Here is a 144,179-nt window from a genome sequence, read left to right as displayed (position 1 = left end):
ACAGACACACTACACAGACACACTACACGGACACACTACATGGACACACTACACGGACACACTACACAGACACACTACATGGACACAGTACACAGACACACTACACAGACACACTACACAGACACACTACACGGGCACACTACACAGATACACTACATGGACACACTACATGGACACACTACACAGACACACTACACAGACACACTACACAGACACACTACATGGACACACTACATGGACACACTACACAGACACACTACACAGACAGACTACATGGACACAGTACACAGACACACTACACAGACAGACTACATGGACACACTACACAGACACACTACACAGACACACTACATGGACACACTACACAGACACACTACACAGACACACTACATGGACACACTACACAGACACACTACACAGACACACTACATGGACACACTACACAGACACACTACACAGACACACTACACAGACACACTACACAGACACACTACACAGACACACTACACAGACACACTACATGACACACTACACAGACACACTACACAGACACACTACACAGACACACTACACAGACACACTACACAGACACACTACATGGACACACTACACAGACACACTACACGGACACACTACACAGACACACTACATGGACACACTACATGGACACACTACACGGACACACTACACAGACACACTACATGGACACAGTACACAGACACACTACACAGACACACTACACAGACACACTACATGGACACACTACATGGACACAGTACACAGACACACTACATGGACACACTACACAGACACACTACACAGACAGACTACATGGACACACTACACAGACACACTACACAGACACACTACATGGACACACTACACAGACACACTACACAGACACACTACATGGACACACTACACAGACACACTACACAGACACACTACACAGACACACTACACAGACACACTACACAGACACACTACATGGACACACTACACAGACACACTACACAGACACACTACACAGACACACTACACAGACACACTACACAGACACACTACACAGACACACTACACAGACACACTACACAGACACACTACATGGACACACTACACAGACACACTACACAGACACACTACACAGACACACTACACAGACACACTACACAGACACACTACATGGACACACTACACAGACACACTACACAGACACACTACACAGACACACTACACAGACACACTACACAGACACACTACATGGACACACTACACAGACACACTACACAGACACACTACACAGACACACTACACAGACACACTACACAGACACACTACACAGACACACTACACAGACACACTACACAGACACACTACATGGACACACTACACAGACACACCACACAGACACACTACACAGACACACCACACAGACACACTACACAGACACACTACATGGACACACTACACAGACACACTACATGGACACACTACACAGACACACTACACAGACACACTACACAGACACACTACACAGACACACTACACAGACACACTACACAGACACACTACATGGACACACTACACAGACACACTACACAGACACACTACACAGACACACTACATGGACACACTACATGGACACAGTACACAGACACACTACACAGACAGACTACATGGACACACTACACAGACACACTACACAGACACACTACACAGACACACTACACAGACACACTACACAGACACACTACACAGACACACTACATGGACACACTACACAGACACACTACACAGACACACTACACAGACAGACTACATGGACACAGTACACAGACACACTACACAGACACACTACACAGACACACTACATGGACACACTACATGGACACACTACACAGACACACTACATGGACACACTACACAGACACACTACACAGACACACTACATGGACACACTACACAGACACACTACACAGACACACTACACAGACACACTACACAGACACACTACATGGACACACTACACAGACACACTACACAGACACACTACATGGACACACTACACAGACACACTACACAGACACACTACACAGACACACTACACAGACACACTACACAGACACACTACACAGACACACTACATGGACACACTACACAGACACACTACATGGACACACTACACAGACACACTACACAGACACACTACACAGACACACTACACAGACACACTACATGGACACACTACACAGACACACTACACAGACACACTACACAGACACACTACACAGACACACTACACAGACACACTACACAGACACACTACACAGACACACTACATGGACACACTACACAGACACACTACACAGACACACTACATGGACACACTACACAGACACACTACACAGACACACACATGGACACACTACATGGACACACTACACAGACACACTACACAGACACACTACATGGACACACTACACAGACACACTACACAGACACACTACATGGACACACTACATGGACACACTACATGGACACACTACACAGACACACTACACAGACACACTACATGGACACACTACACAGACACACTACACAGACACACTACATGGACACACTACACAGACACACTACACAGACACACTACACAGACACACTACACAGACACACTACATGGACACACTACACAGACACACTACACAGACACACTACACAGACACACTACACAGACACACTACACAGACACACTACACAGACACACTACACAGACACACTACACAGACACACTACATGGACACACTACACGGACACACTACACAGACACACTACACAGACACACTACACAGACACACTACATGGACACACTACACAGACACACTACACAGACACACTACACAGACACACTACATGGACACACTACACAGACACACTACATGGACACACTACACAGACACACTACATGGACACACTACACAGACACACTACATGGACACACTACACAGACACACTACACAGACACACTACACAGACACACTACACAGACACACTACACAGACACACTACACAGACACACTACATGGACACACTACACAGACACACTACATGGACACACTACATGGACACACTACACAGACACACTACACAGACACACTACACAGACACACTACACAGACACACTACACAGACACACTACATGGACACACTACACAGACACACTACACAGACACACTACATGGACACACTACACAGACACACTACACAGACACACTACACAGACACACTACACAGACACACTACATGGACACACTACACAGACACACTACATGGACACACTACACAGACACACTACACAGACACACTACACAGACACACTACACAGACACACTACACGGACACACTACATGGACACACTACACAGACACACTACACAGACACACTACATGGACACACTACACAGACACACTACACAGACACACTACACAGACACACTACACAGACACACTACATGGACACACTACACAGACACACTACATGGACACACTACACAGACACACTACACAGACACACTACATGGACACACTACACAGACACACTACACGGACACACTACACAGACACACTACACAGACACACTACACAGACACACTACACAGACACACTACACGGACACACTACACAGACACACTACACAGACACACTACACAGACACACTACACAGACACACTACACAGACACACTACATGGACACACTACACAGACACACTACACAGACACACTACACAGACACACTACATGGACACACTACACAGACACACTACACAGACACACTACACAGACACACTACATGGACACACTACACAGACACCTACACAGACACACTACACAGACACACTACACGGACACACTACACGGACACACTACACAGACACACTACACAGACACACTACACAGACACACTACACAGACACACTACACAGACACACAACACAGACACACTACACAGACACACTACACAGACACACTACACAGACACACTACACAGACACACTACACGGACACACTACATGGACACACTACACAGACACACTACACAGACACACTACATGGACACACTACACAGACACACTACACAGACACACTACACAGACACACTACACAGACACACTACATGGACACACTACACAGACACACTACATGGACACACTACACAGACACACTACACAGACACACTACATGGACACACTACACAGACACACTACACGGACACACTACACAGACACACTACACAGACACACTACACAGACACACTACACAGACACACTACACGGACACACTACACAGACACACTACACAGACACACTACACAGACACACTACACAGACACACTACACAGACACACTACATGGACACACTACACAGACACACTACACAGACACACTACACAGACACACTACATGGACACACTACACAGACACACTACACAGACACACTACACAGACACACTACATGGACACACTACACAGACACACTACACAGACACACTACACAGACACACTACACGGACACACTACACGGACACACTACACAGACACACTACACAGACACACTACACAGACACACTACACAGACACACTACACAGACACACTACACAGACACACAACACAGACACACTACACAGACACACTACACAGACACACTACACAGACACACTACACGGACACACTACACAGACACACTACACAGACACACTACACAGACACACTACATGGACACACTACACAGACACACTACACAGACACACTACACAGACACACTACATGGACACACTACACAGACACACTACACAGACACACTACACAGACACACTACATGGACACACTACACAGACACACTACATGGACACACTACACAGACACACTACACAGACACACTACACAGACACACTACATGGACACACTACACAGACACACTACACAGACACACTACACAGACACACTACATGGACACACTACACAGACACACTACACAGACACACTACACAGACACACTACATGGACACACTACACGGACACACTACACAGACACACTACATGGACACACTACACAGACACACTACACAGACACACTACATGGACACACTACACAGACACACTACACAGACACACTACACAGACACACTACATGGACACACTACACAGACACACTACATGGACACACTACACAGACACACTACACGACACACTACACAGACACACTACACAGACAGACTACATGGACACACTACACAGACACACTACACAGACACACTACACAGACACACTACACAGACACACTACACAGACACACTTCACAGACACACTACACAGACACACTACACAGACAGACTACATGGACACACTACACAGACACACTACACAGACACACTTCACAGACACACTACACAGACACACTACACAGACAGACTACACGGACACACTACACAGACACACTACACAGACACACTACATGGACACACTTCACAGACACACTACACAGACACACTACACAGACAGACTACATGGACACACTACACAGACACACTACACAGACACACTACATGGACACACTACACAGACACACTACACAGACACACTACACAGACACACTACATGGACACACTACACAGACACACTACATGGACACACTACATGGACACACTACACAGACACACTACACAGACAGACTACATGGACACACTACACAGACACACTACACAGACACACTACACAGACCCACTACACAGACACACTTCACAGACACACTACACAGACACACTACACAGACAGACTACACAGACACACTACACAGACACACTACACAGACACACTTCACAGACACACTACACAGACACACTACACAGACACACTACACAGACAGACTACACAGACACACTACACAGACAGACTACACAGACCCACTACACAGACACACTTCACAGACACACTACACAGACACACTACACAGACAGACTACACAGACACACTACACAGACACACTACACAGACACACTTCACAGACACACTACACAGACACACTACACAGACACACTTCACAGACACACTACACAGACACACTACACAGACAGACTACATGGACACACTACACAGACACACTACACAGACACACTACACAGACACACTACATGGACACACTACACAGACACACTACACAGACACACTACACAGACACACTACATGGACACACTACACAGACACACTACATGGACACACTACACAGACACACTACACAGACACACTACATGGACACACTACACAGACACACTACACAGACACACTACACAGACACACTACACAGACACACTACATGGACACACTACACAGACACACTACACAGACAGACTACATGGACACACTACACAGACACACTACACAGACACACTACACAGACACACTACACAGACACACTACACAGACACACTACACAGACACACTTCACAGACACACTACACAGACACACTACACAGACACACTACATGGACACACTACACAGACACACTACATGGACACACTACACAGACACACTACATGGACACACTACACAGACACACTACACAGACAGACTACATGGACACACTACACAGACACACTACACTGACACACTACACAGTCACACTACACAGACACACTACACAGACAGACTACATGGACACACTACACAGACACACTACACAGACACACTACACAGACACACTACACAGACACACTACATGGACACACTACACAGACACGCTACACAGACAGACTACATGGACACACTACACAGACACACTACACAGACACACTACACAGACACACTACACAGACACACTACATGGACACACTACACAGACACGCTACACAGACAGACTACATGGACACACTACACAGACACGCTACACAGACAGACTACATGGACACACTACACAGACACACTACACAGACACACTACACAGACAGACTACATGGACACACTACACAGACACACTACACAGACACACTACACAGACACACTACACAGACACACTACATGGACACACTACACAGACACGCTACACAGACAGACTACATGGACACACTACACAGACACACTACACAGACACACTACACAGACACACTACATGGACACACTACACAGACACGCTACACAGACAGACTACATGGACACACTACACAGACACACTACACAGACACACTACATGGACACACTACACAGACACACTACACAGACAGACTACATGGACACACTACACAGACACACTACACTGACACACTACACAGTCACACTACACAGACACACTACACAGACAGACTACATGGACACACTACACAGACACACTACACAGACACACTACACAGACACACTACACAGACACACTACATGGACACACTACACAGACACGCTACACAGACACACTACACAGACACACTACACAGACACACTTCACAGACACACTACACAGACACACTACACAGACAGACTACATGGACACACTACACAGACACACTACATGGACACACTACACAGACACACTACACAGACAGACTACATGGACACACTACACAGACACACTACACTGACACACTACATGGACACACTACACAGACACACTACACAGACACACTACATGGACACACTACACAGACACACTACATGGACACACTACACAGACACACTACACAGACAGACTACATGGACACACTACACAGACACACTACACTGACACACTACATGGACACACTACACAGACACACTACACAGACACACTACACAGACACACTACACAGTCACACTACACAGACACACTACACAGACAGACTACATGGACACACTACACAGACACACTACACAGACACACTACACAGACACACTACACAGACACACTACATGGACACACTACACAGACACATTACACAGACAGACTACATGGACACACTACACAGACAGACTACATGGACACACTACACAGACACACTACACAGACACACTACACAGACACACTACACAGTCACACTACACAGACACACTACACAGACAGACTACATGGACACACTACACAGACACACTACACAGACACACTACACAGACACACTACACAGACACACTACACAGACACACTTCACAGACACACTACACAGACACACTACACAGACAGACTACATGGACACACTACACAGACACACTACATGGACACACTACACAGACACACTACACAGACAGACTACATGGACACACTACACAGACACACTACACAGACACACTACACAGACACACTACACAGACACACTACACAGACACACTACACGGACACACTACATGGACACACTACACAGACACACTACACAGACACACTACATGGACACACTACACAGACACACTACACAGACACACTACACAGACACACTACACAGACACACTACACAGACACACTACATGGACACACTACACAGACACACTACACAGACACACTACACAGACACACTACACAGACACACTACATGGACACACTACACAGACACACTACACAGACACACTACATGGACACACTACACAGACACACTACACAGACACACTACACAGACACACTACACAGACACACTACACAGACACACTACACAGACACACTACACAGACACACTACACAGACACACTACATGGACACACTACACAGACACACTACACTGACACACTACATGGACACACTACACAGACACACTACACAGACACACTACACAGACACACTACACAGACACACTACACAGACACACTACATGGACACACTACACAGACACACTACACAGACACACTACACAGACACACTACACAGACACACTACACAGACACACTACATGGACACACTACACAGACACACTACACTGACACACTACATGGACACACTACACAGACACACTACACAGACACACTACACAGACACACTACACAGACACACTACACAGACACACTACATGGACACACTACACAGACACACTACACTGACACACTACATGGACACACTACACAGACACACTACACAGACACACTACACAGACACACTACACAGACACACTACACAGACACACTACATGGACACACTACACAGACACACTACACAGACACACTACACAGACACACTACACAGACACACTACACAGACAGACTACATGGACACACTACACAGACACACTACACAGACACACTACACAGACACACTACACAGACACACTACACAGACACACTTCACAGACACACTACACAGACACACTACACAGACACACTACACAGACACACTACACAGACACACTACACAGACACACTACACAGACACACTACACAGACAGACTACACAAACAGACTACATGGACACACTACACAGACACACTACACAGACACACTACACTGACACACTACATGGACACACTACACAGACACACTACACAGACAGACTACATGGACACACTCCACAGACACACTACACTGACACACTACATGGACACACTACACAGACACACTACACAGACACACTACACAGACACACCACACAGACACACTACACAGACACACTACATGGACACACTACACAGACACACTACACAGACACACTACACAGACACACTACATGGACACACTACACAGACACACTACACTGACACACTACATGGACACACTACAGAGACACACTACATGGACACACTACACAGACACACTACACAGACACACTACACAGACACACTACATGGACACACTACACAGACACACTACTCAGACACACTACACAGACACACTACATGGACACACTACACAGACACACTACACTGACACACTACATGGACACACTACACAGACACACTACACTGACACACTACATGGACACACTACACAGACACACTACACAGACACACTACACAGACACACTACACAGACACACTACATGGACACACTACATGGACACACTACACAGACACACTACACAGACACACTACACAGACACACTACACTGACACACTACATGGACACACTACACAGACACACTACACAGACACACTACACAGACACACTACACAGACACACTACATGGACACACTACACAGACACACTACACAGACACACTACACAGACACACTACACTGACACACTACATGGACACACTACACAGACACACTACACAGACACACTACACAGACACACTACACAGACACACTACACAGACACACTTCACAGACACACTACACAGACACACTACACAGACAGACTACATGGACACACTACACAGACACACTACACAGACACACTACACAGACACACTACACAGACAGACTACATGGACACACTACACAGACACACTACATGGACACACTACACAGACACACTACACAGACAGACTACACAGACACACTACACAGACACACTACACTGACACACTACATGGACACACTACACAGACACACTACACAGACACACTACACAGACACACTACACAGACACACTACACAGACACACTACATGGACACACTACACAGACACACTACACAGACACACTACACAGACACACTACACAGACAGACTACATGGACACACTACACAGACACACTACACAGACACACTACACAGACACACTACACAGACACACTACACAGACAGACTACATGGACACACTACACAGACACACTACACAGACACACTACACAGACACACTACACAGACACACTACACAGACACACTTCAAAGACACACTACACAGACACACTACACAGACAGACTACATGGACACACTACACAGACACACTACACAGACACACTACATGGACACAGTACACAGACACACTACACAGACACACTACACAGACACACTACATGGACACAGTACACAGACACACTACACAGACACACTACATGGACACACTACACAGACACACTACACAGACACACTACACAGACACACTACACAGACACACTACACAGACACACTACATGGACACACTACACAGACACACTACACAGACACACTACACAGACACACTACACAGACAGACTACATGGACACACTACACAGACACACTACACAGACACACTACACAGACACACTACACAGACACACTACATGGACACAGTACACAGACACACTACACAGACACACTACATGGACACACTACACAGACACACTACACAGACACACTACACAGACACACTACACAGACACACTACACAGACACACTACACAGACACACTACATGGACACACTACACAGACACACTACACAGACACACTACACAGACACACTACACAGACACACTACACAGACACACTACACAGACACACTACATGGACACACTACACAGACACACTACACAGACACACTACACAGACACACTACACAGACACACTACACAGACACACTACACAGACACACTACACAGACACACTACACAGACACACTACACAGACACACTACACAGACACACTACACAGACACACTACATGGACACAGTACACAGACACACTACACAGACACACTACATGGACACACTACACAGACACACTACACAGACACACTACACAGACACACTACACAGACACACTACACAGACACACTACACAGACACACTACACAGACACACTACACAGACAGACTACATGGACACACTACACAGACACACTACACAGACACACTACACAGACACACTACACAGACACACTACACAGACACACTTCAAAGACACACTACACAGACACACTACACAGACAGACTACATGGACACACTACACAGACACACTACACAGACACACTACACAGACACACTACACAGACACACTACACAGACAGACTACACAGACACACTACACAGACACACTACACAGACAGACTACATGGACACACTACACAGACACACTACACAGACACACTACATGGACACACTACACAGACACACTACACAGACACACTTCAAAGACACACTACACAGACACACTACACAGACAGACTACATGGACACACTACACAGACACACTACACAGACACACTACATGGACACACTACACAGACACACTACACAGACAGACTACACAGACACACTACATGGACACACTACACAGACACACTACACAGACACACTACATGGACACACTACACAGACACACTACATGGACACACTACACAGACACACTACACAGACACACTACACAGACACACTACATGGACACACTACACAGACACACTACACAGACAGACTACACAGACAGACTACATGGACACACTACACAGACACACTACATGGACACACTACACAGACACACTACACAGACACACTACACAGACACACTACACAGACACACTACACTGACACACTACATGGACACACTACACAGACACACTACACAGACACACTACACAGACACACTACACAGACACACTACACAGACACACTACATGGACACACTACACAGACACACTACACAGACACACTACACAGACACACTACACAGACACACTACATGGACACACTACACAGACACACTACACAGACACACTACACAGACACACTACACAGACACACTACACAGACACACTACATGGACACACTACACAGACACACTACACAGACACACTGCACAGACACACTACACAGACACACTACATGGACACACTACACAGACACACTACATGGACACACTACATGGACACACTACACAGACACACTACACAGACACACTACACAGACACACTACACAGACACACTACACAGACACACTACACAGACACACTACATGGACACACTACACAGACACACTACACAGACACACTACACAGACACACTACACAGACACACTACACAGACACACTACACAGACACACTACACAGACACACTACACAGACACACTACATGGACACACTACACAGACACACTACACAGACACACTACACAGACACACTACACAGACACACTACACAGACACACTACACAGACACACTACACAGACACACTACACAGACACACTACATGGACACACTACACAGACACACTACACAGACACACTACACAGACACACTACACAGACACACTACACAGACACACTACACAGACACACTACACAGACACACTACACAGACACACTACATGGACACACTACACAGACACACTACACAGACACACTACACAGACACACTACACAGACACACTACACAGACACACTACACAGACACACTACATGGACACACTACACAGACACACTACATGGACACACTACATGGACACACTACACAGACACACTACACAGACACACTACACAGACACACTACACAGACACACTACACAGACACACTACACAGACACACTACACAGACACACTACATGGACACACTACACAGACACACTACATGGACACACTACATGGACACACTACACAGACACACTACACAGACACACTACACAGACACACTACACAGACACACTACACAGACACACTACACAGACACACTACACAGACACACTACATGGACACACTACACAGACACACTACACAGACACACTACACAGACACACTACACAGACAGACTACATTGACACACTACACAGACACACTACACAGACACACTACACAGACACACTACACAGACACACTACACAGACAGACTACATGGACACACTACACAGACACACTACACAGACACACTACACAGACACACTACACAGACACACTACACAGACACACTACACAGACAGACTACATGGACACACTACACAGACACACTACACAGACACACTACATGGACACAGTACACAGACACACTACACAGACACACTACACAGACACACTACATGGACACAGTACACAGACACACTACACAGACACACTACATGGACACACTACACAGACACACTACACAGACACACTACACAGACACACTACACAGACACACTACACAGACACACTACACAGACACACTACATGGACACACTACACAGACACACTACACAGACACACTACACAGACACACTACACAGACAGACTACATGGACACACTACACAGACACACTACACAGACACACTACACAGACACACTACACAGACACACTAAATGGACACAGTACACAGACACACTACACAGACACACTACATGGACACACTACACAGACACACTACACAGACACACTACACAGACACACTACACAGACACACTACACAGACACACTACACAGACACACTACATGGACACACTACACAGACACACTACACAGACACACTACACAGACACACTACACAGACAGACTACATGGACACACTACACAGACACACTACACAGACACACTACACAGACACACTACACAGACACACTACACAGACACACTACACAGACAGACTACATGGACACACTACACAGACACACTACACAGACACACTACACAGACACACTACACAGACACACTACACAGACACACTTCAAAGACACACTACACAGACACACTACACAGACAGACTACATGGACACACTACACAGACACACTACACAGACACACTACACAGACACACTACACAGACACACTACACAGACACACTACACAGACACACTACACAGACACACTACACAGACAGACTACATGGACACACTACACAGACACACTACACAGACACACTACATGGACACACTACACAGACACACTACACAGACACACTTCAAAGACACACTACACAGACACACTACACAGACAGACTACATGGACACACTACACAGACACACTACACAGACACACTACATGGACACACTACACAGACACACTACACAGACAGACTACACAGACACACTACATGGACACACTACACAGACACACTACACAGACACACTACATGGACACACTACACAGACACACTACATGGACACACTACACAGACACACTACACAGACACACTACACAGACACACTACATGGACACACTACACAGACACACTACACAGACAGACTACACAGACAGACTACATGGACACACTACACAGACACACTACATGGACACACTACACAGACACACTACACAGACACACTACACAGACACACTACACAGACACACTACACTGACACACTACATGGACACACTACACAGACACACTACACAGACACACTACACAGACACACTACACAGACACACTACACAGACACACTACATGGACACAGTACACAGACACACTACACAGACACACTACACAGACACACTACACAGACACACTACATGGACACACTACACAGACACACTACACAGACACACTACACAGACACACTACACAGACACACTACACAGACACACTACATGGACACACTACACAGACACACTACACAGACACACTACACAGACACACTACACAGACACACTACATGGACACACTACACAGACACACTACATGGACACACTACATGGACACACTACACAGACACACTACACAGACACACTACACAGACACACTACACAGACACACTACACAGACACACTACACAGACACACTACATGGACACACTACACAGACACACTACACAGACACACTACACAGACACACTACACAGACACACTACACAGACACACTACACAGACACACTACATGGACACACTACACAGACACACTACACAGACACACTACACAGACACACTACACAGACACACTACACAGACACACTACACAGACACACTACACAGACACACTACATGGACACACTACACAGACACACTACATGGACACACTACACAGACACACTACACAGACACACTACACAGACACACTACATGGACACACTACACAGACACACTACATGGACACACTACATGGACACACTACACAGACACACTACACAGACACACTACACAGACACACTACACAGACACACTACACAGACACACTACACAGACACACTACACAGACACACTACACAGACACACTACAGAGACACACTACACAGACAGACTACACAGACACACTACATGGACACACTACATGGACACACTACACAGACACACTACACAGACACACTACACAGACACACTACACAGACACACCACACAGACACACTACACAGACACACTACACAGACACACTACACAGACACACTACACAGACACACTACACAGACACACTACATGGACACACTACACAGACACACTACATGGACACACTACATGGACACACTACACAGACACACTACACAGACACACTACACAGACACACTACACAGACACACTACACAGACACACTACACAGACACACAACATGGACACACTACACAGACACACTACGTGGACACACTACACAGACACACTACACAGACACACTACATGGACACACTACACAGACACACTACAAGGACACACTACACAGACACACTACACAGACACACTACACAGACACACTACACAGACACACTACACAGACACACTACACAGACACACTACACAGACACACTACACAGACACACTACATGGACACACTACACAGACACACTACACAGACACACTACACAGACACACTACACAGACACACTACATGGACACACTACACAGACACACTACATGGACACACTACACAGACACACTACACAGACACACTACATGGACACACTACACAGACACACTACACGGACACACTACACAGACACACTACACAGACACACTACACAGACACACTACACAGACACACTACACAGACACACTACACAGACACACTACACAGACACACTACATGGACACACTACACAGACACACTACACAGACACACTACACAGACACACTACACAGACACACTACACAGACACACTACACAGACACACTACACAGACACACTACACGGTCACACTACATGGACACACTACACAGACACACTACATGGACACACTACACAGACACACTACATGGACACACTACACAGACACACTACACAGACACACTACACAGACACACTACACAGACACACTACACAGACACACTACACAGACACACTACACAGACACACTACATGGACACACTACACAGACACACTACACAGACACACTACATGGACACACTACACAGACACACTACATGGACACACTACACAGACACACTACACGGACACACTACACAGACACACTACATGGACACACTACACAGACACACTACATGGACACACTACACAGACACACTACACAGACACACTACACAGACACACTACACAGACACACTACACGGACACACTACACAGACACACTACATGGACACACTACACAGACACACTACACAGACACACTACACAGACACACTACATGGACACACTACACAGACACACTACATGGACACACTACATGGACACACTACACAGACACACTACACAGACACACTACATGGACACACTACATGGACACACTACACAGACACACTACACAGACACACTACACAGACACACTACACAGACACACTACACAGACACACTACATGGACACACTACACAGACACACTACACAGACACACTACACAGACACACTACACAGACACACTACATGGACACACTACATGGACACACTACACAGACACACTACACAGACACACTACACAGACACACTACACAGACACACTACACAGACACACTACACAGACACACTACACAGACACACTACATGGACACACTACACAGACACACTACACAGACACACTACATGGACACACTACACAGACACACTACATGGACACACTACACAGACACACTACACAGACACACTACACAGACACACTACACAGACACACTACACAGACACACTACACAGACACACTACACAGACACACTACATGGACACACTACACAGACACACTACACAGACACACTACATGGACACACTACACAGACACACTACACAGACACACTACACAGACACACTACACAGACACACTACACAGACACACTACACAGACACACTACACAGACACACTACACAGACACACTACATGGACACACTACACAGACACACTACACAGACACACTACATGGACACACTACACAGACACACTACACAGACACACTACACAGACACACTACACAGACACACTACACAGACACACTACACAGACACACTACATGGACACACTACACAGACACACTACATGGACACACTACACAGACACACTACACAGACACACTACACAGACTCACTACACAGACACACTACACAGACACACTACATGGACACACTACACAGACACACTACATGGACACACTACATGGACACACTACACAGACACACTACATGGACACACTACACAGACACACTACACAGTCACACTACACAGACACACTACACAGACACACTACACAGACACACTACACAGACACACTACACAGACACACTACACAGACACACTACACAGACACACTACATGGACACACTACACAGACACACTACACAGACACACTACATGGACACACTACACAGACACACTACATGGACACACTACACAGACACACTACACAGTCACACTACACAGACACACTACATGGACACACTACACAGACACACTACACAGTCACACTACACAGACACACTACATGGACACACTACACAGACACACTACACAGACACACTACACAGACACACTACATGGACACACTACATGGACACACTACACAGACACACTACACAGACACACTACATGGACACACTACACAGACACACTACATGGACACACTACACAGACACACTACACAGTCACACTACACAGACACACTACACAGACACACTACACAGACACACTACACAGACACACTACATGGACACACTACACAGACACACTACATGGACACACTACATGGACACACTACATGGACACACTACACAGACACACTACACAGACACACTACATGGACACACTACACAGACACACTACATGGACACACTACATGGACACACTACATGGACACACTACACAGACACAGTACACAGACACACTACACAGACACACTACACAGACACACTACACAGACACACTACAGAGACACACTACACAGACAGACTACACAGACACACTACACAGACACACTACACAGACACACTACAGAGACACACTACACAGACAGACTACACAGACACACTACAGAGACACACTACACAGACAGACTACACAGACACACTACACAGACACACTACACAGACACACTACAGAGACACACTACACAGACACACTACACAGACACACTACAGAGACACACTACACAGACAGACTACACAGACACACTACACAGACACACTACACGGACACACTACACAGACACACTACACAGACACACTACACAGACACACTACAGAGACACACTACACAGACAGACTACACAGACACACTACACAGACACACTACACAGACACACTACACAGACACACTACACAGACACACTACACAGACACACTACATGGACACACTACACAGACACACTACACAGACACACTACACAGACACACTACACAGACACACTACACAGACACACTACACAGACACACTACATGGACACACTACACAGACACACTACACAGACACACTACATGGACACACTACACAGACACACTACACAGACACACTACATGGACACACTACACAGACACACTACACAGACACACTACATGGACACACTACACAGACACACTACACAGACACACTACACAGACACACTACACAGACACACTACACAGACACACTACAGAGACACACTACACAGACACACTACACAGACACACTACACAGACACACTACACGGACACACTACACAGACACACTACACAGACACACTACATGGACACACTACACAGACACACTACACAGACACACTACATGGACACACTACACAGACACACTACATGGACACACTACACAGACACACTACACAGACACACTACATGGACACACTACACAGACACACTACACAGACACACTACATGGACACACTACACAGACACACTACATGGACACACTACACAGACACACTACATGGACACACTACACAGACACACTACACAGACACACTACATGGACACACTACACAGACACACTACACAGACACACTACATGGACACACTACACAGACACACTACATGGACACACTACACAGACACACTACACAGACACACTACACAGACACACTACACAGACACACTACATGGACACACTACACAGACACACTACACAGACACACTACATGGACACACTACACAGACACACTACACAGACACACTACATGGACACACTACACAGACACACTACATGGACACACTACACAGACACACTACACAGACACACTACACAGACACACTACATGGACACACTACACAGACACACTACATGGACACACTACACAGACACACTACACAGACACACTACATAGACACACTACACAGACACACTACACAGACACACTACACAGACACACTACACAGACACACTACACAGACACACTACACAGACACACTACATGGACACACTACACAGACACACTACACAGACACACTACATGGACACACTACACAGACACACTACATGGACACACTACACAGACACACTACACAGACACACTACACAGACACACTACACAGACACACTACATGGACACACTACATGGACACACTACACAGACACACTACATGGACACACTACACAGACACACTACACAGACACACTACACAGACACACTACATGGACACACTACACAGACACACTATACAGACACACTACACAGACACACTACACAGACAGACTACACGGACACACTACACAGACACACTACACAGACACACTACATGGACACACTACACAGACACACTATACAGACACACTACACAGACACACTACACAGACAGACTACACGGACACACTACACAGACACACTACACAGACACACTACAGAGACACACTACACAGACACACTACACAGACACACTACACAGACACACTACATGGACACACTACACAGACACACTACACAGACAGACTACATGGACACACTACACAGACACACTACACAGACACACTACACAGACACACTACACAGACACACTACACAGACAGACTACATGGACACACTACACAGACACACTACACAGACACACTACACAGACACATTACACGGACACACTACATGGACACACTACACAGACACACTACACAGACACACTACACAGACACACTACACAGACACACTACACAGACACACTACACAGACACACTACACAGACAGACTACATGGACACACTACACAGACACACTACACAGACACACTACACAGACACATTACACGGACACACTACATGGACACACTACATGGACACACTACACAGACACACTACATGGACACACTACACTGACACACTACACAGACACACTACACAGACACACTACACAGACACACTACATGGACACACTACACAGACACACTACACAGACACACTACACAGACACACTACACAGACACACTACACAGACAGACTACATGGACACACTACACAGACACACTACACAGACACACTACATGGACACACTACACAGACACACTACACAGACACACTACACAGACACACTACATGGACACACTACATGGACACACTACACAGACACACTACACAGACACACTACATGGACACACTACACAGACACACTACACAGACACACTACACAGACACACTACATGGACACACTACATGGACACACTACATGGACACACTACATGGACACACTACATGGACACACTACATGGACACACTACACAGACACACTACACAGACACACTACATGGACACACTACATGGACACACTACATGGACACACTACATGGACACACTACATGGACACACTACATGGACACACTACATGGACACACTACATGGACACACTACACAGACACACTACACAGACACACTACATGGACACACTACATGGACACACTACATGGACACACTACATGGACACACTACATGGACACACTACACAGACACACTACACAGACACACTACATGGACACACTACACAGACAGACTACATGGACACACTACACAGACACACTACACAGACACATTACACGGACACACTACATGGACACACTACATGGACACACTACACAGACACACTACATGGACACACTACACTGACACACTACACAGACACACTACACAGACACACTACATAGACACACTACACAGACACACTACACAGACACACTACATGGACACACTACACAGACACACTACACAGACACACTACACAGACACACTACACAGACAGACTACATGGACACACTACACAGACACACTACACAGACACACTACACAGACACATTACACGGACACACTACATGGACACACTACATGGACACACTACACAGACACACTACACAGACACACTACATGGACACACTACACAGACACACTACACAGACACACTACACAGACACACTACACAGACACACTACACAGACACACTACATGGACACACTACACAGACACACTACACAGACACACTACACAGACACACTACATGGACACACTACACAGACACACTACACAGACACACTACACAGACACACTACACAGACACACTACATGGACACACTACACAGACACACTACACAGACACACTACACAGACAGACTACATGGACACACTACACAGACACACTACACAGACACACTACACGGACACACTACACAGACACACTACACAGACACACTACACAGACACACTACATGGACACACTACACAGACACACTACACAGACACACTACACAGACACACTACATGGACACACTACACAGACACACTACACAGACACACTACACAGACAGACTACATGGACACACTACACAGACACACTACACAGACACACTACACAGACAGACTACATGGACACACTACACAGACACACTACACAGACACACTACACGGACACACTACACAGACACACTACACAGACACACTACACAGACACACTACACAGACAGACTACATGGACACACTACACAGACACACTACACAGACACACTACACGGACACACTACACAGACACACTACACAGACACACTACACAGACACACTACACAGACACACTACACAGACACACTACATGGACACACTACACAGACACACTACACAGACACACTACATGGACACACTACACAGACACACTACACAGACACACTACATGGACACACTACACAGACACACTACACAGACACACTACACAGACACACTACACAGACACACTACATGGACACACTACACAGACACACTACACTGACACACTACACTGACACACTACACAGACACACTACACAGATACACTACACAGACACACTACACAGACACACTACACAGACACACTACATGGACACACTACACAGACACACTACACAGACACACTACATGGACACACTACACAGACACACTACACAGACACACTACACAGACACACTACATGGACACACTACACAGACACACTACACAGACACACTACACAGACACACTACACAGACACACTACACGGACACACTACACGGACACACTACACAGACACACTACACTGACACACTACACAGACACACTACACAGACACACTACATGGACACACTACACAGACACACTACACAGACACACTACATGGACACACTACACGGACACACTACACGGACACACTACACAGACACACTACACGGACACACTACACGGACACACTACACAGACACACTACATGGACACACTACACAGACACACTACACAGACACACTACACGGACACACTACACGGACACACTACACAGACACACTACATGGACACACTACACAGACACACTACACAGACACACTACACGGACACACTACACAGACACACTACACAGACACACTACACAGACACACTACACAGACACACTACACAGACACACTACACAGACACACTACACAGACAGACTACACAGACACACTACACAGACACACTACACAGACACACTACACAGACACACTACACAGACACACTACACAGACACACTACACAGACAGACTACACAGACACACTACACAGACACACTACACAGACACACTACACAGACACACTACACAGACACACTACACAGACACACTACACAGACAGACTACACAGACACACTACACAGACACACTACACAGACACACTACACGGACACACTACACAGACACACTACATGGACACACTACATGGACACACTACACAGACACACTACACGGACACACTACACAGACTCACTACACAGACACACTACACGGACACACTACACGGACACACTACACAGACACACTACACAGACACACTACATGGACACACTACATGGACACACTACACAGACACACTACACAGACTCACTACACAGACACACTACACGGACACACTACACGGACACACTACACAGACACACTACACGGACACACTACACAGACACACTACACGGACACATTACACGGACACACTACACAAACACACTACACAGACACACTACACAGATACACTACACAGACACACTACACGGACACACTACACAGACACACTACACAGACACACTACACGGACACACTACACGGACACACTACATAGACACACTACACAGACACACTACACAGACACACTAAATGGACACACTACACGGACACACTACATAGACACACCACACAGACACACTACACAGACACACTACACGGACACACTACATAGACAGACTACACAGACACACTACACAGACACACTAAATGGACACACTACACGGACACACTACATAGACACACCACACAGACACACTACACAGACACACTACACGGACACACTACATAGACACACCACACAGACACACTACACAGACACACTACACGGACACACTACACGGACACACTACATAGACACACTACACAGACACACTACACAGACACACTAAATGGACACACTACACGGACACACTACATAGACACACCACACAGACACACTACACAGACACACTACACGGACACACTACATAGACACACTACACAGACACACTACACAGACACACTAAATGGACACACTACACGGACACACTACATAGACACACCACACAGACACACTACACAGACACACCACACAGACACACTACACAGACACACTACACAGACACACTAAATGGACACACTACACGGACACACTACATAGACACACCACACAGACACACTACACAGACACACTACACGGACACACTACATAGACACACCACACAGACACACTACACAGACACACTACACGGACACACTACACGGACACACTACATAGACACACTACACAGACACACTACACAGACACACTAAATGGACACACTACACGGACACACTACATAGACACACCACACAGACACACTACATAGACACACTACACAAACACACTACACAGACACACTAAATGGACACACTACACGGACACACTACATAGACACACTACACAGACACACTACACAGACACACTAAATGGACACACTACACGGACACACTACATAGACACACCACACAGATACACTACACAGACACACTACACAGACACACCACACAGACAGACTACACAGACTCACTACACGGACACACTACACAGACACACTACACAGACACACTACACAGACACACTACACAGACACACTACACAGACACACTACACAGACACACTACACAGACACACTACACAGACACACGACATGGACACACTACACAGATACACTACACAGACACACTACACGGACACATTACACGGACACACTACACAAACACACTACACAGACACACTACACGGACACACTTCAGGACACACTACACAGACACACTACACAGATACACTACACAGACACACTACACGGACACATTACACGGACACACTACACAAAAACACTACACAGACACAATACACAGACACACTACACGGACACACTACACGGACACACTACACAGACACACTACATGGACACACTACACAGACACACTACACGGACACACTACATGGACACACTACACAGACACACTACACAGACACACTACACAGACACACTACACAGACACACTACACAGACACACCACACAGACACACTACACAGACACACTACACAGACACACTACACAGACACACTACACAGACACACTACACAGACACACTACACAGACACACTACACAGACACACTACACAAACACACTACACAGACACACTACACAGATACACTACACAGACACACTACACGGACACACTACACAGACAGACTACACAGACTCACTACACGGACACACTACAGGGACACGCTACATAGACACACTACACAGACACACTACACAGACACACCACACAGACACACTACACAGACACACTACACAGACACACTACACAGACACACTACACAGACACACTACACAGACACACTACACAGACACACTACACAGACACACTACACGGACACACTGCACGGACACACTACATAGACACACTACACAGACACACTACACAGACACACTAAATGGACACACTACACGGACACACTACATAGACACACCACACAGACACACTACACAGACACACTACACAGATACACTACACAGACACACTACACGGACACACTACACAGACAGACTACACAGACTCACTACACGGACACACTACACGGACACACTACATAGACACACTACACAGACACACTACACAGACACACCACACAGACACACTACACAGACACACTACACAGACACACTACACAGACACACTACACAGACACACTACACAGACACACTACACAGACACACTACACAGACACACTACACGGACACACTACACGGACACACTACATAGACACACTACACAGACACACTACACAGACACACTAAATGGACACACTACACGGACACACTACATAGACACACCACACAGACACACTACACAGACACACTACACAGACACACCACACAGACAGACTACACAGACTCACTACACGGACACACTACACAGACACACTACACAGACACACTACACAGACACACTAAATGGACACACTACACGGACACACTACATAGACACACCACACAGACACACTACACAGACACACTACACAGACACACTACACGGACACACTACATAGACACACCACACAGACACACTACGCAGACACACTACACAGACACACTACACGGACACACTACACGGACACACTACATAGACACACCACACAGACACACTACACAGACACACTACACAGACACACTACACGGACACACTACATAGACACACCACACAGACACACTACACAGACACACTACACTGACACACTACACAGACACACTACACAGACACACTACACAGACACACTACACGGACACACTACATAGACACACCACACAGACACACTACGCAGACACACTACACAGACACACTACACGGACACACTACACGGACACACTACATAGACACACCACACAGACACACTACACAGACACACTACACAGACACACTACACGGACACACTACATAGACACACTACACAGACACACTACACAGACACACTACACAGACACACTACACAGACACACTACACAGACACACTACACAGACACACTACACAGACACACCACACAGACACACTACACAGACACACTACACGGACACACTACATAGACACACCACACAGACACACTACGCAGACACACTACACAGACACACTACACGGACACACTACACGGACACACTACATAGACACACCACACAGACACACTACACAGACACACTACACAGACACACTACACGGACACACTACATAGACACACCACACAGACACACTACACAGACACACTACACTGACACACTACACAGACACACTACACAGACACACTACACGGACACACTACATAGACACACCACACAGACACACTACGCAGACACACTACACAGACACACTACACGGACACACTACACGGACACACTACACAGACACACCACACAGACACACTACACAGACACACTACACAGACACACTACACGGACACACTACATAGACACACCACACAGACACACTACACAGACACACTACACGGACACACTACATAGACACACCACACAGACACACTACACAGACACACTACACAGACACAATACACAGACACACTACACAGACACACTACACAGACACACTACACGGACACACTACATAGACACACCACACAGACTCACCACACAGACACACTACACGGACACACTACATAGACACACTACACAGACACACTACACAGACACACTACACTGACACACTACACAGACACACTACACAGACACACTACACAGACACACTACACGGACACACTACACGGACACACTACACGGACACACTACACGGACACACTACATAGACACACTACGCAGACACACTACACAGACACACTACACGGACACACTACACGGACACACTACATAGACACACCACACAGACACACTACACAGACACACTACACAGACACACTACACGGACACACTACATAGACACACCACACAGACACACTACACAGACACACTACACAGACACAATACACGGACACACTACACGGACACACTAATAGACACACCACACAGACACACTACACAGACACACTACACAGACACACTACACGGACACACTACACGGACACACTACATAGACACACCACACAGACACACTACACAGACACACTACACAGACACACTACATAGACACACTACACAGACACACTACACAGACACACTACACGGACACACTACACGGACACACTAATAGACACACCACACAGACACACTACACAGACACACTACACGGACACACTACACGGACACACTACGTAGACACACCACACAGACACACTACACAGACACACTACACAGACACACTACACGGACACACTACATAGACACACCACACAGACACACTACGCAGACACACTACACAGACACACTACACGGACACACTACACGGACACACTAATAGACACACCACACAGACACACTACACAGACACACTACACAGACACACTACACGGACACACTACATAGACACACCACACAGACACACTACACAGACACACTACACAGACACACTACACAGACACACCACACAGACACACTACACAGACACACTACACGGACACACTACATAGACACACTACACAGACACACTACACAGACACACTACACAGACACACTACACAGACACACTACACAGACACACTACACAGACACACTACACGGACACACTACACGACACACTACACAGACACATTACACGGACACACTACACAAACACACCACACAGACACACTACACAGACACACTACACAGACACACCACACAGACACACTACACAGACACACCACACAGACACACTACACAGACACACTACACAGACACACTACACAGACACACCACACCGACACACTACACAGACACACTACACGGACACACTACATAGACACACTACACAGACACACTACACAGACACACTACACAGACACACTACACAGACACACTACACGGACACACTACACAGACACACTACACGGACACACTGCACGGACACACTACACGGATACACTACACGGACACACTTCACAGACACACTACACAGACACACTACACAGACACACTACACAGACACACTACACGGACACACTACACGGACACACTAATAGACACACCACACAGACACACTACACAGACACACTACACAGACACACTACACGGACACACTACATAGACACACCACACAGACACACTACACAGACACACTACACAGACACACTACACAGACACACCACACAGACACACTACACAGACACACTACACGGACACACTACACGACACACTACACAGACACATTACACGGACACACTACACAAACACACCACACAGACACACTACACAGACACACTACATGGACACACCACACAGACACACTACACAGACACACCACACAGACACACTACACAGACACACTACACAGACACACTACACAGACACACCACACAGACACACTACACAGACACACTACACGGACACACTACATAGACACACTACACAGACACACTACACAGACACACTACACAGACACACTACACAGACACACTACACGGACACACTACACAGACACACTACACGGACACACTGCACGGACACACTACACGGATACACTACACGGACACACTACACAGACACACTACACAGACACACTACACAGACACACTACGCAGGCACATTACACGGGCACCAAGCGCATGCATCTCTCTTCTATGGACATTGGCATCTGACATGTGCCAGTTTCTAGTAACCGTCATGGCAGATCTCCAAACCTCTCACTGGGCCCTTGTCTATTTAATTTATCCCTCGGGCTACCCCAGTAATTCTCATTGCAACATTGGCACTGTGCCCTCAGAGACCTGCAGCCAGCTCCTGGACTGCACCAGGATGTATCCCTGGCTCTTTGCCTTTTATCAGAGCCCTCACACACTCTGGGCCTGCCTGGATGCTTCCAGCATCCCCACCGTGTGGTGCTGTTTTGTGCTTTTCCCCCCTTAGCCATTTAACACCGACACAAATCCATTAAGATTGTCAGTTACTGAGGGGCTCCAGGCACAGGGAGTAAGGGCAGCCTCCAGTACCAGCCCAGGGGCTTGGACTCAGGTCAGTCAGCCACTCAGAGCTGGTCAAGGTTGGCATGTTCTCCACAGAAGCTGAATACCAGGCAGAACCACCATTCCATTTGAACCCTTCTGCCCTGTTGCGGGCTGGTCCCCCCCTGGAATGGGAACGAGAGAGAGAGATATTATAGGAGATGAAATCGGTTGGCCAAGCGTTACTCTTGTGCAGGTGGGGAGGTGATCTGAGTGAGTGGACAGCACAGTGGGCATGCAGGGCTCGTGGTGCCAGGGGATTGGGAGGTCGGGGTGTGTGAGAGAGATGGGGGAAATTGTGGCAGACATCAGTGAGAGTGGTGCAGGATAAGACTTGGGGGGAGAGGTGGATCCAGGGTCGGTGACAGCTGAGTGTGAGGTATCGAAGAGAGGATGGTGCATATTCTGGGCACTGCTGTGACCGCGTGGACCTGGTTGGTAATCTCGGAGCAGACTGGCATCAGCTGGTGTCGGGGTGCTGCCATGCCAGTCCCAGGGGGCGGGGGGAAATCCTCCACTCTACCCCACCCCATCCAGCAGCCCCTCCAGGTGCCTGCCCACACAGTGGGGTTCCATGGGGCAAATGTCAGGACCACTCCAGCCTGAGAGTGCTGCTTCGCTTTACACAGCCCGCTTTTAGAGATGGCACACGTGCCAGTGGATTCCGGGAAATGCCAGCATCGGAGAGTTATCCAGAGAACGGTACATGGGCACATGGAGCTGGAATAGGACAAGAGAGATCACATGGGTGTGGAGGAGCAGCTAAACCTATGAGGCTACATTGTGAACAACCCTTCCAAAACCTGAAACAGCTCCCCCAGAACCAAGACACAGTGATTTCAGCCCCTGGCATCCTCCCTCACTCTGTCCTTTAGGCTAGACCCAGCAGGATCCTCACAAAAAGGTTGTGTGTCGAAACCGTCCTGATTTACAGACCCAGTCACTGAGGACCATCCGTCATTGGTCCATACCCAGGGTCACAGGATGCTGCCTGAAAGCAGTTATTTGTTGCTGAGTTAACAGAGAGACAGGGTCCACCTCCACCAACCCAGCTGGGATATCGATATATGACCAGCTCAGACCTTCTCCCACCCTGGGCCAGACATTTCCACAGAGTGAGAGATCTTTAATGTATTTATATGTGAATTCAATTGTGCTTCTACCAACCTGCATCCTGGGAGTGATGAGCGGGGTCAGTGTAGAGGGAGCTTTACTCTGTAGCTAACCCCGTGCTGTCCCTGCCCTGGGAGTGTTTGATTGGGGGACAGTGTAGAGGGAGCTTTACTTTGTATCTAACCCCGTGCTGAACCTGTCCTAGGAGTATTCGATGGGGTCAGTGTAGAGGAGCTTTACTTGTATCTAACTCTGTGTTGTCCCTGTCCTGGGAGAGTGTGACAGAGGACTGTGTAGAGGGAGCTTTACTCTGTATCTAATCCTGTGATTATCCCTGTCCTGGGAGCGTTTGATGGGGACAGGGTAGAGGGAGCTTGACTTTGTATTGAATCCCATGTTGTCCCTGACACAGAGTCATACAGCAGGAAAACAGACCCTTCAGTCCAACCAGTCCATGCTGACCATCTTCCCAAACCTGCCTGCTCCTGGTCCCTATCCCCCCAAGTGTCTTTTCAAGTTGTAATTGTACCTACACCCACCACTTCCTCAGGAAGATCATTCCACACACGGACCACTCTCTGTGTAAACAAGTTGCCCCTCATGTCTTTTTTAAATGTCTCTCCTCTCATCTTAAAAAGGTAACCCCAGATTTGAAATCCCCCATCCTAGGGAAAAGGCACTTACCATCAACCCTGTCTATACCCTTCATTATTTTATAAACTTATTTAAGATTGCCTCTCAACCTCCTGTGCTCCAGCCTATCTTTATAACTCTAACCTTCCATACCTGGCAACATCCCTGGTCAATCTCTTCAGAACCCTCTCCATCTATATAATGTCCTTCCTACAACTGGGTGCCCAGAACAGGCCACAGTGTTCCAGGAGAGGCTTCCCCAATGTTCTGTACAACCTCAACATGACATCACAACTCCTACACTCAGGGAACAGAGCAATGAAGGCAAGTGGGCCTAACACCTTATTAATTACCCTCTCTGAATGGGATGCAAACTTCAAAGAGCTATGTACCTGCAGCCCTAGGCCTCTCTGTTCTATAACAACTACCTAAAGCCCTACTACTAATTGTATAAGCCCTGCCCTTGGTTGTTGCACCAAAATGCAATACCTCACATTTATCCAGATTGAACTCCATCTTCCATTTTTCAGCCCATTGACACATTTGATCAGGACCCCTTTGTAATCTTAGAAATCCTTTTTTAGTGTCTACTATGCCACCAGTTTTAGTATCATTCCCAAACTGGTGGCATGGTGGCTGGGTGGTTAGCACCACTACCTCACAGCACCAGGGACCTGAGTTTGACTCTCTGTGTGGAGTTTGCACGTTCTCCCCGTGTCTGCGTGGGTTTCCTCCGGGTGCTCCGGTTTCCTCCCACAGTCCAAAGATGTGCAGGTCAGGGTGAATTGACCATGTGTTAGGTGTGTTAGTCAGAGGGAAGTGGGTCTAGGGGGGTTACTCTTCAGAGGGTCAGTGTGGGCTTGTTGGGCCGAAGGGCATGTTTCCACACTGTAGGGAAACTAATCCAAACAATTTACCCACAACCGAAGTCAGACTCATAGGTCTATAGTTCCCCAGTTTCTCCTTACAACCTTTGTTAAACAAAGGGACAACATTAGCCACACTCCAGTTATCAGGCATCTCCCCCATAGTTATAGCTGATGCAAAAATTCCTACAAGGGGTCTCACAATTTCCTGCCTTACTTCCCACAGCATTCTGGAATACACTAGATCAGGTCCAGGAGATTTATCCACCTTTATATTCTCTAAGATCTCCAGTACTTCATCTTCTGAATTGTGAACTGTTTTTAAAACATCAATATTTACTTCCCTGAATTCTGTAGCCTCCATTTCTTCTTCCACTGTAACAGCTGATGTGAAATATTCATTTACTATCTCTCCCATCTCCGGGGATTCAACACAAAGTTGACCTCCCTGATCTTTAAGGGCCACTGGCTCTGTCTTGTTACCTTCTTGCTCTTAATGTATCTGTAGAATCTCTTTGGAGTATTCTTAACCTTATCTGCCAATTCCATCTCAAATCCCCTCTTCGCGTTCCTGATTTCTTTCTTAAGAATGCCCCTACACTCTTCATATTGATTAAGAGATTCAATTGAATCAAGTTGTCCATATCTAAAATAAGATTCTCTTTTCTTCTTGACTAGAACATCAATATCTTTATTCATCCATTGTTCCTTAATCTTACCAGCCTGACCCTTCACTCTAACAGGAACACAATGCCTCCTGGAAGTGTTTGATGGAGACAGTGTAGAGGCAGTTTACTCAATATCTAACCATAGCTAATTCCATTTGTCTCAATACCCACTGTTTCCATGCATCATTACTGCAGTATGTACTATCCACAGGCGAGGGGACCACTCACAAAAATTACTGTGCACCATCCCAACCCTGAGACCTCACCATCTGCGGAGACCTGGAGAGCACCATGAGAGATAAGAGCAGGTGCAGGCCATTCAGCCCTCGAGTCTGCTCCGCCACTGCAGTTGCTATAAGAGTCCCATCAAACCCAGTTTCTCCTCCCCACCAAGCACCATGCTGTTTTGGAACAATATCACTGTGGCTGGAGATCTCCAATTACTGGAAATCTCTCCTAACTGCACTGTCAGACCCTATACCCAATGGGCAGTTCAAGAGGGCGGCTCCCCACCACCCACTGCGGGGCAATTAAGGATGGGTAACAAATTCTTTCTTGCCCAGTGATGTCCATACCCCATGAATAAATAAAGATAATTAGCTGAGATGAGCCTTTCTTTAATATCCTACGGAGCAATTTCTGTTTCTCACTCTTTAATGTCCTTTTATCTCAGATTTTTTTCTATGTTTTGGAAATTGGTGCTGCATCTCGTTGGGGTCACCGGCCATGTGTTCAGGACTGGCTTCTGTCTCTGTGCAGTCAGGGGGTCGTGTTGAAACCGGTCCTGTACTCTCCACAGGTTTACATTGAGAGGGACACAGACAGCCTGGTCAAAACAACCAGGCTGAGATACATAACGCTGAGAAATCTGGACAGCGACCAAGACTACAATGTCACTGTCACCTCTGTCAACCATCGAGGGAAAGACTTACCCGGCAACTGGATTACCATCCGCCTCCAAAGGCACCAAGCTGGAGAACCAGGTATAGCCCTCTCAGAATATCCCAGTCCTGATCAGACTGTCAGGAGTACTTGTTGAACTTAGACACAGAAAATAATCATGTTCAAGGTGGTGTTTTAGAGCAAGATCACAACACTTTTACAAATGAATTTTGCTGTTTATAACGTAGGAAATACATTTTTAAATTCTCGTTTATATAATCAAATAAATTGAGTGGCTGAAATCCAGATAGAGGAAATCCGTCTTCATGAATTCTTCAACCAGCTGATTAAACCAGCCCACCTTTTCAGTTTTAACCAGAGTTACAAAGCATATGTGATACCGAATGCAGAAAAGAGAAATGCCAGTAAACCGTCAATATGTAGAGGGCTTCCCCTGATCTTTTATGCTCCTGTTCCTCACCGAGTCAGTGAGACTTTCTGCATTGTTGGGAATCCATTTAATGAAGTACTCTTCCTGATCTACATCTATATTTATTTTGAATGCTGCTGTTAATCTGTAAAACTAGGGAGAATATGAATTTGTATTACTAGGGGGGAGGCTCAGTGGTTAGCACTGCTGCCTCACATTGCCAGGGACACAGGTTCAATTCTTCCCTTGGGCAATGACCGCGTGGAGTTTGCACATTCTCCCCGTGTCTATGTGGGTTTCCTTTGAGTGCTCTGGTTTCCTCCCTCCAAAGATGTGCAGGTTAGGGTGGATTGGCCGTGCTAAATTGTCCCATAGTGCACAGCGATGTGCAGGTTAGGGTGGATTGGCCGTGCTAAATTGTCCCATAGTGCCCAGCGATGTGCAGGTTAGGGTGGATTGGCCGTGCTAAATTACCCATAGTGCCCAGGGATGTGCAGGTTAGGGTGGATTGGCCGTGCTAAATTGTCCCATAGTGCCCAGCGATGTGCAGGTTAGGGTGGATTGGCCGTGCTAAATTGCCCATAGTGCTCAGGGATGTACAGGTTAAGGTGGATTGACCTTGCTAAATTACCCATAGTGCCCAGGGATGTACAGGTTAAGGTGGATTGACCTTGCTAAATTGCCCATAGTGCCCAGGGATGTACAGGTTAAGGTGGATTGACCTTGCTAAATTACCAATAGTGCCCAGGGATGTACAGGTTAAGGTGGATTGGCCTTGCTAAATTACCTATAGTGCCCAGGGATGTACAGGTTAGGGTGGATTGGCCGTGCTAAATTGCCCATAGTGCCCAGGGATGTACAGGTTAAGGTGGATTGGCCTTGCTAAATTACCCATAGTGCCCAGGGATGTACAGGTTAGGGTGGATTGGCCATGCTAAATTACCCATAATGCCCAGGGATGTACAGGTTAGGGTGGATTGGCCGTGCTAAATTGTCCCATAGTGCCCTGGGATGTACAGGTTAGGGTGGATTGGCCGTGCTAAATTGTCCCATAGTGCCCTGGGATGTACAGGTTAGGGTGGATTGGCCATGCTAAATTGTCCCATAGTGCCCAGCGATGTGCAGGTTAGGGTGGATTGGCCGTGCTAAATTACCAGCAATAAAGTTTCAACTTTGATCTCCAGCATCTGCAGACCTCACTTTCTCCATGCTAAATTGCCCATAGTGCCCAGGGATGTACAGGTTAGGGTGGATTGGCCGTGCTAAATTACCCATAGTGCCCTGGGATGTGCAGGTTAGGGTGGATTGGCCGTGCTAAATTACCCATAGTGCCCAGGGATGTGCTGGGGGATAGGTGGATTTGCCCTGGGAAATGCTAGGCCCTATGGGTCTGGGCTATGCTCTTCAGAGGGTCGGTGTGGACTCGATGGGCCAAGTGGCCTACTTCCACTTTGTATTTCTATGATTCTCTGGCTATGAGACCCTGCCTTTGGGTTTGGGGGGGGGGGGGGGCACAGCTGGCAGGCTTGCCCAATGCCCCAGGGGCATTAGGTGGAACCTAGCTCGTGTGACACTGGAGTGAAGATGTAGACCATACCCACAAGGCTTCCCCATACTGAAGGAGGTCTCTGAATGTCTTGTACTTTCTGTGCTAATCCTGACCTGTTGGTCATCCCCAATGTTAATGGCAGCCAATGGCTGTCTCAGTCCTCAACTCCAGAGATTCCCTTCCGAAACCTCTCCACCTCCCTCTTGCTGCTCCTTAAAATCTCCTGCTTTGACCAAGTTTACCATCATCTGCCCTTACAGCTTTGCTCACATTCTGTCAAATATTACTCTCACAAAATATGAACAAAGCACTATCGACTGAAAATCTGGAACTACCCAGCATCTGCCGAGTGGGAACAGAGCGAACTGTTCTGTTCCTGATCCCTCTTCCTCATATGAAGCCGAATGGGAAATTTGACTAGCTCTAACTTGTTAACGTTCACTGATAACTTTGGGCACTGATTATTCATGTTTCAAGTCTGTAAATCTTTACATTTCATTGACTACAAGCCAGCCCGTTGATTTACTGGGATTCTGGATTTCCAGTGCGTAATCACAGGAGAGGGAGCTGTTCCTGCTGGGATAAATCCTACTGACTCCAGGAAGTCATCCAGTGACAGAGGCTCCAAGCCATCCCAGTGTCCCTGATGGATCAGGCAAAGTCCAATGACTTTTGGGAACTTCATAAGGTTCTGATGCAACGATAATGGAATTGGCACAATTCAGAAACCCAGTACAGTCGCGATTCTTTTGTCTCGCCTCTCGTTTACAGCCTTGCTAACTTACCTGGCTACCTTTTGCTGCTTTGAAGGTGTTAGTGTTTGTGTTTTATTGGCTCCGCCCATTGTGCAGATGTCACACATTATGGGTGGAGACATGAAGATCAACTCCGGCTTGATGGCAATAAGTACAACTACATTGGGTAAGGGTTAATGACTAGAACCTTCTGGAGTTGGTACAAATCCGTCTGCTCCCTCTAAAAGCTGGAGTCGAACTCCCTGTCTTACTCGCAGTCACCACTTCTGTAGTAAGTGTTGGTTACTTGAGGAACTCCAGTTCAGAGTTTATGAGCTGGAGACTGAGTTTCAAATACTGTGGTACATTGGGAAGGGGAGAGTTACCGGAGGGTGTGTTTCAGGAGTCATTCACAGCTTTAGATTAACTAAGTTCAGTCAGTGGCCAGGGCCAGGGGATGATGTGACTAAGTGTGAGGCAGGTAGAGGGATCCAGGAGGTAGGGCTGAAGGAGCCTCAGCTCTTGAGCTTGTCTAACAGGTTTGAGATTCTTACTCCATGTGTGGATGAGGGTGGGGGCTGTAGGGAGGAGGAGCAAACTGACCATAGTACCATAACTGACCATAGCACCATAACTGACCATAGCACCATAACTGACCATAGTACCATAACTGACCATAGCACCATAACTAACCATAGTACCATAATTGACCATAGCACCATAACTGACCATAGCACCATAACTGACCATAGAAATGTAGCTATAATCAGGGATAGTATAGTCAGGGGAATCAACACTGGTCCCTGTGGCCAGGATTGAGAGTCCCGAAGGCTGGGTTGTCTGCCTGGTGCTTGGGTTTTGGATATCTCATCAGGGCTACAGAGGAACGTGGAGTGGGAGGGGAAAGACCCAACTGTTGTGGTCCACATGGGTGCCAACGATGTAGGTAGAAAGGGGAAGGAGTTTCTGCAGAGGGAATAGGAGCAGCTTCCGGCTAAATTAGAAACCAGAAGCAAAAAAGGGAATAATTTCCAGAGCCATGAGCTAATTGGCAGAGGGTCAACAAGGTTAAAGAGGTAAATGTGTGGCTCAAAGATTGGTGTGGGAGAAATGGGTTCGCATTCATGGGACATTGGCACTGAGGAAGGAGGGAGCTGTTCCAATGGGACGGGCTCCACCTGAATCATATTGGGACCAGAGTCCTGGTGACACATAACTCGGCCTGTGGGTAGGGCTTTATACTAAATAGTGGAGAGTGGGGTCAGTTGCACTGTAAATTATGGATGGTGGGAGGGCTCAGCAGAAGATATCAAAGTTTCCAAAACAAGTGATAGGTCAGAGAGTGTGTAAAGGCTCAGGAAACTAAATTCAGGCCCAGCAGGTAAGGGGACAATTATCAGAAGGGAGACAGTTAGTGCAGGACTGAGGGTGTTGTACTGAAACGTATACACTGAAGTTGTCAGGTACAATGTTGCGGGTATCACAGGGATGTGAATGCAAGGGGAGCAGCGAGCAGGTCTGGGAATGAAACATCCAAGGACCCATGTCCTATCGAAAGGACAGGCAGATGGACAGAGAGCACTCGGTTACCTTGTCAGTAAGGAATGAAATTAAATTAATGGTAACAAATTGTGAAAACTCAGAAGGCGGCACGGTGACACAGTGGTTAGCACTGCTGCCTCACAGCGCCAGAGACCCGGGTTCAATTCCCGCCTCAGACGACTGACTGTGTGGAGTTTGCACATTCTCCCCGTGTCTGTGTGGGTTTCCTCCGGGTGCTCCGGTTTCCTCCCACAGTCCAAAAATGTGCAAGTCAGGTGAATCAGTAAATTGCCCGTAGTGTTAGGTGAAGGGGTAGATGTAGGGGAATGGGTCTGGGTGGGTTGCTCTTCGGCGGGTCGGTGTGGACTTGTTGGGCCGAAGGGCCTGTTTCCACACTGTAATTAATCTAATCTAAAAGATAAAGGCACAGAATCTGTGTGGGTAGATCTGAGGGACTGCAAAATAAAAAATAAAGAGTTGCTTCCAGGCCACCTCGCAGTAGCCAGGATGTGGGGCAGAAGACAAAGCAGGAGGTAGAGAAGGTGTGTGAGGAAGGAGGCCTTCAGCATGCAGGGGGACTGGGGCGATCAGTTGGAAGCAGATTCCAAGCAAAGAAATGTCTTATGAGATGTTTTTTGGAGCAGCTTGTGGTTGAGCTGGATAGGGAACGGGCAATCCTGGATTCGGTGCTGTGTAACAAGGCAGGCCTGGTTAGGAAGCTGAAGGTGAAGGAGCCCCTCGTGGGCAGAGACCTCGGTTATCCGAACATCAATTATCCAAACTTCGGATTATCCGAACAACATCCCAAATGCTTCCTTCTTTCATGATCAGATCAGTTATCCGGACGAAATACTCTCCGCCCATCTCATTCAGTAGTTGAGGTTGCTCTGTAATCAAATTCACCCTGCAGTGTGAGAGGGAGATGGCAGATTCAGGCGTAATTGTATCACAACTGAGTAAAGATAACTACAGAGACATGAGGGGGGGGGGGGGGGGAGCTGGCTGGAGTGGTTTGGAAGGGGAGCCTGGCAGGGAAGGGAGTGGAGCAGTAATGGCAGGAGTTTCTGGGGATGATTCGGGAGGCCCAGGAAAAAATTCATCACAAGGAAGAAGACGCATACTAAGGGGAGGATGAGGAGCCATGGTTGATAGGGGAAGCCAGGGACTGCATAAAATCAAAAGAAAAGCCGTACAATGTGGTGAAGATTAGTGGGGAGCCAGACAACTGAGATTTGTTTTTAAAAGAAGCAAAGGATAAATAAAAATGTAATAAGGGGTGAGAACGTGAAATATGAGGGCAAACTCGCTCATAGTATAAAAGATTAAAGATCGAAAGAACTTTTCTCGATACCTAAAAGGCGAGAGAGAGTCGAGTGGAAAATGAGGCTGGAGAAGTAGTAATGGGGATCAAAGAAATGGTGGAGGAATTGAACAAGCACTTTGCATCAGTTTGCACAATGGAATACGCCAGCAACATTGGGGAAACCGAGGAAAGGCTACCACAACGGATGAATGGGCACCGCACAACAATCAACAGACAGGAGGGTTCCCTCCCAGTTGGGGAACACTTCAGTGGTCCAGGACATTCAGCCTCGGACCTTCGGGTGACCATCCTCCAAGGTGGCCTTTGGGACAGGCAGCAGAGGAAAGTGGCCGAGCAGAGGCTGATAGCTAAGTTCGGTACCCATAGGGAGGGCCTCAACCGGGACCTTGGGTTCATATCACATTACAGGTGATCACCATTGCACTACACACACACACAGACACTCCTACACACAGATACACACAGACGCGCACACAGACACCCACACACACCCTTACAGACACACACACTCCCACATGCACCACCTCACAGACTTAAGACACTCTGCACTCACTACACACACACACACTCTTTCTCACACTCACAACCCCCAACCCAGACAGACATGCAGACACAGACAGACAAAGACCCACATGCACACATATATTTTGTGGGGTGAATTTGTACTTGCAGGGTTACATTGTACTTTGCTCAAAAACTGCATGCATTCATGTCGAACTCTGAGCTCAAAAACTGCATGAATTCATGTAAAACTCCATTATCTCACTTTTTAGAATAGAATCAATCTAAACATCATGGCATAGACAGAGAACACAGGGGGCTAACACCTTCAACACATTGTCTTGCTATCACCATTGTTAACAGCTAACCTGAGAATGCAACTTTTTAAATAAAAGGTTTTGTGATTTACACATGAAAGAAGTGAAACTATCACGGTATTCTAACAGATGAAAGGCTTAACAATTAGTTTTTCAATGTATAATTTCAGTTACATCACACCGTAAATTTTTGCTATAAATTCTGTGTTAGGATTGAGCCCTCCACTATCACCTGATGAAGGAGCGTCGCTCCAAAAGCGAGTGCTTCCAATTAAACCTGTTGGACTATAACCTGGTGTTGTGTGATTTTTAACTGATGAGATTGTGGAGACATTAGTGGTGGTCTTTCAGGAATCACTGGAGTTAGGGAGGGTCCCAGAGGACAGGAAAGTAGATAATGTAACACTCTTGCTTTAGAAGAGAGGGAGGCAGAAGACAGGAAAGTACCGGCCAGTTAGCCTGACCTCAGTCGTTGGTAAGATTTTAGAGTCCATTATTAAGTATAAGATTGCAGAGTACTTGGAAGTGCATGGCAAAATATATTGGAGTCAGCATGGTTTCATCAGGGACAGATCGTGCCTGACTAATCCAGTTCAACTCTTTGAAGAGGTAATGAGCAACTTAGACAATGGAGAGCTGGTGGACATGATGTACTTGGAGTTTCAAAAGGCCCTTGACAAAGTCTTGTGCAGGAGGCTGCTATCTAAATGAGTCTATAGTGTTGGGAGCAAGGTTTAGGCATCCATAGATGTTTGGCTGACTGTCAGAAGGCAGAGGATGGAGAGAAAGGGGTCTTTTTCAGAATGACTTAGTGGTGTTCCACAGGGGTCGATGGTGGGACCCAACCAATCATGTTCTATATTAACAATCTGGATGAAAGAGCTGAGGGCACTGTCGCTAAGTTTGCAAAAGACACAGAAATGGTGCAGGGACAGGTGGGGAGATGGACAGTGGTGTGATGTTGAGGAGGTGGGGAGGCTGCAGAAGGACTTGGACAGGCTAGGAGAGTGGGTACGAATTGACAGATGGAATACAATGTAGGAAAGTATGAGTCCACGCACTTTGGCAAGAAGAATAGAGGTGTAGACCATTTTCTAAGCACAGAAAGCACAAAGAGACTGGGGAGTCCAAGTTCAGGATTTCCTTCAGGTTAACGTTCAGTTGACAGTTCGGAAGGCAAATACAATGTCAGCATTCATTTTGGGAGGGCGAGAATACAAAAGTAGGTATGTACTGCTGAGTCAGAGAGTCATAGAGATGTACAGCACGGAAACAGAGCCTTCGGTCCAACCCGTCCATGCTGACCAGATATCCCAACCCAATCTAGTCCCACCTGCCAGCACCCGACCCATATCCCTCCAAACCCTTCCTAATCATATACCCATCCAGATGCCTTTTAAATGTTGCAATTGTACCAGCCTTTACCACTTCCTCTGACAGCTCACTCCATACACGTACCACCCTCTGTGTGAAAAGTTGCCCCTTAGGTCTCTTTTATACCTTCCCCCTCTCACCTTAAATCGATGTCCTCTAGTTCTGGACTCCCCCACCCCAGGGGGTACTGTGTGGTGTTGAGGGGGTGTGGGGTGGGGGTACTGTGCTGTGCGGGGTGGTGGTGTTTTGTTGGGGTGGGGTGGGGTGGGGGTACTGTGGTGTTGGGGAGGGGTGGGGTGGGTGTGGTGTGGGGTGGGGGTGCTGTGGCGTGAGGGTGGTGTGGGGTGGGGGAGGTGTGGGGTGGGGGTGCTGTGGCGTGGGGGTGGTGTGGGGTGGGGGAGGTGTGGGGTGGGGGAGGTGTGGGGTGGGGGTGCTGTGGCGTGGGGGTGGTGTGGGGTGGGGGAGGTGTGGGATGGGGTGGTGTGGGGTGGGGGTGCTGTGGTGTGGGGGTGGTGTGGCGTGGGGGTGGGGTGGTGTTGGGGTGGGTGTGGGGGTGTTATGGTATGGGGAGGTGTGGGGTGGGGGTGCTGTAGTGTTGGGGAGGTGTGGGTTGGGGGAGGTGTGGGGTGGGGGTGTTGTGATGTTGGGTTGGTGTGGGGTGGGGCTGTTGTGGTGTGTGGGGGTGTGGGGTGGGGGTGTTGTGGCGTGGGGGAGGTGTGGGGTGGGGGTGTTGTGGGGTGGGGGAGGTGTGGGGTGGGGCTGTTGTGGGGTGGGGGAGGTGTGGGGTGGGGGTGTTGTGGGGTGGGGGTGTTGTGGGGTGTTGTGGGGTGGGGGAGGTGTGGGGTGGGGCTGTTGTGGGGTGGGGGAGGTGTGGGGTGGGGGTGTTGTGGGGTGGGGGAGGTGTGGGGTGGGGGTGTTGTGGTGTGGGGCAGTTGTGTGGTGTTGGTGTGGGGGTGGGGTGGTGTTGGGGAGATGTGGGGTGGGGGAGGTGTGGGGTGGGGGAGGTGTGGGGTGGGGGAGGTGTGGGGTGTGGGTGGGTGTTGGGGTGGGGGTGTTGTGGGGTGGGGGAGGTGTGGGGTGGGGGAGGTGTGGGGTGGGGGAGGTGTGGGGTGGGGGTGTTGTGGGGTGGGGGAGGTGTGGGGTGGGGGTGATGTGGCGTGTTGTGGGGTGGGGTGCGGTTGTGGTGCCCCCTAGAGGTTGGCACTGTCAGGGAAGGCCGGCTTGCGCACACAGCCCCAGTGCCTGACTGTCCCTCTCTGTGTTTCAGCGTGGGGCTTCACTCCTACTCTGGCCCGTTCAGGGACAGGCCCTGTCCGCAGCACCTCCGTGCTCCTCCAGCTCCCTGCGTGTGGGCTCTTCCAGCGTCTGGCAGAGAACCTGGAGTGGGGTCCCAGACAGCACATCGCACTGGACGTCCTGATGGTGGAGAGTGCAGGTATGAGAGACCCCAGTCCTCACTGCAAACAGCAGACTCACCCTTCAGGGAAACTATTCCCAGCCCATCCCAGGGATTGTCAAGACTGGAGGTTCCTATGGACCTGTCTCATGTTGTGCCTTTCCTGAAACCTCAGGAAAACATTTCCCTTCCCTCAGCATCTTCCCAAGGGAGAGTAAAGCTGTACCTGCTCCCCTGTAACCTGCTCAGGGACTCCCTGAGTTCTGCCAGGGCCACTTAGCTCCTGACCTCATTACAGCTTTGTTTAAACATGGACAGAGTGACAGCTCTTGACATCAAGGCCATAATTGACAAAGTATGGCATCAAGGCGCCCTGGCAAAACTGGAATGAACCAGTATCACAGGACTCCGCTGGTTAGAGTCATACGCGGGACATTGGAAGATGGTTGTGGTTGTTAGAGGTCAGTCATCTCAGCTCCAGGACCATCTCTGCAGCAGTCCCTCAGGGGAGGGTCCTAGGCCCAACCGTCTTCAGCTGCTTCATCGATGACCTTCCCACCATCATAAGGCCAGAAGTGGGGATGATTACACAAAGCTCAGCAGTATATACAGCTCCTCAGACACTAAAGCAGTCCACGTGCAAATGCAACAAGGTCGGGACAGTACCCAGGCTTGGGCTGACAAGTGGCAAGTAACATTCATACCACACAAATGCCAGGCTGTGACCATCACCAGTAAGAGACAAACTAACCATCCTCCCTTAGCATTCAATGGTGTCACCATCACTGAATACCCCACTCCCAATGACCTGGGATTTACCATTGACCAGAAACTCAGCTAAACTCGCCACATAAACGCAGTGGCTACAAGAGCAGGTCAGAGGTCAGGAATACTACAGTGAGTAACTCCCCTCCTGACTCCCCATATCCTGTCCACCATCTACAAGGCACAGGTTTGGAGGGTGAGGGTATACTCCCCACTTGCCCCTGGGTGGGGGCAGCTCCAACAACAGTCAAGAAGCTTGACACCACCCAGGACAAAGCAGCCCCCACTTGATTGGCCCCACAACCACAAACACCCACACCCTCCCCCACCGACACTCAGTAACAGCAGTGTGTATTATCTATAAGATGCCCTGCAGAAACTCACCAAAGATCCTCAGACAATACCTTCCAAACCCACGACCACGTCCACCTTGAAGGACAAGGGCAGCAGGTACTTGGGAACACCGTGTTCCCCTCTGAGCCACTCACCATCCTGACTTGGAAATATATCGACACTCCTTCAATCTTGCTGGGTCAAAACCCTGGAATTCCCTCCCCAGGGGCATTGCGGATGGACAATGCTGGAGGCAGTCTCCAGGCTCTGACGGAGCTCAGTGGGAACCAGTGAAACCCCTGGTGAACAGTATTTTATGGGTAAGCCCAGTCAGCCCAGGGCTCCTGGGAACCAATGGGTCACCCTCAGGGCGTGTGCGTTATATAGCTGAGGAAAACATCCGAGACTGATACTCCCGGTGTATCTCTGAGAGGTAACCAATGAAGTCCACATTAAATTGTTGTCATTATAGGGAAAGCATGGCAGCCCACTGGAACACAGCAAGATCCCACAAGTGCCCCAATGCAATCATGACCAGTTAATCTGTTTGTGGGGATCTGTCTGCTGGTTGAGAGGTTAATGTTGGCTTCAGTTTATCACAATAGCACAAGCCCCCTCAGGACTGCTCTAATACAACACTGCTCTGTCTGTCTGTCTCTCTCTCTCTCAGTCTATCTCCCTCTCTCTGTCTATCTCTCTCTTCCTCTGTCTCTCTCTGTCTGTCTCTCTCTCTCTGTCTCTCTCTCACTCTCTCTCTCTCTCATCTCTCTCTCTCTCTCTCAGTCTATCTCCCTCTCTCTGTCTATCTCTCTCTCTCTTCCTCTGTCTCTCTCTGTCTCTCTCTCTCTGTCTCTCTCTCACTCTCTCTCATCTCTCTCTCTCTCTCTCTCTCTCTCAGTCTATCTCCCTCTCTCTGTCTATCTCTCTCTCTCTTCCTCTGTCTCTCTCTGTCTCTCTCTCTCTGTCTCTCTCTCACTCTCTCTCATCTCTCTCTCTCTCTCTCAGTCTATCTCCCTCTCTCTGTCTATCTCTCTCTCTCTTCCTCTGTCTCTCTCTGTCTCTCTCTCTCTGTCTCTCTCTCACTCTCTCTCATCTCTCTCTCTCTCTCACTCTCTCTCAGTCTATCTCCCTCTCTCTGTCTATCTCTCTCTTTCTTCCTCTGTCTCTCTCTCTCTGTCTCTCTCTCTCTCTGTGTCTCTCTCTCTCTCTCTCTCCCTCTCTCTGGTGTCTCCGGCCCATATTGGAGCTGTACAGGACTTTAATGAGGCCAACACATGAGGTACTGTGTGCAGATCTGGTCCCCACCCTATAGGAGGGATGTGATTGCACTGGACAGGGTGCAGTTGTGATTCACCAGGTATAGCCTGGGTCAGAATGATTCAGCTCTGAGGAGAGACTGGAGAGACGAGAGGATGGTGGGCATCTGGAACTCCATAAGTGTGAAAGAGGCAGGAACCCTCAGGGTTTAGGAACTGTCAAAGGTGAGCAGTTAAAACACCAGACTATGCAAAGTTGTGTGTGTCAGGTGCTGGAAAACTGCAATAGAATAGAGGGATGAGTGATGTCTGGTGATGGGCTGAATGGCCTCTTTCTGTGCAGTAAATCTCTCTGATTATCTGCGCCCTCCTTATTTCTTTCAGCCGTTCCCATCCCGCCCTCTGATGTGATGCCCACTGGCAGCAATGCCACATACAGAGACACAGCTGGGGGGTACACAGGTCCCTATGTGGCTGCCCACCTCCTCCCAGTCACTGTGTGCTCCCAACCCAGACCAGGCCCTCTGCCCAGCAGCCTGGGCATCTTTCACGTTGGATCAGAGGAATCCTGCCTCCCTGCTCGAACCTGCAATGGATTGCTGCACGGTAACAGGACTTACCGGTGAGCACGGGCTCGGACTGGGGGGGGGGGGATTCGGTGAGTACAGGGGGATTCGGTGAGCACCAGGGGATTCGGTGAGCACTGGGGGATTCGGTGAACACAAGGGGATTCGGTGAGTACAGGGGGATTCAGTGAGCACAGGGGGATTCGGTAAGCACAGGGGGATTCAGTAAGAACAGAGGATTCGGTGAGAACAGGGAATTCGGTGAGAAGAGGTGGATTCGGTGAACACAAGGGGATTCGGTAAGCACAGGGGGATTCGGTGAGAACAGGGAATTCGGTGAGAAGAGGTGGATTCGGTGAGCACAAGGGGATTCAGTGAGCACTGAGGGATTCTGTGAGATCAGGGGATTCGGTGAGCCCGGGGGATTCGGTGAGACCAGGGGGACTCGGTGAACACATGGGGTTTCGAAGAGCCCGGGGGATTCGGTGAGCACAAGGGGATTCGGTGAGAAGAGGGGTATTCGGTGAGCACGGGGTATTTGGTGAGAACAGGGGGAATCGGTAAGCACTGAGGGATTCGGTGAGCACTGGGGGATTCGGTGAGTACAGGGGGATTTGGTGAGAATAGGGGGATTCAGTGAGAACAGGGGATAGGTAAGCACAGGGGGATTCGGTGAGCACAGGGGTATTTGGTGAGCACAGGAGGATTCAATGAGAACGGGGGAATCGGTAAGCACTGGGGGATTCGGTGAGCACTGGGGGATTCGGTGAGCACAGGGGTATTTGGTGAGAACAGGGGGATTCAGTGAGCACAGGGGGATTCGGTGAGCACAGGGGGATTTGGTGAGCACAGGGGGATTCGGTGAGCACAGGAGGATTCGGTGAGCATAGGGGGATTCGGTGAGCACAGGGGGATTCAGTGAGCACAGGGGGATTCGGTGAGCACAGGGGGATTTGGTGAGCACAGGGGGATTCGGTGAGCACAGGAGGATTCAGTGAGCATAGGGGGATTCGGTGAGCACAGGGGGATTTGGTGAGCACAGGAGAATTCGATGAAAACAGGCAGATTCGGTGAGCACAGCGGGATTCGGTGAGCACTGGGGGATTTGGTGAGCACAGGAGGATTCGATGAAAACGGGGAGATTCGGTGAGCACCTGGGGATTCGGTGAGCAAACAGGGATTTGGTGAGCACTTGGGGATTCGGTGAGAACAGCAGGATTCGGTGAGCACGGGGGTATTTGGTAGGCCCAAGGGGATTCGTTGATAACTGCGGGATTCGGTGAGTGCTGGGGGATTCGGTGAGCACTGGGGGATTCGGTGAGCACTGGGGGATTCGATGAGCACAGGGGGTATCGGTGAGCACAGGGGGATTCGGTAAGCACAGGGGGATTCGATGAGCACTGGGGGATTCGGTGAGCACTGGGGAATTTGGTGAGCACTGGGGGATTCGGTGAGCACAGGGGGATTCGGTGAGCACTGGGGGATTCGGTGAGCACTGGGGGATTCGGTGAGCACTGGGGAAATCGGTGAGCACTGGGGGATTCGGTGAGCACTGGGGAATTTGGTGAGCACTGGGGAATTTGGTGAGCACAGGGGGATTCGATGAGCACAGAGGGACCCAGTGAAAACAGGGGGATTTGGTGAGAACCGGGGGATTCGGTGAGCACAAGTAGATTCGGTGAGCCAAGGGGGATTTGGTGAGCACTGGGATATTTGGTGAGAACAGCGGGATTCGGTGAGCACGGGGGTATTTGGTGAGAACAGGGGGATTCGGTGAGAACTGGGAGATTCGGTGAGCACTGCGGGATTCGGTGAACACTGCGGGATTCGGTGAGCACTGGGGGATTTCGTGAGCACAAGGTGATTCGGTGAGCACAGGGGATTCGGTGAGTACTGGGGGATTCAGTGAGCACCGGGGGATTCGGTGAGCACTGGAGGATTTGGTGAGCACAGGGGGATTCGGTGAGCACAGGAGAATTTGTTGAGAACTGGGGTATTTGGTGAGCACAGGGGGATTCGGTGAGATTGGGGGATTCTGTGAATCCTGGGGGATTCGATGAGAACAGGGGGATTCGGTGAGCACAGGGGTATTCGGTGAACACTGGGGGATTTGGTGTGCAATGGGTGATTCGGTGAGCACAGGGGATTCGGTGAGCATTGGGGATTCGATGAGTACAGGTTTATTCGGTGAGCACTGGGGGATTCGGTGAGCACTGGGGGATTCAGTGAGCACAGGGGGATTCGGTGAGCACAGAGGGATTCGGTGAGTATTGGGGTATTCGGTGAGCACTGGGGAATTCGGTAAGCACTGGGGGATTCGGTGAGCACTGGGGGATTCGGTGAGCACAGGGGGATTTGGTGTGCACTGGGGGATTCGGTGAGCACTGGGGGATTCGGTGCGCAAAGGGGTATTCGGTGATCAGTGGGGGATTTAGTGAGCACAAGGGGATTCGGTGAGCACTGGGGGATTCGGTGAGCACAGGAGGATTCGGTGAGCACGGTGAAATTCGGTGAGCACTGGGGGATTTAGTGAGCACAAGGGGATTCGGTGAGCACTGGGGGATTCGGTGAGCACAGGGCGATTCGGTGGGCACAGGGGGATTCGATGAGCACAGGGGGATTCGGTGAGCGCTGGGGGATGTGGTGAGCACTGGGGGATCCGTTGAGCGCTGGGTGATTCTGGGAGCACAGGGGGATTCGGTGAGAACAGGGGGATTTATTGAGAACAGGGTGATTCGATGAGCACAGGGGAATTTGGTGACCACTGGGGGATTTGGTGAGCACAAGGGGATTCGGTGAGAACAGGGGGATTCATGAGCATTGGGGGATTCGGTGAGCACAGGGGGATTCGGTGAGAACAGGGGGATTCATGAGCATTGGGGGATTTGGTGAGCACAAGGGGATTCGGTGAGAACAGGGGGATTCATGAGCATTGGGGGATTCGGTGAGCCCAGGGGGATTCGGTGAGAACAGGGGGATTTAGTGAGAACAGGGTGATTCGATGTGCACAGGGGAATTTGGTGACCACTGGGGGATTTGGTGAGCACAAGGGGATTCGGTGAGCACAGGGGGATTCGGTGAGCACAAGGGGATTCGGTGAGCAGTGGCGGATTCGGTGAGCACAGGGGGATTCGGTGAGCACAAGGGGATTCGGTGAGCACTGGGGGATTCGGTGAGCACAGGAGGATTCGGTGAGCACGGTGAAATTCGGTGAGCACTGGGGGATTTAGTGAGCACAAGGGGATTCGGTGAGCACTGGGGGATTCGGTGAGCACAGGGGGATTCGGTGGGTACAGGGGGATTCGATGAGCACAGGGGGATTCGGTGAGCGCTGGGGGATGTGGTGAGCACTGGGGGATCCGCTGAGCGCTGGGTGATTCTGGGAGCACAGGGGGATTCGGTGAGAACAGGGGGATTTAGTGAGAACAGGGTGATTCGATGAGCACAGGGGAATTTGGTGACCACTGGGGGATTTGGTGAGCACAAGGGGATTCGGTGAGAACAGGGGGATTCATGAGCATTGGGGGATTCGGTGAGCACAGGGGGATTCGGTGAGCACTAGGAGATTCGGTGAGCACTGGGGGATTTTGTGAGCTCTAGGAGATTCGGTAAGCACTGGAGGATTTGGTGAGAACGGAGGGATTCAGTGAGCACAGGGGGATTTGGTAATCATTGGGGGATTCGGTGAGAACAGGGGGAGTCGATGAGCACAAGGGGTTTCGGTGAGCACTGGGGGTATTCAGTGAGCATTGGGGATTTGGTGATTACTGGGGTATTCGGTGAGCACAGGGGGATTTGGTGAGCACAGGGGGATTCGGTGAGCACAGGGGGATTCTATGAGCACAGGGGAATTTGTTGAGAACAGGGGGACTTGGTGAGCACAGGGGGATTCGGTGAGCACTGGGAGATTCGGTGAGCACTGGGGTATTCGGTGAGCACAGGGGGATTCGGTGAGCACAAGGGGTTTCGGTGAGCACTGGGGGGATTCAGTGAGCACTGGGGGATTCTATGAGCACAGGGGAATTTGTTGAGAACAGGGGGATTTGGTGAGCACAGAGGGACTCGGTGAGCACAGGGGGATTTGGTGAGCACAGGGGGATTCGGTGAGCACTGGGAGATTCGGTGAGCACTGGGGAATTTGGTGAGCACAGGGGGATTCGGTGAGCACGGGGATTCAATGAGCACAGGGGAATTTGTTGAGAACAGGGGGACTTGGTGAGCACAAGTGGATTCGGTGAGCGCTGGGGGATTCGTTGAGCACAAGGGGTTTCGGTGAGCACTGGGGGATTCGGTGAGCACTGGGGGATTCGGTGAGCACAGGGGGATTCGGTGCGCACAGGGGGATTCGGTGAGCACAAGGGGATTCGGTGAGCAAGGGGGATTCGGTGCGCACAGGGGGATTTGGTGAGCACTGGGGGATTCGGTGAGCACTGGGGGATTCAGTGAGCACTGGGGAATTCGGTGAGCACTGGGGGATTCGGTGCGCACAGGGGGATTTGGTGAGCACTGGGGGATTCGGTGAGCACAGAGGGACTCGGTGAGCACAGGGGGATTTGGTGAGCACAGGGGGATTCGGTGAGCACGGAGGGATTCTATGAGCACAGGGGGACTCAGTGAAAAAAGGGGGATTCGGTGAGAACAGGGGGATTCGGTGAGCACTGGGGAATTTGTTGAGAACAGGGATATGTGGTGAGCACAAGTAGATTCGGTGAGCGCTGGGGGATTCGTTGAGCACAAGGGGTTTCGGTGAGCACTGGGGGATTCGGTGAGCACTGGGGGATTCGGTGAGCACTGGGGGATTCGGTGCGCACAAGGGTATTCGTTGAGCACTGGGGGATTCGGTGAGCACTGGGGGATTCGGTGAGCACAGGGGGATTTGATGTGCACTGGGGGATTCGGTGAGCACAGGGGGATTCGGTGAGCACTGGGGGATTCGGTGAGCACTGGGGGATTCGGTGAGCACTGGGGGATTCGGTGCGCACAAGGGTATTCGTTGAGCACTGGGGGATTCGGTGAGCACTGGGGGATTCGGTGAGCACAGGGGGATTCGGTGGGTACAGGGGGATTCGATGAGCACGGGGGGATTCGGTGAGCACAGGGGGATTCGGTGAGCGCTGGGGGATGTGGTGAGCACTGGGGGATCCGCTGAGCGCTGGGTGATTCTGGGAGCACAGGGGGATTCGGTGAGAACAGGGGGATTTAGTGAGAACAGGGTGATTCGATGAGCACAGGGGAATTTGGTGACCACTGGGGGATTTGGTGAGCACAAGGGGATTCGGTGAGAACAGGGGGATTCATGAGCATTGGGGGATTCGGTGAGCACAGGGGGATTCGGTGAGAACAGGGTGATTCGATGAGCACAGGGGAATTTGGTGACCACTGGGGGATTTGGTGAGCACAAGGGGATTCGGTGAGAACAGGGGGATTCATGAGCATTGGGGGATTCGGTGAGCACAGGGGGATTCGGTGAGCACTAGGAGATTCGGTGAGCACTGGGGGATTTTGTGAGCTCTAGGAGATTCGGTAAGCACTGGAGGATTTGGTGAGAACGGAGGGATTCAGTGAGCACAGGGGGATTTGGTAATCATTGGGGGATTCGGTGAGAACAGGGGGAGTCGATGAGCACAAGGGGTTTCGGTGAGCACTGGGGGTATTCAGTGAGCATTGGGGATTTGGTGATTACTGGGGTATTCGGTGAGCACAGGGGGATTTGGTGCGCACAGGGGGATTCGGTGAGCACTGGGAGATTCGGTGAGCACTGGGAAATTTGGTGAGCACAGGGGGATTCGGTGAGCACAGGGGGATTCTATGAGCACAGGGGAATTTGTTGAGAACAGGGGGACTTGGTGAGCACAGGGGGATTCGGTGAGCACTGGGAGATTCGGTGAGCACTGGGGTATTCGGTGAGCACAGGGGGATTCGGTGCGCACAGGGGGATTCGGTGAGCACAGGGGGATTCGGTGAGCAAGGGGGATTCGGTGCGCACAGGGGGATTTGGTGAGCACTGGGGGATTCGGTGAGCACTGGGGGATTCAGTGAGCACTGGGGAATTCGGTGAGCACTGGGGGATTCGGTGCGCACAGGGGGATTTGGTGAGCACTGGGGGATTCGGTGAGCACTGGGGGATTCGGTGAGCACAGAGGGACTCGGTGAGCACAGGGGGATTTGGTGAGCACAGGGGGATTCGGTGAGCACAGGGGGATTCTATGAGCACAGGGGGACTCAGTGTAAAAAGGGGGATTCGGTGAGAACAGGGGGATTCGGTGAGCACTGGGGAATTTGTTGAGAACAGGGATATTTGGTGAGCACAAGTGGATTCGGTGAGCGCTGGGGGATTCGTTGAGCACAAGGGGTTTCAGTGAGCACTGGGGGATTCGGTGAGCACTGGGGGATTCGGTGAGCGCTGGGGGATTCGTTGAGCACAAGGGGTTTCGGTGAGCACTGGGGGATTCGGTGCGCACAAGGGTATTCGTTGAGCACTGGGGGATTCGGTGAGCACTGGGGGATTCGGTGAGCACAGGGGGATTTGATGTGCACTGGGGGATTCGGTGAGCACAGGGGGATTCGGTGAGCACTGGGGGATTCGGTGAGCACTGGGGAATGTGGTGAGCACAATGGGAGTCGGTGAGCACTGGGGAATTTGGTGACACAGGGGGATTCGATGAGCACAGGGGACTCAGTGAAAACAGGGGGTTTCGGTCAGAACTGGGGGATTCGGGGAGCACGGTGGATTTGGTGAGAACGGGGGGATTCGGTGAGCACAAGGTGATTCAGTGAGCGCTGGGGGGATTTGGTGAGCACGGGGGGATTTGGTGAGCCCAGGGGGATTCAGTGAGAACTGAGGGATTCGGTGAGCCCTGGGGGATTCGGTGAGCACAAGGCGTTTTGGTGAGAACAGTGGGATTCAATGAGAACAGGGGTATTCGGTGAGCACTGGGGGATTTGGTGAGCACAGGGGGATTCGGTGAGCACAGGGGAATCTGGTGAGAACTGGGGTATTCGGTGAGCACAGGGGGATTGGGTGAGAACTGAGGGATTCAGTGAGCACTGGGGGATTCGATGTGAACAGGTGGATTCGGTGAGCACAAGGGGATTCGGTGAGAACAGGGGGATTCGGTGAGCACTGGGGGATCCGGTGAGCACTGGGGAATTTGGTGAACACAGGGGGAGTCAGTGAGAACTGAGGGATTCGGTGAGCCCTGGGGGATTCGTTGAGAACAGGGGGCTTCGGTGAGCACAAGGGAATTCGGTGAGCACTGGGGAATTCGGTGAGAACAGGGGATTCGGTGAGAAGAGGGGGATTCGGTGAGCACTGGGGAATTTGTTGAGAACAGGGGGATTTGGTGAGCACAAGTGGATTCGGTGAGCGCTGGGGGATTCGTTGAACACAAGGGGTTTCGGTGAGCACTGGGGGATTCGGTGAGCACTGGGGGATTCGGTGCGCACAAGGGTATTCGTTGAGCACTGAGGGATTCGGTGAGCACTGGGGGATTCGGTGAGCACTGGGGGATTTGGCGAGAACTGAGGGATTCAGTGAGCACAGGGGGTTTTGGTAATCATTGGGGGATTCGGTGAGAACAGGGGGAATCGATGAGCACAAGGGGTTTCGGTGAGCACTGGGGGTATTCAGTGAGCATTGGGGATTTGGTGATTACTGGGGTATTCGGTGAGCACAGGGGGATTTGGTGCGCACAGGGGGATTTGGTGAGCACAGGGGGTTTCGGTGAGCAAGGGGGATTCGGTGCGCACAAGGGGATTTGGTGAGCACTGGGGGATTCAGTGAGCACTGGTGGATTCGGTGAGCACTGGGGGATCCGATACGTACAGGGGGATTTGGTGAGCACAGGGGGATTCGGTGAGCACAGGGGGATTCTATGAGAACAGGGGGACTCAGTGCAAAAAGGAGGATTCGGTGAGAACAGGGGGATTCGGTGAGCACTGGGGGATTCGGTGAGCACTGGGGGATTCGGTGAGCACAGGGGATAGGTAAGCACAGGGGGATTCGGTGAGCACAGGGGGATTCGGTGAGCACAGGGGTTTTTGGTGAGCACAGGAGGATTCAATGAAAACAGGGGGATTCGGTGAGCACCGGGGGTTTCGGTGAGCTAAGGGGGATTTGGTGAGCACTGGGGGATTTGGTGAGCACAGGAGGATTCGATGAAAACAGGGGGATTCGGTGAGCACTGGGGGATTCGGTGAGCCAAGGGGGATTTGGTGAGCATTGGGGGATTCGGTGAGAACTGCGGGATTCGGTGAGCACGGGGGTATTTGGTGAGCACAAGGGGATTTGTTGAGCACTGCGGGATTCGGTGAGCGCTGGGGGTTTCGGTGAGCACTGGGGGATTTGGTGAGCACAGCGGTATTCAGTGAGAACAGGGGGAATCGGTAAGCACTGGGGGATTCGGTGAGCACTGCGGGATTCGGTGAGCACAGGGGGATTCGGTGAGAACAGGGGGATTCAGTGAGAAGAGGGGTATTCGGTGAGCACGGGGTATTTGGTGAGCACATGGGGATTCAGTGAGCACAGGGGGATTCGGTGAGCACAGGGGGATTCGGTGAGCACAGGAGGATTCGGTGAGCATAGGGGGATTCGGTGAGCACAGGGGGATTCAGTGAGCACAGGGGGATTCAGTGAGCACAGGGGGATTTGGTGAGCACAGGGGGATTCGGTGAGCACAGCGGGATTCGGTGTGCACAGGGGGGTTCGGTGAGCACTGGGGGATTTGGTGAGCACAGGAGGATTCAATGAAAACGAGGAGATTCGGTGAGCACCTGGGGATTCGGTGAGCAAAAAGGGATTTGGTGAGCACTTGGGGATTCGGTGAGAACAGCGGGATTCGGTGAGCACGGGGGTATTTGGTAGGCCCAAGGGGAATCGTTGATAACTGCGGGATTCGGTGAGCGCTGGGGGATTCGGTGAGCGCTGGGGGATTCGGTGAGCACTGGGGGATTCGATGAGCACAGGGGGTATCGGTGAGCACAGGGGGATTCGGTGAGCACAGGGGGATTCGATGAGCACTGGGGGATTCGGTGAGCACTGGGGAATTTGGTGAGCACTGGGGGATTCGGTGAGCACTGGGGGATTCGGTGAGCACTGGGGGATTCGGTGAGCACTGGGGGATTCGGTGAGCACTGGGGAATTTGGTGAGCACTGGGGGATTCGGTGAGCACAGGGGGATTCGATGAGCACAGAGGGACACAGTGAAAACAGGGGGATTTGGTGAGAACCGGGGGATTCGGTGAGCACAAGTAGATTCGGTGAGCCAAGGGGGATTTGGTGAGCACTGGGAGATTTGGTGAGAACAGCGGGATTCGGTGAGCACGGGGGTATTTGGTGAGCACAAGGGGATTCGTTGAGCACTGCGGGATTCGGTGAGCGCTGGGGGATTTGGTGAGAACAGGGAGATTCGGTGAGAACTGGGAGATTCGGTGAGCACTGCGGGATTCGGTGAGCACTGGGGGATTTCGTGAGCACAAGGTGATTCGGTGAGCACAGGGGGATTCGGTGAGTACTGGGGGATTCGGTGAGCACCGGGGGATTCGGTGAGCACTGGAGGATTTGGTGAGCACAGGGGGATTCAGTGAGATTGGGGGATTCTGTGAATCCTGGGGGATTCGATGAGAACAGGGTGATTCGGTGAGCACAGGGGATTCGGTGAGCATTGGGGATTCGGTGAGTACAGGTGTATTCGGTGAGCACTGGGGGATTCGGTGAGCACTGGGGGATTCAGTGAGCACACGGGGATTAGGTGAGCACAGAGGGATTCGGTGAGTATTGGGGTATTCGGTGAGCACTGGGGAATTCGGTGAGCACTGGGGGTTTCGGTGAGCACTGGGGGATTCGGTGAGCACTGGGGGATACGGTGAGCACAGGGGGATTTGGTGTGCACTGGGGGATTCGGTGAGCACTGGGGTACTCGGTGAGCACTGGGGGATTCGGTGAGCACTGGGGGATTCGGTGCGCAAAGGGGTATTCGGTGATCAGTGGGGGATTTAGTGAGCACAAGGGGATTCGGTGAGCACTGGGGGATTCGGTGAGCACAGGAGGATTCGGTGAGCACGGTGGAATTCGGTGAGCACTGGGGGATTTAGTGAGCACAAGGGGATTCGGTGAGCACTGGGGGATTTGATGAGCACAGGGGGATTCGGTGGGCACAGGGGGATTCGATGAGCACAGGGGGATTCGGTGAGCGCTGGGTGATTCTGGGAGCACAGGGGGATTCGGTGAGAACAGGGGGATTTAGTGAGAACAGGGTGATTCGATGAGCACAGGGGAATTTGGTGACCACTGGGGGATTTGGTGAGCACAAGGGGATTCGGTGAGAACAGGGGGATTCATGAGCATTGGGGGATTCGGTGAGCACAGGGGGATTCGGTGAGAACAGGTGGATTTAGTGAGAACAGGGTGATTCGATGTGCACAGGGGAATTTGGTGACCACTGGGGGATTTGGTGAGCACAAGGGGGTTCGGTGAGCACAGGGGGATTCGGTGAGCACAAGGGGATTCGGTGAGCACTGGCGGATTCGGTGAGCACTGGGGGATTCGGTGAGCACAGGGGGATTCGGTGAGCACAAGGGGATTCGGTGAGCACTGGGGGATTCGGTGAGCACAGGAGGATTCGGTGAGCACGGTGAAATTCGGTGAGCACTGGGGGATTTAGTGAGCACAAGGGGATTCGGTGAGCACTGGGGGATTCGGTGGGCACAGGGGGATTCGATGAGCACAGGGGGATTCGGTGAGCGCTGGGGGATGTGGTGAGCACTGGGGGATCCGCTGAGCGCTGGGTGATTCTGGGAGAACAGGGGGATTCGGTGAGAACAGGGGGATTTAGTGAGAACAGGGTGATTCGATGAGCACAGGGGAATTTGGTGACCACTGGGAGATTTGGTGAGCACAAGGGGATTCGGTGAGAACAGGGGGATTCATGAGCATTGGGGGATTCGGTGAGCACAGGGGGATTCGGTGAGAACAGGGGGATTTAGTGAGAACAGGGTGATTCGATGAGCACAGGGGAATTTGGTGACCACTGGGGGATTTGGTGAGCACAAGGGGATTCGGTGAGAACAGGGGGATTCATGAGCATTGGGGGATTCGGTGAGCACAGGGGGATTCGGTGAGCACTAGGAGATTCGGTGAGCACTGGGGGATTTTGTGAGAACGGAGGGATTCAGTGAGCACAGGGGGATTTGGTAATCATTGGGGGATTCGGTGAGAATAGGGGGAGTCGATGAGCACAAGGGGTTTCGGTGAGCACTGGGGGTATTCAGTGAGCATTGGGGATTTGGTGATTACTGGGGTATTCGGTGAGCACAGGGGGATTTGGTGCGCACAGGGGGATTCGGTGAGCACTGGGGGATTCGGTGAGCACTGGGGGATTCAGTGGGCACTGGGGGATTCGGTGAGCACTGGGGGATTCGGTGAGCACTGGGGGATTCAGTGAGCACTGGGGAATTTGGTGACACAGGGGGATTCGATGAGCACAGGGGACTCAGTGAAAACAGGGGGTTTCGGTCAGAACTGGGGGATTCGGGGAGCAAGGTGGATTTGGTGAGAACGGGGGGATTAGGTGAGCACAAGGTGATTCAGTGAGCGTTGGGGGGATTTGGTGAGCACGGGGGGATTTGGTGAGCCCAGGGGGATTCAGTGAGACTGAGGGATTCGGTGAGCAGAGGAGGATGCGATGAGAACAGGGGGATTCGGTGAGCGCTGGGGGATTCGGTGAGCGCAGGGGGATTCGGTGAGCACAAGGGGATTCGGTGAGCGCTGGGGGATTCGGTGAGCACAAGGCGTTTTGGTGAGAACAGTGGGATTCAATGAGAACAGGGGGATTTGGTGAGCATTGGGGTATTCGGTGAGCACTGGGGGATTCGGTGCGCACAAGGGTATTCGTTGAGCACTGAGGGATTCGGTGAGCACTGGGGGATTCGGTGAGCACTGGGGGATTTGGTGAGAACTGAGGGATTCAGTGAGCACAGGGGGTTTTGGTAATCATTGGGGGATTCGGTGAGAACAGGGGGAGTCGATGAGCACAAGGGGTTTCGGTGAGCACTGGGGGTATTCAGTGAGCATTGGGGATTTGGTGATTACTGGGGTATTCAGTGAGCACAGGGGGATTCGGTGCGCACAGGGGGATTTGGTGAGCACAGGGGGTTTCGGTGAGCAAGGGGGATTCGGTGCGCACAAGGGGATTTGGTGAGCACTGGGGGATTCGGTGAGCACTGGGGGATTCAGTGAGCACTGGGGGATTCGGTGAGCACTGGGGGATCCGGTGCGTACAGGGGGATTTGGTGAGCACAGGGGGATTCGGTGAGCACAGAGGGATTCTATGAGAACAGGGGGACTCAGTGAAAAAAGGAGGATTCGGTGAGAACAGGGGGATTCGGTGAGCACTGGGGAATTTGTTGAGAACAGGGGGAGTTGGTGAGCACAAGTGGATTCGGTGAGCGCTGGGGGATTCGTTGAGCACAAGGGGTTTCGGTGAGCACTGGTGGATTCGGTGAGCACTGGTGGATTCGGAGAGCACTGGGGGATTCGGTGCGCACAAGGGTATTCGTTGAGCACTGGGGGCTTTGGTGTGCACTGGGGGATTCGGTGAGCACAGGGGGATTCGGTGAGCGCAGGGGGATTCGGTGAGAACGGGGGATTCAGTGAGAAGAGGGGTATTCGGTGAGCACGGGGTATTTGGTGAGCACAGGGGTATTCAGTGAGAACAGGGGGAATCGGTGAGCACAGGGGGATTTGGTGAGCACAGGGGGAATCGGTGAGCACAGGAAGATTCGGTGAGAATAGGGGGATTCGGTGAGCACAGGGGGATTTGGTGAGCACAGGAGAATTCGATGAAAACAGACAGATTCGGTGAGCACAGCGGGATTCGGTGTGCACAGGGGGGTTCGGTGAGCACTGGGGGATTTGGTGAGCACAGGAGGATTCGATGAAAACGGGGAGATTCGGTGAGCACCTGGGGATTCGGTTGAGAACAGCGGGATTCGGTGAGCACGGGGGTTTTTGGTAGGCACAAGGGGATTCGTTGATAACTGCGGGATTCGGTGAGCGCTGGGGGATTCGGTGCGCACTGGGGGATTCGGTGAGCACTGGGGGATTCGATGAGCACAGGGGGTATCGGTGAGCACAGGGGGATTCGGTGAGCACAGGGGGATTCGATGAGCGCTGGGGGATTCGGTGAGCACTGGGGGATTCGGTGAGCACTGGGGAATTTGGTGAGCACTGGGGGATTCGGTGAGCACAGAGGGATTCGATGAGCACAGAGGGACACAGTGAAAACAGGGGGATTTGGTGAGAACCGGGGGATTCGGTGAGCACAAGTAGATTCGGTGAGCCAAGGAGGATTTGGTGAGCACTGGGAGATTTGGTGAGAACAGCGGGATTCGGTGATCACGGGGGTATTTGGTGAGCACAAGGGGATTCGTTGAGCACTGCGGGCTTCGGTGAGCGCTGGGGGATTTGGTGAGAACAGGGGGATTCGGTGAGAACAGGGGAATTCGGTGAGCACTGGGGGATTCGGTGAGCACTGGGGGATTCAGTGAGCACTGGGGGATTCGGTGAGCACAAGGAGTTTCGGTGAGAACAGGGGGATTCAATGAGAACAGGGGGGTTCAGTGAGCATTGGTGTATTCGGTGAGCACAGGGGGATTCGGTGAGCACAGGGGGATTCGGTGAGAACAGGGGAATTCGGTGAGCACTGGGGAATTTGGTGAGCATAGGGGGATTCGGTGAGCACTGGGGGATTCGGTGAGCACTGGAGAATTTGGTGAGCACAGGGGAATTCGGTGAGCACTGGGGGATTCGGTGAGCACAGGGGTATTCGGTGAGCACTGGGGAATTTGGTGAGCTCAAGGGGATTCGGTGAGCACTGGGGGATTCGGTGAGTACTGGGGATTCGGTGAGTACTGGGGGATTCGGTGAGAACGGGGGATTCGGTGAGCACTGGGGATTCGGTGAGCACTGGGGAATCTGTGAGCACTGGGGGATTCAGTGAGCACTGGGGTATTCGGTGAGTACTGGGGGGTTCGGTGAGAACAGGGGGATTCGGTGAGAACGGGGAATTCGGTGATTACTGGGGGATTCTGTGAGCACTGGGGGATTCGGTGAGCACAGGGGGATTCTATGAGAACAGGGGGACTCAGTGAAAAAAGGAGGATTCGGTGAGAACAGGGGGATTCGGTGAGCACTGGGGAATTTGTTGAGAACAGGGGGAGTTGGTGAGCACAAGTGGATTCGGTGAGCGCTGGGGGATTCGTTGAGCACAAGGGGTTTCGGTGAGCACTGGTGGATTCGGTGAGCACTGGTGGATTCGGTGAGCACTGGGGGATTCGGTGCGCACAAGGGTATTCGTTGAGCACTGGGGGCTTTGGTGAGCACTGGGGGATTCGGTGAGCACAGGGGGATTTGGTGTGCACTAGGGGATTCGGTGAGCACAGGGGGATTCGGTGAGCGCAGGGGGATTCGGTGAGAACGGGGGATTCAGTGAGAAGAGGGGTATTCGGTGAGCACGGGGTATTTGGTGAGCACAGGGGTATTCAGTGAGAACAGGGGGAATCGGTGAGCACAGGGGGATTTGGTGAGCACAGGGGGAATCGGTGAGCACAGGAAGATTCGGTGAGAATAGGGGGATTCGGTGAGCACAGGGAAATTTGGTGAGCACAGGAGAATTCGATGAAAACAGACAGATTCGGTGAGCACAGCGGGATTCGGTGTGCACAGGGGGGTTCGGTGAGCACTGGGGGATTTGGTGAGCACAGGAGGATTCGATGAAAACGGGGAGATTCGGTGAGCACCTGGGGATTCGGTTGAGAACAGTGGGATTCGGTGAGCACGGGGGTGTTTGGTAGGCACAAGGGGATTCGTTGATAACTGCGGGATTCGGTGAGCGCTGGGGGATTCGGTGCGCACTGGGGGATTCGGTGAGCACTGGGGGATTCGATGAGCACAGGGGGTATCGGTGAGCACAGGGGGATTCGGAGAGCACAGGGGGATTCGATGAGCGCTGGGGGATTCGGTGAGCACTGGGGGATTCGGTGAGCACTGGGGAATTTGGTGAGCACTGGGGGATTCGGTGAGCACAGGGGGATTCGATGAGCACAGAGGGACACAGTGAAAACAGGGGGATTTGGTGAGAACCGGGGGATTCGGTGAGCACAAGTAGATTCGGTGAGCCAAGGAGGATTTGGTGAGCACTGGGAGATTTGGTGAGAACAGCGGGATTCGGTGATCCCGGGGGTATTTGGTGAGCACAAGGGGATTCGTTGAGCACTGCGGGCTTCGGTGAGCGCTGGGGGATTTGGTGAGAACAGGGGGATTCGGTGAGAACAGGGGAATTCGGTGAGCACTGGGGGATTCGGTGAGCACTGGGGGATTCAGTGAGCACTGGGGGATTCGGTGAGCACAAGGAGTTTCGGTGAGAACAGGGGGATTCAATGAGAACAGGGGGGTTCAGTGAGCATTGGTGTATTCGGTGAGCACAGGGGGATTCGGTGAGCACAGGGGGATTCGGTGAGAACAGGGGAATTCGGTGAGCACTGGGGAATTTGGTGAGCATAGGGGGATTCGGTGAGCACTGGGGGATTCGGTGAGCACTGGGGAATTTGGTGAGCACAGGGGAATTCGGTGAGCACTGGGGGATTCGGTGAGCACTGGGGAATTTGGTGAGCACAGGGGAATTCGGTGAGCACTGGGGGATTCAGTGAGCACAGGGGTATTCGGTGAGCACTGGGGGATTTGGTGAGCTCAAGGGGATTCGGTGAGCACTGGGGGATTCGGTGAGTACTGGGGATTCGGTGAGTACTGGGGGATTCGGTGAGAACGGGGGATTCGGTGAGTACTGGGGGATTCGGTGAGCACTGGGGATTCGGTGAGCACTGGGGATTCTGTGAGCACTGGGGGATTCAGTGAGCACTGGGGTATTCGGTGAGTACTGGGGGGTTCGGTGAGAACAGGGGGATTCGGTGAGAACGGGGAATTCGGTGATTACTGGGGGATTCTGTGAGCACTGGGGGATTCTATGAGAACAGGGGGACTCAGTGAAAAAAGGAGGATTCGGTGAGAACAGGGGGATTCGGTGAGCACTGGGGAATTTGTTGAGAACAGGGGGAGTTGGTGAGCACAAGTGGATTCGGTGAGCGCTGGGGGATTCGTTGAGCACAAGGGGTTTCGGTGAGCACTGGTGGATTCGGTGAGCACTGGGGGATTCGGTGCGCACAAGGGTATTCGTTGAGCACTGGGGGCTTTGGTGAGCACTGGGGGATTCGGTGAGCACAGGGGGATTTGGTGTGCACTGGGGGATTCGGTGAGCACAGGGGGATTCGGTGAGCGCAGGGGGATTCGGTGAGCACAAGGGGTTTCGGTGAGCACTGGGGGATTCGGTGAGCACTGGTGGATTCGGTGAGCACTGGGGGATTCGGTGCGCACAAGGGTATCCGTTGAGCACTGGGGGCTTTGGTGAGCACTGGGGGATTCGGTGAGCACAGGGGGATTTGGTGAGCACAGGGGTATTCGGTGAGAACGGGGGATTCAGTGAGAAGAGGGGTATTCGGTGAGCACGGGGTATTTGGTGAGCACAGGGGTATTCAGTGAGAACAGGGGGAATCGGTGAGCACAGGGGGATTTGGTGAGCACAGGGGGAATCGGTGAGCACAGGAGGATTCGGTGAGCATAGGGGGATTCGGTGAGCACAGGGGGATTTGGTGAGCACAGGAGAATTCGATGAAAACAGGCAGATTCGGTGAGCACAGCGGGATTCGGTGTGCACAGGGGGGTTCGGTGAGCACTGGGGGATTTGGTGAGCACAGGAGGATTCGATGAAAACGGGGAGATTCGGTGAGCACTTGGGGATTCGGTTGAGAACAGCGGGATTCGGTGAGCACGGGGGTGTTTGATAGGCACAAGGGGATTCGTTGATAACTGCGGGATTTGGTGAGCGCTGGGGGATTCGGTGAGCACTGGGGGATTCGGTAAGCACTGGGGGATTCGATGAGCACAGGGGGTATCGGTGAGCACAGGGGGATTCGGTGAGCGCATGGGGATTCGATGAGTGCTGGGGGATTCGGTGAGCACTGGGGGATTCAGTGAGCACTGGGGGATTCGGTGAGCACTGGGGAATTTGGTGAGCACTGGGGGATTCGGTGAGCACAGGGGGATTCGATGAGCACAGAGGGATACAGTGAAAACAGGGGGATTTGGTGAGAACCGGGGGATTCGGTGAGCACAAGTAGATTCGGTGAGCCAAGGGGGATTTGGTGAGCACTGGGAGATTTGGTGATCACGGGGGTATTTGGTGAGCACAAGGGGATTCGTTGAGCACTGCGGGATTCGGTGAGCGCTGGGGGATTTGGTGAGAACAGGGGATTCGGTGAGAACTGGGAGATTCGGTGAGCACTGCGGGATTCGGTGAGCACTGCGGGATTCGGTGAGCACTGCGGGATTTGTTGAGAACAGGGGGATTCAGTGAGAACTGGGAGATTCGGTGAAAACGGGGGTATTTAGTGAGCACTGCGGGATTCGGTGAGCAATGCGGGATTCGGCGAGCACTGGGGGATTTGGTGAGAACAGGGGGATTCGGTGAGCACAGGGGGATTCCGTGAGCACTGGGGAATTTGGTGAGCACAGGGGGATTCGGTGAGCACTGGGGGATTCGGTGAGCACTGGGGGATTCGGTGAGCACAAGGAGTTTCGGTGAGAACAGGGGGATTCAATGAGAACAGGGGGATTCAGTGAGCATTGGTGTATTCGGTGAGCACAGGGGGATTCGGTGAGCACAGGGGGATTCGGTGAGAACAGGGGAATTCGGTGAGCACTGGGGAATTTGGTGAGCATAGGGGGATTCGGTGAGCACTGGGGGATTCGGTGAGCACTGGGGGATTCGGTGAGCACAAGGAGTTTCGGTGAGAACAGGGGGATTCAATGAGAACGGGGGATTCAGTGGGCATTGGTGTATTCGGTGAGCACAGGGGGATTCGGTGAGCACAGGGGGATTCGGTGAGAACAGGGGAATTCGGTGAGCACTGGGGAATTTGGTGAGCATAGGGGGATTCGGTGAGCACTGGGGGATTCGGTGAGCACTGGGGAATTTGGTGAGCACAGGGGAATTCGGTGAGCACTGGGGGATTCGGTGAGCACAGGGGTATTCGGTGAGCACTGGGGGATTTGGTGAGCTCAAGGGGATTCGGTGAGCACTGGGGGATTCGGTGAGTACTGGGGGATTCGGTGAGAACGGGGGATTCGGTGAGTACTGGGGGATTCGGTGAGCACTGGGGATTCGGTGAGCACTGGGGATTCTGTGAGCACTGCGGGATTCAGTGAGCACTGGGGTATTCGGTGAGTACTGGGGGATTCGGTGAGAACAGGGGGATTTGGTGAGAACGGGGGATTCGGTAAGCACTGGGGATTCGGTGAGCACTGGGGGATTCTGTGAGCACTGGGGGATTCGGTGAGAACGGGGATTCGGTGAGAACAGGGGATTCGGTAAGCACTGAGATTTCGGTGATTACTGGGGGATTCTGTGAGCACTGGGGGATTCGGTAAGCACTGGGGGATTCGGTGAGCACTGTGGGATTCGGAGAGCACTGTGGGATTCGGTGAGTCCTGGGGTATTCGGTGAGCACAGGGGGATTCGGTGAGAACACGGGGATTCGGTGAGAACACGGGGATTCGGTGAGAACAGGGGGTTTTGGTGAGCACTGGGGGATTCGGAGATCACTGGGGGATTCGGTGAGTACTGGGGTATTCGGTGAGCACAGGGGTATTCGGTGAGAACAGGGGGATTCGGAGAGCACTGGGGGATTCGGTGAGCACTTGGGAATACGGTGAGCACTGGGGGATTCGGTGAGTACTGGGGGATTCAGTGAGCACTGCGGAATATGGTGAGCACAGGGGATTTCGGTGAGCACAGGGGGATTCGGTGAGCATTGGGGGAGTCGGTGAGCACAAGGGCATTTGGTGAGCACTAGGAGATTCGGTGAGCACTGGGGGATTCGGTGTGGACTGGGGTGTTTGATGAGCACAGAGGGTTTTGGCAAGCACTGGGGGATTCAGTGAGAACAGGGGGATTCAGTGAGCACTGGGGAATTTGGTGAGCACTGGGGGATTCGGAGAGCACTGTGGGATTCGGTGAGTCCTGGGGTATTCGGTGAGCACAGGGGGATTCGGTGAGAACACGGGGATTCGGTGAGAACGGGGGATTCAGTGAGAACAGGGGGCTTCAGTGAGCACTGGGGAATTTGGTGAGCACTGGGGGATTCGGAGAGCACTGTGGGATTCGGTGAGTCCTGGGGTATTCGGTGAGCACAGGTGGATTCGGTGAGAACACGGGGATTCGGTGAGAACAGGGGGATTCGGTGAGAACAGGGTGATTCGGTGAGCACAGGTGGATCCGGTGAGCACAGGGGGATCCGGTGAGAACAGGGTGATTCGGTGAGAACAGGGTGATGCGGTGAGCATTGGGGGATTCGGTGAGCACAGGGGGATTCCGTGAGCACATGGGGATTTGGTGAGCACTGGGGGATTCAGTGAGCACTGGGGGATTCGGTGAGCACTGGGGGATCCGGTGCGTACAGGGGGATTTGGTGAGCACAGGGGGATTCGGTGAGCACAGGGGGAGTCTATGAGAACAGGGGGACTCAGTGAAAAAAGGAGGATTCGGTGAGAACAGGGGGATTCGGTGAGCACTGGGGAATTTGTTGAGAACAGGGGGAGTTGGTGAGCACAAGTGGATTCGGTGAGCGCTGGGGGATTCGTTGAGCACAAGGGGTTTCGGTGAGCACTGGTGGATTCGGTGAGCACTGGTGGATTCGGTGAGCACTGGGGGATTCGGTGCGCACAAGGGTATTCGTTGAGCACTGGGGGCTTTGGTGAGCACTGGGAGATTCGGTGAGCACAGGGGGATTTGGTGTGCACTGGGGGATTCGGTGAGCACAGGGGGATTCGGTGAGCACAGGGGGATTCGGTGAGAACGGGGGATTCAGTGAGAAGAGGGGTATTCGGTGAGCAAGGGGTATTTGGTGAGCACAGGGGTATTCAGTGAGAACAGGGGGAATCGGTGAGCACAGGGGGATTTGGTGAGCACAGGGGGAATCGGTGAGCACAGGAAGATTCGGTGAGAATAGGGGGATTCGGTGAGCACAGGGGGATTTGGTGAGCACAGGAGAATTCGATGAAAACAGACAGATTCGGTGAGCACAGCGGGATTCGGTGAGCACTGGGGGATTTGGTGAGCACAGGAGGATTCGATGAAAACGGGGAGATTCGGTGAGCACCTGGGGATTCGGTTGAGAACAGTGGGATTCGGTGAGCACGGGGGTGTTTGGTAGGCACAAGGGGATTCGTTGATAACTGCGGGATTCGGTGAGCGCTGGGGGATTCGGTGCGCACTGGGGGATTCGGTGAGCACTGGGGGATTCGATGAGCACAGGGGGTATCGGTGAGCACAGAGGGATTCGGTGAGCACAGGGGGATTCGGTGAGCACTGGGGGATTCGGTGAGCACTGGGGGATTCGGTGAGCACTGGGGAATTTGGTGAGCACTGGGGGATTCGATGAGCGCTGGGGGATTCGGTGAGCACTGGGGGATTCGGTGAGCACTGGGGAATTTGGTGAGCACTGGGGGATTCGGTGAGCACAGGGGGATTCGATGAGCACAGAGGGACACAGTGAAAACAGGGGGATTTGGTGAGAACCGGGGGATTCGGTGAGCACAAGTAGATTCGGTGAGCCAAGGAGGATTTGGTGAGCACTGGGAGATTTGGTGAGAACAGCGGGATTCGGTGATCACGGGGGTATTTGGTGAGCACAAGGGGATTCGTTGAGCACTGCGGGCTTCGGTGAGCGCTGGGGGATTTGGTGAGAACAGGGGGATTCGGTGAGAACAGGGGAATTCGGTGAGCACTGGGGGATTCGGTGAGCACTGGGGGATTCAGTGAGCACTGGGGGATTCGGTGAGCACAAGGAGTTTCGGTGAGAACAGGGGGATTCAATGAGAACAGGGGGGTTCAGTGAGCATTGGTGTATTCGGTGAGCACAGGGGGATTCGGTGAGCACAGGGGGATTCGGTGAGAACAGGGGAATTCGGTGAGCACTGGGGAATTTGGTGAGCATAGGGGGATTCGGTGAGCACTGGGGGATTCGGTGAGCACTGGGGGATTCGGTGAGCACTGGGGGATTTGGTGAGCACAGGGGAATTTGGTGAGCACTGGGGGATTCGGTGAGCACAGGGGTATTCGGTGAGCACTGGGGGATTTGGTGAGCTCAAGGGGATTCGGTGAGCACTGGGGGATTCGGTGAGTACTGGGGATTCGGTGAGTACTGGGGGATTCGGTGAGCACTGGGGATTCGGTGAGTACTGGGCGATTCGGTGAGAACGGGGGATTCGGTGAGCAAGGGGGATTCGGTGCGCACAGGGGGATTCGGTGAGAACGGGGGATTCGGTGAGCAAGGGGGATTCGGTGCGCACAGGGGGATTCGGTGAGCACTGGGGATTCTGTGAGCACTGGGGGATTCAGTGAGCACTGGGGTATTCGGTGAGTACTGGGGGGTTCGGTGAGAACAGGGGGATTCGGTGAGAACGGGGGATTCGGTAAGCACTGGGGATTCGGTGAGCACTGGGGGATTCTGTGAGCACTGGGGGATTCGGTGAGTACTGGGGGATTCGGTGAGAACGGGGATTCGGTGAGAACAGGGGATTCTGTAAGCTCTGGGAATTCGGTGATTACTGGGGGATTCTATGAGAACAGGGGACTCAGTGAAAAAAGGAGGATTCGGTGAGCACAGGGGGATTCGGTGAGCACTGGGGAATTTGTTGAGAACAGGGGGAGTTGGTGAGCACAAGTGGATTCGGTGAGTGCTGGGGGATTCGTTGAGAACAGGGGGAGTTGGTGAGCACAAGGGGTTTCGGTGAGCACTGGGGGATTCGGTGAGCACTGGTGGATTCGGTGAGCACTGGGGGATTCGGTGCGCACAAGGGTATCCGTTGAGCACTGGGGGCTTTGGTGAGCACTGGGGGATTCGGTGAGCACAGGGGTATTCAGTGAGAACAGGGGGAATCGGTGAGCACAGGGGGATTTGGTGAGCACAGGGGGAATCGGTGAGCACAGGAGGATTCGGTGAGCATAGGGGGATTCGGTGAGCACAGGGGGATTTGGTGAGCACAGGAGTATTCGATGAAAACAGGCAGATTCGGTGAGCACAGCGGGATTCGGTGTGCACAGGGGGGTTCGGTGAGCACTGGGGGATTTGGTGAGCACAGGAGGATTCGATGAAAACGGGGAGATTCGGTGAGCACCTGGGGATTCGGTGAGCAAAAAGGGATTTGGTGAGCACTTGGGGATTCGGTTGAGAACAGCGGGATTCGGTGAGCACGGGGGTGTTTGGTAGGCACAAGGGGATTCGTTGATAACTGCGGGATTCGGGGAGCGCTGGGGGATTCGGTGAGCACTGGGGGATTTGGTGAGAACTGAGGGATTCAGTGAGCACAGGGGGTTTTGGTAATCATTGGGGGATTCGGTGAGAACAGGGGGAATCGATGAGCACAAGGGGTTTCGGTGAGCACTGGGGGTATTCAGTGAGCATTGGGGATTTGGTGATTACTGGGGTATTCGGTGAGCACAGGGGGATTTGGTGCGCACAGGGGGATTTGGTGAGCACAGGGGGTTTCGGTGAGCAAGGGGGATTCGGTGCGCACAAGGGGATTTGGTGAGCACTGGGGGATTCAGTGAGCACTGGTGGATTCGGTGAGCACTGGGGGATCTGGTGCGTACAGGGGGATTTGGTGAGCACAGGGGGATTCGGTGAGCACAGAGGGATTCTATGAGAACAGGGGGACTCAGTGAAAAAAGGAGGATTCGGTGAGAACAGGGGGATTCGGTGAGCACTGGGGAATTTGTTGAGAACAGGGGGAGTTGGTGAGCACAAGTGGATTCGGTGAGCGCTGGGGGATTCGTTGAGCACAAGGGGTTTCGGTGAGCACTGGTGGATTCGGTGAGCACTGGTGGATTCGGTGAGCACTGGGGGATTCGGTGCGCACAAGGGTATTCGTTGAGCACTGGGGGCTTTGGTGTGCACTGGGGGATTCGGTGAGCACAGGGGGATTCGGTGAGCGCAGGGGGATTCGGTGAGAACGGGGGATTCAGTGAGAAGAGGGGTATTCGGTGAGCACGGGGTATTTGGTGAGCACAGGGGTATTCAGTGAGAACAGGGGGAATCGGTGAGCACAGGGGGATTTGGTGAGCACAGGGGGAATCGGTGAGCACAGGAAGATTCGGTGAGAATAGGGGGATTCGGTGAGCACAGGGGGATTTGGTGAGCACAGGAGAATTCGATGAAAACAGACAGATTCGGTGAGCACAGCGGGATTCGGTGTGCACAGGGGGGTTCGGTGAGCACTGGGGGATTTGGTGAGCACAGGAGGATTCGATGAAAACGGGGAGATTCGGTGAGCACCTGGGGATTCGGTTGAGAACAGTGGGATTCGGTGAGCACGGGGGTGTTTGGTAGGCACAAGGGGATTCGTTGATAACTGCGGGATTCGGTGAGCGCTGGGGGATTCGGTGCGCACTGGGGGATTCGGTGAGCACTGGGGGATTCGATGAGCACAGGGGGTATCGGTGAGCACAGGGGGATTCGGTGAGCACAGGGGGATTCGATGAGCGCTGGGGGATTCGGTGAGCACTGGGGGATTCGGTGAGCACTGGGGAATTTGGTGAGCACTGGGGGATTCGGTGAGCACAGGGGGATTCGATGAGCACAGAGGGACACAGTGAAAACAGGGGGATTTGGTGAGAACCAGGGGATTCGGTGAGCACAAGTAGATTCGGTGAGCCAAGGAGGATTTGGTGAGCACTGGGAGATTTGGTGAGAACAGCGGGATTCGGTGATCACGGGGGTATTTGGTGAGCACAAGGGGATTCGTTGAGCACTGCGGGCTTCGGTGAGCGCTGGGGGATTTGGTGAGAACAGGGGGATTCGGTGAGAACAGGGGAATTCGGTGAGCACTGGGGGATTCGGTGAGCACTGGGGGATTCAGTGAGCACTGGGGGATTCGGTGAGCACAAGGAGTTTCGGTGAGAACAGGGGGATTCAATGAGAACGGGGGGTTCAGTGAGCATTGGTGTATTCGGTGAGCACAGGGGGATTCGGTGAGCACAGGGGGATTCGGTGAGAACAGGGGAATTCGGTGAGCACTGGGGAATTTGGTGAGCATAGGGGGATTCGGTGAGCACTGGGGGATTCGGTGAGCACTGGGGAATTTGGTGAGCACAGGGGAATTCGGTGAGCACTGGGGGATTCGGTGAGCACAGGGGTATTCGGTGAGCACTGGGGAATTTGGTGAGCTCAAGGGGATTCGGTGAGCACTGGGGGATTCGGTGAGTACTGGGGATTCGGTGAGTACTGGGGGATTCGGTGAGAACGGGGGATTCGGTGAGTACTGGGGGATTCGGTGAGCACTGGGGATTCGGTGAGCACTGGGGAATCTGTGAGCACTGGGGGATTCAGTGAGCACTGGGGTATTCGGTGAGTACTGGGGGGTTCGGTGAGAACAGGGGGATTCGGTGAGAACGGGGAATTCGGTGATTACTGGGGGATTCTGTGAGCACTGGGGGATTCGGTGAGCACAGGGGGATTCTATGAGAACAGGGGGACTCAGTGAAAAAAGGAGGATTCGGTGAGAACAGGGGGATTCGGTGAGCACTGGGGAATTTGTTGAGAACAGGGGGAGTTGGTGAGCACAAGTGGATTCGGTGAGCGCTGGGGGATTCGTTGAGCACAAGGGGTTTCGGTGAGCACTGGTGGATTCGGTGAGCACTGGTGGATTCGGTGAGCACTGGGGGATTCGGTGCGCACAAGGGTATTCGTTGAGCACTGGGGGCTTTGGTGAGCACTGGGGGATTCGGTGAGCACAGGGGGATTTGGTGTGCACTGGGGGATTCGGTGAGCACAGGGGGATTCGGTGAGCGCAGGGGGATTCGGTGAGAACGGGGGATTCAGTGAGAAGAGGGGTATTCGGTGAGCACGGGGTATTTGGTGAGCACAGGGGTATTCAGTGAGAACAGGGGGAATCGGTGAGCACAGGGGGATTTGGTGAGCACAGGGGGAATCGGTGAGCACAGGAAGATTCGGTGAGAATAGGGGGATTCGGTGAGCACAGGGAAATTTGGTGAGCACAGGAGAATTCGATGAAAACAGACAGATTCGGTGAGCACAGCGGGATTCGGTGTGCACAGGGGGGTTCGGTGAGCACTGGGGGATTTGGTGAGCACAGGAGGATTCGATGAAAACGGGGAGATTCGGTGAGCACCTGGGGATTCGGTTGAGAACAGTGGGATTCGGTGAGCACGGGGGTGTTTGGTAGGCACAAGGGGATTCGTTGATAACTGCGGGATTCGGTGAGCGCTGGGGGATTCGGTGCGCACTGGGGGATTCGGTGAGCACTGGGGGATTCGATGAGCACAGGGGGTATCGGTGAGCACAGGGGGATTCGGAGAGCACAGGGGGATTCGATGAGCGCTGGGGGATTCGGTGAGCACTGGGGGATTCGGTGAGCACTGGGGAATTTGGTGAGCACTGGGGGATTCGGTGAGCACAGGGGGATTCGATGAGCACAGAGGGACACAGTGAAAACAGGGGGATTTGGTGAGAACCGGGGGATTCGGTGAGCACAAGTAGATTCGGTGAGCCAAGGAGGATTTGGTGAGCACTGGGAGATTTGGTGAGAACAGCGGGATTCGGTGATCCCGGGGGTATTTGGTGAGCACAAGGGGATTCGTTGAGCACTGCGGGCTTCGGTGAGCGCTGGGGGATTTGGTGAGAACAGGGGGATTCGGTGAGAACAGGGGAATTCGGTGAGCACTGGGGGATTCGGTGAGCACTGGGGGATTCAGTGAGCACTGGGGGATTCGGTGAGCACAAGGAGTTTCGGTGAGAACAGGGGGATTCAATGAGAACAGGGGGGTTCAGTGAGCATTGGTGTATTCGGTGAGCACAGGGGGATTCGGTGAGCACAGGGGGATTCGGTGAGAACAGGGGAATTCGGTGAGCACTGGGGAATTTGGTGAGCATAGGGGGATTCGGTGAGCACTGGGGGATTCGGTGAGCACTGGGGAATTTGGTGAGCACAGGGGAATTCGGTGAGCACTGGGGGATTCGGTGAGCACTGGGGAATTTGGTGAGCACAGGGGAATTCGGTGAGCACTGGGGGATTCGGTGAGCACAGGGGTATTCGGTGAGCACTGGGGGATTTGGTGAGCTCAAGGGGATTCGGTGAGCACTGGGGGATTCGGTGAGTACTGGGGATTCGGTGAGTACTGGGGGATTCGGTGAGAACGGGGGATTCGGTGAGTACTGGGGGATTCGGTGAGCACTGGGGATTCGGTGAGCACTGGGGATTCTGTGAGCACTGGGGGATTCAGTGAGCACTGGGGTATTCGGTGAGTACTGGGGGGTTCGGTGAGAACAGGGGGATTCGGTGAGAACGGGGAATTCGGTGATTACTGGGGGATTCTGTGAGCACTGGGGGATTCTATGAGAACAGGGGGACTCAGTGAAAAAAGGAGGATTCGGTGAGAACAGGGGGATTCGGTGAGCACTGGGGAATTTGTTGAGAACAGGGGGAGTTGGTGAGCACAAGTGGATTCGGTGAGCACTGGGGGATTCGGTGAGCACTGGGGGATTCGGTGAGCACTGGGGGATTTGGTGAGCACAGGGGAATTTGGTGAGCACTGGGGGATTCGGTGAGCACAGGGGTATTCGGTGAGCACTGGGGGATTTGGTGAGCTCAAGGGGATTCGGTGAGCACTGGGGGATTCGGTGAGTACTGGGGATTCGGTGAGTACTGGGGGATTCGGTGAGCACTGGGGATTCGGTGAGTACTGGGCGATTCGGTGAGAACGGGGGATTCGGTGAGCAAGGGGGATTCGGTGCGCACAGGGGGATTCGGTGAGAACGGGGGATTCGGTGAGCAAGGGGGATTCGGTGCGCACAGGGGGATTCGGTGAGCACTGGGGATTCTGTGAGCACTGGGGGATTCAGTGAGCACTGGGGTATTCGGTGAGTACTGGGGGGTTCGGTGAGAACAGGGGGATTCGGTGAGAACGGGGGATTCGGTAAGCACTGGGGATTCGGTGAGCACTGGGGGATTCTGTGAGCACTGGGGGATTCGGTGAGTACTGGGGGATTCGGTGAGAACGGGGATTCGGTGAGAACAGGGGATTCTGTAAGCTCTGGGAATTCGGTGATTACTGGGGGATTCTATGAGAACAGGGGACTCAGTGAAAAAAGGAGGATTCGGTGAGCACAGGGGGATTCGGTGAGCACTGGGGAATTTGTTGAGAACAGGGGGAGTTGGTGAGCACAAGTGGATTCGGTGAGCGCTGGGGGATTCGTTGAGAACAGGGGGAGTTGGTGAGCACAAGGGGTTTCGGTGAGCACTGGGGGATTCGGTGAGCACTGGTGGATTCGGTGAGCACTGGGGGATTCGGTGCGCACAAGGGTATCCGTTGAGCACTGGGGGCTTTGGTGAGCACTGGGGGATTCGGTGAGCACAGGGGTATTCAGTGAGAACAGGGGGAATCGGTGAGCACAGGGGGATTTGGTGAGCACAGGGGGAATCGGTGAGCACAGGAGGATTCGGTGAGCATAGGGGGATTCGGTGAGCACAGGGGGATTTGGTGAGCACAGGAGTATTCGATGAAAACAGGCAGATTCGGTGAGCACAGCGGGATTCGGTGTGCACAGGGGGGTTCGGTGAGCACTGGGGGATTTGGTGAGCACAGGAGGATTCGATGAAAACGGGGAGATTCGGTGAGCACCTGGGGATTCGGTGAGCAAAAAGGGATTTGGTGAGCACTTGGGGATTCGGTTGAGAACAGCGGGATTCGGTGAGCACGGGGGTGTTTGGTAGGCACAAGGGGATTCGTTGATAACTGCGGGATTCGGGGAGCGCTGGGGGATTCGGTGAGCACTGGGGGATTTGGTGAGAACTGAGGGATTCAGTGAGCACAGGGGGTTTTGGTAATCATTGGGGGATTCGGTGAGAACAGGGGGAATCGATGAGCACAAGGGGTTTCGGTGAGCACTGGGGGTATTCAGTGAGCATTGGGGATTTGGTGATTACTGGGGTATTCGGTGAGCACAGGGGGATTTGGTGCGCACAGGGGGATTTGGTGAGCACAGGGGGTTTCGGTGAGCAAGGGGGATTCGGTGCGCACAAGGGGATTTGGTGAGCACTGGGGGATTCAGTGAGCACTGGTGGATTCGGTGAGCACTGGGGGATCTGGTGCGTACAGGGGGATTTGGTGAGCACAGGGGGATTCGGTGAGCACAGAGGGATTCTATGAGAACAGGGGGACTCAGTGAAAAAAGGAGGATTCGGTGAGAACAGGGGGATTCGGTGAGCACTGGGGAATTTGTTGAGAACAGGGGGAGTTGGTGAGCACAAGTGGATTCGGTGAGCGCTGGGGGATTCGTTGAGCACAAGGGGTTTCGGTGAGCACTGGTGGATTCGGTGAGCACTGGTGGATTCGGTGAGCACTGGGGGATTCGGTGCGCACAAGGGTATTCGTTGAGCACTGGGGGCTTTGGTGTGCACTGGGGGATTCGGTGAGCACAGGGGGATTCGGTGAGCGCAGGGGGATTCGGTGAGAACGGGGGATTCAGTGAGAAGAGGGGTATTCGGTGAGCACGGGGTATTTGGTGAGCACAGGGGTATTCAGTGAGAACAGGGGGAATCGGTGAGCACAGGGGGATTTGGTGAGCACAGGGGGAATCGGTGAGCACAGGAAGATTCGGTGAGAATAGGGGGATTCGGTGAGCACAGGGGGATTTGGTGAGCACAGGAGAATTCGATGAAAACAGACAGATTCGGTGAGCACAGCGGGATTCGGTGTGCACAGGGGGGTTCGGTGAGCACTGGGGAATTTGGTGAGCACAGGAGGATTCGATGAAAACGGGGAGATTCGGTGAGCACCTGGGGATTCGGTTGAGAACAGTGGGATTCGGTGAGCACGGGGGTGTTTGGTAGGCACAAGGGGATTCGTTGATAACTGCGGGATTCGGTGAGCGCTGGGGGATTCGGTGCGCACTGGGGGATTCGGTGAGCACTGGGGGATTCGATGAGCACAGGGGGTATCGGTGAGCACAGGGGGATTCGGTGAGCACAGGGGGATTCGATGAGCGCTGGGGGATTCGGTGAGCACTGGGGGATTCGGTGAGCACTGGGGAATTTGGTGAGCACTGGGGGATTCGGTGAGCACAGGGGGATTCGATGAGCACAGAGGGACACAGTGAAAACAGGGGGATTTGGTGAGAACCAGGGGATTCGGTGAGCACAAGTAGATTCGGTGAGCCAAGGAGGATTTGGTGAGCACTGGGAGATTTGGTGAGAACAGCGGGATTCGGTGATCACGGGGGTATTTGGTGAGCACAAGGGGATTCGTTGAGCACTGCGGGCTTCGGTGAGCGCTGGGGGATTTGGTGAGAACAGGGGGATTCGGTGAGAACAGGGGAATTCGGTGAGCACTGGGGGATTCGGTGAGCACTGGGGGATTCAGTGAGCACTGGGGGATTCGGTGAGCACAAGGAGTTTCGGTGAGAACAGGGGGATTCAATGAGAACGGGGGGTTCAGTGAGCATTGGTGTATTCGGTGAGCACAGGGGGATTCGGTGAGCACAGGGGGATTCGGTGAGAACAGGGGAATTCGGTGAGCACTGGGGAATTTGGTGAGCATAGGGGGATTCGGTGAGCACTGGGGGATTCGGTGAGCACTGGGGAATTTGGTGAGCACAGGGGAATTCGGTGAGCACTGGGGGATTCGGTGAGCACAGGGGTATTCGGTGAGCACTGGGGAATTTGGTGAGCTCAAGGGGATTCGGTGAGCACTGGGGGATTCGGTGAGTACTGGGGATTCGGTGAGTACTGGGGGATTCGGTGAGAACGGGGGATTCGGTGAGTACTGGGGGATTCGGTGAGCACTGGGGATTCGGTGAGCACTGGGGAATCTGTGAGCACTGGGGGATTCAGTGAGCACTGGGGTATTCGGTGAGTACTGGGGGGTTCGGTGAGAACAGGGGGATTCGGTGAGAACGGGGAATTCGGTGATTACTGGGGGATTCTGTGAGCACTGGGGGATTCGGTGAGCACAGGGGGATTCTATGAGAACAGGGGGACTCAGTGAAAAAAGGAGGATTCGGTGAGAACAGGGGGATTCGGTGAGCACTGGGGAATTTGTTGAGAACAGGGGGAGTTGGTGAGCACAAGTGGATTCGGTGAGCGCTGGGGGATTCGTTGAGCACAAGGGGTTTCGGTGAGCACTGGTGGATTCGGTGAGCACTGGTGGATTCGGTGAGCACTGGGGGATTCGGTGCGCACAAGGGTATTCGTTGAGCACTGGGGGCTTTGGTGAGCACTGGGGGATTCGGTGAGCACAGGGGGATTTGGTGTGCACTGGGGGATTCGGTGAGCACAGGGGGATTCGGTGAGCGCAGGGGGATTCGGTGAGAACGGGGGATTCAGTGAGAAGAGGGGTATTCGGTGAGCACGGGGTATTTGGTGAGCACAGGGGTATTCAGTGAGAACAGGGGGAATCGGTGAGCACAGGGGGATTTGGTGAGCACAGGGGGAATCGGTGAGCACAGGAAGATTCGGTGAGAATAGGGGGATTCGGTGAGCACAGGGAAATTTGGTGAGCACAGGAGAATTCGATGAAAACAGACAGATTCGGTGAGCACAGCGGGATTCGGTGTGCACAGGGGGGTTCGGTGAGCACTGGGGGATTTGGTGAGCACAGGAGGATTCGATGAAAACGGGGAGATTCGGTGAGCACCTGGGGATTCGGTTGAGAACAGTGGGATTCGGTGAGCACGGGGGTGTTTGGTAGGCACAAGGGGATTCGTTGATAACTGCGGGATTCGGTGAGCGCTGGGGGATTCGGTGCGCACTGGGGGATTCGGTGAGCACTGGGGGATTCGATGAGCACAGGGGGTATCGGTGAGCACAGGGGGATTCGGAGAGCACAGGGGGATTCGATGAGCGCTGGGGGATTCGGTGAGCACTGGGGGATTCGGTGAGCACTGGGGAATTTGGTGAGCACTGGGGGATTCGGTGAGCACAGGGGGATTCGATGAGCACAGAGGGACACAGTGAAAACAGGGGGATTTGGTGAGAACCGGGGGATTCGGTGAGCACAAGTAGATTCGGTGAGCCAAGGAGGATTTGGTGAGCACTGGGAGATTTGGTGAGAACAGCGGGATTCGGTGATCCCGGGGGTATTTGGTGAGCACAAGGGGATTCGTTGAGCACTGCGGGCTTCGGTGAGCGCTGGGGGATTTGGTGAGAACAGGGGGATTCGGTGAGAACAGGGGAATTCGGTGAGCACTGGGGGATTCGGTGAGCACTGGGGGATTCAGTGAGCACTGGGGGATTCGGTGAGCACAAGGAGTTTCGGTGAGAACAGGGGGATTCAATGAGAACAGGGGGGTTCAGTGAGCATTGGTGTATTCGGTGAGCACAGGGGGATTCGGTGAGCACAGGGGGATTCGGTGAGAACAGGGGAATTCGGTGAGCACTGGGGAATTTGGTGAGCATAGGGGGATTCGGTGAGCACTGGGGGATTCGGTGAGCACTGGGGAATTTGGTGAGCACAGGGGAATTCGGTGAGCACTGGGGGATTCGGTGAGCACTGGGGAATTTGGTGAGCACAGGGGAATTCGGTGAGCACTGGGGGATTCGGTGAGCACAGGGGTATTCGGTGAGCACTGGGGGATTTGGTGAGCTCAAGGGGATTCGGTGAGCACTGGGGGATTCGGTGAGTACTGGGGATTCGGTGAGTACTGGGGGATTCGGTGAGAACGGGGGATTCGGTGAGTACTGGGGGATTCGGTGAGCACTGGGGATTCGGTGAGCACTGGGGATTCTGTGAGCACTGGGGGATTCAGTGAGCACTGGGGTATTCGGTGAGTACTGGGGGGTTCGGTGAGAACAGGGGGATTCGGTGAGAACGGGGAATTCGGTGATTACTGGGGGATTCTGTGAGCACTGGGGGATTCTATGAGAACAGGGGGACTCAGTGAAAAAAGGAGGATTCGGTGAGAACAGGGGGATTCGGTGAGCACTGGGGAATTTGTTGAGAACAGGGGGAGTTGGTGAGCACAAGTGGATTCGGTGAGCGCTGGGGGATTCGTTGAGCACAAGGGGTTTCGGTGAGCACTGGTGGATTCGGTGAGCACTGGTGGATTCGGTGAGCACTGGGGGATTCGGTGCGCACAAGGGTATTCGTTGAGCACTGGGGGCTTTGGTGAGCACTGGGGGATTCGGTGAGCACAGGGGGATTTGGTGTGCACTGGGGGATTCGGTGAGCACAGGGGGATTCGGTGAGCGCAGGGGGATTCGGTGAGCACAGGGGGATTCGGTGAGCACTGGTGGATTCGGTGAGCACTGGGGGATTCGGTGCGCACAAGGGTATCCGTTGAGCACTGGGGGCTTTGGTGAGCACTGGGGGATTCGGTGAGCACAGGGGGATTCGGTGAGCACAGGGGTATTCAGTGAGAACGGGGGATTCAGTGAGAAGAGGGGTATTCGGTGAGCACGGGGTATTTGGTGAGCACAGGGGTATTCAGTGAGAACAGGGGGAATCGGTGAGCACAGGGGGATTTGGTGAGCACAGGGGGAATCGGTGAGCACAGGAGGATTCGGTGAGCATAGGGGGATTCGGTGAGCACAGGGGGATTTGGTGAGCACAGGAGAATTCGATGAAAACAGGCAGATTCGGTGAGCACAGCGGGATTCGGTGTGCACAGGGGGGTTCGGTGAGCACTGGGGGATTTGGTGAGCACAGGAGGATTCGATGAAAACGGGGAGATTCGGTGAGCACTTGGGGATTCGGTTGAGAACAGCGGGATTCGGTGAGCACGGGGGTGTTTGATAGGCACAAGGGGATTCGTTGATAACTGCGGGATTTGGTGAGCGCTGGGGGATTCGGTGAGCACTGGGGGATTCGGTAAGCACTGGGGGATTCGATGAGCACAGGGGGTATCGGTGAGCACAGGGGGATTCGGTGAGCGCATGGGGATTCGATGAGTGCTGGGGGATTCGGTGAGCACTGGGGGATTCAGTGAGCACTGGGGGATTCGGTGAGCACTGGGGAATTTGGTGAGCACTGGGGGATTCGGTGAGCACAGGGGGATTCGATGAGCACAGAGGGATACAGTGAAAACAGGGGGATTTGGTGAGAACCGGGGGATTCGGTGAGCACAAGTAGATTCGGTGAGCCAAGGGGGATTTGGTGAGCACTGGGAGATTTGGTGATCACGGGGGTATTTGGTGAGCACAAGGGGATTCGTTGAGCACTGCGGGATTCGGTGAGCGCTGGGGGATTTGGTGAGAACAGGGGATTCGGTGAGAACTGGGAGATTCGGTGAGCACTGCGGGATTCGGTGAGCACTGCGGGATTCGGTGAGCACTGCGGGATTTGTTGAGAACAGGGGGATTCAGTGAGAACTGGGAGATTCGGTGAAAACGGGGGTATTTAGTGAGCACTGCGGGATTCGGTGAGCAATGCGGGATTCGGCGAGCACTGGGGGATTTGGTGAGAACAGGGGGATTCGGTGAGCACAGGGGGATTCCGTGAGCACTGGGGAATTTGGTGAGCACAGGGGGATTCGGTGAGCACTGGGGGATTCGGTGAGCACTGGGGGATTCGGTGAGCACAAGGAGTTTCGGTGAGAACAGGGGGATTCAATGAGAACAGGGGGATTCAGTGAGCATTGGTGTATTCGGTGAGCACAGGGGGATTCGGTGAGCACAGGGGGATTCGGTGAGAACAGGGGAATTCGGTGAGCACTGGGGAATTTGGTGAGCATAGGGGGATTCGGTGAGCACTGGGGGATTCGGTGAGCACTGGGGGATTCGGTGAGCACAAGGAGTTTCGGTGAGAACAGGGGGATTCAATGAGAACGGGGGATTCAGTGGGCATTGGTGTATTCGGTGAGCACAGGGGGATTCGGTGAGCACAGGGGGATTCGGTGAGAACAGGGGAATTCGGTGAGCACTGGGGAATTTGGTGAGCATAGGGGGATTCGGTGAGCACTGGGGGATTCGGTGAGCACTGGGGAATTTGGTGAGCACAGGGGAATTCGGTGAGCACTGGGGGATTCGGTGAGCACAGGGGTATTCGGTGAGCACTGGGGGATTTGGTGAGCTCAAGGGGATTCGGTGAGCACTGGGGGATTCGGTGAGTACTGGGGGATTTGGTGAGAACGGGGGATTCGGTGAGTACTGGGGGATTCGGTGAGCACTGGGGATTCGGTGAGCACTGGGGATTCTGTGAGCACTGGGGGATTCAGTGAGCACTGGGGTATTCGGTGAGTACTGGGGGATTCGGTGAGAACAGGGGGATTTGGTGAGAACGGGGGATTCGGTAAGCACTGGGGATTCGGTGAGCACTGGGGGATTCTGTGAGCACTGGGGGATTCGGTGAGAACGGGGATTCGGTGAGAACAGGGGATTCGGTAAGCACTGAGAATTCGGTGATTACTGGGGGATTCTGTGAGCACTGGGGGATTCGGTAAGCACTGGGGGATTCGGTGAGCACTGTGGGATTCGGAGAGCACTGTGGGATTCGGTGAGTCCTGGGGTATTCGGTGAGCACAGGGGGATTCGGTGAGAACACGGGGATTCGGTGAGAACACGGGGATTCGGTGAGAACAGGGGGTTTTGGTGAGCACTGGGGGATTCGGAGATCACTGGGGGATTCGGTGAGTACTGGGGTATTCGGTGAGCACAGGGGTATTCGGTGAGAACAGGGGGATTCGGAGAGCACTGGGGGATTCGGTGAGCACTTGGGAATACGGTGAGCACTGGGGGATTCGGTGAGTACTGGGGGATTCAGTGAGCACTGCGGAATATGGTGAGCACAGGGGATTTCGGTGAGCACAGGGGGATTCGGTGAGCATTGGGGGAGTCGGTGAGCACAAGGGCATTTGGTGAGCACTAGGAGATTCGGTGAGCACTGGGGGATTCGGTGTGGACTGGGGTGTTTGATGAGCACAGAGGGTTTTGGCAAGCACTGGGGGATTCAGTGAGAACAGGGGGATTCAGTGAGCACTGGGGAATTTGGTGAGCACTGGGGGATTCGGAGAGCACTGTGGGATTCGGTGAGTCCTGGGGTATTCGGTGAGCACAGGGGGATTCGGTGAGAACACGGGGATTCGGTGAGAACGGGGGATTCAGTGAGAACAGGGGGATTCAGTGAGCACTGGGGAATTTGGTGAGCACTGGGGGATTCGGAGAGCACTGTGGGATTCGGTGAGTCCTGGGGTATTCGGTGAGCACAGGTGGATTCGGTGAGAACACGGGGATTCGGTGAGAACAGGGGGATTCGGTGAGAACAGGGTGATTCGGTGAGCACAGGTGGATCCGGTGAGCACAGGGGGATCCGGTGAGAACAGGGTGATTCGGTGAGAACAGGGTGATGCGGTGAGCATTGGGGGATTCGGTGAGCACAGGGGGATTCCGTGAGCACATGGGGATTTGGTGAGCACTGGGGGATTCAGTGAGCACTGGGGGATTCGGTGAGCACTGGGGGATCCGGTGCGTACAGGGGGATTTGGTGAGCACAGGGGGATTCGGTGAGCACAGGGGGAGTCTATGAGAACAGGGGGACTCAGTGAAAAAAGGAGGATTCGGTGAGAACAGGGGGATTCGGTGAGCACTGGGGAATTTGTTGAGAACAGGGGGAGTTGGTGAGCACAAGTGGATTCGGTGAGCGCTGGGGGATTCGTTGAGCACAAGGGGTTTCGGTGAGCACTGGTGGATTCGGTGAGCACTGGTGGATTCGGTGAGCACTGGGGGATTCGGTGCGCACAAGGGTATTCGTTGAGCACTGGGGGCTTTGGTGAGCACTGGGGGATTCGGTGAGCACAGGGGGATTTGGTGTGCACTGGGGGATTCGGTGAGCACAGGGGGATTTGGTGAGCACAGGGGGATTCGGTGAGCACAGGGGGATTTGGTGAGCACAGGAGTATTCGATGAAAACAGGCAGATTCGGTGAGCACCTGGGGATTCGGTGAGCAAAAAGGGATTTGGTGAGCACTTGGGGATTCGGTTGAGAACAGCAGGATTCGGTGAGCACGGGGGTGTTTGGTAGGCACAAGGGGATTCGTTGATAACTGCGGGATTCGGTGAGCGCTGGGGGATTCGGTGAGCACTGGGGGATTCGGTAAGCACTGGGGGATTCGATGAGCACAGGGGGTATCGGTGAGCACAGGGGGATTCGGTGAGCGCATGGGGATTCGATGAGTGCTGGGGGATTCGGTGAGCACTGGGGGATTCGGTGAGCACTGGGGGATTCGGTGAGCACTGGGGAATTTGGTGAGCACTGGGGGATTCGGTGAGCACAGGGGGATTCGATGAGCACAGAGGGATACAGTGAAAACAGGGGGATTTGGTGAGAACCGGGGGATTCGGTGAGCACAAGTAGATTCGGTGAGCCAAGGGGGATTTGGTGAGCACTGGGAGATTTGGTGATCACGGGGGTATTTGGTGAGCACAAGGGGATTCGTTGAGCACTGCGGGATTCGGTGAGCGCTGGGGGATTTGGTGAGAACAGGGGATTCGGTGAGAACTGGGAGATTCGGTGAGCACTGCGGGATTCGGTGAGCACTGCGGGATTTGTTGAGAACAGGGGGATTCAGTGAGAACTGGGAGATTCGGTGAAAACGGGTGTATTTAGTGAGCACTGCGGGATTCGGTGAGCAATGCGGGATTCGGTGAGCACTGGGGGATTTGGTGAGAACAGGGGGATTCGGTGAGCACAGGGGGATTCCGTGAGCACTGGGGAATTTGGTGAGCACAGGGGGATTCGGTGAGCACTGGGGGATTCGGTGAGCACAAGGAGTTTCGGTGAGAACAGGGGGATTCAGTGAGCATTGGTGTATTCGGTGAGCACAGGGGGATTCGGTGAGCACAGGGGGATTCGGTGAGCATTGGGGGAGTCGGTGAGCACAAGGGCATTCGGTGAGCACTAGGAGATTCGGTGAGCACTGGGGGATTCGGTGTGGACTGGGGTATTTGATGAGCACAGAGGGTTTTGGCAAGCACTGGGGGATTCAGTGAGAACAGGGGGATTCAGTGAGCACTGGGGAATTTGGTGAGCACTGGGGGATTCGGAGAGCACTGTGGGATTCGGTGAGTCCTGGGGTATTCGGTGAGCACAGGGGGATTCGGTGAGAACACGGGGATTCGGTGAGAACAGGGGGATTCAGTGAGAACAGGGGGATTCAGTGAGCACTGGGGAATTTGGTGAGCACTGGGGGATTCGGAGAGCACTGTGGGATTCGGTGAGTCCTGGGGTATTCAGTGAGCACAGGGGGATTCGGTGAGAACACGGGGATTCGGTGAGAACAGGGGGATTCGGTGAGAACAGGGTGATTCGGTGAGCACAGGTGGATCCGGTGAGCACAGGGGGATCCGGTGAGAACAGGGTGATTCGGTGAGAACAGGGTGATGCGGTGAGCATTGGGGGATTCGGTGAGCACAGGGGGATTCCGTGAGCACATGGGGATTTGGTGAGCACAGGGGGATTCAGTGAGAACAGGGGGATTCAGTGAGCACTGGGGGATTCGGAGAGCACTGTGGGATTCGGTGAGTCCTGGGGTATTCGGTGAGCACAGGGGGATCCGGTGAGCACAGGCGGATCCTGTGAGCACAGGGGGATCCGGTGAGAACAGGGTGATTCGGTGAGAACAGGGTGATGCGGTGAGCATTGGGGGATTCGGTGAGCACAGGGGGATTCGGTGAGCACATGGGGATTTGGTGAGCACAGGGGGATTCGGTGAGAACACGGGGATTCAGTGAGCACTGGGGAATTTGGTGAGCACTGGGGGATTCGGAGAGCACTGTGGGATTCGTTGAGTCCTGGGTATTCGGTGAGCACAGGGGGATTCGGTGAGAACACAGGGATTCGGTGAGAACAGGGGGTTTTGGTGAGCACTGGGGGATTCGGTGAGCACTGGGGGATTCGGTGAGTACTGGGGTATTCGGTGAGCTTAGGGGGATTCGGTGAGAACAGGGGGATTCGGTGAGCACTGGGGGATTCGGAGAGCACTGGGGGATTCGGTGAGCACTTGGGAATACGGTGAGCACTGGGGGATTCGGTGAGTACTGGGGGATTCGGTGAGCACAGCGGAATATGGTGAGCACAGGGGGATTCGGTGAGCACAGGGGGATTCGGTGAGAACGGGGGATTCAGTGAGAAGAGGGGTATTCGGTGAGCACGGGGTATTTGGTGAGCACAGGGGTATTCAGTGAGAACAGGGGGAATCGGTGTGCACAGGGGGATTTGGTGAGCACAGGGGGAATCGGTGAGCACAGGAGGATTCGGTGAGCATAGGGGGATTCGGTGAGCACAGGGGGATTTGGTGAGCACAGGAGAATTCGATGAAAACAGGCAGATTCGGTGAGCACAGCGGGATTCGGTGTGCACAGGGGGGTTCGGTGAGCACTGGGGGATTTGGTGAGCACAGGAGGATTCGATGAAAACGTGGAGATTCCGTGAGCACCTGGGGATTCGGTGAGCAAAAAGGGATTTGGTGAGCACTTGGGGATTCGGTTGAGAACAGCGGGATTCGGTGAGCACGGGGGTGTTTGGTAGGCACAAGGGGATTCGTTGATAACTGCGGGATTCGGTGAGCGCTGGGGGATTCGGTGAGCACTGGGGGATTCGGTGAGCACTGGGGGATTCGATGAGCACAGGGGGTATCGGTGAGCACAGGGGGATTCGGTGAGCACAGGGGGATTCGATGAGCGCTGGGGGATTCGGTGAGCACTGGGGTTTCGGTGAGCACTGGGGGATTCGGTGAGCACTGGGGAATTTGGTGAGCACTGGGGGATTCGGTGAGCACAGGGGGATTCGATGAGCACTGGGGATTCGGTGAGCACTGGGGGATTCTGTGAGCACTGGGGGATTCGGTGAGAACGGGGATTCGGTGAGAACAGGGGATTCAGTAAGCACTGGGAATTCGGTGATTACGGCGGGATTCTGTGAGCACTGGGCGATTCGGTAAGCACTGGGGGATTCGGTGAGCACTGTGGGATTCGGAGAGCACTGTGGGATTCGGTGAGTCCTGGGGTATTCGGTGAGCACAGGGGGATTCGGTGTGAACACGGGGATTCGGTGAGAACACGGGGATTCGGTGAGAACAGGGGGTTTTGGTGAGCACTGGGGGATTCGGAGATCACTGGGGGATTCGGTGAGTACTGGGGTATTCGGTGAGCACAGGGGTATTCGGTGAGAACAGGGGGATTCGGAGAGCACTGGGGGATTCGGTGAGCACTTGGGAATACGGTGAGCACTGGGGGATTCGGTGAGTACTGGGGGATTCGGTGAGCACTGCGGAATATGGTGAGCACAGGGGATTTCGGTGAGCACAGGGGGATTCGGTGAGCATTGGGGGAGTCGGTGAGCACAAGGGCATTTGGTGAGCACTAGGAGATTCGGTGAGCACTGGGGGATTCGGTGTGGACTGGGGTGTTTGATGAGCACAGAGGGTTTTGGCAAGCACTGGGGGATTCAGTGAGAACAGGGGGATTCAGTGAGCACTGGGGAATTTGGTGAGTACTGGGTGATTCGGAGAGCACTGTGGGATTCGGTGAGTCCTGGGGTATTCGGTGAGCACAGGGGGATTCGGTGAGAACACGGGGATTCGGTGAGAACAGGGGGATTCAGTGAGAACAGGGGGATTCAGTGAGCACTGGGGAATTTGGTGAGCACTGGGGGATTCGGAGAGCACTGTGGGATTCGGTGAGTCCTGGGGTATTCGGTGAGCACAGGTGGATTCGGTGAGAACACGGGGATTCGGTGAGCACTGCGGAATATGGTGAGCACAGGGGGATTCGGTGAGAACAGGGGGATTCGGTGAGCACTGCGGAATATGGTGAGCACAGGGGGATTCGGTGAGAACAGGGGGATTCGGTGAGAATTGGGGAATTTGGTGAGCACTGGGGGATTCGGAGAGCACTGTGGGATACGGTGAGTCCTGGGGTATTCGGTGAGCACAGGGGGACTCGGTGAGAACACGGGGATTCGGTGAGCACAGGGGGATCCGGTGAGAACAGGGGGATTCGGTGAGAACAGGGTGATTCGGTGAGAACAGGGTGATGCGGTGAGCATTGGGGGATTCGGTGAGCACAGGGGGATTCGGTGAGCACATGGGGATTTGGTGAGCACAGGGGGATTCGGTGAGAACACGGGGAGTCAGTGAGCACTGGGGAATTTGGTGAGCACTGGGGGATTCGGAGAGCACTGTGGGATTCGGTGAGTCCTGGGGTATTCGGTGAGCACAGGGGGATTCGGTGAGAACACGGGGATTCGGTGAGAACAGGGGGTTTTCGTGAGCACTGGGGGATTCGGTGAGCACTGGGGGATTCGGTGAGTACTGGGGTATTCGGTGAGCTTAGGGGGATTCGGTGAGAACAGGGGGATTCGGTGAGCGCTGGGGGATTCGGAGAGCACTGGGGGATTCGGTGAGCACTTGGGAATACGGTGAGCACTGGGGGATTCGGTGAGTACTGGGGGATTCGGTGAGCACAGCGGAATATGGTGAGCACAGGGGGATTTGGTGAGAACAGGGGGATTCGGTGAGAATTGGGGGAGTCGGTGGGCACAAGGGCATTCGGTGAGCACTAGGAGATTCGGTGAGCACTGGGGCATTCGGTGGGGACTGGGGTATTTGGTGAGCACAGAGTGTTTTGGCAAGCACTGGGGGATTCTGTGAGCACTGGGGGATTTGGAGAGCACTGTGGGTTTCGGTGAGTACTGGGGTATTCGGTGAGCACAGGGGGATTCAGAGAGAACACGGGGATTCGGTGAGAACAGGGGGTTTTGGTGAGCACTGGGGGATTCGGTGAGTACTGGGGGATTCGGTGAGCACAGGGGGATTCGGTGAGAACGGAGGATTCGGTAAGCACTGGGGATTCGGTGAGCACTGGGGGATTCAGTGAGCACTGGAGTAGTCGGTGATTACTGGGGGATTCGGTGAGAACAGGGGGAGTCGGTGAGAACGGGGGATTCGGTAAGCACTGGGGATTCGGTGAGCACCGGGGGATTTGGAGAGCACTGTGGGATTCGGTGAGTACTGGGGTATTTGGTGAGCACAGGGGGATTCGGTGAGAACACGGGGATTCGGTGAGAACAGGGGGTTTTCGTGAGCACTGGGGATTCTGTGAGCACTGGGGTATTCGGTGAGTACTGGGGGATTCGGTGAGAATAGGGGGATTCGGAGAGCATTGGAGTATTCGGTGAGCACAGGGTGATTCGGTGAGCACAGGGGGATTCGGTGAGCATTGGGGGAGTCGGTGAGCACAAGGGAATTCGGTGAGCACTAGGAGATTCGGTGAGCACTGGGGGATTCGGTGAGGACTGTGGTATTTGGTGAGCACAGAGTGTTTTGGCAAGCACTGGGGGATTCTGTGAGCACTGGGGGATTTGGAGAGCACTGTGGGATTCGGTGATTACTGGGGTATTCGGTGAGCACAGGGGGATTCGGTGAGAACACGGGGATTCGGTGAGAACAGGGGTTTTGGTGAGCACTGGGGGATTCGGAGAGCACTGGGGGATTCGGTGAGTACTGGGGTATTCTGTGAGCACAGGGGTATTCGGTGAGAACAGGGGGATTCGGTGAGCACTTGGGAATACGTTGAGCACTGGGGGATTCGGTGAGTACAGGGGGATTCAGTGAGCACTGCGGAATATGGTGAGCACAGGGGGATTCGGTGAGTACTGGGAGATTCGGTGAGCACTGGGGGATTCAGTGAGAACAGGGGGATTCAGTGAGTACAGGCGGATCCGGTGAGCACAGGGGGATCCGGTGAGAACAGGGTGATTCGGTGAGAGCAGGGTGATTCGGTGAGCATTGGGGGATTCGGTGAGCACAGGGGGATTAGGTGAGCACAGGGGGATTTGGTGAGCACAGGGGGATTCAGTGAGAACAGGGCGATTCAGTGAGCACAGGGGGATTCGGTGAGCCCTGGGGGATTCGATGAGAACAGGGGGATTCGGTGAGCACTGGGGAATTTGGTGAGCACAGGGGGATTCAGTGAGAACAGGGGGATTCAGTGAGCACAGGGGGATTTGGTGAGCCCTGGGGGATTCGATGAGAACAGGGGGATTCGGTGAGCACTGGGGAATTTGGTGAGCACAGGGGGATTCTGTGAGCACTGGGGAATTTGGTGAGCACAGGGGGATTCGGTGAGCACTGGGGGATTCGGTGAGCACTGGGGGATTCGGTGAGCACAAGGGGTTTTGGTTTGAACAGGGGGATTCAATGAGAACAGGGGGATTCGGTGAGCATTGGAGTATTCGGTGAGCACAGGGGGATTCGGTGAGCACAGGGGGATTCGGTGAGAACAGGGGTATTCGGTGAGCACTGGGGATTTTGGTGATCACAGGGGGATTCGGGGAGCACTGGGGAATTCGGTGAGCACTGGGGAATTTGGTGAGCACAGGGGAATTCAGTGAGCACTGGGGGATTCGGTGAGCACAGGGGTATTCGGTGAGCACTGGGGGATTTGGTGAGCTCAAGGGGATTTGGTGAGCACAGGGGGATTCGGTGAGCACAGGGGGATTCGGTGAGAACGGGGGATTCGGTAAGCACTGGGGATTCGGTGAGCACTGGGGATTCTGTGAGCACTGGGGGATTCAGTGAGTACTGGGGTATTCGGTGAGCACAGGGGGATTCGGTGAGAACACGGGGATTCGGTGAGAACAGGGGGTTCTGGTGAGCACTGGGGGATTCGGAGATCACTGGGGGATTCGGTGAGTACTGGGGTATTCGGTGAGCACAGGGGTATTCGGTGAGAACAGGGGGATTCGGAGAGCACTGGGGGATTCGGTGAGCACTTGGGAATACGGTGAGCACTGGGGGATTCGGTGAGTACTGGGGGATTCAGTGAGCACTGCGGAATATGGTGAGCACAGGGGATTTCGGTGAGCATTGGGGGAGTCGGTGAGCACAAGGGCATTCGGTGAGCACTAGGAGATTCGGTGAGCACTGGGGGATTCGGTGTGGACTGGGGTATTTGATGAGCACAGAGGGTTTTGGCAAGCACTGGGGGATTCAGTGAGAACAGGGGCATTCAGTGAGCACAGGCGGATCCGGTGAGCACAGGGGGATCCAGTGAGAACAGGGTGATTCGGTGAGAACAGGGTGATTCGGTGAGAACAGGGTGATTCGGCGAGCATTGGGGGATTCGGTGAGCACAGGGGGATTCGGTGAGCACAGGGTGATTCGGTGAGCATTGGGGGATTCGGTGAGCACAGGGGGATTCCGTGAGCACATGGGGATTTGGTGAGCACAGGGGGATTCAGTGAGCACTGGGGAATTTGGTGAGCACTGGGGGATTCGGAGAGCACTGTGGGATTCGGTGAGTCCTGGGGTATTCGGTGAGCACAGGGGGATTCGGTGAGAACACGGGGATTCGGTGAGCACAGGGGGATCCGGTGAGAACAGGGGGATTCGGTGAGAACAGGGTGATTCGGTGAGCACAGGCGGATCCGGTGAGCACAGGGGGATCCGGTGAGAACAGGGTGATTCGGTGAGAACAGGGTGATGCGGTGAGCATTTGGGGATTCGGTGAGCACAGGGGGATTCGGTGAGCACATGGGGATTTGGTGAGCACAGGGGGATTCAGTGAGCACTGGGGGATTCTGTGAGCACTGGGGAATTTGGTGAGCACTGTGGGATTCGGTGAGTCCTGGGGTATTCGGTGAGCACAGGGGGATTCGGTGAGAACACGGGGATTCGGTGAGAACAGGGGGTTTTGGTGAGCACTGGGGGATTCGGTGAGCACTGGGGGATTCGGTGAGTACTGGGGTATTCGGAGAGCACTGGGGGATTTGGTGAGCACTTGGGAATACGGTGAGCACTGGGGGATTCGGTGAGTACTGGGGGATTCGGTGAGCACTGCGGAATATGGTGAGCACAGGGGGATTCGGTGAGAACAGGAGGATTCGGTGAGAATTGGGGGAGTCGGTGAGCACAAGGGCATTTGGTGAGCACTAGGAGATTCGGTGAGCACTGGGGGATTCGGTGAGCACTGGGGGATTCGGTGAGCACAAGGGGTTTTGGTTTGAACAGGGGGATTCAATGAGAACAGGGGGATTCGGTGAGCATTGGAGTATTCGGTGAGCACAGGGGGATTCGGTGAGCACAGGGGGATTCGGTGAGAACACGGGGATTCGGTGAGAACAGGGGGTTTTCGTGGGCACTGGGGGATTCGGTGAGCACAGGGGGATTCGGTGAGAACGGGGGATTCGGTAAGCACTGTGGATTCTGTGAGCACTGGGGATTCTGTGAGCACTGGGGGATTCAGTGAGCACTGGGGTATTCGGTGAGTACTGGGGGATTCGGTGAGAATAGGGGGATTCGGAGAGCATTGGAGTATTCGGTGAGCACAGGGTGATTCGGTGAGCACAGGGGGATTCGGTGAGCATTGGGGGAGTCGGTGAGCACAAGGGAATTCGGTGAGCACTAGGAGATTCGGTGAGCACTGGGGGATTCGGTGAGGACTGTGGTATTTGGTGAGCACAGAGTGTTTTGGCAAGCACTGGGGGATTCTGTGAGCACTGGGGGATTCGGTAAGCACTGGGGGATTCAGTGAGCACTGGGGGATTTGGAGAGCACTGTGGGATTCGGTGATTACTGGGGTATTCGGTGAGCACAGGGGGATTCGGTGAGAACACGGGGATTCGGTGAGAACAGGGGTTTTGGTGAGCACTGGGGGATTCGGAGAGCACTGGGGGATTCGGTGAGCACAGGGGGATTCTGTGAGCACTGGGGGATTCAGTGAGCACTGGGGTATTCGGTGAGTACTGGGGGATTCGGTGAGAATAGGGGGATTCGGAGAGCATTGGAGTATTCGGTGAGCACAGGGTGATTCGGTGAGCACAGGGGGATTCGGTGAGTCCTCACCGAATCTCCCAGTGCTCACCGAATCCCCAGTGCTCACCAAAACACCCTGTTCTCACCGAATCCCCGTGTTCTCACCGAATCCCCCAGTGCTCACCGAATACCCCAGTACTCACCGAATCCCACAGTGCTCTCCGAATCCCCCAGTGCTCACTGAATCCCCCAGTGCTCTCCGAATCCCCAGTGCTCACAGAATCCCCCAGTGCTCGCCAAATCCCCAGTGCTTACTGAATCCCCCGTTCTCACCGAATCCCCCGGTTCTCACCGAATCCCCCAGTACTCACCGAATACCCCAGTGCTCACTGAATCCCCCAGTGCTCACCGAATCCCCTTGAGCTCACCAAATCCCCCAGTGCTCACCGAATACCCCTGTGCTCACCGAATCCCCCAGTGCTCACCGAATTCCCTGTGCTCACCAAATTCCCAAGTGCTCACCGAATCCCCCAGTGCTCACCGAATTCCCCAGTGCTCACCAAATCCCCCAGTGCTCTCCGAATCCCCCAGTGCTCACCGAATCCCACAGTGCTCACCGAATCCCCCTGTGCTCACCAAATTCCCCAGTGCTCACCGAATACCCAAGTGCTCACAGAATCCCCCTGTGCTCACCAAATTCCCCAGTGCTCACCGAATCCCCCTGTTCTCATCGGGATTCGGTGAGAACACGGGGATTCGGTGAGAACAGGGTGTTTTGGTGAGCACTGGGGATTCGGTAAACACTGGGGATTCGGTGAGAACAGGGGGTTTTGGTGAGCACTGGGGGATTCGGTGAGTACTGGGGTATTCGGTGAGCACAGGGGTATTCGGTGAGAACAGGGAGATTTGGTGAGCACTGGGGGATTCGGAGAGCACTGGGGGATTCGTTGAGCACTTGGGAATACGGTGAGCACTGGGGTATTCGGTGAGTACTGGGGGATTCGGTGAGAACACGGGGATTCGGTGAGAATAGGGGGTTTTGGTGAGCACTGGGGGATTCGGAGAGCACTGGGGGATTCGGTGAGTACTGGGGTATTCGGTGTGCACAGGGGTATTCGGTGAGAACAGGGGGATTCGGTGAGCTCTGGGGGATTCGGAGAGCACTGGGGGATTCGGTGAGCACTTGGGAATACGGTGAGCACTGGGGGATTCGGTGAGAACAGGGGGATTCAGTGAGCACAGGCGGATCCGGTGAGAACAGGGGGATTTTGTGAGTACTGGGGGATTCGGTGAGCACTGCGGAATATGGTGAGCACAGGGGGATTCGGTGAGCATTGGGGGAGTCGGTGAGCACAAGGGCATTCAGTGAGCACTAGGAGATTCGGTGAGCACTGGGGGATTCGGTGAGGACGGGTGTATTTGGTGAGCACAGAGTGTTTTGGCAAGCACTGGGGCATTCTGTGAGCACTGGGGGATTCGGTGAGCACTGGGGGATTTGGAGAGCACTGTGGGATTCGGTGAGTACTGGGGTATTCGGTGAGCACTGGGGGATTCGGTGAGAACACGGGGATTCGGTGAGAACAGGGTGTTTTGGTGAGCACTGGGGATTCGGTAAACACTGGGGATTCGGTGAGAACAGGGGGTTTTGGTGAGCACTGGGGGATTCGGTGAGTACTGGGGTATTCGGTGAGCACAGGGGTATTCGGTGAGAACAGGGAGATTTGGTGAGCACTGGGGGATTCGGAGAGCACTGGGGGATTCGTTGAGCACTTGGGAATACGGTGAGCACTGGGGTATTCGGTGAGTACTGGGGGATTCGGTGAGAACACGGGGATTCGGTGAGAATAGGGGGTTTTGGTGAGCACTGGGGGATTCGGAGAGCACTGGGGGATTCGGTGAGTACTGGGGTATTCGGTGTGCACAGGGGTATTCGGTGAGAACAGGGGGATTCGGTGAGCTCTGGGGGATTCGGAGAGCACTGGGGGATTCGGTGAGCACTTGGGAATACGGTGAGCACTGGGGGATTCGGTGAGAACAGGGGGATTCAGTGAGCACAGGCGGATCCGGTGAGAACAGGGGGATTTTGTGAGTACTGGGGGATTCGGTGAGCACTGCGGAATATGGTGAGCACAGGGGGATTCGGTGAGCATTGGGGGAGTCGGTGAGCACAAGGGCATTCAGTGAGCACTAGGAGATTCGGTGAGCACTGGGGGATTCGGTGAGGACGGGTGTATTTGGTGAGCACAGAGTGTTTTGGCAAGCACTGGGGCATTCTGTGAGCACTGGGGGATTCGGTGAGCACTGGGGGATTTGGAGAGCACTGTGGGATTCGGTGAGTACTGGGGTATTCGGTGAGCACTGGGGGATTCGGTGAGAACACGGGGATTCGGTGAGAACAGGGTGTTTTGGTGAGCACTGGGGATTCGGTGAACACTGGGGATTCGGTGAGAACAGGGGGTTTTGGTGAGCACTGGGGGATTCGGTGAGTAACGGGGTATTCGGTGAGCACAGGGGTATTCGGTGAGAACAGGGAGATTTGGTGAGCACTGGGGGATTCGGAGAGCACTGGGTGATTCGGTGAGCACTTGGGAATACGGTGAGCACTGGGGGATTCGGTGAGTACTGGGGAATTCGGTGAGAACACGGGGATTCGGTGAGAACAGGGGGTTTTGGTGAGCACTGGGGGATTCGGAGAGCACTGGGGGATTCGGTGAGTACTGGGGTATTCGGTGTGCACAGGGGTATTCGGTGAGAACAGGGGGATTCGGTGAGCACTTGGGAATACGGTGAGCACTGGGGGATTCGGTGAGCACTTGGGAATATGGTGAGCACAGGGGGATTCGGTGAGCACAGGGGTATTCGGTGAGCATAGGGGTATTCGGTGAGAACAGGGGGATTTGGTGAGCACTGGGGGATTCGGAGAGCATTGGGGGATTCGGTGAGAACAGGGGGATTCGGTGAGAACTGGGGATTCGGTAAGCACTGGGGATTCGGTGAGCACGGGGGAATTTTGTGAGCACTGGGGGATTCGGTAAGCACTGGGGGATTCGGTGAGCACTGGGGGATTCGGAGAGCACTGTGGGATTTGGTGAGTACTGGGGTATTCGGTGAGCACTGGGGGATTCGGTGAGAACACGGGGATTCGGTGAGAACAGGGGGGTTTGGTGAGCACTGGGGATTCGGTGTGCACTGGGGATTCTGTGAGCACTGGAGTATTTGGTGAGCCCTGGGGGATTCGATGAGAACAGGGGGATTCGGTGAGCACTGGGGAATTTGGTGAGCACAGGGGGATTCGGTGAGCACTGGGGAATTCGGTGAGCACTGGGGAATTTGGTGAGCACAGGGGGATTCGGTGAGCACAGGGGGATTCGGTGAGCACTGGGGGATTCGGTGAGGACAGGGGTATTTGGTGAGCACAGAGTGTTTTGGCAAGCACTGGGGCATTCTGTGAGCACTGGGGGATTCGGTAAGCACTGGGGGATTCGGTGAGCACTGGGGGATTTGGAGAGCACTGTGGGATTCGGTGAGTACTGGGGTATTCGGTGAGCACTGGGGGATTCGGTGAGCACTTGGGAATACGGTGAGCACTGGGGGATTCGGTGAGTACTGGGGGATTCGGTGAACACTGGGGATTCGGTGAGAACAGGGGGTTTTGGTGAGCACTGGGGGATTCGGTGAGTACTGGGGTATTCGGTGAGCACAGGGGTATTCGGTGAGAACAGGGAGATTTGGTGAGCACTGGGGGATTCGGAGAGCACTGGGGGATTCGGTGAGCACTTGGGAATACGGTGAGCACTGGGGGATTCGGTGAGTACTGGGGGATTCGGTGAGAACACGGGGATTCGGTGAGAACAGGGGGTTTTGGTGAGCACTGGGGGATTCGGAGAGCACTGGGGGATTTGGTGAGCACTGGGGTATTCGGTGTGCACAGGGGTATTCGGTGAGAACAGGGGGATTCGGTGAGCACTGGGGGATTCGGAGAGCACTGGGGAATTCGGTGAGCACTTGGGAATACGGTGAGCACTGGGGGATTCGGAGAGCACTGGGGGATTCAGTGAGCACTGGGGTATTCGGTGTGCACAGGGGTATTCGGTGAGAACAGGGGGATTCGGTGAGCACTGGGGGATTCGGAGAGCACTGGGGAATTCGGTGAGCACTTGGGAATACGGTGAGCACTGGGGGATTCGGTGAGTATTGGGGGATTCGGTGAGCACTGCGGAATATGGTGAGCACAGGGGGAATCGGTGAGCACAGGGGTATTCGGTGAGCACAGGGGTATTCGGTGAGAACAGGGGGATTTGGTGAGCACTGGGGGATTCGGAGAGCATTGGGGGATTCGGTGAGTACTGGGGTATTCGGTGAGCACTGCGGAATATGGTGAGCACAGGGGGATTCGGTGAGCATTGGGGGAGTCGGTGAGCACAAGGGCATTCGGTGAGCACTAGGAGATTCGGTGAGCACTGGGGGATTCGGTGAGGACTGGGGTATTTGGTGAGCACAGAGGGTTTTGGCAAGCACTGGGGGATCCTGTGAGCACTGGGGGATTCGGTAAGCACTGGGGGATTCGGTGAGCACAGGGGGATTTGGTGAGCACTTTGGGATTCGGTGAGTACTGGGGTATTCGGTGAGCACAGGGGGATTCGGTGAGAACACGGGGATTCGGTGAGAACAGGGGTATAGGTGAGCACCAAGGTATTCGGTGAGTACTGGGGTATTCGGTGAGCACAGGGGTATTTGGTGAGAACAGGGGGATTTGGTGAGCACTGGGGGATTCGGAGAGCACTGGGGGATTGGTGAGCACTTGGGAATACGGTGAGCACTGGGGGATTCGGTGAGTACTGGGGGATTCGGTGAGAACACGGGGATTCGGTGAGAACAGGGTGTTTTGGTGAGCACTGGGGGATTCGGTGAGTACTGGGGTATTCGGTGAGAACTGGGGGATTCGGTGAGCACTGGGGTTTTCGGAGAGCACTGGGGGATTCGGTGAGCACTTGGGAATACGGTGAGCACTGGGGAATTCGGTGAGTACTGGGGGATTCGGTGAGCACTGCGGAATATGGTGAGCACGGGGGATTCGGTGAGCACAGGGGGATTCGGTGAGCATTGGGGGAGTCAGTGAGCACAAGGGCATTCTGTGAACACTAGGAGATTCGGTGAGGACTGGGGTATTTGGTGAGCACAGAGGGTTTTGGCAAGTACTGGGGGATTCAGTGAGCACTGGGGGATTCTGTGAGCACTGGGGTATTCGGTAAGCACTGGGGGATTCGGTGAGCGCTGGGGGATTCGGAGAGCACTGTGGGATTCGGTGAGTACTGGGGTATTCGGTGAGCACAGGGAGATTCGGTGAGAACACGGGGATTTGGTGAGAACAGGGGGTTTTGGTGAGCACTGGGGGATTCAGAGAGCACTGAGGGATTCGGTGAGTACTGGGGTATTCGGTGAGCACAGGGGGATTTGGTGAGCACTGGGGGATTTGGAGAGCACTGGGGGATTCGGTGAGCACTTGGGAATACGGTGAGCACTGGGGGATTCGGTGAGTACTGGGGGATTCGGTGAGCACTGCGGAATATGGTGAGCACAGGGGGATTCGGTGAGCATTGGGCGAGTCGGTGAGCACAAGGGCATTCGGTGAGCACTAGGAGATTCGGTGAGCACTGGGGGATTCGGTGAGGACTGGGGTATTTGGTGAGCACTGAGTGTTTTGGCAAGCACTGGGGGATTCAGTGAGAACAGGGGGTTTCAGTGAGCACGGGCGGATCCGGTGAGCACAGGGGGATCCGGTGAGAACAGGGTGATTCGGTGAGAACAGGGTGATTCGGTGAGCATTGGGGGATTCGGTGAGCCAAGGGGGATTCGGTGACCACAGGGGGATTTGGTGAGCACAGGGGGATTCGGTGAGCACAGGGGGATTTGGTGAGCACAGCGGGATTCAGTGAGAACAGGGGGATTCAGTGAGCACAGGGGGATTCGGTGAGCCCTGGGGGATTGGATGAGAACAGGGGGATTCGGTGAGCACTGGGGGATTCGGTGAGAACAGGGGTATTCGGTGAGCACTGGGGGATTTGGTGAGCACAGGGAAATTCGGTGAGCATTGAGGGATTCGGTGAGCACAGGGGTATTCGGTGAGCACTGGGGGATTCGGTGAGTACTGGGGGATTCGGTGAGAACATGGGGATTCGGTGAGAACAGGGTGTTTTGGTGAGCACTGGGGGATTCGGAGAGCACTGGGGGATTCGGTGAGTACTGGGGTATTCGGTGAGCACAGGGGTATTCGGTGAGAACAGGGGGATTCGGTGAGCACTGGGGGTTTCGGAGAGCACTGGGGGATTCGGTGAGCACTTGGGAATACGGTGAGCACTGGGGAATTCGGTGAGTACTGGGGGATTCGGTGAGCACTGCGGAATATGGTGAGCACAGGGATTTCGGTGAGCACAGGGGGATTCGGTGAGCATTGGGGGAGTCGGTGAGCACAAGGGCATTCTGTGAACACTAGGAGATTCGGTGAGGACTGGGGTATTTGGTGAGCACAGAGGGTTTTGGCAAGTACTGGGGGATTCAGTGAGCACTGGGGGATTCTGTGAGCACTGGGGTATTCGGTGAGCGCTGGGGGATTCGGAGAGCACTGTGGGATTCGGTGAGTACTGGGGTATTCGGTGAGCACAGGGAGATTCGGTGAGAACACGGGGATTTGGTGAGAACAGGGGGTTTTGGTGAGCACTGGGGGATTCAGAGAGCACTGAGGGATTCGGTGAGTACTGGGGTATTCGGTGAGCACAGGGGGATTTGGTGAGCACAGGGGTATTCGGAGAGCACTGGGGGATTCGGTGAGCACTTGGGAATACGGTGAGCACTGGGGGATTCGGTGAGCACTGCGGAATATGGTGAGCACAGGGGTATTCGGTGAGCACAGGGGGATTCGGTGAGCATTGGGCGAGTCGGTGAGCACAAGGGCATTCGGTGAGCACAAGGAGATTCGGTGAGCACTGGGGGATTCGGTGAGGACTGGGGTATTTGGTGAGCACTGAGTGTTTTGGCAAGCACTGGGGGATTCAGTGAGAACAGGGGGTTTCAGTGAGCACGGGCGGATCCGGTGAGCAAAGGGGGATCCGGTGAGAACAGGGTGATTCGGTGAGAACAGGGTGATTCGGTGAGCATTGGGGGATTCGGTGAGCCAAGGGGGATTCGGTGACCACAGGGGGATTTGGTGAGCACAGGGGGATTCGGTGAGCACAGGGGGATTTGGTGAGCACAGCGGGATTCAGTGAGAACAGGGGGATTCAGTGAGCACAGGGGGATTCGGTGAGCCCTGGGGGATTCGATGAGAACAGGGGGATTCGGTGAGGACTGGGGTCTTTGGTGAGCACAGAGGGTTTTGGCAAGCACTGGGGGATTCAGTGAGAACAGGGGGATTCAGTGAGCACAGGCGGATCCGGTGAGCACAGGGGGATCCGGTGAGAACAGGGTGATTCGGTGAGAGCAGGGTGATTCGGTGAGCATTGGGGGATTCGGTGAGCACAGGGGGATTCGGTGAGCACAGGGGGATTTGGTGAGCACAGGGGGATTCGGTGAGCCCTGGGGGATTCGATGAGCACAGGGGGATTCGGTGAGCACTGGGGGATTCGGTGAGCACTGGGGAATCTGGTGAGCACAGCGGGATTCGGTGAGCACAGGGGGATTCGGTGAGCACTGGGGGATTCGGTGAGCACTGGGGGATTTGGTGAGCACAGGGGGATTCGGTGAGAACAGGTGGATTCAATGAGAACAGGGGGAGTCGGTGAGCATTGGAGTATTCGGTGAGCACAGGGGGATTCGGTGAGCACAGCGGGATTCGGTGAGAACAGGGGAATTCGGTGAGCACTGGGGAATTTGGTGAGCACAGGGGGATTCGTTGAGCACTGGGGGATTCGGTGAGCACTGGGGAATTTGGTGAGCACAGGGGAATTCGGTGAGTACTAGTGGATTCGGTGAGCACAGGGCTATTCGGTGAGCACTGGGGGATTTGGTGAGCTCAAGGGGATTCGGTGAGCACAGGGGGATTCGGTGAGCACTGGGGGATTCGGTGTGCGCTGGGGGATTCGGTGAGCACAAGGGGTTTCGGTGAGAACAGGGGGATTCAATGAGAACAGGGGGAGTCGGTGAGCATTGGAGTATTCGGTGAGCACAGGGGGATTCGGTGAGCACAGCGGGATTCGGTGAGAACAGGGGAATTCGGTGAGCACTGGGGAATTTGGTGAGCACAGGGGGATTCGGTGAGCACTGGGGGATTCGGTGAGCACTGGGGAATTTGGTGAGCACAGGGGAATTCGGTGAGTACTAGTGGATTCGGTGAGCACAGGGCTATTCGGTGAGCACTGGGGGATTTGGTGAGTACTGGGGGATTCGGTGAGCACAGGGGGATTCGGTGAGTACTGGGGGATTCGGTGAGCACAGGGGAATTCGGTGAGCACTGGGGGATTCGGTGAGCACAGGGCTATTCGGTGAGCACTGGGGGATTTGGTGAGCTCAAGGGGATTCGGTGAGCACAGGGGGATTCGGTGACCACTGGGGGATTCGGTGTGCGCTGGGGGATTCGGTGAGCACAAGGGGTTTCGGTGAGAACAGGGGGATTCAATGAGAACAGGGGGAGTCGGTGAGCATTGGAGTATTCGGTGAGCACAGGGGGATTCGGTGAGCACAGCGGGATTCGGTGAGAACAGGGGAATTCGGTGAGCACTGGGGAATTTGGTGAGCACAGGGGGATTCGGTGAGCACTGGGGGATTCGGTGAGCACTGGGGAATTTGGTGAGCACAGGGGAATTCGGTGAGTACTAGTGGATTCGGTGAGCACAGGGCTATTCGGTGAGCACTGGGGGATTTGGTGAGTACTGGGGGATTCGGTGAGCACTGGGGGATTCGGTGAGTACTGGGGGATTCGGTGAGCACAGGGGGATTCGGTGAGCACAGGGGAATTCGGTGAGAACAGGGGATTCGGTGAGCACAGGGCTATTCGGTGAGCACTGGGGGATTTGGTGAGCTCAAGGGGATTCGGTGAGCACTGGGGATTCGGTGAGCACTGGGGATTCTGTGAGCAATGGGGGATTCACTGAGCACTGGGGTATTCGGTGAGTACTGGGCGATTCGGTGAGAACAGGGGGATTCGGTGCGAACGGGGGATTCTGTAAGCACTGGGGTTCGGTGAGCACTGGGGGATTCGGTGAGCACTGGGGAATTTGGTGAGCACAGGGGAATTCGGTGAGCACTGGGGGATTTGGTGAGCACAGGGGTATTCGGTGAGCACTGGGGGATTTGGTGAGCTCAAGGGGATTCGGTGAGCACTGGGGGATGCGGTGAGTACTGAGGGATTCAGATAGCACAGGGGAATTCGGTGAGCACGGGGGATTCGGTGAGAACGGGGGATTCGGTGAGTACTGGGTTATTCGGTGAGCACTGGGGGATTCGGTGAGTAATGAGGGATTCGGTGAGAACACGGGGATTCGGTGAGAACAGGGGGTTTTGGTGAGCACTGGGGTATTCGGAGAGCACTGGGGGATTCAGTGAGTACTGGGGTATTCGGTGAGCACAGGGGGATTCGGTGAGAACACGGGAATTCGGTGAGAACAGGGGGTTTTGGTGAGCACTGGGGGATTCGGTGAGTACTGGGGTATTCGGTGAGCACAGGGGTATTCGGTGAGAACAGGGGGATTTGGTGAGCACTGGGGGATTCGGAGAGCACTGGGGGATTCGGTGAGCACTTGGGAATACTGTGAGCACTGGGGGATTCGGTGAGTACTGGGGGATTCGGTGAGCACTGCGGAATATGGTGAGCACAGGGGGATTCGGTGAGCACAGGGGGAATTAGGTGAGCATTGGGGGAGTCGGTGAGCACAAGGGCATTCGGTGAGCATTGGGGGAGTCGGTGAGCACAAGGGCATTCGGTGAGCACTAGGAGATTCGGTGATGACTGGGGTATTTGGTGAGCACGGAGGGTTTTGGCAAGCACTGGGGTATTCGGTGAGCACTGGGGGATTCTGTGAGCACTGGGGTTTTCGGGAAGCACTGGGGGATTCGGTGAGTACTGGGTTATTCGGTGAGCACAGGGGGATTCGGTGAGAACAAGGGAATTCGGTGAGCACTGGGGAAATTGGTGAGCACAGGGGGTTTTGGTGAGCACTGGGGGATTCGGTGAGTACTGGGGTATTCGGTGATCACAGGGGTATTCGGTGAGAACAGGGGGATTTGGTGAGCACTGGGGGATTCGGAGAGCACTGGGGGATTCGGTGAGTACTTGGGAATACGGTGAGCACTGGGGGATTCGGTGAGTACTGGGGGATGCGGTGAGCACTGCAGAATATGGTGAGCACAGGGGGATTCGGTGAGCACAGGGGGAATTCGGTGAGCATTGTGGGAGTCAGTGAGCACAAGGGCATTCGGTGAGCACTAGGAGATTCGGTGAGCACTGGGGGATTCGGTGAGGATTGGGGTCTTTGGTGAGCACAGAGGGTTTTGGCAAGCACTGGGGGATTCAGTGAGAACAGAGGAATTCAGTGAGCACAGGCGGATCCGGTGAGCACAGGGGGATCCGGTGAGAACAGGGTGATTCGGTGAGAGCAGGGTGATTCGGTGAGCATTGGGGGATTCGGTGAGCACAGGGGGATTCGGTGAGCACAGGGGGATTTGGTGAGGACAGGGGGATTCGGTGAGCCCTGGGGGATTCGATGAGAACAGGGGGATTCGGTGAGGACTGGGGAATTTGGTGAGCACAGGGGGATTCGGTGAGCACTGGGGGGTTCGGTGAGCACAGGGGAATCTGGTGAGCACAGGGGTTTCGGTGAGCACAGGGGGATTCGGTGAGCACTGGGGGATTCGGTGAGCACAAGGGGTTTCGGTGAGAACAGGGGGATTCAATGAGAACAGGGGGAGTCGGTGAGCATTGGAGTATTCGGTGAGCACAGGGGGATTCGGTGAGCACAGCGGGATTCGGTGAGAACAGGGGAATTCGGTGAGCACTGGGGAATTTGGTGAGCACAGGGGGATTCGGTGAGCACTGGGGGATTCGGTGAGCACTGGGGAATTTGGTGAGCACAGGGGAATTCGGTGAGTACTAGGGGATTCGTTGAGCACAGGGGTATTCGGTGAGCACTGGGGGATTTGGTGAGCTCAAGGGGATTCGGTGAGCACTGGGGGATTCGGTGAGCACTGGGGATTCTGTGAGCAATGGGGGATTCACTGAGCACTGGGGTATTCGGTGAGTACTGGGGGATTCGGTGAGAACAGGGGGATTCAGTGCGAACGGGGGATTCTGTAAGCACTGGGGTTCGGTGAGCAGTGGGGGATTCGGTGAGCACTGGGGAATTTGGTGAGCACAGGGGAATTCGGTGAGCACTGGGGGATTTGGTGAGCACAGGGGATTCGGTGAGTACTGGGGGATTCGGTGAGCACAGGGGGATTCGGTGAGAACGGGGGATTCGGTAAGCACTGGGGATTCGGTGAGCACTGGGGATTCTGTGAGCACTGGGGGATTCAGTGAGCACTGGGGTATTCGGTGAGTACTGGGGGATTCGGTGAGAACAGGGGGATTCAATGAGAACAGGGGGATTCGGTGAGCACAGGGGGATTCGGTGAGAACAGGGGAATTCGGTGAGCACTGGGGATTCGGTAGGCATTGGCGGAGTCGGTGAGCACAAGGGCATTCGGTGAGCACTAGGTAATTCGGTGAGCACTGGGGGATTCGGAGAGGACTGGGGTATTTGGTGAGCACAGAGGGTTTTGGCAAGCTCTGGGGGATTCAGTGAGAACAGGGGGATTCAGTGAGCACAGGCGGATCCGGAGAGCACAGGGGGATCCAGTGAGAACATGGTGATTCGGTGAGAGCAGGGTGATTCGGTGAGAACATGGGATTCGGTAAGCACTGGGGATTCGGTGAGCACTGGGGGATTCGGTGAGCACTGGGGAATTTGGTGAGCACAGGGGAATTCGGTGAGCAAAGGGGGATTTGGTGAGCACAGGGGGATTCAGTGAGAACAGGGGGATTCAGTGACCCCTGGGGGATTCAATGAGAACAGGGGGATTCGGTGAGGACTGGGGAATTTGGTGAGCACAGGGGGATTCGGTGAGCACTGGGGGATTCGGTGAGCACTGGGGGATTCGGTGAGCACAAAGGGTTTCGGTGAGAACAGGGGCATTCAATGAGAACAGGGGGATTCGGTGAGCATTGGAGTATTCGGTGAGCACAGGGGGATTCGATGAGCACAGGGGGATTCGGTGAGAACAAGGGAATTCGGTGAGCACTGGGGAAATTGGTGAGCACAGGGGGATTCGGTGAGCACTGGGGGATTCGGTGAGCACTGGGGAATTTGGTGAGCACAGGGGAAATCGGTGAGCACTGGGGTATTCGGTGAGCACTGGGGAATTTGGTGAGCTCAAGGGGATTCGGTGAGCACTGGGGGATACGGTGAGTACTGGGGGATTCAGATAGCACAGGGGGATTCGGTGAGAACGGGGGATTCGGTAAGCACTGGGGATTCGGTGAGCACTGGGGGATTCGGTGAGTACTGGGGGATTCGGTGAGAACACGGGGATTCGGTGAGAACAGGGGGTTTTGGTGAGCACTGGGGGATTCGGAGAGCACTGGGGGATTCAGTGAGTACTGGGGTATTCGGTGAGCACAGGGGGATTCGGTGAGAACACGGGAATTCGGTGAGAACAGGGGGTTTTGGTGAGCACTGGGGGATTCGGTGAGTACTGGGGTATTCGGTGAGCACAGGGGTATTCGGTGAGAACAGGGGGATTTGGTGAGCACTGGGGGATTCGGAGAGCACTGGGGGATTCGGTGAGCACTTGGGAATACGGTGAGCACTGGGGGATTCGGTGAGTACTTGGGGATTCGGTGAGCACTGCGGAATATGGTGAGCACAGGGGGATTCGGTAAGCACACGGGGAATTCGGTGAGCATTGGGGGATTCGGTGAGCACAGGGGGATTTGGTGAGCACAGGGGGATTCGGTGAGCCCTGGGGAATTCGCTGAGAACAGGGGGATTCGGTGAGGACTGGGGAATTTGGTGAGCACAGGGGGATTCGGTGAGCACTGGGGGATTCGGTGAGCACTGGGGAATCTGGTGAGCAGAGGGGGATTCGGTGAGCACAGGGGGATTTGGTGAGCACAGGGGGATTCGGTGAGCACAGGGGGATTTGGTGAGCACAGGGGGATTCAATGAGAACAGGGGAGTCGGTGAGCACAGGGGGATTCGGTGAGAACAGGGGAATCCGGTGAGCACTGGGGAATTTGGTGAGCACAGGGGGATTCGGTGAGCACTGGAGTATTCGGTGAACACTGGGGAATTTGGTGAGCACAGGGGAATTCGGTGAGCACTGGGGGATTCGGTGAGCACAGGGGTATTCGTGGAGCACTGGGGGATTTGGTGAGCTCAAGGGGATTCGGTGAGTACTGGGGGATAGGGTGAGCACTGGGGGATTCGGTGAGCACAGGGGAATTCGGTGAGAACGGGGGATTCGGTAAGCACTGGGGATTTGGTGAGCACTGGGGATTCTGTGAGCAATGGGGGATTCAGTGAGCACTGGGGTATTCGGTGAGTACTGGGGGATTCGGTGAGAACAGGGGGATTCGGTGAGAACGGAGGATTCGGTAAGCACTGGGGATTCGGTGAGCACTGGGGGATTTGGTGAGCACTGGGGAATTTGGTGAGCACAGGGGAATTCGGTGAGCACTGGTGGATTCGGTGAGCACTGGGGGATTTGGTGAGCACAAGGGGTTTCGGTGAGAACGGGGGATTCAATGAGAACAGGGGGATTCGGTGAGCATTGGAGTATTCGGTGAGCACAGGGGGATTCGGTGAGCACAGGGGGATTCGGTGAGAACAGGGGAATACGGTGAGCACTGGGGAATTTGGTGAGCACAGGGGGATACAGTGAGAACATGGTGATTCAGTGAGAGCAGGGTGATTCGGTGAGAACGGGGGATTCGGTAAGCACTGGGGATTCGGTGAGCACTGGGGGATTCGGTGAGCACTGGGGAATTTGGTGAGCACAGGGGAATTCGGTGAGCAAAGGGGGATTTGGTGAGCACGGGGGGATTCAGTGAGAACAGGGGGATTCGGTGACCCCTGGGGGATTCGATGAGAACAGGGGGATTCGGTGAGGACTGGGGAATTTGGTGAGCACAGGGGGATTCGGTGAGCACTGGGGGATTCGGTGAGTACTGGGGAATTCGGTGAGCACAGGGGGATTCGGTGACCACTGGGGGATTCGGTGAGCACTGGGGGATTCGGTGAACACAAAGGGTTTCGGTGAGAACAGGGGCATTCAATGAGAACAGGGGGATTCGGTGAGCATTGGAGTATTCGGTGAGCACAGGGGGATTCGGTGAGCACAGGGGGATTCGGTGAGAACAGGGGAATTCGGTGAGCACTGGGGAAATTGGTGAGCAGAGGGGGATTCGGTGAGCACTGGGGGATTCGGTGAGCACTGGGGAATTTGGTGAGCACAGGGGAAATCGGTGAGCACTGGGGGATTCGGTGAGCACAGGGGTATTCGGTGAGCACAGGGGAATTTGGTGAGCATTGGGGTATTCGGTGAGTACTGGTGGATTCGGTGAGAATAGGGGGATTCGGTGAGAACGGGGGATTCAGTAAGCACTGGGAAGTCGGAGAGCACAGGGGGATTCGGTGAGCATTGGGGGAGTCGGTGAGCACAAGGGCATTCGGTGAGCACTAGGAGATTCGGTGAGCACTGGGGGATTCGGTGAGGACTGGGGTATTTGGTGAGCACAGAGGGTTTTGGCAAGCACTGGGGGATTCGGTGAGCACTGGGGATTTGGAGAGCACTGTGGGATTCGGTGAGTACTGGGGTATTTGGTGAGCACAGGGGGATTCGGTGAGAACACGGGGATTCGGTGAGCACAGAGGGTTTTGGCAAGCACTGGGGGATTCGGTAAGCACTGGGAGATTCGGAGAGCACTGGGGGATTCGGTGAGTACTGGGGTATTCGGTGAGCACAGGGGTATTCGGTGAGAACAGGGGGATGTGGTGAGCACTGGGGGATTCGGAGAGCACTGGGGGATTCGGTGAGCACTTGGGAATACGGTGAGCACTGGAGGATTCGGTGAGTACTGGGGGATTCGGTGAGAACACGGGGTTCGGTGAGAACAGGGGGTTTTGGTGAGCACTGGGGGATTCGGAGAGCACTGGGGGATTCGGTGAGGACTGGGGTATTCGGTGAGCACAGGGGGATTCGTTGAGAACACGGGGATTCGGTGAGAACAGAGGGTTTTGGTGAGCACTGGGGGATTCGGTGAGTACTGGGGGATTCGGTGGGCACTTGGGAATACGGTGAGCACTGGGGGATTCGGTGAGTACTGGGGGATGCGGTGAGCACTGCGGAATATGGTGAGCACAGGGGGATTCGGTGAGCACAGGGGGAATTCGGTGAGCATTGGGGGAGTCAGTGAGCACAAGGGCATTCGGTGAGCACTAGGAGATTCGGTGAGCACTGGGGGATTCGGTGAGGACTGGGGTCTTTGGTGAGCACAGAGGGTTTTGGCAAGCACTGGGGGATTCAGTGAGAACAGGGGGATTCAGTGAGCACAGGCGGATCCGGTGAGCACAGGGGGATCCGGTGAGAACAGGGTGATTCGGTGAGAGCAGGGTGATTCGGTGAGAATTGGGGGATTCGGTGAGCACAGGGGGATTCGGTGAGCACAGGGGGATTTGGTGAGCACAGGGGGATTCGGTGAGCCCTGGGGGATTCGATGAGAACAGGGGGATTCGGTGAGGACTGGGGAATTTGGTGACCACAGGGGGATTCGGTGAGCACTGGGGGATTCGGTGAGCACTGGGGAATCTGGTGAGCACAGGGGGATTCGGTGAGCACAGGGGGATTCGGTGAGCACTGGGGGATTCGGTGAGCACAAGGGGTTTCGGTGAGAACAGGGGGATTCAATGAGAACAGGGGGAGTTGGTGAGCATTGGAGTATTCGGTGAGCACAGGGGGATTCGGTGAGCACAGCGGGATTCGGTGAGAACAGGGGAATTCGGTGAGCACTGGGGAATTTGGTGAGCACAGGGGGATTCGGTGAGAACGGGGGATTCGGTAAGCACTGGGGATTCGGTGAGCACTGGGGGATTCGGTGAGCACTGGGGAATTTGGTGAGCACAGGGGAATTCGGTGAGCACTGGGGGATTCGGTGAGCACGGGGTATTCGGTGAGCACTGGGGGATTTGGTGAGCTCAAGGGGATTCGGTGAGCACTGGGGGATTCGGTGAGTACTGGGGGATTCGGTGAGTACTGGGGGATTCGGTGAGCACTGGGGATTCGGTGAGCACTGGGGGATTCAGTGAGCACTGGGGTATTCGGTGAGTACTGGGGGATTCGGTGAGAACAGGGGATTCGTTGAGAACGGTGGATTCGGTAAGCACTGGGGATTCGGTGAGCACTGGGGGATTCTGTGAGCACTGGGGGATTCAGTGAGTACTGGGGATTCGGTGAGAACAGGGGGATTCAATGAGAACAGGGGGATTCGGTGAGCATTGGAGTATTCGGTGAGCACAGGGGGATTCAGTGAGCACAGGGGGATTCGGTGAGAACAGGGGAATTCGGTGTGCACTGGGGATTCGGTGAGCACTGCAGAATATGGTGAGCACCAGGGGATTCGGTGAGCACAGGGGGATTCGGTGAGCATTGGGGGAGTCGGTGAGCACAAGGGCATTCGGTGAGCACTGGGAGATTCGGTGAGCATTGGGGGAGTCGGTGAGCACAAGGGCATTCGGTGAGCACTGGGGGATTCTGTGAGCACTGGGGGATTTGGAGAGCACTGTAGGATTCGGTGAGTACTGGGGTATTCGGTGAGCACTGCGGAATATGGTGAGCACAGGGGGATTCGGTGAGCATTGGGGGAGTCGGTGAGCACAAGGGCATTCGGTGAGCACTAGGAGATTCGATGAGCACTGGGGGATTCGGTGAGGACTGGGGTATTTGGTGAGCACAGAGGGATTTGGCAAGCTCTGGGGGATTCAGTGAGCACAGGCGGATCCGGTGAGCACAGGGGGATCCGGTGAGAACATGGTGATTCGGTGAGAGCAGGGTGATTCGGTGAGCATTGGGGGATTCGGTGAGCACAGGGGGATTCAATGAGAACAGGGGGATTCGGTGAGCATTGGAGTATTCGGTGAGCACAGGGGGATTTAGTGAGCACAGGGGGATTCAGTGAGAACAGGGGGATTCGGTGAGGACTGGGGAATTTGGTGAGCACAGGGGGATTCGGTGAGCACTGGGGGATTTGGTGAGCTCAAGGGGATACGGTGAGCACTGGGGGATTCGGTGAGCACAGGGGGATTCGGTGAGAACGGGGGATTCGGTAAGCACTGGGGATTCGGTGGGAACTGAGGGATTCGCTGAGAACAGGGGGATTCGGTGAGCACAAGGGGATTCGGTGACACATGGGGATTCGGTGAGCCCAGGGGGATTTGGTGAGCACAAGGAGTTTCGGCGAGCACTGGGGGATTTGGTGACCACAGGGGGATTCGCTGAGCACTGGGGGATTCGGTGAGTACTGGGGTATTTGGTGAGCACAGGGGGATTCGGTGAGCACAGGGGCATTCAGAGAGCACAGGGGGATTCGGTGAGCACAGGGGGATTTGGTGAGCACAGGGGGATTCGGTGAGCACAGGGGGATTTGGTGACCACAGGGTGATTTGGTGACCACAGGGTGATTCGGTGAGCACAGGGGGATTCAGTGAGCACAGGGGGATTCGGTGAGCACAGGGCGATTCGGTGAGCACAGGGGGATTCGGTGAGCACAGGAGAATTCGGTGAGCACTGCGGGATTCGGTGAGCACAGGGGAATTCGGTGAGCACTGGGGGATTCGGTGTGCACAGGGGGATTCGGTGAGCACAGGGGAATTCGGTGACCACTGGGGGATTCGGAGAGCACAGTGGGATTCGGTGAGCACAGGGGGATTCGGTGACCACTGGGAGATTCGATGAGAACAGGGGGATTCGGTGAAAACAGGGGATTCGGAGAGCACAGGGGGATTCGTTGAGCACAGAGGAATTCGGTGAGCACAGGGGGATTCGGTGTCCACTGGGGGATTCGGAGAGCACAGGGGGACTCGGTGAGCACAGGGCGACTCGGTGAGCACTGGGAGATTCGATGAGAACAGGGGGATTCGGTGAGATCCGGGGATTCGGTGAGCCCAGGGGGATTCGGTGAGCACAAGGAGTTTCGGCGAGCACTGGGGGATTTGGTGAACATTAGGGGATTCGGTGCAAACAGGGGGATTTGGTGACCACAGGGGGATTCGCTGAGCACTGGGGGATTCGGTGAGTACTGGGGTATTTGGTGAGCACTGAGGGCTTTGGTAAGCACTGGGGGATTCAGTGAGAACAGGGGCATTCAGTGAGCACAGGGGGATTCGGTGAGCACAGGGGGATTCGGTGAGCACAGGGGGATTTGGTGAGCACAGGGGGATTCGGTGAGCACAGGGGGATTTGGTGACCACAGGGTGATTTGGTGACCACAGGGTGATTCGGTGAGCACAGGGGGATTCAGTGAGCACAGGGGGATTCGGTGAGCACAGGGCGATTCGGTGAGCACAGGGGGATTCGGTGAGCACTGGGGGATTCGGTGAGCACAGGAGAATTCGGTGAGCACTGCGGGATTCGGTGAGCACAGGGGAATTCGGTGAGCACTGGGGGATTCGGTGTGCACAGGGGGATTCGGTGAGCACAGGGGGATTCGGTGACCACTGGGGGATTCGGAGAGCACAGGGGGATTCGGTGAGCACAGGGGGATTCGGTGACCACTGGGAGATTCGATGAGAACAGGGGGATTCGGTGAAAACAGGGGATTCGGAGAGCACAGGGGGATTCGTTGAGCACAGGGGAATTCGGTGAGCACAGGGGGATTCGGTGAGCACTGGGGGATTCGGTGAGCACAGGGGGATTCTGTGTCCACTGGGGGATTCGGAGAGCACAGGGGGATTCGGTGAGCACAGGGCGACTCGGTGAGCACTGGGAGATTCGATGAGAACAGGGGGATTCGGTGAGATCCGGGGATTCGGTGAGCCCAGGGGGATTCGGTGAACATTAGGGGATTCGGTGCAAACAGGGGGATTTGGTGACCACAGGGGGATTCGCTGAGCACTGGGGGATTCGGTGAGTACTGGGGTATTTGGTGAGCACTGGGGGATACGGTGAGCACAGGGGGATTCGGTGAGCACTGGGGGATTCAGTGAGAACAGGGGGATTCGGTGAGCACAGGGGGATTCGGTGAGCACTGGGGGATTCGGTGAGCGCAGGGGGATTCGGTGAGCACAGGGGAATTTGGTTAGCATGGGGGGATTCGGTGAACACTGGGGAATTTGTTGAGAACTGGGGTATTCGGTGGGAACTGAGGGATTCGGTGAGAACAGGGGGATTCGGTGAGCACAAGGAGATTCGGTGAGCCCAGGGGAATTCGGTGAGCACTGGGGGATTCGGTGAGCACAGGGGGATTCGGTGAGCACAGGGGGATTCGGTGACCACTGGGGGATTCGGAGAGCACAGGGGGATTCGGTGAGCACAGGGGGACTCGGTGAGCACTGGGAGATTCGATGAGAACAGGGGGATTCGGTGAGATCCGGGGATTCGGTGAGCCCAGGGGGATTCGGTGAGCACAAGGAGTTTCGGCGAGCACTGGGGGATTTGGTGAACATTAGGGGATTCGGTGCAAACAGGGGATTCGGAGAGCACGGGGGATTCGTTGAGCACAGGGGAATTCGGTGAGCACTGGGGGATTCGGTGTGCACTGGGGGATTCGGTGAGCACAGGGGGATTCGGTGTCCACTGGGGGATTCGGAGAGCATAGGGGGATTCGGTGAGCACAGGGCGACTCGGTGAGCACTGGGGTATTTGGTGAGCACTGAGGGCTTTGGTAAGCACTGGGGGATTCAGTGAGAACAGGGGGATTCGGTGAGCACAGGGGGATTCAGTGAGCACAGGGGGATTCGGTGAGCACAGGGGGATTTGGTGAGCACAGGGGGATTCGGTGAGCACAGGGGGATTTGGTGACCACAGGGTGATTTGGTGACCACAGGGTGATTCGGTGAGCACAGGGGGATTCAGTGAGCACAGGGGGATTCGGTGAGCACAGGGCGATTCGGTGAGCACAGGGGGATTCGGTGAGCACTGGGGGATTCGGTGAGCACAGGAGAATTCGGTGAGCACTGCGGGATTCGGTGAGCACAGGGGAATTCGGTGAGCACTGGGGATTCGGTGTGCACAGGGGGATTCGGTGAGCACAGGGGGATTCGGTGACCACTGGGGGATTCGGAGAGCACAGGGGGATTCGGTGAGCACAGGGGGATTCGGTGACCACTGGGAGATTCGATGAGAACAGGGGGATTCGGTGAAAACAGGGGATTCGGAGAGCACAGGGGGATTCGTTGAGCACAGGGGAATTCGGTGAGCACTGGGGGATTCGGTGAGCACTGGGGGATTCGGTGAGCACAGGGGGATTCGGTGTCCACTGGGGGATTCGGAGAGCACAGGGGGATTCGGTGAGCACAGGGCGACTCGGTGAGCATTGGGAGATTCGATGAGAACAGGGGGATTCGGTGAGATCCGGGGATTCGGTGAGCCCAGGGGGATTCGGTGAACATTAGGGGATTCGGTGCAAACAGGGGGATTTGGTGACCACAGGGGGATTCGCTGAGCACTGGGGGATTCGGTGAGTACTGGGGTATTTGGTGAGCACTGAGGGCTTTGGTAAGCACTGGGGGATTCAGTGAGAACAGGGGCATTCAGTGAGCACAGGGGGATTCGGTGAGCACAGGGGGATTCGGTGAGCACAGGGGGATTTGGTGACCACAGGGTGATTTGGTGACCACAGGGTGATTCGGTGAGCACAGGGGGATTCAGTGAGCACAGGGGGATTCGGTGAGCAGTGGGGGATTCAGTGAGCACAGCGGGATTCGGTGCGCACTGGACGATTCGGTGAGCACAGGGGAATTCGGTGTCCACTGGGGGATTCGGAGAGCACAGGGGGATTCGGTGAGCACAGGGGGACTCGGTGAGCACTGGGAGATTCGATGAGAACAGGGGGATTAGGTGAGAACAGGGGATTCGGTGAGAACAGCGGGATTCGGTGAGAACAGGGGGATTCAGTGAGCACACCAGGAGATGGTGAGCACAGGGGTATTCGATGAGTGCTGGGGGATTCGGTGAGCACGGTGGGATTTGGTGAGAACTGGGTGATTCGGTGAGCACTGGGAAATTTGGTGAGCACAGGGGGATTCGGTGAGCACTGGGGGATTCGATGAGTACCAGGGGATTCGGTGAGCACTGGGGGATTCGATGAGTACCAGGGGATTCGGTGAGCTGAGGGGGATACAGTGAGCAGAGGGGGATACAGTAAGCAGAGGGGGATTTGGTGAGCACGGGGGGATTCGATGAGAGCAGGGAGATTTAACGAGCATAGGGGGATACGGTGAGCACAGGGGGTTACAGTGAGCTTTGGGGTATTTGGTGAGCAGAGGGGGATTCAGTGAGCACAGGGGCACTCCGTGAGCACTGGGGGAATCGGTGAGCACAGGGGGATTCGATGAGCGCTGGGGGATTCGGTGAGCACAGGGGGATTCGGTGAGCACTGCGGGATTCAGTGAGCACAGGGGGACTCTGTGAGCACAGGGGGATTCGGTGAGCACTGGGGAATTCGGTGGGAACTGAGGGATTCGGTGAGCACAGGGCGACCTGGTGAGCACTGGGAGATTCGATGAGAACAGGGTGATTCGGTGAGAACAGGGGATTCGGTGAGAACAGGGGGATTCGGTGAGAACAGGGGGATTCGGTGAGCACACAGGGAGATGGTGAGCACAGGGGTATTCGATGAGTACTGGGGGATTCGGTGAGCACAGGGGGATTCAGTGAGCACTGGGGAATTTGGTGAGCACTGGGGGATACGGTGAGCACAGGGGGATTCGGTGAGAACAGGGGGATTCGGTGAGCACTGGGGGGAATCGGTGAGAACAGGGGGATTCGGTGAGAACTGAGGGATTTGGTGAGCGCTGGGGGATTTGATGAGAACAGGGGGATTCGGTGAGCACAAGGGGATTCGGTGAGCGCAGGGAGAATTCGGTGAGAACTGGGGCATTCGGTGAGCACTGGGGATTCGGTGAGCACAGGGGGATTCGGTGAGCACTGGGGGATTCAGTGAGAACAGGGGGATTCGGTGAGCACAGGGGGATTCGGTGAGCACTGGGGGATTCGGTGAGCGCAGGGGGATTCGGTGAGCACAGGGGAATTTGGTTAGCATGGGGGGATTCGGTGAACACTGGGGAATTTGTTGAGAACTGGGGTATTCGGTGGGAACTGAGGGATTCGGTGAGAACAGGGGGATTCGGTGAGCACAAGGAGATTCGGTGAGCCCAGGGGAATTCGGTGAGCACTGGGGGATTCGGTGAGCACAGGGGGATTCGGTGAGCACAGGGGGATTCGGTGACCACTGGGGGATTCGGAGAGCACAGGGGGATTCGGTGAGCACAGGGGGACTCGGTGAGCACTGGGAGATTCGATGAGAACAGGGGGATTCGGTGAAAACAGGGGATTCGGAGAGCACGGGGGATTCGTTGAGCACAGGGGAATTCGGTGAGCACTGGGGGATTCGGTGTGCACTGGGGGATTCAGTGAGCACAGGGGGATTCGGTGTCCACTGGGGGATTCGGAGAGCACAGGGGGATTCGGTGAGCACAGGGCGACTCGGTGAGCACTGGGGTATTTGGTGAGCACTGAGGGCTTTGGTAAGCACTGGGGGATTCAGTGAGAACAGGGGCATTCAGTGAGCACAGGGGCATTCAGTGAGCACAGGGGGATTCGGTGAGCACAGGGGGATTTGGTGAGCACAGGGGGATTCGGTGAGCACAGGGGGATTTGGTGACCACAGGGTGATTTGGTGACCACAGGGTGATTCGGTGAGCACAGGGGGATTCAGTGAGCACAGGGGGATTCGGTGAGCACAGGGCGATTCGGTGAGCACAGGGGGATTCGGTGAGCACTGGGGGATTCGGTGAGCACAGGAGAATTCGGTGAGCACTGCGGGATTCGGTGAGCACAGGGGAATTCGGTGAGCACTGGGGGATTCGGTGTGCACAGGGGGATCCGGTGAGCACAGGGGGATTCGGTGACCACTGGGGGATTCGGAGAGCACAGGGGGATTCGGTGAGCACAGGGGGATTCGGTGACCACTGGGAGATTCGATGAGAACAGGGGGATTCGGTGAAAACAGGGGATTCGGAGAGCACAGGGGGATTCGTTGAGCACAGGGGAATTCGGTGAGCACTGGGGGATTCGGTGAGCACTGGGGGATTCGGTGAGCACAGGGGGATTCGGTGTCCACTGGGGGATTCGGAGAGCACAGGGGGATTCGGTGAGCACAGGGCGACTCGGTGAGCATTGGGAGATTCGATGAGAACAGGGGGATTCGGTGAGATCCGGGGATTCGGTGAGCCCAGGGGGATTCGGTGAACATTAGGGGATTCGTTGCAAACAGGGGGATTTGGTGACCACAGGGGGATTCGCTGAGCACTGGGGGATTCGGTGAGTACTGGGGTATTTGGTGAGCACTGAGGGCTTTGGTAAGCACTGGGGGATTCAGTGAGAACAGGGGCATTCAGTGAGCACAGGGGGATTCGGTGAGCACAGGGGGATTCGGTGAGCACAGGGGGATTTGGTGACCACAGGGTGATTTGGTGACCACAGGGTGATTCGGTGAGCACAGGGGGATTCAGTGAGCACAGGGGGATTCGGTGAGCAGTGGGGGATTCAGTGAGCACAGCGGGATTCGGTGCGCACTGGACGATTCGGTGAGCACAGGGGAATTCGGTGTCCACTGGGGGATTCGGAGAGCACAGGGGGATTCGGTGAGCACAGGGGGACTCGGTGAGCACTGGGAGATTCGATGAGAACAGGGGGATTAGGTGAGAACAGGGGATTCGGTGAGAACAGCGGGATTCGGTGAGAACAGGGGGATTCAGTGAGCACACCAGGAGATGGTGAGCACAGGGGTATTCGATGAGTGCTGGGGGATTCGGTGAGCACGGTGGGATTTGGTGAGAACTGGGTGATTCGGTGAGCACTGGGAAATTTGGTGAGCACAGGGGGATTCGGTGAGAACAGGGGGATTCGGTGAGCACTGGGGGGAATCGGTGAGAACAGGGGGATTCGGTAAGAACTGAGGGATTTGGTGAGCGCTGGGGGATTTGATGAGAACAGGGGGATTCGGTGAGCACAAGGGGATTCGGTGAGCGCAGGGGGATTCGGTGAGAACTGGGGCATTCGGTGAGCACTGGGGATTCGGTGAGCACAGGGGGATTCGGTGAGCACTGGGGGATTCAGTGAGAACAGGGGGATTCGGTGAGCACAGGGGGATTCGGTGAGCACTGGGGGATTCGGTGAGCGCAGGGGGATTCGGTGAGCACAGGGGAATTTGGTTAGCATGGGGGGATTCGGTGAACACTGGGGAATTTGTTGAGAACTGGGGTATTCGGTGGGAACTGAGGGATTCGGTGAGAACAGGGGGATTCGGTGAGCACAAGGAGATTCGGTGAGCCCAGGGGAATTCGGTGAGCACTGGGGGATTCGGTGAGCACAGGGGGATTCGGTGAGCACAGGGGGATTCGGTGACCACTGGGGGATTCGGAGAGCACAGGGGGATTCGGTGAGCACAGGGGGACTCGGTGAGCACTGGGAGATTCGATGAGAACAGGGGGATTCGGTGAAAACAGGGGATTCGGTGAGCACAGGGGGATTCGGTGAGCACAGGGGGATTCGTTGAGCACAGGGGAATTCGGTGAGCACTGGGGGATTCGGTGAGCACTGGGGGATTCGGTGAGCACAGGGGGATTCGGTGTCCCCTGGGGGATTTGGAGAGCACAGGGGGATTCGGTGAGCACAGGGCGACCTGGTGAGCACTGGGAGATTCGATGAGAACAGGGGGATTCGGTGAGATCAGGGGATTCGGTGAGCACACAGGGAGATGGTGAGCACAGGGGTTTTCGATGAGTACTGGGGGATTTGGTGAGCACTGGGGAATTTGGTGAGCACTGGGGGATTCGGTGAGTACTGGGGGATTCGGTGAGCACAGGGGGATTCAGTGAGCACTGGGGAATTCGGTGAGCACTGGGGGATACGGTGAGCACAGGGGGATTCGATGTGAACAGGGGGATTTGGTGAGAACTGGGGGATTCGGTGAGCACTGGGGAATTTGGTGAGCACTGGGGGATTCGGTGAGTACTGGGGGATTCGGTGAGTACTGGGGGATTCGGTGAGCACAGGGGGATTCAGTGAGCACTGGGGGATACGGTGAGCACAGGGGGATTCGATGTGAACAGGGGGATTCGGTGAGCACTGGGGGGAATCGGTGAGAACAGGGGGATTCAGTGAGAACTGAGGGATTTAGTGAGCGCTGGGGATTTGATGAGAACACGGGGATTCGGTGAGAACTGGGGATTCGGTGAGAACTGGGGATTCGGTGAACACAGGGGGATTCGGTGAGCACTGGGGGATTCGGTGAGCACTGGGGGATTCAGTGAGAACAGGAGGAATTGGTGAGCACGGGGGGATTCGGTGAGCACTGGGGGATTCGGTGAGCGTAGGGGAATTTGTTGAGAACTGGGGTATTCGGTGGGAACTGAGGGATTCGGTGAGTACTGGGGGATTCGGTGAGCACAAGGAGATTCGGTGAGCCCAGGGGGATTCGGTGAGCACGAGGGGATTCGGTCAGCACAGGGGGTTTCGGTGAGCACAAGGAGTTTCATCGAGCACTGGGGGATTTGGTGAACATTAGGGGATTCGGTGGGAACAGGGGGATTTGGTGACCACAGGGGGATTCGGTGAGCACTGGGGGATTCGGTGAGGACTGGGGTATTTGGTGAGCACTGAGGGCTTTGGTAAGCACTGGGGGATTCAGTGAGAACAGGGGGATTCAGTGAGCACAGGGGGATTCGGTGAGCACAGGGGGATTTGGTGAGCACAGGGGGATTCGTTGAGCACAGGGGGATTTGGTGACCACTGGGGAATTCGGTGAGCACTGGGGGATTCAGTGAGCACAGCGGGATTCGGTGCGCACTGGACGATTCGGTGAGCACAGGGGAATTCGGTGAGCACAGGGGAATTCGGTGAGCACTGGGGGATTCGGTGAGCACAGGGGGATTCGGTGAGCACAGGGGGATTCGGTGTCCACTGGGGGATTCGGAGAGCACAGGGGGATTCGGTGAGCACTGGGGAATTCGGTGAGCACTGGGGGTACGGTGAGCACTGGGGGATTCGGTGAGAACAGGGGGATTCGGTGAGCACTGGGGGGCATCGGTGAGAACAGGGGGATTCGGTGAGAACTGAGGGATTTGGTGAGCGCTGGGGGATTTGATGAGAACAGGGGGATTCGGTGAGCGCAGGGGGATTTGGTGAGAACTGGGGTATTCGGTGAGCACTGGGGATTCGGTGAGCACTGGGGGATTCGGTGAGCACTGGGGGATTCAGTGAGAACAGGGGGATTCGGTGAGCACAGGGGGATTTGGTGAGCACAGGGGGATTCGGTGAGCACTGGGGGATTCGGTGAGCGCAGGGGGATTCGGTGAGCACAGGGGAATCTGGTTAGCATGGGGGGATTCGGTGAGCACAGGGGGATTCGGTGAGCACTGGGGAATTTGTTGAGAACTGGGGTATTCGGTGGGAACTGAGGGATTCGCTGAGAACAGGGGGATTCGGTGAGCCCAGGGGATTTCGATGAGCACAAGGAGTTTCAGCGAGCACTGGGGGATTTGGTGAACATTAGGGGATTCGGTGGGAACAGGGGGATTTGGTGACCACAGGGGGATTCGGTGAGCACTGGGGGATTCGGTGAGGACTGGGGTATTTGGTGAGCACTGAGGGCTTTGGTAAGCACTGGGGGATACAGTGAGAACAGGGGGATTCAGTGAGCACAGGGGGATTCAGTGAGCTTTGGGCGATTCAGTGTCCACTGGGGGATTTGGAGAGCACAGGGTTATTCGGTGAGCACAGGGGAATTCGGTGACCACTGGGGGATTCGGAGAGCACAGGGGGATTCGGTGAGCACGGGGGGACTCGGTGAGCACTGGGAGATTCGGTGAGCACAGGGGGATTCGGTGAGAACAGGGGATTCGGTGAGAACAGGGGGATTCGGTGAGAACAGGGGGATTCAGTGAGCACACCGGGAGATGGTGAGCACAGGGGCATTCGATGAGTACTGGGGGATTCGGTGAGCACGGTGGGATTTGGTGAGAACTGGGGGATTTGGTGAGCACTGGGAAATTTGGTGAGCACAGGGGGATTCGGTGTAAACAAGGGGTTTCGATGAGCACTGGCGGATTTGGTGAGCATTGGGGGATTCGGTGAGCACTGGGGGATTCGATGAGTACTAGGGGATTCGGTGAGCAGAGGGGGATACAGTGAGCAGAGGGGGATACAGTAAGCAGAGGGGGATTTGGTGAGCACGGGGGGATTCGGTGAGAGCAGGGAGATTTAACGAGCATTGGGGGATTCGGTGAGCACTGGGGGATTCGGTGAGCACTGGGGGATTCGGTGAGCACAGGGGGATTCGGTGAGCACTGGGGGATGCGGTGAGTGCTGGGAGATTCGGTGAGCACAGGGGGATTCGGTGAGCACAGGGGAATTTGGTTAGCATGGGGGATTCGGTGAGAACAGGGAGATTTAACAAGAATAGGGGATTCGGTGAGCACTGGGGGATTCGGTGAGCACTGGGGGATTTGGTGAGTGCTGGGGGATTCGGTGAGCACAGGGGGATTCGGTGAGCACTGGGGGATTCGGTGAGCAGAGAAGGATTCGGTGAGCACAGGGGGGATTCGGTGAGCACTGGGGGATTCGGTGTGCACTGGCTGATTCGGTGAGCACAGGGGAATTTGGTGATCACAGGGGGATTCGGTGAGCACAGGGGGGTTCGGTGAGCACAGGGGGATTCGGTGAGCACTGCGGGATTCAGTGAGCACAGGGGGATTCGGTGAGCACCAGGGGATTCGGTGAGTGCAGGGGGATTCGGTGAGCACAGGGGGATTCGATGAGCGCTGGGGGATTCGGTGAGCACAGGGGGATTCGGTGAGCACTGCGGGATTCAGTGAGCACAGGGGGATTCGGTGAGCACAGGGGGATTCGGTGAGTGCTGGGGGATTCGGTGAGCACTGGGGAATTTGGTGAGAACTGGGGTATTCGGTGGGAACTGAGGGATTCGCTGAGAACGGGGGGATTCGGTGAGCACAAGGGGATTCGGTGACACCAGGGGATTCGGTGTGCTCAGGGGGATTCGGTGAGCACAAGGATTTTCGGCGAGCACTGGGGGATTTGGTGAACATTAGGGGATTCGGTGCAAACAGGGGGATTTGGTGACCACAGGGGGATTCAATGAGCACTGGGGGATTCAGTGAGGACTGGGATATTTGGTGAGCACTGAGGGCTTTGGTAAGCACTGGGGGATTCAGTGAGAACAGGGGGATTCGGTGAGCACAGGGGGATTCGGTGAGCACAGGGGGATTTGGTGACCACAGGGTGATTTGGTGACCACAGGGTGATTCGGTGAGCACAGGGGGATTCAGTGAGCACAGGGGGATTCGGTGAGCACAGGGCGATTCGGTGAGCACAGGGGGATTCGGTGAGCACTGGGGGATTCGGTGAGCACAGGAGAATTCGGTGAGCACTGGGGGATTCGGTGAGCACAGGGGAATTCGGTGAGCACAGGGGAATTCGGTGAGCACGGGGGGACTCGGTGAGCACTGGGAGATTCGGTGATCACCGGGGGATTCAGTGAGCACTGGGGAATTTGGTGAGCACTGGGTGATTCGGTGAGCACAGGGGGATTCAGTGAGCGCTGGGGGAATTCGGTGAGCACTGGGGGATTCGGTGAGTGCTGCGGGATTCGGTGAGCACAAGGGGATTCGGTGAGAACAGGGGGAATCGGTGAGCACTGGGGGATTCGGTGAGCACTGGGGAATTCGGTGAACACAGAGGGATTCGGTGAGGACTGAAGGATTTGGTGAGCGCTGGGGGATTCGGTGAGCACTGGGGGATTCGGTGAGTACTGGGGGATTCGGTGAGAACAGGGGGATTCGGTGAGCACAGATGGATTCGGTGAGCAAGGGGGATTCGGTGAGCACTGGGGGATTTGGTGAGAACAGAGGGATTTAATGAGCACATGGGGGTTCGGTGAGCACACGGGGATTCGGTGAGAACAGGTGGATTCGGTGAGCACTGGGGGATTCGGTGAGCACTGGGGAATTCGGTGAACACAGAGGGATTCGGTGAGGACTGAAGGATTTGGTGAGCGCTGGGGGATTCGGTGAGCACTGGGGGATTCGGTGAGTACTGGGGGATTCGGTGAGCACTGGGGAATTTGGTGAGAACTGGGGTATTCGGTGGGAACTGAGGGATTCGCTGAGAACGGGGGGATTCGGTGAGCACAAGGGGATTCGGTGACACCAGGGGATTCGGTGTGCTCAGGGGGATTCGGTGAGCACAAGGATTTTCGGCGAGCACTGGGGGATTTGGTGAACATTAGGGGATTCGGTGCAAACAGGGGGATTTGGTGACCACAGGGGGATTCAATGAGCACTGGGGGATTCAGTGAGGACTGGGATATTTGGTGAGCACTGAGGGCTTTGGTAAGCACTGGGGGATTCAGTGAGAACAGGGGGATTCGGTGAGCACAGGGGGATTCGGTGAGCACAGGGGGATTTGGTGACCACAGGGTGATTCGGTGAGCACAGGGGGATTCAGTGAGCACAGGGGGATTCGGTGAGCACAGGGCGATTCGGTGAGCACAGGGGGATTCGGTGAGCACAGGGGGATTCGGTGAGCACAGGAGAATTCGGTGAGCACTGGGGGATTCGGTGAGCACAGGGGAATTCGGTGAGCACAGGGGAATTCGGTGAGCACGGGGGGACTCGGTGAGCACTGGGAGATTCGGTGATCACCGGGGGATTCAGTGAGCACTGGGGAATTTGGTGAGCACTGGGTGATTCGGTGAGCACAGGGGGATTCAGTGAGCGCTGGGGGAATTCGGAGAGCACTGGGGGATTTGGTGAGAACAGGGGGATTCGGTGAGCACAGGGCGATTCGGTGAGCACAGGGGGATTCGGTGAGCACAGGGGGATTCGGTGAGCACTGGGGGATTCGGTGAGCATTGGGGGATTTGGTGAGAACAGGGGGATTCGGTGAGCACTGGGGGATTCGGTGAACACGGAGGGATTCGGTGAGGACTGAAGGATTTGGTGAGCGCTGGGGGATTCGGTGAGTACTGGGGGATTCGGTGAGAACAGGGGGATTCGGTGAGCACAGATGGATTCGGTGAGCAAGGGGGATTCGGTGAGAACAGAGGGATTTAATGAGCACATGGGGGTTCGGTGAGCACACCGGGATTCGGTGAGAACAGGGGGATTCGGTGAGCACAGGTGGATTCGGTGAGCACAGGGGGATTTGGTGAGAACAGAGGGATTTAATGAGCACATGGGGGTTCGGTGAGCACACGGGGATTCGGTGAGAACAGGTGGATTCGGTGAGCACTGGGGGATTTGGTGAGCACAGGGGGATTCGGTGAGCATTGGGTAATTCAGTGAGCACAGGGGGATTCGGTGAGCTCTAGGAGATTCGGTTAGCACAGTGGATTCGGTGATAACAAGGTGATTCAGTGAGTACATGGGAATTCAGTGAGCGCTGGGGGATTCAGTGAGCACTGGGGAATTTGGTGAGCACTGGGTGATTCGGTGAGCACAGGGGGATTCAGTGAGCGCTGGGGGAATTCGGTGAGCACTGGGGGATTCGGTGAGTGCTGCGGGATTCGGTGAGCACAAGGGGATTCGGTGAGAACAGGGGGAATCGGTGAGCACTGGGGGATTCGGTGAGCACTGGGGAATTCGGTGAACACAGAGGGATTCGGTGAGGACTGAAGGATTTGGTGAGCGCTGGGGGATTCGGTGAGTACTGGGGGATTCGGTGAGTACTGGGGGATTCGGTGAGAACAGGGGGATTCGGTGAGCACAGATGGATTCGGTGAGCAAGGGGGATTCGGTGAGCACTGGGGGATTTGGTGAGAACAGAGGGATTTAATGAGCACATGGGGGTTCGGTGAGCACACGGGGATTCGGTGAGAACAGGTGGATTCGGTGAGCACAGGGGGATTCGGTGAGCACAGGTGGATTCGGTGAGCACTGCGTGATTTGGTGAGCACAGGGGGATTCGGTGAGCTCTAGGAGATTCGGTTAGCACAGTGGATTCGGTGATAACAAGGTGATTCAGTGAGTACATGGGAATTCAGTGAGCGCTGGGGGATTCAGTGAGCAATGGGTGATTCGGTGAGTACAGGGGTTTCAGTGAGCGCTGGGGGAATTCGGTGAGCACTGGGGGATTCAGTGAGCACAGGGGGTTTCGGTGAGCACAGGGGGATTCAGTGAGCACAGGGGGATTCGGTGTGTACTAGGGGATTCGGTGAGTACTGGGGGTTTCGGTGAGTACTGGGGTATTCGGTGAGTACTGGGGGATTCGGTGAGCACAGGGGTATTCGGTGAGTAATGGGGTATTTGGTGAGTACTGGGAGATTCAGTGAGTACTGGGGGATTTGGAGAGCACAGGGGAATTCGGTGAGTACTGGGGGATTCGGTGAGCACACCGAATTGAGGGGTGATAGGTATAGGACAGATGTCAGAGGTAGTTTCTTTACTCAGAGCGTAATAGGGGCGTGGAATGGCCTGCCTGCACCAGGAGTAGACCCACCAACTTTAAGGGCATTTAAATGGTCATTAGATAAACATATGGATGAAAATGGAATACCGTAGGTCAGATGGGCTTCACAGGTCAGCACAACATCGAGGGCCGAAGGGCCTGTACTGCGCTGTTATGTTCTATGTCCTATAAATACCAATTCAAGGCATTTTCACTGCATCAGACAAGGTAGCCAATTGGTTGATGAGTGACCTCTGATTGGTCGAGGTGTTGCCATGGAAGATGCACCAATTAATGATGCTTGACAGTTAACTGCCTAGCTTTGTTTAAATACAATAGATTCCCTACAGTGTGGAAGCAGGCCCTTCGGCCCAACTAGTCCATACTACCAGAATAACTGGGCCCTTGTTTGTTACTCCCAGGGGACGTTATGTGCTCAGGAATGAAAGGACCCCCATCCTGGTCAGCCAGTGGTCAGAGCCATTCACCACCACAGCAGGTAAGTTACTGCCAAATTCCAACTCCTACCTCAGGTAGATGGGACTGTTTCAGCCCTTCCCCGGGATCTATTCATTACCCAACCCGGCTGTGTGGAACATTCTAGAAGGTGATTAACAGCAAGGTGTAAGGGTTATTCTCTCTGCCATTCGTTGGGTGATTTTCCTGAGGTTAAAGGGTGAAGGGGGATGTAGCAGAGGCCACAACCTGGCCTAACAAACAAGTCAGTATGTGAGCGTCCACAGGGAACCCAGAATCAGGACTGGCAAGGCCCTCAGCTTGGGAACATCCAGTGTCTATCCAGACCCCTTCCGGGGCCCTCATAGACCCCCAACCCCACACTCTCCCACTTTCATACTAACCCCTTCCTCACTCACCCACCTCAGCACACACTGCCTCCCACATTCCCTTCTCTTCTACACATGCCCTCTCCACACTCCTCCCCTCGACTCCCCTCCGGCACATCCCATCGTCCCCAGCCTCTCTCCACAATCACCCCCCATATCACTCCCTTCATTTCCCTCACATACAGCCCCCCTCCTCCCACACACCCCATTCCCACTCCCTATATCCACGTACCACCCTTCACCCCTACCCCAGGGGCCTGACAGAAGCATATCCGCTCCCTACAATAGCCAGTGTGTATAGGCACTGGGGTTCAGATTAGTGTTAACGGTCGTGTCATTGGAGGGGGGGGGGAGTTGGAGGGTGGAGAGGAATGTTGTGGGGAGTGTGGAGGGGGGTGTTGTGGGAGGGTGTAGGGGTGGGGAGGGTGTAGGGGCGGGGAGTGTGTTGGAGCGGGGAGTGTGTTGGAGCGGGGAGTGTGTCGGGGCGGGGAGTGTGTCGGGGCGGGGAGTGTGTTGGGGCGGGGAGTGTGTCGCGGGGGGGAGTGTGTCGCGGGGGGGAGTGTGTCGGGGCGGGGAGTGTGTCGGGGCGGGGAGTGTGTCGGGGCGGGGAGTGTGTCGGGGCGGGGAGTGTGTCGGGGCGGGGAGTGTGTTGCGGGGGGGAGTGTGTCGGGGCGGGGAGTGTGTCGGGGCGGGGAGTGTGTTGGGGCGGGGAGTGTGTCGCGGGGGGGAGTGTGTCGCGGGGGGGAGTGTGTCGGGGCGGGGAGTGTGTCGGGGCGGGGAGTGTGTCGGGGCGGGGAGTGTGTCGGGGCGGGGAGTGTGTCGGGGCGGGGAGTGTGTCGGGGCGGGGAGTGTGTCGGGGCGGGGAGTGTGTCGCGGGGGGGAGTGTGTCGGGGCGGGGAGTGTGTCGGGGCGGGGAGTGTGTTGGGGCGGGGAGTGTGTTGCGGGGGGGAGTGTGTCGGGGCGGGGAGTGTGTCGGGGCGGGGAGTGTGTCGGGGCGGGGAGTGTGTCGGGGCGGGGAGTGTGTTGGGGCGGGGAGTGTGTTGGGGCGGGGAGTGTGTTGCGGGGGGGAGTGTGTCGGGGCGGGGAGTGTGTTGCGGGGGGGAGTGTGTCGGGGCGGGGAGTGTGTCGGGGCGGGGAGTGTGTTGCGGGGGGGAGTGTGTCGGGGCGGGGAGTGTGTCGGGGCGGGGAGTGTGTCGGGGCGGGGAGTGTGTCGGGGCGGGGAGTGTGTCGGGGCGGGGAGTGTGTTGCGGGGGGGAGTGTGTCGGGGCGGGGAGTGTGTTGCGGGGGGGAGTGTGTCGGGGCGGGGAGTGTGTCGGGGCGGGGAGTGTGTCGGGGCGGGGAGTGTGTCGGGGGGGGGAGTGTGTCGGGGCGGGGAGTGTGTTGCGGGGGGGAGTGTGTTGCGGGGGGGAGTGTGTTGGGGCGGGGAGTGTGTTGGGGGGGGAGTGTGTTGGGGCGGGGAGTGTGTTGCGGGGGGGAGTGTGTTGGGGCGGGGAGTGTGTTGCGGGGGGGAGTGTGTTGCGGGGGGGAGTGTGTTGGGGCGGGGAGTGTGTTGGGGCGGGGAGTGTGTCGGGGCGGGGAGTGTGTTGCGGGGGGGAGTGTGTTGCGGGGGGGAGTGTGTTGCGGGGGGGAGTGTGTTGGGGCGGGGAGTGTGTTGGGGCGGGGAGTGTGTCGGGGCGGGGAGTGTGTTGCGGGGGGGAGTGTGTTGCGGGGGGGAGTGTGTTGCGGGGGGGAGTGTGTTGGGGCGGGGAGTGTGTTGGGGCGGGGAGTGTGTCGGGGCGGGGAGTGTGTTGCGGGGGGGAGTGTGTTGCGGGGGGGAGTGTGTTGGGGCGGGGAGTGTGTTGGGGCGGGGAGTGTGTTGCGGGGGGGAGTGTGTTGCGGGGGGGAGTGTGTTGCGGGGGGGAGTGTGTTGCGGGGGGGAGTGTGTTGCGGGGGGGAGTGTGTTGGGGCGGGGGAGTATGTTGGGGCGGGGAGTGTGTTGGGGCGGGGAGTGTGTTGCGGGGGGGAGTGTGTTGGGGCGGGGAGTGTGTTGGGGCGGGGAGTGTGTTGCGGGGGGGAGTGTGTTGCGGGGGGGAGTGTGTTGCGGGGGGGAGTGTGTCGGGGCGGGGAGTGTGTCGGGGCGGGGAGTGTGTTGCGGGGGGGAGTGTGTTGGGGCGGGGAGTGTGTTGCGGGAGGGAGTGTGTTGGGGCGGGGAGTGTGTTGGGGCGGGGAGTGTGTTGCGGGGGGGAGTGTGTTGGGGCGGGGAGTGTGTTGGGGCGGGGAGTGTGTTGGGGCGGGGAGTGTGTTGCGGGGGGGAGTGTGTTGGGGCGGGGAGTGTGTTGGGGCGGGGAGTGTGTTGCGGGGGGGACTGTGTTGCGGGGGGGAGTGTGTCGGGGCGGGGAGTGTGTTGCGGGGGGGAGTGTGTTGCAGCGGGGAGTGTGTTGCAGCGAGGAGTGTGTTGGGGCGGGGAGTGTGTTGGGGCGGGGAGTGTGTTGGGGCGGGGAGTGTGTTGGGGCGGGGAGTGTGTTGTCGTGGGGAGTGTGTTGCGGGGGGGAGTGTGTTGTCGTGGGGAGTGTGTTGTCGTGGGGAGTGTGTTGTCGTGGGGAGTGTGTTGCGGGGGGGAGTGTGTTGCGGGGGGGGAGTGTGTTGTCGTGGGGAGTGTGTTGTCGTGGGGAGTGTGTCGGGGCGGGGAGTGTGTCGGGGCGGGGAGTGTGTCGGGGCGGGGAGTGTGTCGCGGGGGGGAGTGTGTTGGGGCGGGGAGTGTGTTGGGGCGGGGAGTGTGTTGTCGTGGGGAGTGTGTTGGGGCGGGGAGTGTGTCGGGGCGGGGAGTGTGTCGGGGCGGGGAGTGTGTCGGGGCGGGGAGTGTGTCGGGGCGGGGAGTGTGTCGGGGCGGGGAGTGTGTCGCGGGGGGGAGTGTGTCGGGGCGGGGAGTGTGTCGGGGCGGGGAGTGTGTCGGGGCGGGGAGTGTGTTGCGGGGGGGAGTGTGTTGCGGGGGGGAGTGTGTCGGGGCGGGGAGTGTGTCGGGGCGGGGAGTGTGTCGGGGCGGGGAGTGTGTCGGGGCGGGGAGTGTGTTGCGGGGGGGAGTGTGTCGGGGCGGGGAGTGTGTTGCGGGGGGGAGTGTGTCGGGGCGGGGAGTGTGTCGGGGCGGGGAGTGTGTCGGGGCGGGGAGTGTGTTGGGGCGGGGAGTGTGTTGGGGCGGGGAGTGTGTTGCGGGGGGGAGTGTGTCGGGGCGGGGAGTGTGTTGCGGGGGGGAGTGTGTCGGGGCGGGGAGTGTGTCGGGGCGGGGAGTGTGTTGCGGGGGGGAGTGTGTTGCGGGGGGGAGTGTGTCGGGGCGGGGAGTGTGTCGGGGCGGGGAGTGTGTCGGGGCGGGGAGTGTGTCGGGGCGGGGAGTGTGTTGGGGCGGGGAGTGTGTTGCGGGGGGGAGTGTGTCGGGGCGGGGAGTGTGTTGCGGGGGGGAGTGTGTCGGGGCGGGGAGTGTGTTGCGGGGGGGAGTGTGTCGGGGCGGGGAGTGTGTCGGGGCGGGGAGTGTGTCGGGGCGGGGAGTGTGTCGGGGCGGGGAGTGTGTCGGGGCGGGGAGTGTGTCGGGGCGGGGAGTGTGTCGCGGGGGGGAGTGTGTCGGGGCGGGGAGTGTGTCGGGGCGGGGAGTGTGTCGGGGCGGGGAGTGTGTCGCGGGGGGGAGTGTGTCGGGGCGGGGAGTGTGTCGCGGGGGGGAGTGTGTCGCGGGGGGGAGTGTGTCGCGGGGGGGAGTGTGTCGCGGCGGGGAGTGTGTCGCGGGGGGGAGTGTGTCGCGGCGGGGAGTGTGTCGCGGGGGGGAGTGTGTCGCGGGGGGGAGTGTGTCGCGGGGGGGAGTGTGTCGCGGGGGGGAGTGTGTCGGGGCGGGGAGTGTGTCGCGGGGGGGAGTGTGTCGGGGCGGGGAGTGTGTCGGGGCGGGGAGTGTGTTGCGGGGGGGAGTGTGTCGCGGGGGGGAGTGTGTCGGGGCGGGGAGTGTGTCGGGGCGGGGAGTGTGTCGGGGCGGGGAGTGTGTCGGGGCGGGGAGTGTGTCGGGGCGGGGAGTGTGTCGCGGGGGGGAGTGTGTCGCGGGGGGGAGTGTGTCGCGGGGGGGAGTGTGTCGGGGCGGGGAGTGTGTCGCGGGGGGGAGTGTGTCGGGGCGGGGAGTGTGTCGCGGGGGGGAGTGTGTCGGGGCGGGGAGTGTGTCGGGGCGGGGAGTGTGTCGGGGCGGGGAGTGTGTTGCGGGGGGGAGTGTGTTGCGGGGGGGAGTGTGTTGCGGGGGGGAGTGTGTTGCGGGGGGGAGTGTGTTGCGGGGGGGAGTGTGTTGCGGGGGGGAGTGTGTTGGGGCGGGGAGTGTGTTGGGGCGGGGAGTGTGTTGGGGCGGGGAGTGTGTTGGGGCGGGGAGTGTGTTGCGGGGGGGAGTGTGTTGGGGCGGGGAGTGTGTTGGGGCGGGGAGTGTGTTGCGGGGGGGAGTGTGTTGCGGGGGGGAGTGTGTTGCGGGGGGGAGTGTGTCGGGGCGGGGAGTGTGTCGGGGCGGGGAGTGTGTTGCGGGGGGGAGTGTGTCGGGGCGGGGAGTGTGTTGCGGGAGGGAGTGTGTCGGGGCGGGGAGTGTGTCGGGGCGGGGAGTGTGTCGGGGCGGGGAGTGTGTCGGGGCGGGGAGTGTGTCGGGGCGGGGAGTGTGTCGGGGCGGGGAGTGTGTTGCGGGGGGGAGTGTGTTGCGGGGGGGAGTGTGTTGGGGCGGGGAGTGTGTCGGGGCGGGGAGTGTGTTGCGGGGGGGAGTGTGTTGCGGGGGGGAGTGTGTTGGGGCGGGGAGTGTGTTGGGGGGGGGAGTGTGTTGGGGCGGGGAGTGTGTTGCGGGGGGGAGTGTGTTGGGGCGGGGAGTGTGTTGCGGGGGGGAGTGTGTTGCGGGGGGGAGTGTGTTGCGGGGGGGAGTGTGTTGCGGGGGGGAGTGTGTTGCGGGGGGGAGTGTGTCGGGGCGGGGAGTGTGTTGGGGCGGGGAGTGTGTTGCGGGGGGGAGTGTGTCGGGGCGGGGAGTGTGTCGCGGGGGGGAGTGTGTTGCAGCGGGGAGTGTGTTGCAGCGGGGAGTGTGTTGCAGCGGGGAGTGTGTTGCAGCGAGGAGTGTGTTGGGGCGGGGAGTGTGTTGGGGCGAGGAGTGTGTTGGGGCGGGGAGTGTGTTGTCGTGGGGAGTGTGTTGGGGCGGGGAGTGTGTTGTCGTGGGGAGTGTGTTGCGGGGGGGAGTGTGTTGTCGTGGGGAGTGTGTTGTCGTGGGGAGTGTGTTGTCGTGGGGAGTGTGTTGCGGGGGGGAGTGTGTTGCGGGGGGGAGTGTGTTGTCGTGGGGAGTGTGTTGTCGTGGGGAGTGTGTCGGGGCGGGGAGTGTGTCGGGGCGGGGAGTGTGTCGGGGCGGGGAGTGTGTCGCGGGGGGGAGTGTGTTGGGGCGGGGAGTGTGTTGGGGCGGGGAGTGTGTTGTCGTGGGGAGTGTGTTGGGGCGGGGAGTGTGTTGGGGCGGGGAGTGTGTTGGGGCGGGGAGTGTGTTGGGGCGGGGAGTGTGTTGCGGGGGGGAGTGTGTTGGGGCGGGGAGTGTGTTGCGAGGGGGAGTGTGTTGCGAGGGGGAGTGTGTTGCGAGGGGGAGTGTGTTGGGGCGGGGAGTGTGTTGGGGCGGGGAGTGTGTTGGGGCGGGGAGTGTGTTGTCGTGGGGAGTGTGTCGGGGCGGGGAGTGTGTCGGGGCGGGGAGTGTGTTAGGGGTGGAGGTGTTGTGGGGAGTGTGTTGCGGTGGGGGGTGGGGGTGTTGTGGGGAGTGTGTTGCGGTGGGGGGTGTGTTGGGTGGGGGGGGTGTTGTGGGGAGTGTGTTTGCGGTGGGGGGTCTTTTGGGGGGTGGGGGTGTTTTGGGGAGTGTGTTGCGGTGGGGAGTGTGTTGGGGGGTGGGTGTGTTGTGGGGAGTGTGTTGCGGTGGGGGGTGTGTTGCAGTGGGGGGTGTGTTGGGGGGTGGGTGTGTTGTGGGGAGTGTGTTGCGGTGGGGGGTGTGTTGGGGGGTGGGGGTGTTGTGGGGAGTGTGTCGCGGTGGGGGGTGTGTTGGGGGGTGGGGGTGTTGTGGGGAGTGTGTCGCGGTGGGGGGTGTGTTGGGGGGTGGGGGTATTGTGGGTGGGGGTGTTGCGGTGGGGGGTGTGTTGGGGGTGTGGGGGTGTTGTGGGGAGTGTGTTGCGGTGGGGGGTGTGTTGGGGGTGGGGGTGTTGTGGGGAGTGGGTTGCGGTGGGGAGTGTGTTGCGGTGGGGGGTGTGTTGGGGGGTGGGGGTGTTGTGGGGAGTGTGTTGCGGTGGGGGGTGTGTTGGGGGGTGGGGGTGTTGTGGGGAGTGTGTTGCGGTGGGGGGTGTGTTGGGGAGTGGGTTGGGGGTGTGGGGGTGTGTTGTGGGGTGGGGGTGCGGTGGGGAGTGTGTTGCGGTGGGGAGTGTGATGTGGGGGTGGGGGTGTTGTGGGGGGGGGTGTTGCGGTGGGGGGTGGGGGTGTTGTGGGGAGTGTGTTGCGGTGGGGGGTGGGGGTGTTGTGGGGAGTGTGTTGCGGTGGGGGGTGTGTTGTGGGGTGGGGGTGTTGTGGGGGGGGTGTGTTGCGGTGGGGGGGGTGTTGTGGGGAGTGTGTTGCGGTGGGGGGTGTGTTAGGGGGTGGGGGTGTTGTGGGGGGGTGTGTTGCGGTGGGGGGGGTGTTGTGGGGTGTGTGTTGGGGGTGTGGGGGTGTGTTGTGGGGTGGGGGTGTTGCGGTGGGGAGTGTGTTGCGGTGGGGAGTGTGTTGGGGGGTGGGGGTGTTGTGGGGGGGTGTGTTGCGGTGGGGAGTGTGTTGCGGTGGGGGGGGTGTTGCGGTGGGGGGTGTGTTGCGGTGGGGGGTGTTTTAGGGGGTGGGGGTGTTGTGGGGAGTGTGTTTTGGTGGGGAGTGTGTTGTGGTGGGGGGTGTGTTGGGGGGTGGGGGTGTTGTAGGGAGTGTGTTGCGGTGGGGGGTGTGTTGGGGGGTGGGGGTGTTGTGGGGAGTGTGTTGCGGTGGGGAGTGTGTTGGGGGGTGGGGGTGTTGTGGGGAGTGTGTTGCGGTGGGGGGTGTGTTGGGGGGTGGGGGTGTTGTGGGGAGTGTGTTGTGGTGGGGGGTGTGTTGCGGTGGGGGGTGTGTTGGGGGGTGGGGGTGTTGTAGGGAGTGTGTTGCGGTGGGGGGTGTGTTGGGGGGTGGGGGTGTTGTAGGGAGTGTGTTGCGGTGGGGAGTGTGTTGGGGGTTGGGGGTGTTGTGGGGAGTGTGTTGCGGTGGGGAGTGTGTTGGGGGTGGGGGTGTTGTGGGGAGTGTGTTGCGGTGGGGGGTGTTGGGGGGTGGGGGTGTTGTGGGGAGTGTGTTGCGGTGGGGAGTGTGTTGGGGGGTGGGGGTGTTGTGGGGAGTGTGTTGCGGTGGGGGGTGTGTTGGGGGGTGGGGGTGTTGTGGGGAGTGTGTTGTGGTGGGGGGTGTTGGGGGGGTGGGGGTGTTGTGGGGAGTGTGTTGTGGTGGGAGGGTGTTGGGGGGTGGGGGTGTTGTGGGGAGTGTGTTGCGGTGGGGAGTGTGCTGGGGGGTGTGGGTGTTGTGGGGAGTGTGTTGCGGTGGGGGGTGTGTTGGGGGGTGGGGGTGTTGTGGGGAGTGTTGCGGTGGGGTGTGTTGGGGGGTGGGGGTGTTGTGGGGAGTGTTGCGGTGGGGGGTGTTGGGGGGTGGGGGTGTTGTGGGGAGTGTGTTGCGGTGGGGGGTGTTGGGGGGGTGGGGGTGTTGTGGGGAGTGTGTTGTGGTGGGAGGGTGTTGGGGGGGTGGGGGTGTTGTGGGGAGTGTGTTGCGGTGTGGGGTGTGTTGCGGTGGGGGGTGTGTTGGGGGGTGGGGGTGTTGTGGGGAGTGTGTTGCGGTGGGGGGTGTGTTGGGGGGTGGGGGTGTTGTGGGGAGTGTGTTGTGGTGGGGGGTGTGTTGCGGTGGGGGGTGTGTTGGGGGGTGGGGGTGTTGTAGGGAGTGTGTTGCGGTGGGGGGTGTGTTGGGGGGTGGGGGTGTTGTGGGGAGTGTGTTGTGGTGGGGGGTGTGTTGCGGTGGGGGGTGTGTTGGGGGGTGGGGGTGTTGTAGGGAGTGTGTTGCGGTGGGGGGTGCGTTGGGGGGTGGGGGTGTTGTGGGGAGTGTGTTGTGGTGGGGGGTGTGTTGCGGTGGGGAGTGTGTTGGGGGTTGGGGGTGTTGTGGGGAGTGTGTTGCGGTGGGGAGTGTGTTGGGGGTTGGGGGTGTTGTGGGGAGTGTGTTGCGGTGGGGGGTGTTGGGGGTGGGGGTGTTGTGGGGAGTGTGTTGCGGTGGGGGGTGTTGGGGGGTGGGGGTGTTGTGGGGAGTGTGTTGCGGTGGGGTGTGTGTTGGGGGTTGGGGGTGTTGTGGGGAGTGTGTTGCGGTGGGGAGTGTGTTGGGGGTGGGGGTGTTGTGGGGAGTGTGTTGCGGTGGGGGGTGTTGGGGGTGGGGGTGTTGTGGGGAGTGTGTTGCGGTGGGGGGTGTTGGGGGGTGGGGGTGTTGTGGGGAGTGTGTTGCGGTGGGGGGTGTTGGGGGGTGGGGGTGTTGTGGGGAGTGTGTTGCGGTGGGGGGTGTTGGGGGGTGGGGGTGTTGTGGGGAGTGTGTTGCGGTGGGGAGTGTGTTGGGGGTGGGGGTGTTGTGGGGAGTGTGTTGCGGTGTGGGGTGTGTTGGGGGTGTGGGTGTGTTGTGGGGAGTGTGTTGCGGTGGGGGGTGTGTTGCGGTGGGGGGTGTGTTGGGGGGTGGGGGTGTTGTGGGGTGTGTGTTGCGGTGGGGGGTGTGTTGGGGGTTGGGTGTGTTGTGGGGAGTGTGTTGCGGTGGGGGGTGTGTTGCAGTGGGGGGTGTGTTGGGGGTGTGGGGGTGTTGTGGGGAGTGTGTTGCGGTGTGGGGTGTGTTGCAGTGGGGGGTGTGTTGGGGGGTGGGGGTGTTGTGGGGAGTGTGTTGCGGTGGGGGGTGTGTTGCGGTGTGGGGGTGTTGTGGGGAGTGTGTTGCGGTGTGGGGAGTGTGTTGCGGTGGGGGGTGTGTTGGGGGTGTGGGGGTGTTGTGGGGAGTGTGTTGCGGTGTGGGGAGTGTGTTGCGGTGTGGGGTGTGTTGCAGTGGGGGGTGTGTTGGGGGGTGGGTGTGTTGTGGGGAGTGTGTTGCGGTGTGGGGTGTGTTGCAGTGGGGGGTGTGTTGGGGGGTGGGGGTGTTGTGGGGAGTGTGTTGCGGTGTGGGGTGTGTTGGGGGGTGGGTGTGTTGTGGGGAGTGTGTTGCGGTGGGGGGTGTGTTGCAGTGGGGGGTGTGTTGCGGTGGGGGGTGTGTTGGGGGGTGGGGGTGTTGTGGGGAGTGTGTTGCGGTGGGGGGTGTGTTGGGGGTTGGGTGTGTTGTGGGGAGTGTGTTGCGGTGGGGGGTGTGTTGCAGTGGGGGGTGTGTTGCGGTGGGGGGTGTGTTGCGGTGTTGTGGGGAGTGTGTTGCGGTGGGGGGGTGTTGGGGGGGTGGGGGTGTTGTGGTGGTAGGTGTGTTTGTGGGGGGTGTGTTGCAGTGGGGGGGCTGTTGCGGTGGGGAGTGTGTTGCGGTGGGGGTGTGGGGTTGTTGTGGGGAGTGTGTTGGGGTGGGGGGGTGTTGGGGGGGTGGGGGTGTTGTGGGGCTGTGTTGCGGTGGGGGGGTGTTGGGGGGTGGGGGTGTTGGGGAGTGTGTTGCGGTGGGGGGTGTTGGGGGGTGGGGGGGTGTTGGGGAGTGTGTTGCGGTGGGGGGGTGTTGTGGGGAGTGTGTTGCGGTGGGGGGGTGTTGGGGAGAGTGTTGTGGTGGGGGGTGTTGGGGGGTGGGGGGGTGTTGGGGAGTGTGTTGCAGTGGGGGGTGTTGGGGGGAGTGTGTTGTGGGGAGTGTGTTGCAGTGGGGGGTGTTGGGGGGAGTGTGTTGTGGGGAGTGTGTTGCGGTGGGGGGGTGTTGGGGAGAGTGTGTTGTGGGGAGTGTGTTGCGGTGGGGGGGTGTTGGGGAGAGTGTTGTGGTGGGGGGTGTTGGGGGGTGGGGGGGTGTTGGGGAGTGTGTTGCAGTGGGGGGTGTTGGGGGGAGTGTGTTGTGGGGAGTGTGTTGCGGTGGGGGGGTGTTGGGGAGAGTGTTGTGGTGGGGGCTGTTGGGGGGTGGGGGGGTGTTGGGGAGTGTGTTGTGGGGAGTGTGTTGCGGTGGGGGGGTGTTGGGGAGAGTGTTGTGGTGGGGGGTGTTGGGGGGTGGGGGGGTGTTGGGGAGTGTGTTGCAGTGGGGGGTGTTGGGGGGAGTGTGTTGTGGGGAGTGTGTTGCGGTGGGGGGGTGTTGGGGAGTGTGTTGCGGTGGGGGGTGTGTTGTGGTGGGGGGTGTGTTGGGGAGTGTGTTGTGGTGGGGGGGTGTTGGGGGGTGGGGGGGTGTTGGGGAGTGTTGTGGTGGGGGATGTGTTGTGGTGGGGGGGTGTGTTGGGGAGTGTGTTGTGGTGGGGGGGGTGTTGTGGTGGGGGGGTGTGTTGGGGAGTGTGTTGTGGTGGGGGGGGTGTTGGGGAGTGTGTTGCGGTGGGGAGTGTGTTGTGGTGGGGGGGTGTGTTGGGGAGTGTGTTGCGGTGGGGGGGTATTGGGGAGTGTGTTGTGGTGGGGGGGTGTGTTGGGGAGTGTGTTGTGGTGGGGGTGTGTTGTGGTGGGGGGGTGTGTTGGGGAGTGTGTTGTGGTGGGGGGGGGTGTTGGGGAGTGTGTTGCGGTGGGGAGTGTGTTGTGGTGGGGGGGTGTGTTGGGGAGTGTGTTGTGGTGGGGGGGTATTGGGGAGTGTGTTGTGGTGGGGGGGGTGTTGGGGAGTGTGTTGTGGTGGGGGTGTGTTGTGGTGGGGGGGTGTGTTGGGGAGTGTGTTGTGGGGAGTGTGTTGCGGTGGGGGGTGGTGTTGGGGAGTGTGTTGCGGTGGGGGGTGTGTTGGGGAGTGTGTTGTGGTGGGGGTGTGTGTTGGGGAGTGTGTTGTGGGGAGTGTGTTGCGGTGGGGGGTGGTGTTGGGGAGTGTGTTGCGGTGGGGGGTGTGTTGGGGAGTGTGTTGCGGTGGGGGGGGTGTGTTGGGGAGTGTGTTGCGGTGGGGGGGTGTTGGGTGGTGGGTGGTGTTGGGGAGAGTGTTGTGGTGGGGGGTGTGTTGGGGAGTGTAGGTGGGGTTGTGTTCACAGGAGGTATGTGATGATGTCCTGCTCCATGGGGTTGGGGGTGTTTTGTCCCATCACGCTGTGCTGCTTGCCTTGGTCTGACACTGATGGTGTTCCTCTGTCCGTCCCCTCAGCGATCCCACTGCGGCGTCTCAGGGTGCCACCCAGCCTGCCAGCTCCCAGCACCATCACCATTATCAGCACTCTCACCACCTTCTGCCTGCTGCTGCCACTCTGTCTGCTCACTGCCATTTACTGGAGCCTCACACGGTGAGTGACCAACCCCAACCCTGAGCCAGCCCAAACCACACTCCCTACAGTTGGCCCAAACACCACATCATCATTACTGCGCACGCAATGCTGCAGGAACTCAGCAGCATCGGTGGGCTGGGGCAGAAACTGAGTTAAATAGACTCTCGTTGGTGTGGCTAGTTCAGCTGGTACAGTGGCTACTGTGGGTGCAGTGGGTGAGATGATGTAGTGCCATTTTTCCAATGCTGAGAGAGTGGTGCTGGAAAAGCTCAGCAGGTCAGGCAGCATCCGAGGAGCAGGATAATCGACGTTTTGGGCTGGAGTCCTTCATCAGGAATGACTTTTTCCGTGTTTCCAATGCCCCTAATCCTCACAGTGAGAGGAACTGTTCCTCTCAATCTGGATCCTTGGATTATATGGTGGGGCTGGATTTCGACCGAATGGCCGAAGGCTCACACAGGAGGATTTGGGAAAGGGTTTGGGAATGACTGGCGGTGGGTTCTTGGGAAAGGGTTTGGGAATGTCTGGGTGGGGGTTTGGGAAAGGGTTTGGGAATGTCTGTGTGGGGGTTTGGGAAAGGGTTTGGGACTGTCTGGAGGGTGGGTTTGGAAAGCGTCTGGGAGAGGGTTTGGGAATGGGCCTGGAAATGGATTTAGAAACAAGTCTGGGGGATTCACACTTGACTGGACCTCAGGAGTGAGGAGTGAGCAGCACCAGGTGCCTCTCAGGATTTGGGGCAAGGTGTTACACACAACGTGAATAACACCAAAGGAAGTGCTCAGCCTACATCACACTCCAGTGTCTCAGACCTCATGGAGCTCCAGCGACAGGCAGGGATAGTCTGGGAGGACAGACTGCCGCAGCGGAAATAGAAAGTGAGAGAGGGTGGATGGCTCTGGGAGAGAAGATGGACCAAGGATTTCCCCAACCCAGTGTCACCCCTACAGTCCTTCCCCCTACACGGTGTAAATAGCTCCTTGTTTATCTGAAACAATGTCCCTTCCTGCTTGTGATGACCTGATGCCATTGGAATCAAGAATTCCTTCTTATGCCATAAGATGTATGAACAGAATTAGGCCATTCGGCCCATCAGGTGTGTTCCACCATTCGATCATGGCTGGTATGTTTCTCAACCGCATTCTCCTGCTTTCTCCCAGAACCCTAGACCCCTTACCAATCCAGACCCTACCTGTCTCTGCCTTAGAGACACGCAATGACTTGGCCTCCCCAGCCCTCTGCGGCAATGAGTTCCACAGATTCCCCACCCTCTGGCTGAAGAAGTCCCTCCTCATCTCAGCTCTATAGGGTTATTCTTTTCACTCTGAGGCTGTGCCCTCAGCTCCAAGTCTCTCCTACCAGTGGAAACATCATCTCCACACCCAGTCTCTCCAGGCCTCTCGGTATACTGTAAGTTAGAATCCGAACCCCCTCATCCTTCTTAACTCCATTGAGTACAGACCCAGAGACCTCAACTGCTCCTCGGAGGACAAGCCTTTCATTCCCCGGAATCATTCTTGTAAACCCCTTCTGGACCCTCTGCAAGGCCAGCACATCCTTCCTTAGATACAGGGCCCAAAACTGCTCCCAATATCCCAAATGCAGTCAGATCAGAGCCTTCCACAGTCTCAGCTATCCATCCCTGCTATTCCTGCCCTCTGGGAATGAAAGTTAACAATGCATATTGTCTTCCTCACTGAACCTGCACGTTAACCTTGAGAGAATCCTGAACGAGAACTCCCGAGTCTCTTAGTGCTGCAGATTTCTAAAGTCTTACCTTATTTAGAAAATACTCTAAGCCTCTATTTGTCCTACCAATGTGATAACCAAACACTTTCCCACGTTGTACTCCATCTGCCATTTCTTTGCCCACTCTCCTAGTCTGTCTAAGTCTTCTGCAGCCTCCTAACTGACCCTCCAAATATCTTTGTGTCGTCTGTAAACTTAGCAACAATGCCCTCAGATCCCTGGTCCAGATGGTTAATGTAGAACGTGGATAGTTGTGGTCCCAACAATGACCCCTGTGGAACTTCACTGGTCACTGCTAATCACTTCTTGAAAAAGACCCCTTTCGAGCTGTCTGTGTGTTCAAATCTCACTTTACTATCTCCTCCTAGCTTCCTGTGCATCCTCAGTTTGAATCCCTGCACTAGTGGCTGCGGTGCCTTTGGTTCCTTTAGCCGAAACTCCAGAATCTGGACCTCGTTGGCTCACTCTCCCTCTTACAACTTACATCATTGGCCAAGATTTCAGATACCTGACCTAACCGTGCCGTCTGCCGTCTGTGACTAAGCATTGGTACTTTGTAATGTCGTGTTCTCATGAGGCCATTTGGGGTGTTTTTAACTGCATGACAGGCACAATATAAATGCAGGATGTTGTTGTTGTTGTTGTTTCGTTGCCGGGGCAAATTCTGTTAACCAACCCAAGGCATTGGGCAGCATGGTGGCTCAGTGGTTAGCACTACTGTCTCCCAGCACCAGGGACCCGGGTTTGATTCCCACCTCGGGTGTCTGTCTGTGTGGAGTTTGCACATTCTTCCCACAATCCAAAGAGGAGCAGGTAGATTAATTGGCCATGTTAAATTGCCCAGAGTGTTTGGTGCATTATTAGTCCGGGGTAAATATAGGATAGGGGAATGGGTCTGGGTGGGTTACTCTTTGGAGGGTGGGTGTGGACTTGTTGGGCCGAAGGGCCTGTTTCCACACTGTAAGGGAATCTAATCTAGCGTGACAATGGGAGCAAGAATTTGCTTGTGTCGCTATTGGCCAAAGAGGAGGATGGATCCTCATTGTCACCCCGTGATCCATTAGGAGACTGGGTTCTGAGAATGGACCCTGATGAGTTGGGTGATCCCAGGGTGGAGTGTAAGGTCCCAACATGCTTGCAGAAGTTCATGGGAGTTCGTTCTAGAGTTAAAGGTCATGTGTGTGTGAAGAGCATATAAACAATAGGCCATTCAGCCCCTCAATCCGCCCTGCCTGCCCTCACAGGGTGACAAGTCACTTGGCTCATTTGGAAACAGAGCCAGGGCTCAGGTCCATTTGTTTCCCGGGCTCCTTTCTGGATTGTGAATAGCCCTCATTGTTTTTTCCAGGACTGCTCGGAGGTGGCTCAGCGACTCTCAGCAAGACCGCATTCAGCTGTCAGTCAGTGTGAGTCACAGTGACATTGCTGGGGATAGGGAGAGATCCCCTCCCACATCGACTCATCTCTCAACTCTCAGTATGAACACAGCACTGCCCTTAGCACCAGCAATTCTAGGAACAGAAGCAGGCCATTCAGCTCATTGAGTCTGCTCCATCATTCAGGGAGATCATGATAAACCTCCATTCCACTTTCCTGCCTTTTCACCATAACCTTTGATTCCCTGATTTAAAAACCTGTCTCTCTCAGCCTTGAATATACTTCCTGACCCAGCCTCAGGAGCCCCCTACCCTCTGAGAGAAGAGGTTCCTCCTCATCTCGGTCTGAAATCTGTGACCCTTCATTCTGCGATGATGCCCTCTCACCTGAGACTCTCTGACAAGGAGACACAACCCCATCGTTGTATCTGCCCCTTAGAAACCTGTATGTTTCAATAAGGTCACCTTTCATGTTTCTAAACTCCAATGAGTACAGGCCAAACGTGTTCAATCTTTCCTCAAATGACAGTCTATCCATCCTCAGGATCAGCTGAGTGAACCTTCTCTGGAATGTATCCAATCCCGATATAACTTTCCTTTGATAAGGGGACCGAAGCTGTTCAAAGTATTCCAGCTGTGGTCTGACTAGTGCCTCATACACTTTTAGCAAGGCTTCCCTATGTTTAGACTCTATTTGTTTTGAAATAAAGGCCAACATTCCATTACCTTCCTTGTTACCTGCTGAACTTTTTATGACCGATACATGAACAGCCCCAAATCCCTTCGTGGTACAATTTTCTGCAGTCTTTCTCCATTTATACAATATTCAGCTCCTCTATCTTTCCTGTTAAAGTGCATAACCCTACATTTTCGCATATTATAGTCCCCTGACTTTTTCCCACTTACTTAACCTGTCTGTATCCCTCTGCAGACTCTTGTGTTATCCTCACCACTTGCCTTCCCACCTATTTTTGCGTCGTCCATAAACTTATTATAGTGCATTCACTTCACTTATCCAAGTTAGTATATGTTGCGACTCGTTGTGACCCCAGTATTGATCCCTCTGCCATTCCATTAGTTACAGGTTGCCATAATGAAACTGTCCCCAATACCAACTCCCTGTCTTCTATTAACTAGCCAATCCTCTATCCATGCTAATATGCTATCCCCAACATCTTGTCTCTATTAAGCAGCCTTGGGTGTGGTACATTGTTTAATGCCTTTTGGAAATCCAGATAGATCATATCTATTGGTTTCCCTTTAACTATCCTACTTTGATACATCCCCAAAAAACTCAAATAAATTCATTCAGAAAGTTAGGAGGTATGGGATACAGGGAAATGTGGCTGTCTGGATACAGAATTGGCTGGCTGAAAGAGGACAGCAAGTGATAGTGGATGGACGGTATTCCGTCTGGAGGTTGGTAACCAGTGGTGTCCCACAGGGATCTGTTCTGGGGCCTCTGCTCTTTGTAGTTTTTATAAATGACTTGTATGAAGAAGTGGAAGGGTGGGTTAGTAAGTTTGCTGATGACACAAAGGTCGGTGGTGTAGTAGATAGTGTCGAGGGCTGTTGCAGGCTACAACAAGACATTGACAGGATACAGAGCTGGGTTGGGAAGTGGCAGATGGAGTTCAACCTGGATAAATGTGAAGTGATTCACTTCGGAAGGTTGAATTTGAATGCTGAATACAGGGTTAAAGACAGGATTCTTGGCAGTGTGGAGGGACAGCAGGATCTTGGGGTCCATGTACATAGATCCCTCAAAGTTGCCACCAAGTTGATAGGATTGTTAAGAAGGCGTACGGTGTTTTGGCTTTCATTAACAGGAGGTTTGAGCATAAGAGCTGCGAGGTTTTGCTGTAGCTCTATAAAACCCTGGTTAGACCACACTTGGAATATTGTGTCCAGTTCTGGTCACCTCATTATAGGAAGGATATAGATGAGGGTGCAGAGGAGATTTACCAGGATGCTGCCTGGATTGGAGGGTTTGTCTTATGAAGAGAGGTTGAGTGAGCTCAGGCTTTTCACACTGGAGAGAAGGAGGAAGAGAGGTAACGTGATAGAGGTGACGTGATAGAGGTGTACAAGGTAATGAGAGGCATAGATAGAGTAGGTAGCCAGAAATGGTTGTCATGAGGGGCATAATTTTAAGGTAAGGAAGGTTTAGGGGAGATGTCAGGGGTAGATTCTTTACACAGAGAGTGGTGGGTGTGTGGAATGCACTGCCAGCAGTGGTTGTAGAGTCAGAGACATTAGGGACATTTAAGTGACTGCTGGACAAGCACATGGACAGCAGTAAATTGGGGGGTGTGTAGGTTAGGTTGATCTTAGATCAAGATTAATGCTCAGCACAACATTGTGGGCCGAAGGGCCTGTACTGTGCTGTACTGCTCTATGTTCTATGTTCCATGTTCTAAATTTGCCAGGCCTGATTTCCCCTTCATGAAGCCATGCTGACTTTAACCATATTATACATTTCTATATGATCAATTATTCCATCCTATCTAATTGACGCTGACATTTTCCCGGTGATCGATCTGAAGATTACTGGCCTGTTGCTACTCTCTGTTGCCCTCCCTTTTGAATAAAGGGGTTATTTTACCTGTATTCTGACCCTCTGGGACATTCCAATACTAAGGATTCTTGGAAGAGTAAAGCATGAAACATACCTGATGGAGCAGCGCTCCGAAAGCTAGTGCTTCCAACTAATCCTGTTGAACAATAACCTGGTGTTGTGTGGTTTTCAACTTCCTAGGAGAAAGTGAGGACTGCTCATGCTGGAGATCAGAGTCGAGAGTGTGGAGTTGAGAGTCGAGAATTCCTGATGAAGAGCTTATGCCTAAAACATTGACTCTCCTGCTCCTTGGATGCTGCCTGACCTGCTGTGCTTTTCCAGCACCACACTCCCAACTCTGAACTTCCTAAGTCAAGCATTCTTCCTGACTGGAGTCGTGAATGATTTACTTAAACATCTGCCATTGTTCCACACTGTGTTTTCTGATAAACTCGTTTCCCAGTCCACTCTGGCTAAGTCTGCCCTCATCGCTGTGTAATTATCCTTATTTAAGTTTAGTTAGTTGTTTCCAACCCAGGTTTCTCACTCTCCAATTGAATGCCATTATATGATCACTATTTCCGAGTGAATCATTTACTCTGAGACCATGTATCAACCCTGCTGCATTTCACAGTGACAGATCTAATATAGACTGACTTTTGTTTGTGTCCACAACATATTGTTCTGGATAATTGTTTCAAACACTATATGAACTCTTCCTCACTGTTACCTTTGCCGATTTGATTTTCCTAATCCACATGAAGATTAAAGTCACCCATGATTAAGTAATTGCCTTTGTTACAAGCCTTCATTATCTGCTAATTTATTCTCTGTCTACTATATAGCTACTGTTAGGAAGCTGGAGACTACTCCCAATATTTTGTTTGTTATCTCCATGATAATCGAAGATGGAGGATGGGAAAAATTTCTGGTTGTAACAGTTGCTCCTTGTTGAGGGTATTTTCAGTGTTGGAGGTGATTTCCTCGAATTCCAGGAGGAACTATTACTGTTTGATATGTTGTTGCATTGTTTTGGAACTTTGGAGAAAAAATTCAAAACAACAGTGGTATTAAAAAGGGAGAGGCACAGACAAAGGAAGCACATGGGGAGGTCAGTGCAGGGGGGAGAGAGAGAGAGAGAACCTGACACCGCAGTGAACCTGCACAGGTACTGCCTTTGCTGTTTGAATTTGCCGGACATCGGAGTGCGTCTGGGAAAATCAACAAACAGTGAAATTCACAACTAATCTTGGAGGAACGGTTTTGGCAAAGTCACAGTCACAACACAGAATCAGAGAAGTGAATAGTTTTAACCTGCAGCAGTGTTTTGTAGAGGAATAAGACGGTGTTATTTTCTGGGTCTGTGAAGGAGCAAAAATGGCCTTCAATAGAGCGATATGTACTTCTTGTCAGATGTGGGAGTTTAAGGAGAGTTTACAGGGTTACTGCAGATTATATCTGCCATAAATGCTATTGGTTGCAACTCCTATCAGATCGAGTGGATCGGTTGGAGAGACAGACAGAAACGATGAGGAATTTGCAACAGCAACAGTATGTGATGGATGGCAGTTATAGGAAGGCGGGGGGAAAGTCTCAGATACAGTCACATAGATGGGTTAACTCCAGGAAAGGTGAGAGAGGTCAGCACCTAGGGCAGGAGTCTTTTGTGGATATACCCATTTCAAACAGGTATGCTGTTTTGGAAAATGTAGGGGGTGATGGATTCTCAGGGGAACGCAGCACGAACAGCCAAGTTTCTGATATTGAGACTGGCTCTAATGCAACAAGGGGTACGTCGGCTTCCAAGAGATAAATTGTGTTAGGGGATTCTGTAGTCCGAGGTACAGACAGATGTTTCTGTGGCCAGCAGAGAAAAAGCAGAATGGCGTGTTGTTTCTCTGGTGCCAGGATCAAGGATGTGTCTGAGAGGGTGCAGAATGATCTGATGGGGGAGAGGGGCCAGCAAGAGGTCATTGTCCATATTGGAACCAATGACATTGGAAAGGAAAAGGTTGAGACTCTGAAGGGAGATTACAGAGAGTTAGGCAGAAATTTAAAAAGGAGGTCCTCGAGGGTAGTAATATCTGGATTACTCCCAGTGCTACGAGCTAGTGAGGGCAGGAATAGGAGGACAGAGCAGATGAATGCATGGCTGAGGAACTGGTGTATGGGAGAAGGATTCACATTTTTGGATCATTGGAATCTCTTTTGGGGCAGACTTGACCTGTACAAAAAGGACGGATTGCACCTAAATTGGAAGGGGACTAATATACTGGCAGGGAAATTTGCTAGAGCTGCTCAAGAGGATTTAAACTAGCAAGTTAGGGGGGTGGGACCCAGGGAGATAGTGAGGAAAGAGATCGATCTGAGACGGGTACAGCTGAGAACATAAGCGAGTCAAACAGTCAGGGACAAGGTAGGACTAATAAATTAAACAGCATTTATTTCAATGCAAGGGGCCTAACAGGGAAGGCAGATGAACTCAGGGCATGGTTAGGAACATGGGCCTGGGATATCATGGCAATTACGGAAACATGGCTCAGGGATGGGCAGGACTGGCAGCTTAATGTTCCAGGATACAAATGCTACAGGAAGATAAAAAGGGAGGCAAGAGAGGAGGGGGAGTGGCATTTTCGATAAGGTATAGCATTACAGCTGTGCTGAGGGAGGATATTCCCGGAAATACATCCAGGGAAGTTATTTGGGTGGAACTGAGAAATAAGAAAGGGATGATCACCTTATTGTGATTGTATTATAGA

The 144,179-nt window shown here is 54.6% G+C and overlaps 1 protein-coding gene across 1 annotated transcript; it reads left to right on the top strand.

Annotated features, from left to right (window-relative positions):
* The first annotated feature begins 31,358 nt into the window (after window positions 1-31,358).
* On the top strand, window positions 31,359-124,080 carry LOC148145185 (uncharacterized). Its single transcript, XM_087973793.1, has 5 exons — window positions 31,359-31,418; window positions 34,670-34,979; window positions 43,917-44,084; window positions 46,784-47,021; window positions 123,966-124,080. Exons 1-5 carry the CDS (start codon window positions 31,359-31,361, stop codon window positions 124,078-124,080), a joined length of 891 nt encoding a protein of 296 aa, XP_087829919.1.
* Window positions 124,081-144,179: the final 20,099 nt, after the last annotated feature.

Source organism: Chiloscyllium plagiosum, unplaced genomic scaffold (assembly GCF_037043375.1).
Source record: "Chiloscyllium plagiosum isolate Xiang-an unplaced genomic scaffold, Cpla_swu_hap1 HiC_scaffold_26, whole genome shotgun sequence".
Taxonomy (NCBI): Eukaryota; Metazoa; Chordata; class Chondrichthyes; order Orectolobiformes; family Hemiscylliidae; genus Chiloscyllium; species Chiloscyllium plagiosum.
This window is presented reverse-complemented; position numbering and strand designations above follow the sequence as displayed.

Bases quoted from the DNA above. Each gene is read 5' to 3' on its own strand.
- LOC148145185 (XM_087973793.1), top strand. From the start codon at position 31,359: ATGGCACACGTGCCAGTGGATTCCGGGAAATGCCAGCATCGGAGAGTT. The intron at 31,419-34,669 runs GTACATGGGCAC...CTTTTATCTCAG, and splicing joins GGAGAGTTATCCAGAGAACG to ATTTTTTTCTATGTTTTGGA. The intron at 34,980-43,916 runs GTATAGCCCTCT...TCTGTGTTTCAG, and splicing joins GCACCAAGCTGGAGAACCAG to CGTGGGGCTTCACTCCTACT.